The following is a 117564-nucleotide window of genomic DNA, read 5'->3' on the forward strand; positions in this document are numbered from 1 at the left end:
CAGAATGCCCAGTATGCTCACAACTGCATTGTGGTATAGATATTTCTAGCTCTTGTACATATGTATATAATGGTGTTATATAATATTTTTGAATGTATTAGATTCAGTGAGTAAACAATTCCAGGTGCATCAGAAACCAATAAAGTGTTGACTTCAACTTCTGGATCAATTCATTGTGATATTCGTGACATGTATTTGGTTAAACTAGCTTCAATCTTCCTGATAAAACAAATCATGCAGGGGGTTGGTGTATCATTTAAACTTTAATTTCTTGCCAAGTAAACATGTTTTAATAAAACAGTAGATTAGTCTGTCGATAAAGCAAATAAGTACCCATGGCTTGTATTCAAGACGTTTATTTGCTCTGGAGACCTAGGTGCATTTACACAGCAGTATGCAGGAACAGTTATGGCAATATATGACATACACTATATACAGTAGAAGAAAAATATACTACTAACGCTTATAATAAATACTACAGTTCTACCAAGGGAATACTTGCATATGGTGTGTTTGGGTGGTGCAGTGAGGTGTTCAGAGTCACTTTGATACAAGGGGAGATTGTTGTTATGGGACCTTTCACATCTCTTGAGAGTCATCAACTTCTTTGTATCCAAGCGATATTGTCTGCAAGAGAAAGATGAAAACGCTATAAGACATTCATGGGCAATCGTTGTGTACTGTCTTTATTCCTACTGTAGCAGCATGGTGTAGAAATATGAGATATCCCACAGACACACATTAGCTAGCTAGATAGATACAACACACAGGTATAGTTACTCCACGACTAGTATGAGTCATAAAGCCAAAGTCATTCCTTTACTCTCCACCATCAGACATTTCTCCAGTTTTGCTCCTAATGAAAGGCACTGAGGCTAGCTCCGTTAGTTTGCTGACTAGCTATAACGTTAGATGACAGTACATTTTAGGTATAGCAAAGACAGTTAGCAAAACATGAATCCATTCATTTTTAGATCAGGCAGCAGGCTCAATCAACAAATGGCGTCATTGGTTGAGCTCTCTGGGCACAAAAATTCAGAAATACAGCTGTAGTGCATAATTATGTCTGAAACACCCTCTCATCACTCATAATTATGTAAGGAGACTGGAAAAACACCCCAAATAGTGTCTAGCGGTGAAGTTTCCCTTTACCATGTGATGTTTCCACCAGGGTTGGGGTCAATTCCACTTCAATGGGAAACATTGGAATTTCAGTTTACTTCCTGAATTGCCTGAATTGAAAGGGAATTGACCCCAACCCTGGTTTACACTGTTCGCTTTAAAGTTCATTCCAAATTCGACCTCGTATCAGCCCTTGTATTGTATTCGCTCAGTTGATTACATTGTATTGGCACTGTCTGTCTAGATGCATAAAAACAGGCTTAACTGTGAGATCATGTGTGTTGTTGTTCCACAGGATCCATTGATAGACCCATCCCATCTTGAGGTTTTCTCTCACCTCATGTTTAAATCCATCTCATTGAGATGTAATGGGAAAGCCATCTACAATCCTTCCTCCTCCCTTGGCCCTTTGTAAACACTTTTGACCTCTACCTCTGGTCCTTTGTTAGTACAGCAGTGCTTCAGGATATACAGTAATTTGCATTTTACAATTGTTAAACAAATACCCAGCCATTGCTCCCTCTTGTACCACCCAACGTGACCCTGCACCCACCATTGGTCTTCTAGGTCACCTAAAGGTAAACCAGGCACACTATAAAACTTACTACAAGAAGGAAGGAATACACTCAAAACCACAAGTGATACTTTAAAGATGGAATTTGCATTAGGGGAAACAGCGCCACTGTTCGCCCCCAGTCCCTTTGTTTTTGTGCAGCATGGTAAAAGCTCTGATGAAAGTCTTGACGACCAAAAGCTTAGCTTATTATTTTAAATAGAAAATTGTGCATTGATCCTGAGTGTGCGAAGACTTCTTTTCATTTCAGTGTTACTCTTTATCAGCTGCACCTCAGCAACTGTCGGGTGTGCAACAGATTCTCTCAAGAGTAACGTCACAAAAAAAAGTTGCGGTACACATTCTGCTGTTCTATCGTGCGTGCAATGATGTCTGCATTCACCTGAAGATAAGACTTTCTGTACAAGACATGCTAACATATGATGGGGGTACCTGGGTTGCCGGTTTGCCTGGGAGGGGGTCCCTAGGCAAGAAAAGGTTGAAGAGGCCTCTGTGCTAAAGTACTGTATTTTCAGTGATCAATGACTGAACACAGATCACTCCTTCATAGTATCATGCAGAGGTGTGGACTCGAGTCACAAATATGATGACTTGCAACTCGACTTTGACTTGAACACCAATGACTGGTGACTTGACTTGGACTTGAGTCTTATGACTCGACCTGACTTGACACCCTCCCCAAGCCCAAATATTAAAAATTATGCTATTTAAAAAAGTGTGCAGTGCATCAACTCTTCATTTAACGCATTACAGTTTGAATCGGACAGCAGCCAATCAAATTGTGCCAGCTGAGAAAAAGTTGTGCGTGGCAGTGCAGAGGAACGTCGGTGGGTGAATTCAGATGGAGCCCTTGGACAGATGATACCCAAAATTATTATTTTCGGAAATAAAGATGACGCTGTATCAACAAAAAACGGATTTTAACTTGCAGAACATGCGGGAAGAAAATTATAGACGGAGGCGCAACAATTTCCAACTTTGTTCGACATTTGAAGCTGCACAAAGAACGGTAAGTCATGGCTAATATAGCCGACAGCTATATATTTTATTACTTTACTGGTGTAGTATGTAGGTGTGTGTGTGTGTGTGTGTGTGTGTGTGTGTGTGTGTGTGTGTGTGTGTGTGTGTGTGTGTGTGTGTGTGTGTGTGTGTGTGTGTGTGTGTGTGTGTGTGTGTGTGTGTGTGTGTATATAAGGTTGGGCAAGCCTACATCGCCCGATTGCGAACCTCGAATGTCGATCACTATTGGGGGGGTGTGTCTTTCTTATGGCTACCCATGTATTTCCATGGAAATATAACGTTTATTTGGAAAGTAATTAATATCTAGATATTTTTAAAAGCATTCATGATCTGCGTAAATGTAATATACTATTACTCTTGTTAAAAATATGAAATTGTATTATATTTGGTGAAGAGCACATTATGACTTGTTTAGGACTCGAAACTCAAAGTTTAGGACTTGAGACTTGACTTGATATCTGACGGTCTTGACTTGAGACTTGACTCGGACTTGCCTGTCTTGACTTGAGACTTGACTCGGACTTGCCTGTCTTGACTTGGGACTTGAGTGCTAAGACTTGAGACTTACTTGTGACTTGTAAAACAATGACTTTGTCCCACCTCTGGTATCATGGATGTACCAGGCACCATTGAACTGAATGCGATGAGTCATTTTATGTGGAGACATTTTGTTTAATTTGTCAAATGGCTCACTGAACCTTTTTGCAGACGGAGGGACAGAGCCGTAAAAAAAACATTGCATTATTGAACAAAGAGGCCGTACATGCGGACCAGGTGCAGGATAGATTGTCTCATGTACATTAGTTGATGATGTCAGCAGTGGAGTGGGAGAGGAGAGGAGATGGGCAGTTGTATGGCACCACGACCTCTGACATTACAGGATTTCGGTGCTATAGTACACTATAGAGAGAGGCCTGTCGTATTGGGTGTGTGGTGTGTTCGACTGGAGATCAATAACAGGCACCGGACGTCGGGACAGGTAGACTCTGGTGTGCTGCAGTGCGCTCTGGGAGTTTCCTCTGGGGAGGAGTAGGTCACAGGGGTGAAGAGCATGGTGGAGCACTGGGCTGCTTGTGTTGTTTAAGATGGGAGGACAGGCGAGGAGAGCGTGGTGTGTTTGTGTTGCAGCTGCTGATGCGTGAAATGGAACTCAGGTAGCCAAGCGGCCCTGAGGCCTTCCCAGTATCTTCCGCCCACTGATTACTTTACTCTATAGATTTTTTTCTCCACTCCTCCAGTGATCTGGGACGAGAGAGAGAGAGAGAACCATGCAGGTCAAATTGATTGACCTGCATGGTCCTGAGGTTCAGAGATTGACAGCAGAACCTTAACATACAATATGCTCCTCTTAGTGTGATAGCTAGCCTTTATGACCAACATCCTGCTTCTACCAGTAGCTCTGTTTCACATTCAAATTATGTTTTCCTAGACAAACTAATTGTGATGCACGTAAAATAGGAAATTACCCATAGGTACACTTTTGAATAGCACATTAAGAATAATTTAAGCACATCTAATACGTTCAATTAGTACTAATATCTTCTTCTCATTTCACGTAATGGTTGTATGCATGGTGTGTGTTTATTATTTCCCATGCTCTTATCAAGGTCTAGTGACCTGACTTAGCTAGACAAATACACCACTGGTCAAAAGTTTTAGAACACCTACTCATTCCAGGGTTTTTCTTTATTTGTGCTATTTTCTACATTGTGGAATAATAAGGAAGACATCAAAACTATGAAATAACATATATGGAATCATGTAGTAACCAAAAAAGTGTTAAACAAATCAAAATATATTTTATATGTCAGATTCTTCAAATAGCCACCATTTGCCTTGATGACAGCTTTGCACACTTGGCATTCTCTCAAACAGCTTCATGAGGTAGTAACCTGGAATGCATTTCAATTAACCTGTTGGGGATGGGGGCGCTGTTTAGACTATTTATGCTAATTTGGCTAATTTTTTAAACGGCTTCCCACAAAATCCTTGATCGTACAATATGCATATTATTATTATTATTGGATAGAAAACAGTCTATAGTTTCTATAGGAGTTGAAATTTTGTCTCTAAGTGGAACAGAGCCCATTCTACAGCAATTTCCCTGACATGGAGTCAGATTTGAGAAATGTTGGCCACTCTTCTGAAGTCAGTTAAAAGGGCACTGTCGTTGCTATGACTATACGGACACTTCTTACGTCTTCCCCTGGATGCCTTTACGTGATGACGATTCCAACGGGGTCGATTGCGCGTTCACAGGCCCTACAAATGAAAAAACCCTGAAGCTAGTCATTCTTTGGGAGCTGCGTCATGAGCCTAGAGGACACCGGCGCGCACCTGTTCCAAGCGTTAGTTTAGCCTGTTATATTTCTCCGGTCATCTTTTCACTCGTTATAGGAGTTAAAAACATCATAAGGTAGTTAATTTAAAGCGTTTTATAGCAATTTATATCCGTTTAGTGCGATTTTGGGACATTTATTTTTGCAACGATGTGAAAAGTTGGGCACGCTTTTCAGTTCATCCCGAACGCAGTTGACATTTCCACATGGCAAGAGGACAGCTTTCCACCAAAAGACGATTTCTCCCAAGAAAGGATCCTTTGCCCAAGATACTGATGGAAGAACAGCTCAAGGTAGGACATTTTTATTATGATAAATCGTGTTTCTGTCGAAACATTTTAGTGGCTTAGGACGCCATGTTTTTTGACGTAGCTTCGCTTGGCGCAAACTGTATTGAAAAGTAAGGATAAATTAAAAAATGTAATAACGCAATTGTATTAAGAATTAAATTGTCTATCAATCCCTGTCCACCCTATATTTTTTAGTCACGTTTATGAGTATTTATGTATAAGAGTAGATCACTGTCTAAGTGGCGCAAGGACTTTTTCTTTACCAGCTTGTCTACATTTCACATTGTCTAACCATGATTTTGGTGGCTAAATATAAACATTTTCGATCAAACTGTATATGCATGTTGTAATGTGATGTTACAGGAGTGTCATCGGAAGAATTCTGAGAAGGTTAGTGAAAAAATTAATATCTTTTGGCGATGTTGACTTTTATCGCTCACTTTGGCTAGAATCAATGCTGGGCTGCTAATTGCTATGTGCTAAGCTAATATAACGATTTATTGTGTTTTCGCTGTAAGACACTTAGAAAATCTGAAATATTGTCTGTATTCACAGGATCTGTGTCTTTCGATTCGTGTATGCTGTGTATTTTTACGAAATGTTTGATGATTAGTAGTTAGGTAAACACGTTGCTCATTGTAATTATTCTAGTCCATTTGTGATGGTGGGTGCAATTGTAAACTATGCCATCTACCTGAAATATGCACTTTTTTCTAACAAAACCTATCCCATACCATAAATATGTTATCAGACTGTCATCTAATGAGTTTTTTTGTTGGTTAGGGGCTATAAATATCTTAGTTTAGCCGAATTGGTGATGGCTACTGGTGTTGGTGGACAAATAAAAGATGGTGGATTATGCTAATGTGTTTTTAGGTAATAGATGTACATCTTTACATATTGTGTCTTCCCTGTAAAACATTTTAAAAATCGGAAATGTTGACTGGATTCACAAGATCTGTGTCTTTCATTAGCTGTATTGGACTTTAATGTGTGAAAGTTAAATATTTTAAAAAAATATTTTTTTTGAATTTCGCGGCACTGGTTTTTCAGTGGGGGGGGGGGGGTGTGCCGCTAGCGCCACGCTGATCCTAGACAGGTTAACAGGTGTGCCTTCGTAAAAGTTTATTTGTGGAATTTATTTTCTTCTTAATGTGTTTGAGCCAATCAGTTGTGTTGTGACAAGATAGGGGGTATACAGAAGATAGCCCTATTTGGTACAAGACCAAGTCCATATTATGTCAAGAACAGCTCAAATAAGCAAAGAGAAACGACAGTCCATCATTACTTTAAAAGACATGAAAGTCAGTCAATATGGAACATTTCAAGAAGTTTATTCAAGTGCAGTCGCAAAAACCATCAAGCGCTATGATGAAACTGGCTCGCATGAGGACCGCCACAGGAATGTAAGACCGAGAGTTACCTCTGTTGCATAGGGATAAGTTCATGCCAGTTACCAGCCTCAGATATTATAGCCCAAATAAATGCTTCACAGAGTTCAATTAACGGACCCATCTCAACATCAACTGTTCTGTAAGGGCTGTTGTCCTCCTCTTCCTCAGATGAGGAGAGGAGAGAAGGATCAGTGGACCAATACGCAGCAGTAGGGAAATAAGCCATCTCTTTATTTGAAACGACGGCAACACGAAAACAAAACACTTACAAAATTACAAAACAAGAAACGGTGTAGACAGACCTAGACGACGAACTTACATGAAACAAGAAGAACGCACGAATAGAGAAAACAGGCTACACAAAAACAACGATGAACAAAACAAACCGAAAACAGTCCCGTGTGGTGCAACGACATACACAAACACGGAAGACAATCACCCACAACGAACACTGTGACAACGCCTACCTAAATATGACTCTTAATTAGAGGAACGCCAAACACCTGCCTCTAATTAAGAGCCATACCAGGCAACCCAAAACCAACACAGAAACAGAAAACATAGAATGCCCACCCAACCTCACGTCCTGACCAACTAACACACATAACAACTAACATAAATAGGTCAGGAACGTGACATTACCCCCCCCCCCCATAAGGTGCGAACTCCGGGCGCACCAGCACAAAGTCTAGGGGAGGGTCTGGGTGGGCATCTAACCACGGTGGTGGCTCAGGCTCCAGGCGAGGTCCCCACCCCACCATAATCCATCCTAGCTTCCATCTCCCTCTAAGAATGTCCACCCTCCTTTTACCCCCACAAAATCTTCTTAGTAACATCACTGATAGGGACAGCACCGGGACAGAGAGATAGATCAAGACAGAGGGATAGATAAGAATATAGAGGTAGATCAAGATAGAGAGGGAGATAATGATAGAGGGGCAACTCCGGACTGAAAGGCAGCTCCGGACAGAGAGACAGCTCTGGACTGATGGGCAGTTCTGGGTATATAGCCCTTTCTGGCTGAAGGGCAGCTCATGGCTGACTGACGAATCTGGACGCTCATGGCAGGCTGACGGCTCTCGACGCTCATGGCAGGCTGACGGCTCTCGACGCTCATGGCAGGCTGACGGCTCTCGACGCTCATGGCAGGCTGACGGCTCTTGACGCTCATGGCTGGCTGACGGCTCTCGACGCTCATGGCAGGCTGACGGCTCTCGACGCTCATGGCAGGCTGACGGCTCTCGACGCTCATGGCAGGCTGACGGCTCTCGACGCTCATGGCTGGCTGACGGCTCTCGACGCTCATGGCTGGCTGACGGCTCTCGACGCTCATGGCTGGCTGACGGCTCTCGACACTCATGGCTCTCTGACGGCTCTGGCTGCTCATGGCTCGCTGGCGGCTCTGGCAGATCCTGTCTGGTTGGCGGCTCTGGCAGATCCTGTCTGGTTGGCGGCTCTGGCAGATCCTGTCTGGTTGGCGGCTCTGGCAGATCCTGTCTGGTTGGCGGCTCTGGCAGATCCTGTCTGACGGGCGGCTCTGGCAGATCCTGTCTGGCGGGCGGCTCTAGCGGCTCCTGTCTGGCGGGCGGCTCTAGCGGCTCCTGTCTGGCGGACGGCTCTGTAGGCTCATGGCAGACGGGCGGCTTTGCAGGCTCATGGCAGACGGGCGGCTTTGCAGGCTCATTGCAGACGGATGGCTCAGACGGCGCTGGGGAGACGGATGGCTCAGATGGCGCTGGGGAGACGGATGGCTCAGATGGCGCTGGGGAGACGGATGGCGCAGATGGCGCTGGGGAGACAGATGGCTCAGATGGCGCTGGGGAGACGGATGGCTCTGGCCGGATAAGGCGCACTGTAGACCTAGTGCGTGGTGCCGGAACTGGAGGCACCGGGCTAAGGATAAGCACCTTCCTACTAGTGCGGGGAGCAGGGACAGGGCACACTGTACTCTCAAAGCCCACTCTATACCTGATGCGAGGTACCGGCACTGGTGACACCGGGCTGAGGACAAGCACATCAGGATTAGTAGAGGGAGAAGATACAGTGTGTACAGGGCTCTGGAGACGCACAGGAGGCTTAGTGCGTGGTGCCGGAACTGGAGGCACCGAACTGGATACACGCACTACAGAGAGAGTGCGTGGAGGAGGAACAGGGCTCAGGAGACGCACTGGTAGCCTAGTGCGTAGTGTAGGCACTGTAGGTACTAGGCTGGGGCGGGGAGGTGGCGCCGGAAATACCGGACCGTGGAGGCGTACTGGCACTCTTGAGCATTGAGCCTGCCCAACCTTACCTGGTTGAATGCTCCCGGTCGCCCGACCAGTGCGGGGAGGTGGAATAACCCGCACTGGCCTGTGTAGGCGAACCGGGGAAACCATGCGTAAGGCAGGTGCCATGTATGCCGGCCCGAGGAGACGCACTGGAGACCAGACGCGTTGAGCCGGCCTCATGACACCTGGCTCAATACCCAATCTAGCCCTACCAGTGCGGGGAGGTGGAATAACCCGCACTGGGCTATGCACTCATACAGGAGACACCGTGCGCTCTACTGCGTAACACGGCGCCTGCCCGTACTCCCGCTCTCCACGGTAAGCAGGTCTCCTACCTGCCCTTGGCCCACCACCTCTTAGCCCCCTCCCCAAGAAATTTTTGGGTGTTACTCACGGGCTTTTTGGGCTTCCGTGCTAGATGCGTTCCCTCATAACTCCGGTTCCTCTCTCCGGTAGCCTCTGCTCTCCTCAGTGCCTCCAGCTGTTCCCATGGACGGTGATTTACTTTAGCCCATGGTCCTTCTCCGTTAAATACTTGCTCCCAACTCCATAAGTCCTGTATACCTCCCCGTTGCTCCAAATTACGCTGCTTGGTTCTGGAGATTTGGTGGGTGATTCTGTAAGGGCTGTTGTCCTCCTCTTCCTCAGATGAGGAGAGGAGAGAAGGATCAGTGGACCAATACGCAGCAGTAGGGAAATAAGCCATCTCTTTATTTGAAACGACGGCAACACGAAAACAAAACACTTACAAAATTACAAAACAAGAAACGGTGTAGACAGACCTAGACGACGAACTTACATGAAACAAGAAGAACGCACGAATAGAGAAAACAGGCTACACAAAAACAACGATGAACAAAACAAACCGAAAACAGTCCCGTGTGGTGCAACGACATACACAAACACGGAAGACAATCACCCACAACGAACACTGTGACAACGCCTACCTAAATATGACTCTTAATTAGAGGTACGCCAAACACCTGCCTCTAATTAAGAGCCATACCAGGCAACCCAAAACCAACACAGAAACAGAAAACATAGAATGCCCACCCAACCTCACGTCCTGACCAACTAACACACATAACAACTAACATAAATAGGTCAGGAACGTGACATGTTCAGAGGAGACTATGTGAATCAGGGCTTCATGGTAGAATTGCTGCAAAGAAACCACTACTAAAGGACACCAATAATAAAAAGAGACTTGCTTGGGCCAAGAAACACGAGCAATGGACATTAGACCGGTGGAAATTTGTCCTAGGAGTCCAAATGTGTCCTTGGAGTCCAAATTTGGAGATCAAATTGAAGATTTTTGGTTTCAACCACCGTGTATTTGTGAGACGCTATGTGGGTGAACGGATGATCTCTGCATGTGTGTTTACCACAGTAAAGCATGGAGGAGGAGGTGTTATGGTGTAGGTTGCTTTGCAGGTGACATGGTCTGTGATTTATTTAGAATTCAAGGAAAACTTAACCAGCATGGCTACAGCAACATTCTGCAGTGATACGCCATCCCATCTGGTTTGGGCTTAGTGGGACTATCATTTGTTTTTACTCATTTGCATTTTACCAATATTTGTATCATTTGTAGTTTACCAATAACGAGAGTGATGGAGTTCTGCATCAGATGACCTGACCTCCACAATTCCCCAACCTCAACCCGAATGAGATGGTTTGGGATGAGTCGGACCGAAAGAGTCAAGAAAAAGCAGCCAACAAGTGCTGAGCATATGTCGGAACACCTTCAAGACTGTTGGAAAAGCATTCCAGGTGAAGCTGGTTGAGAGTGTGCAAAGCTGTCGTCAAGGCAAAGGGTGGCTATTTGAAGAATCTCAAATATAAAATATATTTTTATTTGTTTAACACTTTTTTGGTTACTACATGATTCCATATGTGTTTTTTCATAGTGTTGATGTCTTCACTATTATTCCGCAATGTAGAAAATGTTAAAAATAAAGACAAATCCTTGAATGAGTAGGAGTCAAATAAAATACATGCATTATACAATATATACAGTACGCCTAAAATGCATGTCAGAACCTATAGTGGTATGTGAATGCCAACACTCACCTAAGTGTCAGTGATATTGTAGTTATATTATAGAATAGAAAATCATGTCTTCACTTTTCCATAGAGCTTCCATAGTACGATATTGTTTCGGCATATGGTATGTGGACAATACACCAAGTGAACTTCTCACCATTGACTAATAGCACCCACAGCCTTACAATTAAATCCCATTATATGGACAGAGTAGGATAAATAGTAGATATGTTGTTCAGCGTTAAAGAGAAACATCTCAACTTAGGCAGGCAGGGTGAGAATAATCCGATCCCATGCGTTGGCCATGCAGGTGATAGATAAGGTCAAACACAATAGTATTATTGGGCCATCATTAGGGCAGGAACCCTGTGAAGGCCACTGTCGTAATTAAGACCTGGGACCTGCGCTTAACACTGGCACACTCTGGGTCTGGAGAGTGATAAGTGCTTGATCCTGATCAATAAGACGCACGTCACTGTTGCCACTCGCAAAATCAATATTGTTTTATTTGTTGTTACAATAGGCTTGTCTGGTTGCAAATAATGTTGGAGTCGCAGAGCTACTTTGGAAGTGGAACCCATACCCTAGAGGTCTGCCCCAGTCCGCTTTAATGAAGAGGTCAGTGATTGTCTGCACTAGTGTCCTTTCTCTAGCCCACTGCTGAGGTACAGGTGAGCTCTCTCTAGTCTCTCCAGCCTCACCAGCCCCACTATACTGCAGGGGTTACCCAGAAGAGAGAGTAGTGAGGGCATATGACTGGTCTACAGACTACAGACAAAAATGCTCAGCATCCTTCCTCTGCGTTGGCTTGACCAGACATGTAATTATTCATCTTCAAAATGATGCAATAGTAGGGCTATGCGTGCATACTCATAGTTATCATACTTGTTTTACATGTAGTACCAGACATCTTTGTTCTAATGTCAGCCAGGGTCAAGTGAAGTGTGACCACTATTTCTATAAGCATTTTTATAGCTATGAACAGTAGGCTACTTACTGTACTGTAGTACTTAACATCTACTGTAGCAGTGTTAATTCTCCCAGACACCAAGAAAGTCTTTAATATAATTGCCACTATTGTCTTCATTAATCATCTTCAAATGTTCTATGCAAGCGTTGGTGGCTTGAGTTCATCTGGATTTAGCAAACATGATGTCCAGTATTAAGAGCCTAATTGTAGTGCTAGAGAAATGATTGTGGGAGGAACAATGACTTACAGATAGAAATCAACAGATTTATGGATGGCGGGCAGTTGCGATAATAGACGGAAGGTCAAGAATAGAAGGTCGTTATAGACTCTCCAAACGTATTGGTTTCATGAGAATGTACTGTGTCTTTCTGCAGTGTGATCATACAGTTGATCATGATAATGTTCCTCTTGCTAATGCAGATCTCACCTCGATTCTAGTCTTACCGTCTCCAAATAGCATAGAAAGTAACATAGAACGGTATGGGTATTTTGCAGTGTCAATTTTTTATGCTATTTCATCTCATTTACGTTTCACAGCACAATGCCTTTAATCTGATAAAAATGTGTGATGCAATTTTATGGAAATATTTTGTGTCACGTTCTGACCTTAGTTCCTTTTTTATGTCTTTATTTTAGTTTAGTCAGAGTGTGAGTTGGGGTGGGCATTCTGTGTTGTTTTTTTATGTTTTGTTTTGTTGTTCTATTTCTATGTGTTTGGCCTAGTATGGTTCTCAATCAGAGGCAGGTGTCAGTCGTTGACTCTGATTGGGAGCCATATTTAGGTAGCCTGTTTTCCTTTGTGTTTTGTGGGTGGTTGTTTCCTGTGTCTGTACCATACGGGACTGTTTCGATTTTCGTTTGTTCATTCACTTTGTTATTTTGTAGTGTTCAGTTTTATATATTAAAATGGACACTTACCACGCTGCACATTGGTCCGATATCGCTTACTCCTCGTCAAAAGAAGAGGAAAGTCGTTACAATTAGTTATGTTATTTATGTTTAAAGATTAAACCATACTAATGCATTTTGTCAAATATTGCAGAATGATTATGTTGAAGTTATCTCATGTAGGTTTCTGTATCCCCCTGAACCCCCTTTCAGACAAAGTGTTAACCATATATGGCTGTAAACATTACCTTTGTCTGACCTCATCAAGCAAATTAGTCCAGTCAGTCAGAGGACAAACAGGAGACACACAGCAGCACACAGCCTGCTACCCGCATCTGTCTGTGATCCCCTAACCAAACACACACACACACGCACACACACACACACACAAACCCACCCTCCATTATCACTGGGCTTTCATACAATAAAATCAATAATGTAGCACATAAGACACAAACGCCTCAAAAGATTTAAAACCTCCATTACCTCCACCTCCATCCTCACAATCTGCACCAACAACATTACGACACTGTGCCACAAAATATTTGCGACCCCAAACCATAATCCATTTCACCATTCCCCCATAATTCACCTGGACTCGCTCCTGCGCTTCATCCTGGCCAAATGGCAGGGCTAATAAGGCTCGATAGCTCTCCTTGATTATTATCAGTGACTGCTCGGTCAGGAACCAGCACCCCTCTGCTGGCCCTGTGTGCGTGGGATGCTGAGGCCCCTTGGCCCTGTGGCAGAGCAGCCTCACCCCTCTGACACACACACCACCACACAGGAGAGGAGAGCAGAGAGTTGAAGGGGCTGAGCTAGTGTGGGTAATTCCTCCTGCCCACAGCCGCACCCCAGCGCCATGGCTCAGCCGCACCTCCAAGGCCCCAAGGCTGTTCTGTCTGTTCAGCATCTCCCTTTAACCTTCATCTGGGAAACAATAAAACAAGAACAGAGAGGAGGGGAGGGAGGGGAGAAAGGTGTGTGTGTGCGTGCGTGCGTATCTGGTGTGTGTGAGATAGAGAGAGATGCTGGGGACATTTAACACATCTCCTTAAGCCAATGTATCCTTTATTATCTTTGGCAGCCCTTATTGGTCCTGCTAATCAAGTGAAAGGGAGTAGCACTGTGTCAGGGGCTAACACACTGCGTGTGACAAATATATTATTAACTGGAGGGAGACGGGCGACCTTGCCAGTGTCACCTGAGGACCCTGCCGGCACTCGCTCTGCCATCAGGAAACGACCTTCATATTAAATCCCTGAAGAGGTCAATAAACTAAATAATTCACAAAGGTTATTCGCTTTGCGCTGAAATCTGGTTTTAAAAAAAGAACGAAGAGACGGGGAGAAAGAAGACAGCAAATCTTTTAACTCCTCAGTGGCCAAACGAGGGCTGGGTGTGTGTCCTTGTCAGAGTGCAGTCTCTTTATCATTGGGGGGTTTATATGAGCGTGTTAGAGGACGATGTAAATCCTGAATCTCTCTCTATTTCCTCACCGCTGTCACTCCGCAATCGATCCGTCATCCTGTGTCTGTTTCAGTGTCAGCATGTGTGTTTTTGTGTGTGTGTGTGAGAGAGAGGACCAGAGCCTTCACAATAGGACCAGAGCAGGCGGTGTGCTTTTGAAAACTGTTATGAAGCTTTTTTCCCCTTTCAATTTATGACAAGAGATACCGATCTGAGGCATTCTATGTACTTCTCAAAAGGCAGTTTCAAAATCATTATGGACATTTACAGTTTTCATTACACCAGACATAATGCTGTCACTAAATTATCACATCTATTCAATCCTTAAGAGTCTATTGATGCACCGATGCGTCAATCTAAGTAACATACTAAAAACATCCCCATCAATATCTGTCAGTTTAAGTTAGAGATATCAGTTTTGCATGGCTTCCGCATCTGCAGTGGAAGGTGGCTGAGCTACAGAGGTGTTTCTCAGACCTTGAAACATCCCGAAAATTGGTCTTCTTACGAAAACATCTGTAGCGTCTGAACTGTGTGGACTACAAAATATTATGGAAAGGGGAGACTCTCAGAAACACAATGGTCTTCTCCATTTTGCTCTACGACTCCCACAAGTGTCACGGGACTCGTCTGAGGGTAACCCATACAAACGAATAGAAGTATGGAGGTAGTTTTGTGCTTTCTTATATCTCCTAGATAAAGGACAGACTCTTCTAACTATGATTTCTTGTGATTTATTTTTTACCATTCATGAATTTGTGTTATTCAATGCATTTCTATGGGCTATAGTAAGTAGCAAAGGACAAATGAAATATTTTAACAAATCATTTTTAAATATTTTTTTTTTATATATACCTAAAGGGGTCCTAAAATTCCAAATCAAATAACTCAATTATCCAGGGTATAAACATCTTAAAACAATTCCATATTCTTAGACTTTTAGACGTTAATGAATTATGATGACTTATCTCTCCATTACCATTTCAAAGCGGTGGTTGTATCCTGTTTGTGATCATCCACACAGGCTATTCCTGTGTGCAGGAGGTATAGCCATCACGGTTAAAGGTCAGGGTTAGAAAAAGAAAACTGGGAACCAAGCCAGTCATTTATTCTGAGATAAAGTCATTCACACTTTAGTCGTTTACCAGATGCTCTTATCCAGAGCGACTTACAGTAGTAGCAAGTAGGGTTAAGTGCCTTGCTCAAGGGCATATCAACAGATTTTTCACCTAGTCGCTCAAGGATTCAAACCAGCAACCTTTCAGTTACTGGCACAACGTGCTTAACTGCTATGCAACCTGCCACCCTCATTGATGTCAATCCCCAATTACTGTAAATCTGTCTGGACATTTAACCGATCGCTGGGGCTGTGCATATACTCACTATTTCAAAAGTAAAGGTTTTGGTCATCAACACAGCAAGGTCAGTAATAGATCTTTGTTCACTTTTATGATGTTCTGTCCTGCCCTGTAAAGTCCTCACACATATTCTCTATGCATGGGCCATATTAATTTATTTAAATGTCTCTTTACTATATTTATGTATTATATTGTATGCATTATATATTTATGGGATTTCTTACTGTATCTATAGGTTGTTTATCTTCTGTATCATTGTGTTCTAATCCTCTCGCTCCAGTAGGTGTTAGTAATATTCTAGTGCTTAACCATGTGACTTGTTTACCCCGGTTAACCCCTAACACTTGATCAAATCCTCTCATACTATATAGAAGATATTATGTTTGTCAATCTTGTTGTTTTCCTCAGCTCTCATTTATTCACTGGTATTATTGATTGAGCAGTAGAAACTACAGCAGTACAGTAGGTTAGATTAGTAGGGGCTGACAATGCTGTCCAGATGGTAGTCGAGGTGAATCACAGGACACTGGTAGTTGCCTGGCTGTTGTTGGCTTACCCTTGAGCAAGGAGATCCTAACAGTTGGTTAACAGTGCACAGGGTGGATAGGACCAACACACAACACAACACACTGTCTTGAGAGATGACTTGCAGTATGTTAAAGCAAATAGTGCAATGTAAACCAATTTCCCAAACATCTCGTCGGTGGTGATTTAGCAGGACTTATTTTCCCATAAACAAAAAAATATGTCAGTTTGAAATCCCATCTCCATGGAGTTGACAATGCATACGCAATCACACACAAACACACACTCACGCACGCACACACAGACACACGCACGCACACACAGACACACACACACACACACACATACACACAGCGAGTTTTGGACTGTTAATGCACGTAATTAGACATTGCGTAACTGACATCTGGAACTTGCTGACACTCTTGTAATTTTCAGCAAATGCAGCAACTCTTGAGGCATCCTATACATCAAGGGGCTTGTGCTGCTCACCTGGCAAGGCAACGCTGTTTTAGCTGCTGCCTTCTTTAGCGTCAGATATTTCACAGCTCAAAGAGTCTGGGAAGTTTTTAATGTGACTGTAATGTCTGCTCTGTGTCTCTGGCGTTCTCTGGGCTTTGAACACACTGGGGTATCAGACACATCAGTGCCATCACAATGTTGTCATGAGGAACGCACACAGGCACACAGCTTTAAATAACACTAGCAGACTAACGTGTTCAAGGAGCCTGACATGAAAGGATGACAGAGGTATCAAAGGTTGTTGAGTAAATGTTGCTCCCGCGTTCTTTTCTTTAGTGGCACATGTAGACATAGACTGTTGTGCATAGAGAGAAAGAGGTGGGAAAGGCAGAGAAATAGAGCTAGTAGGCGGTAAAGAAATAGAGAGAAGAAAATTGAGAGACACTAAGGGAGACAAATGCTGTAGATGAAGGATAGACAATTGAAAGGGGGAAAGAGAATGAGTGAGCTAGAGAGGAAGAAAGAGAAAGACTGGGATAAGAAAGCAGTGAGAGACAGGCAGGATGTGGGGGATGAGAAGGTGTGAGAGACAGGCAGGGAGAGGGGGATGAGAAGGTGTGAGAGACAGGCAGGGAGAGGGGGATGAGAAGGTGTGAGAGACAGGCAGGGAGAGGGGGATGAGAAGGGGTGAGAGACAGGCAAGGAGAGGGGGATGAGAAGGAGTGAGAGACAGGCAGGGAGAGGGGGATGAGAAGCAGTGAGAGATAGGTAGGGAGAGGGGGATGAGAAGGATAGACTTTAACTGTCTGAAGGACAAAGCTAGTGACCCGCGGATCATTTAGAGGATTGCCTTTCAGTTTCACAGCAAGGTCAGGCTGCTTATTTTACCTCAGTGTTTTCACTAATCTGCTTTTTGTCTGACGCACACAAACACACACGCAGCAGGCCATGCACACACTGTAGACACAAACACTGTATACACTCACCCACACTGAAACTAAGCCTGTCTCCTACTGTTTTAAAACAATAAGAGCCTTGGTAATATGCATTGTATCTATAAACATTAGAATGAGGCTGTGCAACTACATGAGCATCATAGTGCAGTACATGGCACTTGCCATGATTTTCAGTTGAGTCCCACACACCACTTTCTCAATTCTAATGGGTATAATAATATTTTCAGGGTTTCTTTTTTTAAACATGATTACATTATTGTTACACATCTGACTTGAGGTGTTTGTATAATAATACAATGAGTAAAATAAAAAGTGTACCATCATGGCTAGCTAGCAGGAGACACTACATTTCTGTCAACACATTTAGTAATGATGATCAGGGAGGCTGCTGCTAAGCACTAGCATTCCCTCAGGGCCTAACGATGGTGCTGCTGGAGGATTCACTATTTGTACTACTGTGCTTTAGGCTCACTCTCCCTCTCTCTCTCTGTCCCTCTGTCTTCTGTTTCTCTGTCGCTCTCCCTGTCTCTGTTTCTCTATTTTTCTCTCTCTGGGTCGCTGTTTCTCTCTCTCTCGTGCTTTTTCTCTCAGCCCTGAATTAAAACCCTACAGAGAGAGATTAGCATGGTATCCGTCCTACAGTCCTTACAGTATGGGCACGTATTATTATTTTACAGTAGGGCCAAATCTCTCCCGGAGCACAGTTAGTTATCTGAACCCAATATGTGTGTCCCATGCTGATCTGATAATGACTGAGCAGGGTCAATAGTAGAAGAACCGATACAGTTACATATCGCAATATTATTTTGGACTAGCTAGTGCTAGTCGGCTGTACCTGCGCACAAACTCCGGTATTTTTAATCCAGTATTTTTCTCCATCTTCTTTGTAAATATCCAAGACATTAAAAACTCTAAAATTATATTTGGAGAATAGCAAAAACAAGCAAAAATTACCCCAGACATTATTGGTTGATGTAGCTTAATTTACCTGTCGATCTACATACACATAAGCTATACAATTAGCCGCTACACATTAACTCACATTAACTCAGCACTAGGATATTTATATTTTTTAACAATACAAAACATACACATATAAAACAACAACACACAAACCTCCACAACATCACCCCAGCCCAGACCCACCTGCTCACACGCTCACACATCTCCAGCGCCCATAACGCTCTCCGCCACATGGCCTCAAACTGCACCATTTTGTTATACTCCGTTGCCCACGCACTTTCAACATTTAGATAACAAAGCATTTGACCTTTGCATTGTGTTAATGATGCAGGATTGATTTCCAGTTTTTAAGTATACGTTTTTTCAAGATGATTGACGAGTAAAGTCCAACCCATTGGGTAGCTCCCGAGTGGTTCAGCGGTCTAAGTCACTGCATCTCAGTGCAAGTGGTGTCACTACAGTCCCTGGTTCAAATCCAGGCTGTATCACATCTGGCTGGGATTGGGAGTCCCATAGTGCGGCGCACAATTGGCCCAGCGTCATCCGGGGTAGGCCGTCATTCTAAATAAGAATTTGTTCTTTACTTAACCTAGTTAAGTAAAGGTTAAATAAATAAAATCTCATTGCACCCTCAAGCCAGTTTGGATTTGGCTTCACTCCTATCACAGAGATATATGTCATTGAGAGAAACAATTTGAATTGTGTTGTTGTCCTCCAGTGGCTAGCTACCTAAATTGTTACTTTCCTAAGTTAACCATGGATGGAGAGAGAGATTTAGAATTGTGGTTTAATTTAATTCACCGTACTAGCCAATGACGGCGATTCTGATTCAACCATAAAATACATTGTGCCCCTGGACTGAGAGGATGGAAGTTCAATATGTAGCTAGATGTAGATGGCTAATGTTAACTAGCTAACGCTGCCCATGAAAGGAAGTTAGGCTAGCGAGTAAGCATTTTAGCCTAGGACAAAAAATATAAAAGTGTGTACTGTACTCATAGACCAAAAAATAAAAATAATAATAAATGTCATCAATATGAAAGAGAGGAGGATGGCATTGGCGTTTATCTAAAAGTAGGGTGAGTCAACATGTTTTTTCTACTTGCATGAACGCAAACACACAAACAAATCAGAACCAGAACCAGAACCATCAGAACCATCATACTTAGCTTACGTTGATTGGACTAAATCGTTTTTGGCATCTTTTAGTTGTCACTGTATTAGAGTAAGCATAGGTGATTTGATGATGTTGAAATGTTAAAGTTGAAATGGTGCAGGATTTTTTTTAATATATATTTTTTATTTCACCTTTATTTATTTATTTAACCAGGTAGGCTAGTTGAGAACAAGTTCTCATTTGCAACTGCGACCTGGCCAAGTTAAAGCATAGCAATTCGACACATACAACAACACAGAGTTACACATGGAATAAACAAAACATACAGTCAATAATACAGTAGAAAAAAAGAAAACAAAAAAATCTATATACAGTGAGTGCAAATGAGGTAAGATAAGGGAGTTAAGGCAATAAATAGGCCATGGTGGCGAAGTAATTACAATATAGCAATTAAACACTGGAATGGTAGATGTGCAGAAGATGAATGTGCAAGTAGAGATACTGGGGTGCGAAGGAGCAAGATAAATAGCTGCTATGACAGCTGGTGCTTAAAGCTAGTGAGGGAGATGAGTCTCCAGCTTCAGTGATTTTTGTAGTTCGTTCCAGTCATTGGCAGCAAAGAACTGGAAGGAAAGGCGACCAAAGGAGGAATTGGCTTTGGGATGACCAGTGAGATATGCCTGCTGGAGCGCATGCTACGAGTGGGTGCTGCAATGGTGACCAGTGAGCTGAGATATGGTGACCTCTGCTGGGATATACATTAAAATCAATGTATGTGTATTTCTCACCATGTACGGTACAATTCAACATTAGAAAAAGTCCTTCTCGGTCCGTGTGCTGGGATATAAGGATAAGGGGTGTATTCTTGTTTATCAGGATGCCTACACCTCTGCTGTTACTAAAGTAGGTGTCAGCATAGGCCTCTCCAACCCAGCTCCTCTTTAAATATTACATTTCATTTTTTTTATGTAACTCTTGCAGGAAAACCACATCTCTCTTTATGTGTTCAAGAACCATATGCTCCCCCCCATCATGGAGCCCGTGCACATTCCATGTAATAAGTTGGATTTTGTTGGTCTTTAGAATCAAAGTTAAACTTGTCTGTTCCTTCTATCGTTGAAGAACCAGATAAAACAATTTAGCAGACATATGAGGGCGGTGGACATTCCATGGAATGGGAGTGTCATAGTATGAATACATAGTTATTGCATACATTACATATGTAGAGAGTGTGAGCATGTGGGCTGAACAGACATTTAACAGAAAACATACAAAAAACAAAGTCCTTTTTTTACTTTGAGGCGCTATGCCATTTAGGGCTTTTAAGCTCCAACTCCTCTTCTAATGTGCCAAAAGTCTTTGGATTATGTCGTTGTACATACATTAGAGAAGAACTGCCACTTAAGTATTGTGGTCAGTTTGTATTACCTTGTAAATTAAATATAGTGGCTTGTGGGTGTCTACTTGGGGAGAGTGAAATGAGTGGAGGCCCCACACACACTTCAGAGAAGTGTCTGATGCTGTCCCTGTCACCCCGTCCCAATCCCTCGGAAAAAGCCCCTCTCGACTCTCACCAATAACCACCGTTGAATCTTAGCTATAGCAACAAACAAGGAATAATAATGACTTGACATCCTCTCCTAGTTTGTCCAGAACTCGTATTTATTTCACAGCAACTTTGCAAGTAAAAAAATACAAAAAATTACATTGTAATATAATTTAAATCCTTCTCTCTCTCAAGCCAAACCATCCCTCTCACCCTTCCAGTCCCCCCCCCCCCCCCCCCCCCCATTACCACAAGCCAAGCTAGTCCCAAACTCCCATTCTTGCCCACCCAAGCCAAGCTTGTCCCAAACTCCCATTCTTGCCCACCCAAGCCAAGCTTGTCCCAAACTCCCATTCTTGCCCACCCTTGCACACCCAAGCCAAGCTTGTCCCAACCTCCCATTCTTGCCCACTCAAGCCAAGCTTGTCCCAAACTCCCATCCGTACCAATCCTTGCCCACCCAAGCCAAGCTTGTCCCAACCTCCCATTCTTGCCCACCCAAGCAAAGCATGTTCATACCTCCCATCCTTGCCCACCCTTGCCCACCCAAGCTAAGCTTGTCCCAACCTCCCATCCCTACCCACTCTTTCCCACCCAAGCCAAGTGTTACGATTCCAATGGTGAATGAAGGAGTCAGGCGCAGAGAGCAGGGTAGTTTCGAGCAAGTGGATATACTTTTAATATTCCAAACAGAATATAAATGAGACGGCTACGCCACACAACAAAAGGGCGCGTCAAAATCCAGTCCACAATTAACTAGGACAAAATCCACACTATAACAAACACCACGAACAGAATAACAAGCCCGCACAAAAGTCGGCGGGCCAACTGGGTTTAAATAGCTCACCAACCCTAAACACAAAACAGGTGCAACCAATAGACAAAACTAAATGAAAACAGAAAAGGGGATCGGTGGCAGCTAGTAGGCTGGAGACGACGACCGCCGAGCGCCACCCGAACGGGAAGAGGCACCATCCTCGGCGGGATTCGTAACAGTACCCCCCTCCCGACGCGCGGCTCCCGCATTGCGCCGACCCCGGCCTCGAGGGCGACCCGGAGGGCGAGGAGCAGGGCGATCCGGGTGGAGGAGGTGAAAGTCCCTCAAGAGGGAAGGATCCAAAATGTCCCCCACCGGTACCCAGCATCTCTCCTCCGGACCGTACCCCTCCCAGTCCACGAGGTACTGCAGGCCCCTCACCCGGCGTCTCGAGTCCAGAATAGCTCGTACCGTGTACGCCGGGGACCCCTCGATGTCAAGAGGGGGCGGAGGGACCTCCGGCAACTCATTTTCCTGAAGGGGACTAGCTACCACCGGCCTGAGGAGAGACACATCAAACGAGGGGTTAATATGATAGTAAGAGGGAAGTTGTAATCTATAACACACCTCGTTTATCCTCCTCAGGACTTTAAATGGCCCCACACACTGCGGCCCCAGCTTCCGGCAGGGCAGGCGGAGGGGCAGGTTTCGGGCCGAGAGCCAGACCCTGTCCCCTGGTGCGAACACAGGGGCCTCACTGCAGTGGCGGTCAGCGCTCTTTTTCTGCCGTTCACTGGCCTGCCTGAGAGAGTCCTGGACTGCCCGCCAGGTCTCTCTAGAGCGCTGTACCCACTCCTCCACCACAGGAGCTTCGGTCTGGCTTTGATGTCACGGAGCCAGGACCGGCTGGTACCTCAGTACGCATTCGAATGGTGACATATTCGTTGATGAGTGGCGGAGTGAGTTCTGGGCCAACTCTGCCCACGGGACATACCTCGCCCATTCTCCTGGCCGGTCCTGGCAATACGACCTCAGAAACCTACCCACTTCCTGGTTCACTCTCTCCACCTGCCCATTACTTTCGGGGTGATACCCAGAGGTAAGGCTGACCGAGACCCCCAGACGCTCCATAAACGCCCTCCACACCCGGGACGTGAACTGGGGACCTCGATCAGATACGATGTCCTCCGGCACCCCGTAGTGCCGAAAGACGTGGGTAAATAGAGCCTCCGCAGTCTGTAGGGCCGTAGGGAGACCAGGCAAAGGGAGGAGATGACAGGACTTAGGGAACCAATCCACAACGACCAGAACGGTAGTGTTCCCCTGAGATGGGGGAAGATCAGTCAGAAAATCTACCGATAGATGAGACCATGGTCGTTGTGGAACCGGGAGGGGTTGTAACTTCCCTCTCGGCAGGTGCCTAGGAGCCTTACTCTGTGCGCATACCGAACAGGAGGAGACATAGAGCCTCACGTCCTTAGCCAAGGTGGGCCACCAGTATTTCCCCCTAAGACCCCGCACTGTCCTCTCAATCCCCGGATGACTCGAAAAAGGTAGTGTGTGAGCCCACCGAATCAATCGATCACGGACACCAAGCGGTACGTACCTAAGGCCAGTCGGACACTGGGAAGGCGCAGGTTCTACCCTCAACGCCCGCTCGATGTCCGCGTCCACCTCCCATACCACCGGGGCCACCAGTCAAGAGGCTGGAAGAATGGGAGTCGGATTGATGGGCCGGTCCTCGGTGTCATAGAGACGGGACAGCGCGTCGGCCCTAGTGTTGAGGGAACCTGGTCTATAAGAGATCGTAAATCTAAAGCGTGTAAAGAACATGGCCCACCTAGCCTGACGCGGATTCAGTCTCTTCGCCGCTCGGATATACTCCAGATTGCGGTGGTCAGTCCAGGTGAGGAAAGGGTATTTAGCCCCCTCAAGCCAGTGTCTCCACACCTTCAGGGCTTTTACCATAGCTAGTAACTCCCGGTCCCCCACATCATAGTTCCGCTCCGCCGGACCCAGCTTCTTAGAAAAGAAAGCACAGGGACGGAGCTTCGGTGGCGTGACCGAGCGCTGTGATAGCACGGCTCCAACACCAGCCTCGGACGCATCCACCTCCACTATGAACGCTAATGAAGGGTCCGGATGCGCCAACACGGGAGCCTCAGTAAACCGTGCCTTCAACTGGTTGAAGGCTCCATCTGCCTCGGCCGACCACCGTAGACGCACCAGCCCCCCCTTCAGCAGTGAGGTAATGGGGGCCGCCACTTGGCCAAAACCCCGGATAATCCTCCGGTAGTAATTGGCAAACCCTAAAAACCGCTGCACCTCCTTTACCGTGGTCGGAGTCGGCCAATTACACACAGCGTTAACGCGGTCACACTCCATCACCACCCCCGAGGTGGAAATGCGATAACCCAGGAAGGAAACGGCTTGTTTGGAGAACCCACATTTCTCAGCCTTGACGTATAGGTCATGCTCCAGCAGTCGCCCAAGGACCCTGCGCACCAGGGAGACATGCGCGGCGCGTGTGGCAGAATAGATCAAGATGTCATCAATATATACTACCACACCCTGCCTGTGCAAGTTCCTGAGAATCTCATCTACAAAGGATTGGAAGACGGCTGGAGCATTCTTCAACCCATACGGCATGACGAGGTACTCATAGTGGCCTGATGTAGTACTAAACGCTGTTTTCCACTCGTCTCCTCCCCGAATACGCACCAGATTATACGCGCTCCTGAGGTCCAGTTTTGTGAAAAAACGCGCTCCGTGGAATGATTCCACCGCCGTAGCGATGAGAGGTAGCGGATAACTAAATCCCACTGTGATTGAATTGAGACCCCGATAATCAATGCACGGACACAGTCCTCCCTCCTTTTTTCTCACAAAAATGAAACTTGAGGAGGCGGGTGACATGGAGGGCCGAATGAACCCTTGTCTCAGAGCTTCCGTGACATATGTCTCCATAGCCAACGTCTCCTCCTGTGACAATGGGTACACGTAACTCCTGGGAAGTGCAGCGTTCTCCTGGAGGTTTATCACGCAATCCCACCGTCGATGAGGTGATAATTTGGTCGCTTTTTTCTTACTAAAAGCGATAGCCAAATCGGCATATTCTGGGGGAATGCGCACAGTGGAAACCTGGTCTGGACTCTCCACCGACGTGGCACCGATGGAAACTCCCACACACCTACCTGAACACTCCTCTGACCACCCCTGAAGAGCTCCCTGTCTCCAGGAAATGAGGGGATTGTGAATGGCTAGCCAGGGAACCCCCAACACCACTGGAAACGCAGGTGAATCAATAAGGTAGAAACTGATCTGCTCCCTATGATCCCCCTGCGTTACCATGTCCAGCGGAATCGTGTCCTCCCTGATCAGCCCTGACCCTAACGGTCGGCTATCTAAGGAGTGCACGGGGAAAGGTGGGTCTATCTGCACCAGCGGAATACCCAACTTACGGGCGTTCCGCGATCCATAAAACTCTCAGCTGCGCCTGAGTCAACTAGCGCCTTATGCTGGAGAGAGGGGAAAAACGCATGGAAAAAAATAACCAAAAACATGTGACCAACAGGGAGCTCTGGGTGAGTCTTGTGCCTACTCACCTGGGGTGGCCGAGAAGTATTCCGCCTGCCATCTCGACTCCCTGATGGACTCCTCCAGCACCGGTCCGAAGTGTGTCCTCTCCGGCCACAGTAGGTGCAAGAGGAGCCACCTCCTCCGGTCCCCCTAGATGTAGCTCCTCCCAACTCCATCGGAGTTGGAGCGGGAGGGCTGGGAGGTGGAACTGACAGGACCCCCTCTGAACGACCGCGGGCAGCTAGCAGGTTGTCCAGTCGTATCGACATGTCAATGAGCTCATCGAGGGAGAGTGTAGTGTCCCGACAAGCTAGCTCCCGACGGACGTCCTCCCGAAGGCTACATCTGTAATGGTCCATCAGGGCCCTGTCATTCCACCCCGCACCAGCAGCCAAGGTCCGGAACTCTAACGCGAAGTCTTGCGCACTCCTCGTCTCCTGTCTGAGGCGGAACAGTCGCTCACCCACCGCATGGCCCTCCTGAGGGTGGTCAAATACGGCCCGAAAGCGGCGGGTGAACTCTAGGTAGTGGTCCCGAACCGATTCTGGGCCGTTCCAGACCGCGTTGGCCCATTCCAGGGCTCTACCCGTCAGACAGGAGATGAGGAGGCTAACACTCTCCTCTCCCGAGGGAGTCGGATGAACGGTAGCCAAGTAGAGCTCCAACTGGAGCAAAAACCCCTGGCTCCCAGCCACCGCGCCGTCGTACTCCCTCGGGAGCGCGAGACGCAACGCGCCGAAACCAGACGCTGACGTGGAAGGAGTAGGTTGCGACGTCTGTGAAGGAGCTGGGGTAGACGTCGGAAAACCACTCCTCTCCCATCGCTCCATCCTCTCCATCATCATGTCCATCGCCGAACCAATCCTATGGAGAACGGCGGTGTGATGGAGGACACGCTCCTCCATCGATGGAAGAGGGGTGGTCGCTGCTTCTGCTGACTCCATAGAGGGTGCGGGCTTCTGTTACGATTCCAATGGTGAATGAAGGAGTCAGGCGCAGAGAGCAGGTTAGTTTCGAGCAAGTGGATATACTTTAATATTCCAAACAGAATATAAATGAGACGGCTACGCCACACAACAAAAGGGCGCGTCAAAATCCAGTCCACAATTAACTAGGACAAAATCCACACTATAACAAACACCACGAACAGAATAACAAGCCCGCAAGTCGGCGGGCCAACTGGGTTTAAATAGCTCACTAACCCTAAACACAAAACAGGTGCAACCAATAGACAAAACTAAATGAAAACAGAAAAGGGGATCGGTGGCAGCTAGTAGGCTGGAGACGACGACCGCCGAGCGCCGCCCAAACGGGAAGAGGCACCATCCTCGGCGGGATTCGTAACACCAAGCTTGTCCCAACCTCCCATTCTTGCCCACCCGAGTCAAGCTTATCCCAAACTCCCATTCTTGCTCTCCCTTGCCCACCCAAACCAAGCTTGTCCCAACCTCCCTTTCTTGCCCACCCAAGCCAAGCTTGTCCCAAACTCCCATTTTTGCCCACCCAAGTCAAGCTTGTCCCAAACTCCCATCCTTACCCATCCTTGCCCACCCAAGCCAAGCTTGTCCCAAACTCCCATTCTTGCCCACCCAAGCCAAGCTGGTTCCAACCTCCCATCCTTACCCACCCTTGCCCACCCAAGCCAAGCTTGTCCCAACCTCCCATTCTTGCTCACCCAAGCCAAGCTTGTCCCAAACTTCCATTCTTGCCACCCAAGCCAAGCTTGTCCCAAACTCCCATTCTTGCCAACCCAAGCCAAGCTTGTTCCAACCTCCCATCCTTGCCCACAATTTCCCACCCACGCTAAGCTTGACCCAACCTCCCATCTTTTCCCACATTTAAAAAAAAAAGTATTTATTTCACCTTTATTTAACCAGGTAGGCCAGTTGAGAACAATTTCTCATTTTCAAATGCTTACCTGGCCAAGATAAAGCAAAGCAGTGCGACACAAACAACTACACAGAGTTACGCATGGAATAAACAAAAAAAGTCTATATACAGTGTGTGCAAATGGCGTGAAGAGGTAAGGCAATAAATAGGCCATAGTAGCGAAGTAATTACAATTTAGCAAATTAACACTGGAGTGATAGATGTGCAGATGATGACGTAGAAGTAGAAATACTGGTGTGCAAAGAGCAAAAAGTAAGTAAAAAAATATGGGGATGAGGTAGATAGATTGGATGGGCTATTTACAGATGGGCTGTGTACAGCTGCAGCGATCGGTAAGCTGCTCAGATAGCTGATGTTTAAAGTTAGTTAGGGAGATATAAGTCTCCAACTTCAGCGATTTTTGCAATTTGTTCCAGTCATTGGCAGCAGAGAACTGGAAGGAAAGGTGGCCAAAGGTGGTGTTGGCTTTGGGGAGGACCAGTGAGATATACCTGCTGGAGCGCGTGCTACGGGTGGGTGTTGTTATCGTGACCAGTGAGCTGAGATAAGGCAGAGCTTTACCTAGCAAAGACTTATAGATGACCTGGAGCCGACGAGAGCATATAGGTCGCAGTGGTGGGTGGTGTATGGGGCTTTGGTAACAAAACGGATGGCACTGTGATAGACTGCATCTAGTTTGCTGAGTAGTGTTAAGCCAAGCTTGTCCCAATCTCCCATCCTTGCCCACCCAAGCTTGTCCCTACCTCACATCCTTTAAAAAACAAATGTAACCTTAATTTAACTAGACAAGTCAGTTAAGAACAAATTCTTATTTACAATTATGGCCTACTGGGGAACAGTGGTTTAACTGCCTTGTTAAGGGGCAGAATGACAGATTTTTACCTTGGTGATTTGATCCAGCAACCTTTCTGTTACTGGCCCAACGCTCTAACCACTAGGCTACTTGCCGCCCCAAATCCTTCACCACCATTAACCAACCAAGCCACGCTTGTCCCAACCTCCCATCTTTTCCCACCATCCCTATCTCTCAGACACACTCACCCATCCATCCATCGACTTACTCATCCATTCTCATTCCTTCCCACCCAACATACAGTGGGGCAAAAAAGTATTCAGTCAGCCACCAATTGTGCAAGTTCTCCCACTTAAAAAGATGAGAGAGGCCTGTAATTTTCATCATAGGTACACTTCAACTATGACAGACAAAATGAGAAAAAAAATCCAGAAAATCACATTGTAGGATTTTTAATGAATTTATTTGCAAATTATGGTGGAAAATAAGTATTTGGTCAATAACAAAAGTTTATCTTAATACTTTGTTATATACCCTTTGTTGGCAATGACAGAGGTCAAACGTTTTCTGTAAGTCTTCACAAGGTTTTCACACACTGTTGCTGGTATTTTGGCCCATTCCTCCATGCAGATCTCCTCTAGAGCAGTGATGTTTTGGGGCTGTTGACACGGACTTTCAACTCCCTCCAAAGATTTTCTATGGGGTTGAGATCTGGAGACTGGCTAGGCCACTCCAGGACCTTGAAATGCTTCTTACGAAGCCACTCCTTCGTTGCCCGGACGGTGTGTTTGGGATCATTGTCATGCTGAAAGACCCAGCCACGTTTCATCTTCAATGCCCTTGCTGATGGAAGGAGGTTTTCACTCAAAATCTCACGATACATGGCCCCATTCATTCTTTCCTTTACACGGATCAGTCATCCTGGTCCCTTTGCAGAAAAACAGCCCCAAAGCATGATGTTTCCACCCCCATGCTTCACAGTAGGTATGGTGTTCTTTGGATGCAACTCAGCATTCTTTGTCCTCCAAACACGACGAGTTGAGTTTTTACCAAAAAGTTATATTTTGGTTTCATCTGACCATATGAAATTCTCCCAATCTTCTTCTGGATCATCCAAATGCTCTCTAGTAAACTTCAGACGAGCCTGGACATGTACTGGCTTAAGCAGGGGGACACGTATGGCACTGCAGGATTTGAGTCCCTGGCGGCGTAGTGTGTTACTGATGGTAGGCTTTGTTACTTTGGTCCCAGCTCTCTGCAGGTCATTCACTAGGTCCCCCCATGTGGTTCTGGGATTTTTGCTCACCGTTCTTGTGATCATTTTGACCCCAAGGGGTGAGATCTTGCGTGGAGCCCCAGATCGAGGGAGATTATCAGTGGTCTTGTATGTCTTCCATTTCCTAATAATTGCTCCCACAGTTGATTTCTTCAAACCAAGCTGCTTACCTATTGCAGATTCAGTCTTCGCAGCCTGGTGCAGGTCTACAATTTTGTTTCTGGTGTCCTTTGATAGCTCTTTGGTCTTGGCCATAGTGGAGTTTGGAGTGTGACTGTTTGAGGTTGTGGATACCCAATGCATTCACACACCCGTTCTCTCCCTCCCACCCTCCTACACATATTCATATTCACCATCCCTCACTCTTCCTTCACACTCCCATTCATATACACAAAAACACACCTACACTCCCACACACACACGCACACACACATCCATTGAACAGTTATTGACATACAGTGGGGCAAAAAAGTATTTAGTCAGCTTTGGCTGTTATGAACTCCATCCTTTGCGTTCTCTTCCATACCCGCAGCACTGCCGGGGAGCGGAGCTGGAGACTTGATCCTCTTTTCCTCCAGCGACTGTCTGATCGGAATGTATTCCTTGCGTGTCTCTCTCAGCTTAGCAGAGGTCCTGAAGGAATCTAATGGACCGGCCGTGGACAATATTCTCATGTTGCTTCGTCTCCTTCTGTTTTCTTGCTGGTCCAATTAATCTTCTAAAGTTTGCAACTTTGTTTCCAAAAGGCGCATTTTGTTATCTTGTTTGTTCATGCGCACGCCTTGTTTGTGGGTGTCTAACATGATAGCCTCTATTTTCTTTTTGAGTGAATCTGCTTTTGTAATAACAGATTGTAGCAGTTTGTTTGTTTTGGTGTGCATTGAGAGAATTTTAGCTATGTTTTCGCTATTGTTCACGTTTGCATCTCCAAGTTACTCCTTGTCTTTTCCTCTGGGGGAAGCCATGGCTTGTTGGATTCGTGTCTCTGCACCCGCTTTACCAACTGATTTGTTCGCTGTTGTACATAACAAATCTCTCACACTCCCAGTATTTTGGGGATATGTTGATTTATCGATTTTAGAGGCTTAATTTAAACTATGTGTCACGTTCCTGACCTATTTATGTTAGTTTTTGTGTGTTAGTTGGTCAGGACGTGAGGTTGGGTGGGCATTCTATGTTATCTGTTTCTATGTTGGGTTTGGTTTGCCTGGTATGGCTCTTGATTAGAGGCAGGTGGTTTGCGTTCGCCTCTAATTAAGAGTCATATTTAGGTAGGGCATTCTCACTGTTTGTTTGTGGGTGATTGTCTCCTGTGTCAGTATGTTTGTTCGTACCACACTGGACTGTAGCGTTTGTTTGTTTCGTTTTCGTTTCGATGTCGTCTGTTTCCTGTACGTAAGTTTATGTTTAGTTATATAAGTTTATGTTCCGGTTTCGTCAACGTCGTTTTGTTATTTTGTAGTTTGGAAAGTGTTTGTTTCGTTTCGTGTTTGCCATCATCGTTGTTATAATAAAGATCGCTTATTTCCCACAAGCTGCGTTTTGGTCAGAAGATCCTTCTCTCCTCACCTCGTCCGAGGATGAGGAGAGCGTCACCCGTTACAGAATCACCCACCTCACTAAGACCAAGCGGCAAAGGGAAACTAAACGGAGTAAGGGACAGGAGAGAAAGGAGCAATGGACATGGGACGATGTTTTGGATGGAAAGGGTGTCTACACATGGGAGGAGATCCTAGCTGGTAGAGATCGCCTCCCATGGGAACAGCTGGAGGCACTGAGGAGAGCGGAGGCTACCGGAGAGAGGAACCGGAGCTATGAGGGAACGCGTCTGGCACGGAAGCCGAAAAAGCCCGTAAGTAATTCCCAAAAATTTCTTGGGGGGGGGGGCTAGGAGGTGGTGGGCCAAGGGCAGGTAGGAGACCTGCGCCCACTTCCCAGGCTTACCGTGGAGAGCGGGAGTACGGGCAGGCGCCGTGTTACGCAGTAGAGCGCACGGTGTCTCCTGTACGAGTGCATAGCCCAGTGCGGGTTATTCCACCTCCCCGCACTGGTAGGGCTAGATTGAGTATTGAGCCAGGTGTCATGAGGCCGGCTCAACGCGTCTGGTCTCCAGTGCGTCTCCTCGGGCCGGCATACATGGCACCTGCTTTACGCATGGTTTCCCCGGTTCGCCTACATAGGCCGGTGCGGGTTATTCCACCTCCCCGCACTGGTCGGGCAACCGGGAGCATTCAACCAGGTAAGGTTGGGCAGGCTCAATGCTCAAGAGTGCCAGTACGCCTCCACGGTCCGGTATTTCCGGCACCACCTCCCCGCCCCAGCCTAGTACCTACAGTGTATACACTACGCACTAGGCTACCAGTGCGTATCCTGAGCCCTGTTCCTCCTCCACGCACTCTCCCTGTAGTGCGTGTATCTAGCCCGGTGCCTCCAGTTCCGGCCCCACGCACTAAGCTACCAGTGCGTCTCCAGAGCCCTGTACACACTGTATATTCTCCCCCTACTAATCCTGATGTGCTTGTCCTCAGCCCGGCGTCACCAGTGCCGGTACCACGCATCAGGGATAGAGTAGGCTTTGAGAATACAGTGTGCCCTGTTCCTGCTCCCCGCACTAGTAGGAAGGTGCTTGTCATTAGCACGGTGCCTCCAGTTCTGGCACCACGCACCAGGTCTACAGTGCGCCATATCCGGCCAGAGCCATCCGTCTCCCCAGCGCCATCTGAGCCATCCGTCTCCCCAGCGCCATCTGAGCCATCCGTCTCCCCAGCGCCATCTGAGCCATCCGTCTCCCCAGCGCCATCTGAGCCATCCGTCTCCCCAGCGCCGTCTGAGCCATCCGTCTGCCAGGAGCCTGCAAAGCCGCCCGTCTGCCATGAGCCTGCAAAGCCGCCCGTCTGCCATGAGCCTACAGAGCCGTCAGCCAGACAGGAGCCGCTAGAGCCGTCAGCCAGACAGGATCTGCCAGAGCCGTCAGCCAGACAGGATCTGCCAGAGCCGCCAACCAGACAGGATCTGCCAGAGCCGCCAACCAGACAGGATCTGCCAGAGCCGCCAACCAGACAGGATCTGCCAGAGCCGCCAACCAGACAGGATCTGCCAGAGCCGCCAACCAGACAGGATCTGCCAGAGCCGCCAGCGAGCCATGAGCAGCCAGAGCCGTCAGAGCGCCATGAGCAGCCAGAGCCGTCAGAGCGCCATGAGCAGCCAGAGCCGTCAGAGCGCCATGAGCGTCGAGAGCCGTCAGCCTGCCATGAGCGTCGAGAGCCGTCAGCCTGCCATGAGCGTCGAGAGCCGTCAGCCTGCCATGAGCGTCGAGAGCCGTCAGCCTGCCATGAGCGTCGAGAGCCGTCAGCCTGCCATGAGCGTCGAGAGCCGTCAGCCTGCCATGAGCGTCGAGAGCCGTCAGCCAGCCATGAGCGTCGAGAGCCGTCAGCCAGCCATGAGCATCGAGATTCGTCAGTCAGCCATGAGCTGTCCTTCAGCCTGAAAAGGCTGGATACCCAGAACTGCCCATCAGTCCAGAGCTGTCTCTCTGTCCGGAGCTGCCTTTCAGTCCGGAGTTGCCCCTCTATCCTAATCTTTCTCTCTATCTTCATCTATCTCTATATTCTTATCTATCCCTCTTTCTTGATTTATCTCTCTGTCCCGGTGTTGTCCCTGTTAGATATGTTGTTAAGGGAATTTTGTGGGGGTCAAAAGAGGGTGGACATTCTTGGAGGGAGGAAGTTAGGATGGATTATGGTGGGGTGGGAACCGCGCCCCGAGCCTGAACCACCACCGTGGTTAGATGCCCACCCAGACCCTCCCCTAGACTTTGTGCTGGTGCGTCCGGAGTTCGCACCTTGTGGGGGGGGTACTGTCACGTTCCTGACCTATTTATGTTAGTTTTTGTGTGTTAGTTGGTCAGGACGTGAGGTTGGGTGGGCATTCTATGTTATCTGTTTCTATGTTGGGTTTGGTTTGCCTGGTATGGCTCTTGATTAGAGGCAGGTGGTTTGCGTTCGCCTCTAATTAAGAGTCATATTTAGGTAGGGCATTCTCACTGTTTGTTTGTGGGTGATTGTCTCCTGTGTCAGTATGTTTGTTCGTACCACACTGGACTGTAGCGTTTGTTTGTTTCGTTTTCGTTTCGATGTCGTCTGTTTCCTGTACGTAAGTTTATGTTTAGTTATATAAGTTTATGTTCAGGTTTCGTCAACGTCGTTTTGTTATTTTGTAGTTTGGAAAGTGTTTGTTTCGTTTCGTGTTTGCCATCATCGTTGTTATAATAAAGATGGCTTATTTCCCACAAGCTGCGTTTTGGTCAGAAGATCCTTCTCTCCTCACCTCGTCCGAGGATGAGGAGAGCGTCACCCGTTACACTATGTTGTCTGATTTCTACATATAACCACAGTTTTGTTGGCAAAAAACTGAGCTACTCACTCCCCATGCGTCCTATTGGTACACGCATGCACCTCTTCTGAGAAGTATTTTATTAACAAAAGTTAAACAAATATGTTTGCTTTACAGAACTTTTTGTTGCAGTTTTACTGCTAATTTCCTGAAATTCTACACATTTTACCATGACTTATGTCATGTTGATATGATATCTTAGTGAGAGCGACTAACAAAATCAATGGGGCCTCCTGGAGGTCAGGGCACATGGGCACCTGCCCTGCGTGCCTGATTGGTCATTTGCCCATGATTACCACAAGTTTAGATAGCTGGCTAGACTAACTAGACTAATTTGCCAATCACCAATCTAAATTTGTTGTACTGACATGGGCTAATTGGGTGACTGTCAGTGAGTGACATATAACAAGAGGAAAACTGCTGATGCACAGCCAAGTTTCGAAATTGCACCTTGTGTATTCTACTCTCAACAGTAAAATAAAATTGTCACCAAAAATTACGAGGTCCGGAATTCAGTGTCCTCATATGTGGCGGAGTGTTAACGGCCCCGTTTGAACTGGTGGTGGATGGAGGGGTGGAGAAGTGGATGGGTAGGTGGGTGGATGGAGGAGGGATGTGGCCCCAGCTAGTCAGCCAGGGCTGGGGAGCCAACAGTGTTGTCTTTGGGTGCTCGCTCTACTGTGTCTGTGTGTTTGTCCCATTCAGGCAGCAGGGGGAGGGAGGGAGGGAAGGAAGGGTGAGGTGCCTCTGTCCCTGACATTTGACTCCCATGTGCTCAACCCCCTCCCCTCCCTCACCCCTTCCTCTCATTAAAGGCGTCAGTCAAACCAAGTAGAAGGTAAAACCAAAAACATCTCTCTGAATGAATCAAATAGTTATTTGCATTGTATTTGCTCTTTCTGTGTGTTATGTGCCCTAGGAGCATTATCAAGATATGTCCAATCAATTCACTCTTACAGTCAATTCTAAAATTTAAAAAAGAACTAAATGTTGTTGAAAAATAGGTTGAAGTACAGACATGTTGGCAATTCTAGTAGTTCAATAAAACATAATTTTTAAGCAAATTCAAAGATTTTTCATCCACTTGACTTGAAGACGGATGGCTTCATCCACTTGACTTGATTTGGCAGTGTATACATTAATGGTATATCTATAGCTCATTATACTTGCAAATGGACTCCGGTAAGGGCCATAAAGCACAAGGTGAAAGAGTAATTAGATCACCCAAATATAAGTAATACAACCTCACACACAAGACAGCATGTCACTATGTGTCACTAAGAAAACTCCCATTATATGTGTAAGCTGATAGGGTAGCATTTATAGCTGGGTTATCTGTGTTAGGGGGTTAGGTAGATGCTGGTGCTACGTAACCAGGTCCATGTTAGATATAATATGTACTTACCGCTCGCACAGTGGCCTACTTGCATACACGCACGCATCCACAGGAGGAGAGAGAGAGAGGGCCGTGTGATCTTTGGTAAACAAGGCCAGGTAAAACGGGAGGAAACATGCCCTGGTTTTAGTTCTGTGGTTCCCGTAATAAACTGGGTTGTCAGTATCAAACCCAGCTCAGCTAATAAGATGGCTGCCATTCAAGGCTAACAAAGGAGAAAGAGAGAGAGAGAGAGAGAGGGAAGGAAGAGAGAGAGAGAGAGACAGCAAGAGGGCACTGAAAAAACATTGCGTGTTGTGTTGGCAGGCATTCCAGTCAAATCCCTTGGCAGTTCAGAGATGTTGTGAGGCCCCGCCTTTGCCATCTGATATTCAAATGTAGAGGAAACCGGAGCAGAGCTCCTCCCAGACCACCCGCAGAACTGCCAGGGATTAGTCAAATAGCACCAAGTAGGTCAACAAGATGCAGGGGCCACTGCACGTACAGGGGGACAGACAGGCAGCGCAACTCACCCAAAATGCAGGCTGGTCTAGGCCAGCTGGAGTCACTCCTCACTTCTCACACACACACGCGTTCATGCACACTCACACACACACAATGCATACTCCTACACTCAGTCCCACACTCACATGGTTAGGCAGTGACCTGTTTTTCTCATTTTGACAGTGATCCAGAAACAGCTCTAAAATTCCTCTTGATTTGTGAAAGCAGTAGATATGGGTTAAGCACTGGATGTGATGTGTAGAGAAGCATTGGGAGATGTGAACATTCCCTCTGCTGGCAGGAGTTTCACATTATGACAGAACGCTCTGCTTCTCCAAGGCAAAGGAAAACATCAATGAGTACACTGAATTAACTTTTACAGTATACTTAATATTCAACAAGAAATCAATAGGGTTTATACAGACTGTGTTTAACAACTTAGTCTGTTGATTAGCAGCTTTTCTATTGGTGGTTGTTTATGTTGATTTTTCACTGCTAATGTATGTGCATCAGACAAGAATATCAATCACATTTTTCACAAGCAAGTCTTTATTTCAGGTACAGCAAGACAATGGTTTCATGCTAGATGGCCTTGGTGTTTTACACAAACTAGAGTGCTTTGTGTTGCATTTCCTTTCCATGCCAATACCACAGGGGGAGAAGTGTACAATGAGAAATGAGACATCAGTCCCAAACATCATAATATCCCTCACAGAGCAGCGTGTGGAGTGCAGATCCCTTCATAGAGATCAGTAACCCTCAGAAGAAATACAACATGCAAAAACACCCATCACACAGAGAATGGAGCCGTGAGCCTTGACATACCATGAACTTAGAATGTAGCGAGAAATGTAATATTTCTAAGTATAAAGCTGTGGTAAATAACTCCATATCAATGTGTTAAACATATATTTGAAAACATATTTTATCATTTAAAAAAATCACACATGCTTCTATGTTCCAAAGTTATTTTGATGTACTTGACCTGCCACCATAGCAAGCTTGGATTCCAAGACCTGTGTTATTACACATTCCAGGAACAACTGAAAGGGATTCTTGTGGGAAAAGAATGAGGCTATGGTCACGATGCAAAGTCAAGGCTGACCTTTGTGTTGCTCCCCACCATCTTAGATAATAAGTCTAGCATAGATAGTATATTTTCCCTTTCAGATATGCAGTCAACTAGAGGAGAAATATCTAATGTCCTCACATCCTCCCCTTTTCCTTATCAGAGAAAGATAAAAGAGGTGACACACGTGTCAAATAGCTGTCCATCAACTAGGATTCATTGTGCAAATTGGTAAATCCAGCATGTTTACATGAGTTTACATTCCATTACTTAACACTCACACCATAATGACAGTAGCAGCAGTTGATGGACTTCCCTATTTTTTATTTGCCTTATATTGTAACGGATGTCGTAATCCTCCTCCTCAGACGAGGAGAGGAGAGAAGGATCGGAGGACCAAAACGCAGCGGGTGTTGAATACATAATGATTTATTAGACACGACGAAACAATGACACGAACTATACTTGAAAAAACTACAAAATAACAAAACGAATGTGTAGACAGACCTGAACAATACGAACTTACAAATAACACGAAGAACGCACAAACAGGGAAAATAGACTACACAAAAGAACGATGTACAAAACAAACCGAAAACAGTCCCGTGTGGTGCACAGACACAGACACGGAAGACAATCACCCACAAACAAACAGTGTGAACACACCTACCTTAATATGACTCTCAATCAGAGGAAATGAAAAACACCTGCCTCTAATTGAGAGCCATATCAGGTCACCCAAAACCAACATAGAAACAGAAAACATAGACTGCCCACCCACACTCACGTCCTGACCAACTAACACATACAAAACTAACAGAAACCAGGTCAGGAACGTGACATATATACTTTACATAGATCCTCAATTATGTTGGACTCATTGTTAATTAATCCATTCTACCATAGATGCCAGTCAGGGTATTTATGAAAAAATATTTCCTTCAAGTCAAATATTCAGAACTTCTAGAAAATGTTAGATGGTTGTGAAGAATCTCTGCTTGTCACAGTGTTATATCATCTGTGTGTATTTACTCTTTTTCCTGTCCTTTGTTTGGTGCACCAATAAAGTCAGTTTAACTTGTTAACGAGTAATCCTCTCCTTGTGAGACCTACAACCGTAGAAATTAGGTGAGTAGAGAGTACAACACTTTTAAGGTCAGTATTTGATGGAAGCCAAACAAATTATGTTGGTTGAACTTTTCAAATTGGGAAAATATTGAAAACGTTTGAAATTGATACAGTGAATCAGTCTACAGTCAGTAAGGTTGAATTCCAGACAATTTTCAATAGTGTCACCATAATGTTCTAGTCGATTAAGATTGTAAATTTGATCAAAACAGAACCTCAATATATTCTATTTCCACACTCAGGCTGTTGCCACCTCAAGTTTAAAGGTCAAAATACAGCTCTATCCATTCTATTTCTATACATGGGATGTCACTATCATTCTTTACTAATTTGAGTCCAAAGGTTACAGTATATTGTGACTTTCAAGAGTCCTACTCCTATCCCAGTTTGCACCTGCCTGCCCCTCCCTCCACTCCAAACCGTAGGAGACGTTCTGGCTGAAATTGGGGAGTAGAGGTTAAAGGTCATGGGTTAATGTCTGCTGGCACTCTGGCTCAGAGGCATCTGGCATCAGGCATCTGAATCTAAACTATCCTCTGTTTGCAATACTTTGTTCAGGAGACCAGCCGTGGAGCACCACAGACCTTTTGTGTAAAGGTGGTCACGCTGCTTGCTTGGCGAGTACCACTTACTCCCGATTCGGCACATACCTGGCTCGAGTCTGGTTGGTTGGGTTATTTAATTCCTGGATGATAAAATAAATCCAATCTCCTGTGTATCTCATCCAAAGATTCGGATGATAATCTGCCCCAGTAACCGCTCACTGAACCCTTGCTCAAGTGGAAGGTAAATCACAGTTGAATGGCTATTTTCAAGTATTTAATGGATGAATTTAGGTAGCCTAGCATTTAAGAGCGTTGGACCAGTAGGTGAAAAATCTGTCGATGTTCCTTTGAGCAAGGCACTTAACCCTAATTGCTCCTGTAAATCGCTCTGGATAAGAGCATCTGCTAAATTACTCAAATGTTATAATGATGAGAAATTCCACATTTAGACATGGAAAACAACCGTGCTAGTTACCTTTTTGAATCAATTTGTCATTTTAACACTGATAGTTTGGCTTCTTGTGGGGTTTTCTTATAATATAATGCTTTCTTTAAGTTTTAATTAGTTGATGAGTGAGCATTTTGTTAGAGAAAGATTAATAAAATTCTACACAAGAATACCAATTATCTTTGTGATTTCCACCTTTTATTTTTATTGTATTTTTTATATTAATCGATTATTGTTTTGTATCACATCAGCTATTCAGGATTCTTGTATTGCTTTCTTTGTTATCACAGTTATTTTGGTAATGTCCCATGATACAAAATCCAAACCTAACACTTTTGAGTGTTCTGCATGACAGAGCAAGCCAGTGTGTTGGGTGTTAACAAGATTGTAACTAGTGTGTCCTGTAAAACATCAGAGAGCATTTACAAATGGCTCTTAAATGCCTTGTTAACCAGCCCCCTTAAACATCCCATACTTTTTCATTTTTTCTGTCTTTTGATGTTTGCCACACTCCCACTAACGTCACGGTTATCCTTATGACTGCCCTGACCCGACTTCACCACTTCCACCGTAGAATGTATCATACAAAGCATCATGTCTATTACCAGAGACTTTGTTTCGTGTGTGATCCTTTTCAGTATTACTGTGTTTACCAGCAGACTTCTTAATATGGCCACAAAAACAGCCGCAGGCTGTCCTGCCCCTTGGGTCAAAGTTGGTGGTTCTTTGAACCACATTTCTGTGAAAAGCTTTGGGGCAGAGGTCAGGGGAGTTCTGGTGGGGGAAGGAATGAAAGGGAGGATATTATGTCTCCATTCATGTGGCATTTGAGGTCAAAGTTCAAAGATGAAAGGTCACTTAAGTTCAGACAGAGGTTACGAGATACTGTTTAAATTGCTGAGGCAGTTTGCTGCCCCTAACCTAAAGTCTGCCCTCTCAGTGGTCAGGAAGAAGATTCTAGGTGTATTGTGCACATTTAGTTAGACAATTAATTTGCATGCATCTTTATTCACATAAGGATATCAAAGTTAAGCCTGTTTTCATGTGTAGTATTTAGTCAGACAGTGCAAGCCATCAACTGAGTGAATACAAGGTTGATATGAGTGCCAGTTTGGACTGAACTTTAATCTATGAGGCCTACATTGACATCAGTTACACTGTAAAATGCAAACTAAAGGTAAGACGTGTCGTGAACAATGACCTTGTAAAGTGCTATAAAATTTACCTCAGTGACAAGTTGAGTGTCAGTTCTGTATATACAACTGACATTTAATTTAATTGCTGTATAACCATTATAGTGAGGTTACATTTGGTTATGAGGCATAGTATCCATTCGTTACCTAAATGCTGAAGCTTTGTCTGTGTGTGTGTGTGTGTGTGTGTGTGTGTGTGTGTGTGTGTGTGTGTGTGTGTGTGTGTGTGTGTGTGTGTGTGTGTGTGTGTGTGTGTGTGTGTGTTTGCATATGCACATGCACATGTGTGCGTGCTTGTGTGTGTGTATGTATGTACAGTATGTACACTACTGGTCAAACATTTTAGAACACCTACTCATTCAAGGGTTTTTCTAAATGTTTGTAGAATAATAGTGAAGACATCAAACCTATGGAATAACATATAATGAATCATGTAGTAACCAAAATATTGTTGAACAAATCAAAACTTATTTTATATTTGAGATTCTTCAAATAGTCACCCTTTGTCTTGATGACAGCTTTGCACACTCTTGGCATTCTCTCAACCAGCTTCATAAGGTAGTCATCTGGAATGCATTTCAGTTAACAGGTGTGCCTTCATAAAAGTTAATTTGTGGAATTTCTTTCCTTCTTAATGCATTTGAGCTAATCAGTTGTGTTGTGACAAGTTAGGTGTGGTATACAGAAGATAGCCCTATTTGGTAAAGACCAAATCCATACTATGGCAAGAACAGCTCAAATAAGCAAAGAGAAACGACAGTCCATCAAAACTTTAAGACATGAAGGTCAGTCAATACGGAAAACTTTAAGAACTTTGAACGTTTCTTCAAGTGCAGTTGCAAAAACCATCAAGCGCTATGATGGAACTGGTTCTCATTAGGACTGCCACAGGAATGGAAGACCCAGAGTTACCTCTGCTGCGAGGATTAGTTTATTATAGTTAACAGCCTCAGAAATTGTAGCCCAAATAAATGCTTCACAGAGTTTAGGTAACAGACAAATCTCAACATCAACTTTTCAGAGGAGACTGTGTTAATCAGGCCTTCATGGTCAAATAGCTGCAAAGAAACCACTACTAAAGGACACCAATAAGAAGAAGAGACTTGCTTGGGCCAAGAAACACGAGCAATGGACATTAAACCGGTGGAAATTTGTCCTTTGGTTTGGAGTCCAAATTGGAGATTTTTGGTTCTAACCGGCGAGTATTTGTGAGACGCGGTCTGGGTGAACGGATGATCTCCGCATGTGTATTTCCCACCGTAAAGCATGGAGGAGGAGGTGTTATGGTGTGGGTTGCTTTGCTGGTAACATGGTCTGTGATTTATTTAGAATTCAAGGCACACTTAACAAGCATGGCTACCACAGCATTCTGCAGCAATACACCATCCCATCTGGTTTGGGCATAGTGGAATTATCATTTGTTTTTAAACAGGACAATGACCCAACACACCTCCAGGCTGTGTAAGGGCTATTTTATCAAGAAGGAGAGTGATGGAGTGCTGCATCAGATGACCTGGCCTCCACAATCCCCCGACCTCAACCAAATTGAAATGGTTTGGGATGAGTCAGACCCCAGAGTGAAGGAAAAGCAGACAACAAGTGCCAAGCAAATGTGTGAACTCCTTTAAGACTGTCGGAAAAGCATTCCAGGTGAAGCTGGTTGAGAGAATGCCAAGTATAAATATAAAATATAAAATGTATTTTGATTTGTTTAACACTTTTTTGGTTACCGGTAGTGTATGTGTGTGTCCTGTTTAAAAAAAGAAGAAGCCAATAACATGGAATGATAAAGATAGTAAAAAGCAGTGAGGAGGGAGAAAACTGCACTGCCCATCACACCTGCCCATCCTCAACATCCAGACCCCCAGTCTGAAAATAAAAAATTAAATATTTTCTATGGAAGAAGGGCTGTGCATAAGAGAAGTAGGTTATGTTGTTGTGTTTTTATTCATGACAGAACACGGAGATGTTCCCCAAGTTCTCTGAGACATTTTGTTCAAGGCTAGATGAGATGGAAGACTGTCTGTGGGCCATCACAGTAGATACCACAGAGATTATCACGACATGCCACAGAAAAAAAGGAACTAAGGCTAAGTAATAGTAAAAATTCACAAAGTACTATAACAAATCGCCTGTGCAAATTCTTTTCATTTTTGATTGGAATATTTCCATTCGATTTCACTTGATGTCATCCTATAATGTGGTTCTTTGTAGCTCAGTTGGCAGAGCATGGTGCTCGTAATGTAGGGTAGTGGGTGTGATTCCTGTGACCCCCCCATACGTAAAATGAATGCACACATGACTGTAAGTCGCTTTGGATAAAAGGGCCTGCTAAATGGCATATACAGTACATTTGGAAAGGATTCAGACACCTTCCCTTTTTCCACATTTTGTTACGTTACAGCGGTCTAAGGCACTGCATCTCAGAGCTAGAGGCGTCACTACAGGCATCTTGGTTCAAATCCAGGCTGTATCACAACTGGCCGTGATTGGGAGTCCCATTGGATGGAGCACAATTGGCCCAGCGTCGTCTGGGTTTGGCAGGTGTAGGCTGTCATTGTAAATAACAATTTGTTCTTAACTGACTTGCCTAGTTAAATGAAGGTAAAAAAAACTATTATGAAATGGATCAAATAATTTTTTCCCCTCATCAATCTACACACAATACCCCATAATGACAAAGCGAAAAAACATATTTGTAGAATTTTTTGCTAATTAATTAAAAATGAAAAACAGAAATACCTTATTTACATAAGTATTCAGACCCTTTGCTTTGAGACTCGAAATTGATCATCCTTGAGATGTTTCTACAACGAGATTGGAGTCTATCTGTGGTAAATTCAATTGATTGGGCATCATTTGGAAAAGGCACACACCTGTCCATATAAGGTCCCAGAGTTAGTGCATGTCAGAGAAAAAAACAAGCTATGAGGACGAAGGAATTGTGTTCCGAGACAGGATTGTGTCGAGGCTCTGATCTGGGGAAGGGTACCAAAAAATGTCTGCAGCATTAAAGGTCCCTAAGAACACAGTGGCCACCATTATTCTTAAATTGAAGAAGTTTGGAACCACTAAAACTCTTCCTACATCTGGCTACCCGTCAAAACTGAGCAATCGGGTGAGAAGGGCCTTGGTCAGGGAGGTGACCAAGAACCTGATGGTCACTCTGACAGGGCTCCAGAGATCCTCTGTGGAGATGGGAGAACCTTCCAGAAGGACAACCATCTCTACAGCACTCCACCAATCAGACCTTTATGGTAGAGTGGCCAGATGGAAGCCACTCCTCAGTAAAAAGCACATGACAGCCCACTTGGAGTTTGCCAAAAGGCACCTAAAGGACTCTCAGACCATGAGAAACAAGATTCTCTGGTCTAATGAAACCAAGATTGAACTCTTCGGCCTGAATGCAAAGTATCACGTCTGGAGAAAACCTAGCAACATCCTGAAGGTGAAGCATGGTGGTGGTGTGGGGATGATTTCCAGCAGCAGGGACTGGGAAACGAGCCAGGATCGAGGGAAAGATGAACGGAAAAAAGTACAAAGAGATCCTTGATGAAAACCTGCTCCAGAGCGCTCAGGACCTCAGACTGGGGCAAAGGTTCACCTTCCAACAGGACAACGACCCTAAGCACACAGCCAAGACAACACAGGAGTGGCTTGAGGAGAAGTCTCTGAATGTCCTTGAGTGGCCCAGCCAGAGCGCGGACTTGAACAAGATTGAACATCTCTGGAGACACCTGAAAATAGCTGTGCAGCGACACTCCCCAACCATCCTGACAGAGCTTGAGAGAATCTGTAGAGAAGAATGGGAGAAACTCCCCAAATACAGGTGTGCGAAGCTTGTAGCGTCACACCCAAGAAGACTCAAGGCTGTAATCGCTGCCATAGGTGCTTCAACAAAGTCCTGAGTAAAGGGTCTGAATACTTATGTAAATGTGATATTTCAGTTTTGTATTTTTTTTTTACATTTGCAAAAATGTATAAAAACCTGTTTTTGCTTTGTCATTGTGGAGTATTGAGTGTAGATTGATGAGGGGAAAAAACGATTTAATCCATTTTAGATGAAGGCTGTAATGTAACAAACTGTGGAAAAAGTCAAGGTGTCTGAATACTTTCCGAATGCGCTGTATATCCTTTCTGTCCTTCAGGGTTTGTACGTAAGCACAGTTTATAGAAAGTGAATTAATTGATATTATTTGAAATTAGCCATGTGTATACTAGGGCTCCCGAGTGGCTCAGCATCTCAGCGTCACTACAGACCCTGGTTCAATTCCAGGCTGTATCACAATCTGCCATGATTGGGAGTCCCATAGAGCGGGCACAATTGCCCCAGCGTTGTCCAGGTTAGGGTTTGGCCGTCATTGTAATTCATTTGTTAATAACTGACTAGCCTAGTTAAATAAAGGTTAAATTAAAAATGATGAACTAATATAAAAAATATTATAATTATGCAACATTTGAGTTGTATTGTATTTATAAGTAGTTTATAATGAAGTCTAATGATACAGTACATTTGGAGAGGAGCAGGAATAGGTTGCTAAAGCCACTGCTCCTTTAAGGGTGGTGTTAGCGGCAGAGAGTAGGAGTGTCGCCTCTGCTGAGTTCTCGGGAGCAAGGGGATTCCGAGAATAAACAATTCGTCAGACTCGACTACAGGTCGCAGAGCCTGATTACTTCGATCCAAATCCGAAGCGTTTTGAAACAAATCTACCATTTGGTATTCATTTTTCATCATTAATGCGCGTTAGAGAAATGCGACCTTTTTACTGAGACTATCGGATGGATTTCCTCCTGTCGAATAATGATGCGGCTTTTCGGTTGAGTGGGGTCCACTGCCAGCCAGCGGTGTAGACAAACCCAAGCAGGTAGGCTACGTGCCGAGCTAAATGTACAGAATAGGCTGTGAAATTATTATGAGTCTGTAAAATCCGCAAGCGCACAAACGGGGTGTGTGTCATGGATTTAACATGTTTACACGATGTTTTCATGGATTGAATTATGTTTTTCTCTCGAGCCCGAGTCTATGGGCGCATACTGGTTATAGCGGTGTGGACGCTGCGTAAAGAAATCGGAATAAATCAGCCAGTGCTGTGGTGGTAGTGTCGTTTCCATTTTGTTAAATGGCATCAACGATACATTACAGCTAGTTTGAGTTGATTTCCTTCTCAACCCCCCCCATCCCTCAAAAAAAAAAACGCATCACCGCACGTAAACATTTCATATATAATATTTGCCATAGCAAGAGCCAATGTTTTTGTCGCCAAAAATTAATGCCTCAAACATGAATCATTTAGCTTGCTCGTGCTGGCTACTTTGTTATTCCGTATTTTTGTCACATTGTTGCATTGTCGTTACAGTGTTGTTACAGTGTGAAATTGTTGTTACAGTGTTTGTTGTTACGGTGTTTCAATTGTTGCACTGTCCTCACTGTAGTCTAGTTTACGTATAAAAATTATACAAAATGATAGGCCACAGATATCTGTTCAGTTTAACCTGCATTAAAATCAGAAATGCTGCATAGTACTAGTAGCCTACTAAGTAACCAGGTGTATAGCCATTACCTGCTGATACAGATAATGAATAGTATTTCTATGAACATTAGTAAATAGGCCCTGTAGGCTATTGATTTTATGACTGTATGACTGTCAGCATCAGCTTGGCTCTTTCGTAATGTACTCCATTGTATCCAAATTAGTCATCATTTCAGAGTTTTGTGTGGTGGAGTTTAGCATTTTAAATGCATTATAATGATTCATATTTAATCTGGATTCATTCTTGCTGAAGATTCTCAAGGAATATTTTGTGCTTCCTTATTCCTTGTCGAAAGTGACACAAATGTTTGGCATTGCATGCCTCAAATGTTCATTCAGCATTGGTACACTGCCTGGAATAATGGACAATAGCAAAATGTACTCACTTTATTTTTAGAGGATTATTCAATACTGTATTCAGTTCATAAACCAGACTGTAAATTAGCCTACACAGCATGTACTGGTGTCATCGTATTACTACTGCTTAATTATTTTATTATTATTGATGGAGTTGTTATCTACATATTATATCGTCTTTATTTTGCTATGGTTTAATTCACAATCTAAGTAGTAGGCTAATGACAATTGACAGGTAGACTGGATTTGAACTATTCCAGGGTTTGGAACAGTGGCTGGTTTGGAGTAATCATCACAAGATGTCGTCTTGCTTCATTTGGCCATGGGATCAGTGGAGATACAACGGGTCAGGGGCTGAAGGTTGGCCGGGGGGAGTCACAGGGGAGCGAGAGGGCAGGAACACACTGTTAGTTCAGGTGTGCTTAGTCTTAGCCACCCTGGCTAAACTTCCCTCCAACAACAAAGCTGTTTACTTTTCATAATTTGGAACACATCAGCACATTCATATGTGTACTAAACGTACTTTTACAGCAAACTTGGGTGGATTAGTCAAATATAGGCCTGAGCTTTGTTGAAGTGAACTTGTCTGACTTTTAAAAAGTTTAAATACTCTGTCTGTCTGGGGGTCTGGCTTTTAGCCCTCCTTTTGTGAAGTGTTTAAGCTGCTTAATTATTTGACCTGATCTTGTACAGGATGTTCAAGGGTAGCTGCGTATAGTGCTCTGTACTGTACTGGAGCCATAGATAACTAAAACCTCCACATTTAACATTGCCTTTCTCTTGAATTATCTATCTTCAGTAATGTGGTGCACATGTTAGCCATCTTCCTCCTTTACTGAGCTAGTGTACTGTACTTTACACAACTTGTTTTGTTGTTGCTATGGGTTGTCTAGGGAGCTACTGATGATGATTGATGTGCAGTATCCCAACACAGAATCAGAAGAAATGTAAATGACAAATATGCTAATTATGTTAGGTCTGCTGAACGGTCACAATACTGGATTCTGGACCCTGGTCTGACCGATCAAGGGTCTGTCTTCTCATGACAATACATTCATCTATACCTGCCCCCCCCTCCCCCCAAATGGTTGCTAAAGTGTTGTTACATTGTTGTTACAGTGTTGTTACAGTGTTACAATTAAAGACAGGCTCCGGAACATTAGCTACTAGTGAGTATATTTTAATCCTCCTGCTTTGTGCTGGATGTGGCAATGTAGTTCATACATGCATAATCTATGAGCAGAATTACTGTTTTGCCAAAATTGAAAGTGACTGTTTTCTGAAAACTGTGCGGTGCCATTTTTCCTACATTTCCCCCCACATGGGCTGTCCCCCTAGAAATTAGAGTTTCAGCCAATGAGCTTCATCCCCTCGCCATTTTCAGTGACAGCTAGCAAGATGCACACACATCAGAGTGAGAGAGAGAGAGCAATGACGTGGTGCACATATCTGGACAGATGTGACGTACTACGCAATTTTCGGCGACCACTTTTGGCTCATGAGCGCTACTTTCAGAACTACTGGCTAAAAAGTATGCAAAGTACTGGAGAATCTCTTTAATGCACTGTCTTTGCTATAGTTTATGTATTAAAATTACACAGAAGGAATATACCCCAATTGGTATATTAAGGATCAAAGAAATAAGCAATTGTAGAGGAAGGTGTTTGTAGGCCTATACTGTTAGAGTGTGTGCATATGCGTGTGTGCATACATCCATTCCTGTGTGTGTGCTTGTGTTGTGTGCTGAGCCACTGAAACGAGCTAGCTGTGTTTGGATTACACTCAGTCTCATGTGTCAGGACAGTGTAAGGTCATTTGTCAACTATCTGCATACTGTAAACTACTGGATATGACAGGTGTCATAGTGTGTCCATGATAGGTCTGTGTAGGCCTTATGAACGTGTGGTCGGAGTCAAGCATTTACTATCAGGCCTTTAGGTTGTTGTAGATGAAATCATAATGCTGATTGTGTTGCAATGACTAACCTCTTAACTGTACAATACCATAGTATGGTCATTCAGTGGCTACTCATTAGACATGTTGCTTGGGTAAAATACACTCTGATCTCTAACAGTAGGCCTAGATGGTGAATTAGTGGAGTTGAATTACATTGTCATGTCGATCATGCTTTCACACCATCACTCCAACTCTCCTAGACTGTCTTCTCCAATCTGGGAGAGGGCGGTAGGGAGGAAGAGAACCAAAGTCAATGGGACTCATTTTGATGACACGGCAGGAGCAGCTAAATGCGTCTTTATTGCTGTGGCTCCTGAAGGCAGGCAGGCAGGGTGGAATGATGAAATGGAGGGATGAAAGATGGAAGGAGGCTAGAGCAGGGAGGAGGCAGTCCCCCTCCCCCTACCCCCCCCCCCCCCCCCCCCCGCATCCTGGCCTTGGGGCACTGACAGGGCCTCTCAATTATCCACACACATTGATTGTTACTGATTGCGATTGCAGTACATTATTTATACTTTGCTGAAATCACTCCCAAAGTGATCCACAGAGAGAGGGAGAGATGCAGGTCAGATAAATGAAGCATGTCACCCACACGAAAACGTTGCACCCCATTTCAGAAACAACAGCTGTGGAACCTAACTGTGCCGATCAATAAAGCAGGGACAACGAGAGAGCAGAACAGTGCTACGTTGTACTATTAAACACATATGCCAAACATAATGTGTGTTGCCATTGTTCTGTATTTTGCCTTACTACTGCTGAAATGTGGATATAAAGCCCAAACCTACAGGGTGATGTGAGTAGACCTAACTGTCTCCTTGGGTTGGTTAGTGTGGTCACAACAGAGGAGTAGGGCAGAGTTGACTTTCTCTCCCTGCTCCTGAAGTAGAGATGGTGGCCTCAGGCTGTGGAGGTACAACAGAAAGCTTATCCTATGTGTGTGGCTGCTGCAGCACTGCCCACTGGGCAGGGAGAAGGTCTCTTCACTCCTTACTTCATCACAAACAGGCCAATTTTACTGGCCAGGTAGAGTGTGGGTGCACTGCAAATTAAACAGGAACAGACACTCATGAATACAATAGAATATACTAGTTGTAACTGTAGTTGTTCTGGGGCAAATTAGGGTTAAGTGCTTTGCTCAAGAGCACATCAACAGATTTTTCAACTTGTCAGTTCAGGTATTCAAACCAGAGACCTTTCAGTTACTGGTCCAGCACTCTAACCGCTAGGCTACCTGCTGCAACACAGAAGAGCACAGCTAGGAGGTTAAAGGTTAGCACAACAAGTCACAAAGTCCGATTAGGATGTCAGAAACACCAGAGGATTCTTGCGGCCTAAGGGGAGTGTTACTCAACTGTCTTATTTTAACCAGGTTATGTGCAGGGACTGAGAGCAGAGCAGATTTCAGAGCTGGGGGAGAGAGAAACTGTCCAGGCTAAGTGAAAATGCCACTCATTGCTGACGAGTCCCTGGCCTTGTGAAGGTTAGTGGCTTGTCTTTGTAAGCTGAGGGATTGATGCATGAGTCTGTCTGGTGAAGAATTCAAAGTCCAAGGCCATCGCAGGCAGGCAGGCGCAGTCTCAGCACAGCGCTCCCTCCCAGCCAGCCTATCACAGGGGCCCTGTCCTTCCCAACTTCTTAGCAGCCTGTCCTTTTGGGACCTTGAAGCAGCCCAGGCAAGGACACAGCGTCTGGTGCAGTAAGCCTGTGCAGGGGGAGGCTTTACGTAACGCTGCCTGCCCGGCTTGCCTCTGCTTTAAACATGGGCATATGTGACTTCCTGACACCACGTAAAGTAGCGCAGAGCAGCACACGTCCCCCCGGCCCCCAGCCTAGCCCCATGGATAAGGAGGGGGCAGAGAGATCCCGGTAACTTTATATCTTTCTCTTTTAAAAGCTTTCGTTTGAAATTAAATTTCCCAAGTAATTAACTAAAGAGGAGTTTTCAGAGTTGATGAATGAATGATTGATATATTGCACAGGAAGACAGGGGAGGGAAGGTGGGGGTGGAGGGGTGCATATACTATATGTGCTGTGGGATTGTGTCTGATTTATTTCCCTCAAGAAGGGCTGCGTTCGGGAAAATTGAAATGGTGTAAAACGTTGTCCCTTGAGTAGTTAGCTGTAATACTCCAAGACCAAGAAAGAGCACCGACCAGAGAGTTCATAGTGCACAGTGTGGCGGTCAATATATGTCAACCCACGCTCACACAGACACAGACACGCACACCTTGTTGTCTGACACTATAGGCAGACTGAAATCTGAGTCATAAGACTTTGCAAGTGAGATGAAAGAACAGAGCTAGGGTCAAGTTCAAAGGGAGTAGGATAATGATGACATCACAGCGACTGTGTGTCTGTTTGTGGTAGTAAGAGCTGCTAGCTGGGATTTCCCCAGTCAGTCAGTCGGTGCTTCTTTCAGACACACATCCTTTATCGTTTTAGTGCTGTGGAAACAACCTGATCCCTTTTGTGTACTGTACTCCCCAACACCTCCACACCACCAACTGTAATTGTATAACTTTTGTGAGCTCTTTTAGGCTTTTAGTGATGAGGCGAGCTGTTGCTGGGCAACAGGGGACCTTGTGCAGGTTGCTGTGCCGTGGGGAGTTTGAGGAGATCTACAGTATAGCCTACTGCACAGACATGCTACTGAGAGATAAATGGACTATGACATAAAACCAGCGAGAATTTCAGCTTCTAGGTAAAAACATTAATCCTAAATGGTTTATTCACCTACTGACTTCATACCAGTAAATGCGTTATTACATTTTGGAGTGATACTTTTATACAAATGTAACATGTTGCCCCTTGCTTTTCAGACGAGAGTTCATATGACGTTACAATATCTTGCCTGAACATGCATTGATGAATAGTATTTTTCAAGTCAAATAAAATGTTATTGGTCGCATACGCATACACTGAGTATACCAAACATTAGGAACACCTTCCTAATATTGAGTTGCATCCCCTTTTGCCGTCAGAACAGCCTCAATTCATCAGGACATGGACTCTACAAGGTGTCGAAAGCATTCCACAGGGATGCTGGCCCATGTTGACTCCAATACTTCCCGCAGTTGTGTCAAGTTGGCTAGATGTCCTTTGGCTGTGGACCATTCTTGATACACATGGGATACTGTTGAACATGAAAATCCCAGCAGCGTTGCAGTTCTTCACACAAACCGGTGCGCCTGGCACCTACTACCAGTGGTGTAGAGTACTTAAGTAAAAATACTTTAAAGTACTACTTAAGTATTTTGGGGGGGGGGTATCTGTACTTTACTTTACTATTTATATTTTTGCCAACCTTTACTTTTGCTTCTCTATATTCCTAAAGAAAATAATGTACTTTTTACTCCATACATTTTCCCTGATACCCAAAAGTACTCCGTTACATTTTGATAGGAAAATGGTCCAATTCACACACTTATCAAGAGAACATCCCTGGTCATCCCTACTGCCTCTGATCTGGCGGAATCACTAAACACAAATGCTTTGTTTGTAAATGATGTCTGAGTGTTGGAGTGTGCCCCTGGCTATCCATCAATAAAAAAGAAAATGGTTCCGTCTGATTTGCTTAATATAAGATATTTGAAATGGTTTATACTTTTCCTTTTGATTTTGATATTTAAGTACATTTGAGAAATTCCATTTACTATTGATACTTAAGTATATTTAAAACCAAATACTTTTAGACTTTCTCAAGTAGTATTTTACTGGATGACTTTCACTTTTACTTGAGCCATTTTCCATTAAGATATCTTTACTTTTACTCAAGTATGACAATTATGTACTTTTTCCACCACTGCCTACTACCATACCCCGTTCAAAGGCACTTATATATTTTCTCTTGTCCATTCACTCTCTGAATGGCACACTTACATAATCCATGTCCCAATTGTCTCAAGGCTTTAAGTTGTCTCCTCCCCTTCATCTACACTGATTGAAGTGGGTTTAATAAGTGACATCAATAAGGGATCATAACTTTGACCTGGATTCACCTGGTCGGTACATTCATTAGTAGAGTAGTGATACTAATGCAGCCGTTGTGTGCATCCCAATCAAGGACTGCTTTTCTGCCTGCCCTGTGTAGCGTGAGAGAGAGAGGAGGGAAGGTGTCTGCAGGCAAGCGCTATGACCTATTACTTAGTGAGAATGGACTGGTGACCAGAAGATTGCTGGCTCATACTCTGCTGTTCTCCTTTGCCCCTGAGCAAAGGCAATTAACCTGGATTTGGCCAGTAAATATCTAGCAGCCCCCCCCCCCCCCCCCCTTCTTCTGAAAAGTAAAATTTTTCAGAAGAAGGAGATGTAATCATGTGACACACTTCACCCAACTTTAACATGACTAAGAGGGGGCGGGGGTGACTGACTGACTGTAGCATGCAAGCAGAGCATGCAGCTGTGGGGGTTGTCCTCCTGTTGGCCAATCAAACCAGTCAAAAGTTGAACATGGTGGAGGTCAACTTGTTAGAGCCAGGCTTCCCCTAGTCTCTACCCCTCGGATGATTCCTGTCATGATCTGAGCTGGAGCAAACGAAATGAAGCCCCACTAGTCCCGCCTGAGCCCTGGGCCCTGCATGCTTTATTGTAATGGCAGCCAATGGCAGGTCAGGCAGGTTTAGTCAACATCTCGATCACTGATCCCAGGGTATGTCAGTTTGAAGGTCAGTCTGTGACTAAAGTGATTCATGTCCTTGCAGGATTCATGTTATTGCAGTTGTCTTGAGTCAGTCCTCTCGGCTACAGCAGCTGTCCCACTCTTTAAACTACCTGCTCCTGCCATACTTCCGCTTTCTTAGATGCTGACTGCTTTTCAGAGTATTTTTACTCAGTCATTATAGTATTTTTGCCCTTCTGATGTATTTGCCATATGTGCTGCCTAGTGAATGGAGCAACCTGATCTCTGTGTTAACACCACATTAACACGTCCCAATGAAACTCTACGATTTCCATGAAGTGTGTAATGATACATTAGGCAGCAATCTCTCACTCACTCAGTATTTCTCCTCTCTTTCATTCTCTCTCTCTCCGCCTCCCTCTCTTTCCCCTCTACCCTTTTCTCTATCTCCACAAATGTTGTTAGTTTGAGGTTATAGGACTTTGGATCAAGGGTTAATTAGATGTTAAGTTCTTTTTATGGAATAAAGTATGCTTTATGAGCTCAACGCATATACAGAGTGGACGGAAAATCTGTATTTTCTAAGGTAATACTTGAGTGATAACAGAATTGGGTAACATAAAGGGGGTATTTTCAGTAGGAACCTAGGTGCTTTTCAGACAGACAGACAGACAGACATTTTAATAGAAGGGTTATCATGTAGGGTTAGTAGCCCATGAGTAACCCTCAGCTTGTATACCTTGTTAGCATGTCAAGATATAGCATTAGCGCTGCACAAACAGACAGCAGCTTGTGCAACTGTATTTACATGTCAGGGAATGGGGCTAGCATTTGAGTAGCTAACGCACATCTCAAGTATGTTTAAATCAGGGACGTGCTCAGGCGAAAAGATTCGTCAAGTGCCTAAATAAATCGGCTTAGACTTTAATGAATTAAATAGTTAACCAATAGCTTAACCAATAGCTACCTGTGCTATCTGCATTGACCCTTTTTGCACTATTTCTTTTGACTCGTCACATATGCTGCTGTTACTGTTTATTATCTATCCGGTTGCCTAGTCTCTTTATCCCTACCTATATGTCCATATCTACCTCAATTACCTGGTACGCCTGCTCATCGTCTCGGTACTGGTACAGTGTGTACGTAGCCAAGTTAGTGTTACGCATTATGTTTTTATTCCTTGTGTTGTCATTTTTTCTTCTATTAATTCTGTTTTGTCTCTCTCTGCATTGTTGTGAATGGCCCGTAAGTAAGTTAGTATACACCTGTAGTTTAACGAAGCACGTGATAAATAAAATGTAATTTCATTTGATCCGTTACTGATGCTAATGTACAGCTTGTGTAACATGGTTCGTCTATACCAGAGCTGTTCTATGTCGGACCTGGTTTTTGTTTCTGCCTGGTAGTTAATTGCAATCACCTGGTGTCCCAGGTCTGAATTAGTCCCTTATTAGAAGGAGAGGACAAAAAACAGAAGTGTTTTGGATCTCCTGGACCGACATTGAACAGTCCTGGTCTACACACACACACACACACGCACACACGCACACACACGCTTGTGTCTTTATGTGGTTTAGCAAAGCCAGGCCTCTCTCTCTCTCTCTCCCTCTCTCTCACCCTCTCTCTCTCTCTCTCTTCCTCTCTCTCCCTCTCTCTGTGTAAGCCACCTGCCGTTCCATTCAGCAGCGTTGACCTTGGTGATTATGAGATCAGGCCTGACCTACACCCCAAAAACAGGTTTAGACTGTTCCACTTACTAACTTTTCCTAGGGAATGTCAACCATCAGAGGCCACATCAACCTATCTGACACACATTCACCCACAAGAGAATAAGGCCATGTTCCTCTGTTCTCACCTGCTAATGTTGCTCATTCACATCAGTTGTGGGTGTCTTGTGTTTTTGTCCAGTGTTTTGAGCCAGGATAGGCCAAGCGTAGGGGAAAGTGAAGCAGTAGCAGGGTTCATGATGATGACTGTGTCTCTGAGGCTACATCAGGTCTGTGTAGTAGCAGCAGCAGCACAGTAGGTCACCATTAACACGCAGAGGCTTAGCACTCTGCCGCTGAAAGTTTAGCGCTGGGTCAACCTGCTCTCTTTGCTTTTAAAGTATAATGTCAGGCAACGGCTAATGCAATTCAGTTCACATGCAACCACATAGAAAATGCGCTGTTGCTTCCACCGGTGTTACTCGGGTGCTTGTCCACACTGGGATGAGACATGGGCTGAACTAGCTGAGGGATTCTAACATATAGCTCTGGGTAAAATCAATAGGTTTGACGAGTTATCGCTGAGTGCTTTGTGAAAACAAAGCTTGTTGCTTGGTACTCTGATTGCCTTTAGAGCAACATGCATGTGTCTCTGGCTGGCATTTGTCCTGCCTCACATTATACCGGTCCTGGATTATCCTAACCATTATCAATTCAAACAGTGTCAGTTTTGTATTTTAGACCGTTGACGTGCCTTGAACTTTGTTCTTGTTTTTAAATATGTTTTATTGCGTTACAGACGTTAAATAACATGCAATCCCTCATGCACTAGTGCCTGTTGGGCAGTGTCCCAATTGGCACCCTATTCCATATTTAGTGCACTGCTTTTTTTTTAAAGCCGTGTGGCTCAGTTGGTAGAGCAGGGTGCTTGCATTGCCAGGGTTGTGGGTTTGATTCCCACGGGGTCTGGTACCAAAAATATGAATGACATAAAATGTCAAATGTAGATCATCCTCAGGGACAAGAGGAGTTGTTGTCATGTTATCTGCTGCTGTTGTCATTACAGCTAACTGAAAACCAAGGCTAATGCAGGGGAGAACTCATGCATGACTGAATGCTGGTTAATGAAGAATTGTGTATGGGTGGTGATACCATGAGCTACAGTGTCAGGCAATACCAATGGTATTACATTGAGGGGCTAGAAATGCTACTAATTATTCTTGTCCGATGGCATGTCATAGCTACCTGTACGGGTGTTAATAAATTAGTAAAAAAGCACTGTTTTAAATAAGGCAAAGGATCCCATTTAACATTCTGAGTAACAGATGAGCAAATGTTCACTTCCGAGCTGAGTAGGGGTGGGGTGGGATGGGTGTGTGTGTGTGCATGCATACGTTAATGCATGCATGTGAATGCAGTAAACTGGCTGGTGTTTGTGCCCTGGCAGCAGTAGGTAGTTGTTTAATGAAGGCGTGGGAGGATTGCTCTTCCTACTGTACATACAGGCCAGGCCAAGCTGATAAGGGTCAACTCTGCTTCAAAGGCCACAGGAGCGAGGTCTTACAAACACTAGCGCTCATGAGGGTAGTCTCTTGTCTCTTTCTTTCTTTGTCTCTCTCGCTACCCCCTCTCTCCTTGTCTCCCTCCCCCACCCCTTTGCGCTCTCTCTCTCTGTCTCCCTTGATCATACTCCGCAGAACTCCTAGCACGGTCTCAGGGAGAAAAAGAAAGAAAGAAAAGTGGGTCAGGGCGACCTATTTTTTCCCACAGTTCACGGAGGCAGAGAGTGGCAGAGTTATCATCAGTTAGACTGTAGAGGAGGGAGGAGAGCCGAGCAGAGCCTGATAGGGAGGCAGGGCCCTGGCTGTCACGAGACACAGGCAGAGGCAGCCACTCAGAACTGGGTCAGCAGCAGAGGCTATGTCTTGTAAACGGCTTGTCATACAGGGTAGAAAAGCTGCAAATGAACCATAGATTATACGCCCCAAGCTGAGCGCTGAGGTCTCTCCTCACCATTCCTCAGCCCTACATCACACAGAGACACACACCACACACACACATACACTACACACCCTACAGAGAAACACACACACACGGAGGGCCTACAGTAGTGTATGAGTCTGTGAAGTCCTGCCACCTCCTATAAGCTCCTCTGTTCCCCCCTTCGTCTCTAGTAATAGCGTTTGATTACTGCAGTCAAAACTGACAAGCTCAAAGCCAAGCCAGTCAAGCCACACACACTCAGAAGAAATGAAGCTCTTTGCATTCTCTTCTTCTGACCTCAGCTTGTTATTTGTCTAAAAATAACCCAGATTTCTCCCAGATCTCTTCCCTCCCTCATCACATTCAGGTAAGGGTATTTACAGTGCAGTTGTCCATGTTCAGTGGTAGGCCTAGCTAGCTCCTGGTGGATGGGTGATTACATCCCCTGTTATGTAATATGTGTATCCTGATAAGTCAAGCACTACACTAATAAGGTGCTATCTAAATGGGTTATTCGGCTGCCCCGTTAGGAGAACCCTTTGAAGAACCCTTTTTGGTTCCAGGTAGAACCTTTTTGGGTTCCATGTAGAACCCCTTTGTGTTCCGTGTAGAACCCATTCCACAGAGGGTTGTACATGGAACCCAAAAGAGTTCTCCCTGGAACCAAAAAGGTTCTACCTTGAACCAAAAAGGGTTATCCTATGGGGATAGCCAAAGAACCCTTTTGGAACCCTTTTTTCTAAGAGCGTAGCATGTGTATGTATGTATACAGTCAGTCAGTGTGTAAGCTAAGCCTTCGTCTGATGTCATCATCTTACATCCAAGGCAATCTCCATTCTACATCGAGGGGCTAAATTATGAAAGCCATTGATGTTATGGGAGATTGACTACTGAGCAACACCAGCCCATGCTGATTCCTCTCACATCCTCATTCGTTTTGGAAGATATTACGATAGTATTGTGTATCGGCAATGATTGCCAGCCATCGACAATGATTGACAGCCATTGTCGATTGTAACGAGGTCGTGATGTAACAGATGATGGTTTTGCCTATTTGAACTTGACTGGCGCCGTAGTCGGATACAAGTGACATTCCGAGTAATTTGCCTATTCCTATTTGCTATAGCCTATTTTAATAAATATGTTAAATACAGAATGCAAGAGGGGAATGTAGGCCAGAGAGAGAATTCCACCAAAGCAGCACAATGTCGGATGCATAGGCCTTATACCCTAAACCTATTCATTTTTTTATATAGGCTATATAACGGACACTCCTTAACTATTGTGTGTCTAGCAGTTTAAAAAAAACGTATATTCCCTTCTATCTCCATTCGATAGGCAATGAATAGTACTTTGAGCTAGGCTACGCTTTCATCATGTATTCATGCATGTATGGCTTTCTCCCGATCAAACAATGAATGAATCCAACGGAGTTCCATCTCAAAAAGTTATTTGAATAGCCTAAAAATGTAAGGTAGCCAGAGGACTTTTAATGAGAGAGGACATACAATATCAATAGCCAATAGAAACATCGAATGACAAGTTTAAAGGGATTATAGCTTATTAAGAAAGAAATGATCTGTGTGGGGCAGAGAAATCTCTCCATGCGAGGTTGAAAACCAAATGGCCCATCCAATCATAAAAGCTTTAAGACAAGTAAAAGTTATGAACAGTAGCCTATTTCCCAAATATTCAAATAGCCTAAGAATGTCCGTCCTAAAGTTGCCACTTTCAAGAAGGAAAGTCAGAGTCTATACTCAATTACAGCTTTATGAGACATTGAACAAACAATAACAAGAGCGGAGGATTAGGCAAATAAACTATTATTATCCAGTTCAGAAGACGGTAGATTTTGCTTCTATCCAGCCCATGCTTTATAACCTAACTCGGCAAGACAGCCTGTTCCTCATTAGTTGACTGTCACTTTGCTTGGTGATGTGCTCGCCAAACAGACACAGACAGACACACTCAAACCTGTTTCATGCTAAAGCTCCACCAGAAAGGAATATTAGAAAATACTGTATTGGCCTGCACTTAGCCTCTGTCCAGGCTTTCAACAATCTTTGGTCATGATTCGTCCAGTTGAATCATGCGATTTTGAGCTATAGCCCAACAGTGATTTTTAGCTGAGTTTTATTTAAAAGATTTCACAGGGGGAAAAAGGTTGGCGAATAGGGGGCGATACCATCAATATCACAATGTTTTATAAGTACATAATCATGATAGTACAAAGGTTGACATCGCCCAAACCTAATACCCATTTAAACCCTGTGAAATACACCACAGTCACTATAAGTTATTGGTATTGACTTCAACACAAATGTATTAATTTACTTGGCATTGTTTATGTCTCCAAAAAGACAAAGCAGGATAAGCAGGGGTTGACTTGACAAAATATTTTCTTAGAAAATAATTGCCTGACTTTGCTGAGCTGGGACCTTGGAATTGAAATCAGGGCTTATCCTTGGATTGGGTTTGTTTATGGACCAATTCAATGTTCAGACAGTCCGGTAGCTCTCATTCATATTTCACTATGTGGAACAGAACTGCTTGTGATGGATCTCCTAGGCATTATAGAAGAGAGGTTCCACACCCCAGTCTGATTTTAGGCTTCTCGTCCTCCACAGTTTGAGAATACTTTTGTCATATTGAAATTTGTGATTATTAATAAACACAGTAGAGCTAATTTCTCCACTGTTTGTAACTGTTGATAACCGTCCTAGGATAGCTAGTGGTAATTAGATGTTTCACTAACAGCAACCTCATTAAGCAGTGGCACTAACAACACAACATAGAGTCATGTCCTGAGGTGGGGAGCTATACATGGAGTGTGTAGTGTAGGATTATCTTCTAACTCTCTCTCTCTCTCTCACATGCGCACACACACACACACACACACTGCTCTGTGAAGTAGTCTAGCCTCCCTTTGCTTGTTATTCCTAGCCTCTGAACTTATCTCGGTAAGAGAGCACCTTCCACTAATTGAGGAGTCTGTCTGTTGCTCATGTCACCAAACAAGAGTCCCTGAGGACACTCATATGTCACTGTGTGTCTGTCTACATGTGTTGTGTGTGTGTGTCATGTGCGTGGCATTTGTGTGTTTTTCTATATTTGTGTGAAGGTGAAACATACTGAGCAGTAAACCAGTTAGATCCAGAGCTGGGCCTGGCCTGGTCTCTCCAGCCAGTACCAGAGCAGTGTTTAGTGAGGGGGCTACAGCCGCCATGGTGCCTCTAGCAAATGGTTTCCAGCAGGCCTGCCTGCGTATGACATGTGATAACATTACAGTCATGAAAGGTCAGGCATGAAGGGAGCTGCAGGGGAGAGGGCTGGGCCGGTGGTGCGGAGGGGGGCTAGGCCTGTCTCTCTCTGCTGCTCCCCCTAGTACACCCCTCAACACAGACCTGGCACACACACACACTGATTCACGCACACACACAACACTGAGATTCCTGGAAGTTGTATTAGCCTTAAAGGCGAAAGGTCCACCCTGCATTTCCTTCTAGTTCACATATTGAAACAGCATCTCTTGGTGCAGTGTAAATATTAGCTCTATTCCATGAAGCTGGCTGACCTGCACTGTGCATCATGTTGAAAGGGAGCAGTGCTCTGCCTCTGTGTGCTTTACAGTGGCTTAGGTTGAGTTTCCAGCCCAGGTGAAAGTAGCAGTAATGACTGGCTAGTATGACAGTACAGAATGAGAGGAGGACTTTGTTCAGTGAACCTTGGTGTAGGGATGTGTACGGTTGTTTGAATATGCGAACGGACGTTAGTATTCAAATACTTAAAAAATTTGATTTAACCTTTATTTAACTAGACAAGTCGGTTAAGAACAAATTCTTATTTACAATGGCAGCCTACTGGGGAACAGTGGGTTAACTGCCTTGTTCAGGGGCAGAACGACAGATTTTTACCTTGTCAGCTCGGGGATTCAATCTAGCAACCTTTCGGTTACTGGCCCAACGCTCTAACCACTAGGCCACCTGCCGCCCCAATACTAGTGTGAGTATTCATTTTTGCGGCCAAAAAAATGTATAGGCTTATTTTAACACTGAAAATACTTTTTGTAAATTAAAATAAAATATTCATGTGACGTAATTACATACAAGGAATACCATGATCAATTTAATAAATAAAACTTTCCAATGTAGTTTTTATCACTTGTGCCCCCCATAAAAAAAGACTGGTAGCTGTCTGGTAGTCTTCATGTGTGAAGCTTGTTGTTTATGTTGGCCAATCAAAGCGGCTCAATTTGTAGCAAGTGTAGTGAGAGTTCACTAATGCAATGCAAGATGGAATAACATTACAGAATTAAAAGTTAGCTGAAGGAGTAGGCTACAATTAGCAACCAACAAAATATGGCCTCAATTAGCCTAGCTAGCAAGCTTCTCTTGGCTACTCCAGTCAAGATAGGCACTGTTATATGGTATGATAAATAACATAGTGGCTGTTACAAGTTAGGTAGTCTTGGCTGTCTGCCTCCCTCTGCTCGCTCCCATCTCACTGGCACCTCCCCAGCTGCACTAATAGAGCGCAAGCCTCAGCCTCACCCTTGCACAGCAGTGCTCAATATCCGGATACCCGCCAAAAATGTATGATACTATTCTAATAGTGAAATTATTTTAAATCCCCATCCCTACCATGGTGTTGTTTACCCATGTAAATGTCACATTTCTTCACCATGACCTGCCAGTCACCATGGTTAGCCTGTTCATATCGACTGCCAACTGTTTAGAGGCTTCTCCCCTTCCTAAGTTAGTTAGAGAGGCAACCTCTTCAGCTGATGATTCAACACAAAGCTGTCAGATATCTAAAAGAGAGAGCAATGCGATGTTTGTTGGGAGAACCAGTACAAAGTCCTTGTGCCAACAGTCTGGAAGTGAAGGGGGGAAAACAGTCTGGGATTTCCTGGTTGGTACCCAGCTAACAACAAATGTTCCCACAACTTTAGAGAACGTTCCCTTAAGAGTGTCATTAGGTCAAGGTTTTCATAGGAATGTTCCTGTGATGTGCAAGTAATGTTTCCAAGAGACTATTCCCTTAATGTAAAATAGAACTTATTCAGAACCTGGTTTGCCATGTTCTCGGATCATAAGATATTCATTCATGTGGGGGCAGCAGGTAGCCTAGTGGTTAGAGCGTTGGATCTTGCAACCGAAAGGTTGCAAGATCAAATCCCTGAGTTAACAAGGTAAAAATCTGTTATCTGTTATTTTATAAAAGAGAGAGCGCACACTTTTATAAAAGAAGAGCTTGCTTCTATGTAAATGTTGTTGTACAATAAAATAAGTCCTAAATGGAAGGAATTGTTTGTCATTTGTAGCCCCATGAAATCAGCTAAAACAAGCTTAACATACAGTGTTTATCAACTTACTTATTTGACACCCTTAGATATACTGTACACTGAGTGTACAAAATATTAGGAACACCTCCTCTTTCCATGACATAGACTGACCAGGTGAATGCAGGTGAAAGGTATAATCCCTTATTGATGTCACTTGTTAAATCCACTTTAAGTCCATGAATTTGTTTTTACCAATCTAACTACAGAACAATATAATGGTAATAATTTATTTGAATGATAAATCTCTATTGCACCTATTATACAGGTGAATGAATATTATTTAATAGGAGTGCGTGCATGCATTGAAAAATTCAATGCATACACACAAGTGACATCAATAAGGGATAGAGTTGCACATTTTGGGGAATATTCAGAGGTGGAAACTTTCCGTGGGAAGTAACGGGAATATATGGGAATTAACGGAAATATAAGCAAACTAATATTAATACCATTTAAATGTAAATGTTTTTTGCATTGGATATATTAACCATATCATATGGAGACAGAAACATAAACCCTTTTACCTTATCATAAGTAGACATAATTGCAAATGATTAAATCCTTCCAATAGAAAAAAATAAAAAAAAGTTCAGAATTTAACTTTAATTAAATGAGTTGACTCTTCACATGGGATGATTTCACTGAACAACAAAGGGGAATATTGAATGAGCCTTCAGCTCATCTGCAATGTAGAGACCGGTGTGTCTGTTGTCCCTTGTGTCTGTGCTCTTGTAGAATACGGGTTGAGGGGTGGATATGATGTAGTTAATTATTCCTTGCCCACGAACATTCAACCACCCATCAGAGATGATTACAATACAGTCTGCTTTCTCTATGATTTGCTTGACCTTCACTTGAACTCTGTTGAACTCTGCATCCAACAAATGAGTAGATAAAGCATGTCTGGTTGGAGGGGTGTATGCTGGACGAAGAACATTTAGAAATCTCTTCCGATACACATTGCCTGTGAGCATCAGAGGTGAACCAGTTGCATACACAGCTCGATCAAGACATTCATCTGCATTTCTCTGACTACGTTCCTCCATTGAGTCAAAAAAACTTCTGATTCCAGGAGGACGATGAGCTGTTGCTATCGATAAGGTGTCTGATTCATCATTTTCACCTCAAATAGAAGTAGAGGGACTTTTGTCAGAGGTTTCTTGTTGTGAGCGCTGAGGGAACTTTATGCACTTGGCCAGATGATTCTGCATCTTTGTTACATTCTTCACATATGATTTGGCACACTATTTGCAAATGTACACAGCTTTTCCTTCTACGTGCCTGTGGCATTTTCCTGTAAAGATTAGAAGAAAAAAAATCAGTCAAACAAATACAATTCCATGTACAAATAAATAGTTAAGCAGTTAGATTAAACAACTCCTTTGTAATAAATGTTTTAAAATGAAACATGTATGGAAAGAGATTAATTAACACTCCTCAGTTAGTAGGCTCAAGTAAGCTAAAACCCACATGGTAGCAAAAACTAACTAGCAGAAATTGTTAACAAGTTAGAAATGATTTAAACACACTTTGCTGTAGGCTACTATTTACTAGTTAACAAAAAAACATGTGTCATAAAATATATTCACCCCACCCAGTATTGTAATACAAACTTACCAGAAAGCATGTAGTCCTTGGTTCAGACACATATAGTAGTGTGGGCTCAATAGCATCTCATTAGTGTACAAGATCTTGAGAATCAGCTGTACATGTGATGGAAGAGTGCACTGTGCATGCAGAGGGTTGCAATTCCATTGAATTGGGGATAGTTTAACCAAAATATGCCACAAGACCTAGAATTGCCTTATGTGTATCCCACAAAAAAGTTTCACTGTTATAAGCTAACTTTTTTGATGAATTTAAGCTAAATTCCCCAAATTCCTGGGCCTAACTTCCCATTGAAAAAATTCCTAGTGTACCTAATGTTTTGTACACTCAGTGTACAGTATGTCTAAGGGTGTCAAATAAGTTGAAAAGCCTGTATGTTAAAAGCACTGTGTGTGTGTGTGTGTGTGTGTGTGTGTGTGTGTGTGTGTGTGTGTGTGTGTGTGTGTGTGTGTGTGTGTGTGTGTGTGTGTGTGTGAGTATCCCTAACTTTGGCAAAAGACAAAAAGAGCTGGGAATCAGTGAATCAGTGGATCAGTGGTTCACCAATCAGGGTGTTGATGGGCTTGGCAACAGTAACAGGGCATGATGTGTAATGTAACACATTTTTTGGGGGAAACGTTTCCTTGGCACCATCAAGCGACCCCCTGACAACTGATACACAGAAATGTTCTTGCAAAGTTCCCATGAAACGTGTCAAGAGCATTAATATCTTATATTCTGAGAACATGGCAATCATGTTCTGTGTATGTTTAGTGAGGTGTTGTTGGAATATCAAATCAAATCAAATTAAATGAATATGTCACATGCTACGTAAACAACAGGTGTAGACTAACAGTGAATTGCTTACTTCCCAACAATGCAGGAAAAAATATAAATGATAGAAAAATAGAAAAATAATAACACAAGGATTAAATACACAATGGTTAATGATAACTTTGCTATAGAAACGGGGTACCAGCACTGAGTCGATGTGCAGGGGTACGATGTAATTGAGGTAGGTATGTACATATAGGTAGGGATAAAGTGACTAGGCAACAAGATAGATAATAAACATTAACAGCAGCGTATGTGATGAGTCAAAATAGTTAGTGCAAAAAGGGTCAACGTAAATAGTTAAAGTGGAACTGACAGCGGTTTAATTACTTTGTAATATATGAAACAAACAGACAATCATAATATCAAATTCCCATTTTATTCTACAAACCCAACTTCATAAGAGATTTTAAAAATAAGTTCTATTTGACTCATAATGTAATGACGTACAACAAAGCCTTGTTGGCAGAATAGATGGATGCAGTTCAATCCATGATTAATATTAAATCACCAATAGTCCCAAAAATATTGCCGTCAGGTGGTAAATCACAGCTGGCCTGGAACACTGTTTGCTGCCTCCACCCATTCGGGATGCATTCAGATGTATTTTGTGGCTTTTGGCGAATGATCTAAATTCACGCTGTTGCTACTTTCTGTAAACACACTCCAAAGTGAATGATGCCAGTCCCGTGTGGCAAATGGCTTATTTGCATAAAGGCAAATTGCTCTGAGTTTCTATGGTGCAGCGTTCTGTGTAGACTCCGGTCCTGGATGAGACAGATATTTTTATTAGGTTTTATTTACTGCAGTGTCTATTAATTGTCCAAACGCACGGCCGATTTCCCACTCTATATTGATATAGAATTGTCACAAATGTCTGACTATACGTCATTCCCAAGCATTCTATGAATTCATGAAAAATTACCATATCTAAGGCCTTCCTTCAGAAAATGTAAAATAAGGTGTCCTATTCTTTCTGGGGGTGTATAGGAACATATTTTAATAAGATTTCATGTGGCTAAAACGCTGTCAGTTCCACTTTAAATAGTTAACCAATAGCTACCCTGGCTAACTATTTAGCAGTCTTATGGCTTGGGGGTAGAAGTTGCTCAGGGTCCTGTTGGTTCCAGATTTGTTGCATCAGTACCACTATTTTTATATTTTTTATTTCACCTTAATTTAACCAGGTAGGCTAGTTGAGAATAAGTTCTCATTTACAACTGCGACCTGGCAAAGATAAAGCAAAACAGTGCGACACATACAACAACTGTAACGATCGTCGTCCTCGTCTGATGAGGAATAGGAAGGATCAGACCAAAATGCAGCCTGGTACGTGTCCATGTTAAATTTATTAAACTGAACACTGAATACAAAATAACAAAGGTGAACCAACGAAAAAACGAAACAGTCCTATCAGGTGACACAACACAAAACAGGAAACAACTACCCACAAACACAGGTGGGAAAAGCCTACCTAAGTATGGTTCTCAATCAGAGACAACGATTGACAGCTGCCTCTGATTGGGAACCATATCAGGCCAAACACAGAAATACAAAACATAGAACAAAACATAGAATGCCCACCCCAACTCACGCCCTGACCAAACCAAAATAGAGACATAAAAAAGGAAATAAGGCCAGCACGTGACAACAACACAGAGTTACACCTGGAATAAACAAACATACAGTCAATAATACAATAGAAATCTATTGTCTATATACAGTGTGTGCAAATGAGGTAGGATAAGGGAGGTAAGGCAATAAATAGGCCATAGTGGCAAAATAATTACAATATAGCAATTAAACACTGAAGTGATAGATATGCAGAAGATAAGTGTGCAAGTAGAGAAACTGGGGTGCAGTGGAGCAAAATAAATAAAATAAATAACAGTATGGGGATGAGGTAGTTGGATGGGCTACGTACAGGTAGAGTGATCTGTGAGCTGCTCTGGCAGCTGGTGCTTAAAGCTAGTGAGGGAGATATGAGTTTCCAGCTTCAGTGATTTTTGCAGTTCGTTCCAGTCATTGGCAGCAGAGAACTGTAAGGAAAGGCGGCCGAATGAGGAATTGGCTTTGGGGGTGACCAGTGAAATATACCTGCTTGAGCGCGTTGTAACGGTTTTGATTTGAGGTTATTTATAGGGGTGCCAGGTAGGTTGTGCCTACCAGAGAAAACCTATGATTTCTCCTTTTTGTTTGGGAGGGAATGAGTCCCATCTGGTCCGACAAGTCTACACCAATACAAAGGACTTATGTAAAAGTCAGGATGGAAATACTTTTCATAAATCCTTAAAACATTGGAAAGAACTTCAAAAACAAGTATATGCTTTTGCGGGGTTGTATTAACAACAAATGATCAGACACACATAACAATATAACAAATAATGGCTCTTGTTCCTCCAGAAATGTCCTGTACCTCGGGCATAAAAAGAGTCCAGCTCGGTAAATAAGTTCAGGGACTCAGGTGACCTTAGTCACGCAATGTTTGTCTGTAGTGTAAACCCGGTATTAATCATACACTCAAAATAACACTTATTTTTACAACACAACTATAAAGCGTATCAAAGACTAATACGTCCTCACAACTAACTACATAAATCACAGTATACATCACCCCAAAACAAATGAAATACCGTGTACAAAAAGATTGTAGTCAGTCGGTCAGTCAGACAATCCAATCCACCAACAGATCTCCAGCGGAGAAAAGGCCACAAATAACAACGGAGAGGTGTAGTCCACAGACGCAAAGAGTGGGTCCGGTCCTGGGTAAACTAGCTATTAGGCTACAAAACACACTTTAAGGCAACAAAACAAACGGAATAGCGAAGCTTCAGGAACTGAGGGTTGAACACATCCTCATTCATGTCTCAATCACAACCTCACCTTTGCGCAGCTGATGCTGGCTATTTAATTGGGAATAAAAGGGGAAGCGCCCTATTGGAAGGAGAAGCACTGAGACGGTTCAGAAAAATTCAGGGCTATCACAGCGTGCTACGGGTGGGTGCTGCTATGGTGACCAGTGAGCTGAGATAAGGCGGGGTTTACCTAGCAAAGACTTATAGATGACCTGGAGCCAGTGGGTTTGGCGACGAATCTGAAGCGAGGGCCAGCCAACAAGAGCATACAGGTTAGGAATAGGGTGTACATTTGACGGCCATTATCTAGGATATGACAATGGTAAATAAATTTCAATTTTTGCTTATTTTTTTGCGCGGTCTTGCAGGCCTTCTCATGCAGCTGCAACTGCAATGGCATTTGGAAATCATGACCCATCTTGAGTTGGGCTCTGGGATGGTGCAACTATTGAGAAAGTGAGCTTATGGTTGTGTGGGGGTAAGGGCTGAGTGTGTATGTGTGTATCCCACAACTGTTGCGAAAGAAGAAGTAAAAGATGTAAGGTACAGGATGATCCACAGCTATATATAATACAAATCGAGGTGACGGCAATGGAAATGCATATGGCAATTGATTTACTTCAATTCGGTAAATGGAACTGTATGCTCTTTTCAAAGAATGGATCCCAGTCGGTTCAGGGCTATGGGATACAGGGGGTCGAGGGTGGTCTGCCGGGCATTGGGATGACAAGCCATCTCGAGATGGGGCCTTTTAGCGGGTGGAATAGTAGGGACCAATTGGAGGTTTACTTAGTAGAAATGCAAATATCATGGTACAACTATATAGACACTCAATCATTATGTTACTTTTTAATAGTACGTTTACAAAAATATATTCTGATTAAAAGAATGAAAGGTGTGTCTCATGGTAAGTGGTGAAATAAGTATAGCCAGTTACAATTGTAATGGCTTAGCAGATAATAAGAAAAGACGATCAGTATTTACCTGGCTAAAAGAGAAGGATTATAATATTTATTGTTTACAGGAAACCCATTCAACAGTTTTAGATGAAGTTTTGTGGAAAAAGAACTGGGTGGGCAAAATATATTTCTCCCATGGGCAAAGAAATTCAAAAGGGGTGATGATCTTAATTAACAATAATTTTGATCCAAATGTGCAAATTGTCCAAACAGATCCTCAAGGTAGATGGATTATTTTAAATATGTTATTGGACAATAAACAAATATGGCTTGTTAACCTATACGGTCCGAATAATGATGATCCAAGCTTCTTTGAAAATATATATAAGAACTTATCAACTCTACAAGCAACACTAGACTCTATTATTATAATGGGAGATTTTAATACGGTCTTAAATAGCTCTATAGACCGGAAAGGAAATCACACTACAAATTATCACCCTCAGGCACTTAAGGAAATCATGAATGTCATGGATATATTGGAATTAGTGGATATATGGAGACTTAAATACCCTGATTTAGTGAGATATACATGGCGGAGGCTGAATCAAGCTAGTCGTCTTGACTACTTTCTTATTCCATTCTCTCTGGCACCAAAAGTTAAAAAAGTGTTGATAGGGGATAGAATGCGGTCGGATCATCACATAATTGGCATATATATTTCTCTTACAGAATTTCCACGTGGGCGAGGATATTGGAAATTTAATCAAAGTCTACTAGATGATAAATTGTTTAGAACTAGGACAGAAGATTTTATAACTGACTTTTTCAGACATAACATAGGTACAGCAGATCCCCTTATTGTATGGGACACTTTTAAGTGTGCCTTTAGAGGCCATGCAATTCAGTACTCATCTATAAAACAAAAGCAATTTAGATCAAAAGATTCCATATTAACAAAGGAAATTGAAGGACTAACAGTACAGTTAGATAGCAATAAAAACGGTACCATAGAGGCACAGAATAATTTAGAGGAAAAACAAAAAGAAATGGAGGAACTTATTCAAGAAAGATCCAGTGTAATATATTATAAAAATAAAGCGAACTGGATGGAATATGGGGAAAAATGCACCAAATTCTTTTTCAATCTTCAATATAGAAATGCTACCAAAAAAAATGTATTAAAACTTGTGACAAATGATGGAGTCACGCATGATTCACCAAATGATATTTTGAAAGAGGAAGTAAAGTACTTTAAGAATATGTTTTCGTTTCAGGCTCCTCCATCTCCACTAACTGAAACTAATTGTATGGATTTTTTTCCTATTAATAATGTAAAATTAACATCTGAACAGAAAGACTCATGTGAAGGCCAAATTACAGAGGAGGAACTGCTTGTTGCAATTGGGGCCTTTAAAGATGGGAAAACTCCAGGACTGGATGGCATACCAGTGGAAGTATACAAAACGTTTTTTGATATACTCAAAGGACCATTATTAACTTGTTTTAACCACTCCTATATAAATGGTAGATTATCAGACACACAACAAGAAGGTCTGATATCGTTATTACTGAAACAGGACCCAAGTGGTATATATAAAGATCCAGTCCAATTAAAAAATTGGAGACCTCTTACACTTCAGTGTTGTGATGCAAAAATCCTAGCAAAATGCTTGGCGCATAGAATAAAAAAAGTTTTGTCAGATATTATTCATCCTAATCAGACAGGTTTTTTACATGGACGATACATTGGAGATAATATAAGGCAAGTACTGGAAACAATAGAACACTATGAGATATCGGGGACACCAGGCCTGGTTTTCATAGCTGATTTTGAAAAGGCTTTTGATAAAGTACGACTGGAGTTTATATATAAATGCCTAGAATATTTCAATTTTGGGGAATCTCTTATAAAATGGGTTAAAATTATGTATAGTAACCCTAGGTGTAAAATAGTAAATAATGGCTACATCTCAGAAAGTTTTAAACTATCTAGAGGAGTAAAACAAGGTTGTCCACTATCGGCATATCTATTTATTATTGCCATCGAAATGTTAGCTGTTAAAATTAGATCAAACATTAATATTAAAGGATTAGAAATCCATGGCTTAAAAACTAAGGTGTCATTGTACGCTGATGATTCATGTTTTCTTTTAAAACCACAACTAGAGTCTCTCCAGGGCCTCATAGAGGATCTAGATACCTTTGCTATCCTCTCTGGATTAAAACCAAATTATGATAAATGTACCATATTACGTATTGGATCACTAAAAAATACACATTTTATATTGCCATGTAGTTTACCAATTAAATGGTCTGACGGAGATGTGGACATACTCGGTATAAAAATCCCAAAAGAAAGAAATGATCTCACTCCAATAAATTTTTATAGAAAGTTAGCAAAAATAGATAAGATCTTGCTACCATGGAAAGGAAAATACCTGTCTATTTGTGGAAAAATCACCCTAATTAACTCTTTAGTCATATCACAGTTTACCTATTTGCTTATGGTTTTGCCTACACCTAGTGACCTGTTTTTTAAATTATATGAACAAAAAATATTCAATTTTATTTGGAACGGCAAGCCAGATAAAATTAAAAGGGCCTATTTATATAACGAATATGAATTCGGAGGGCAGAAATTATTAAATATTAAAGCATTAGACCTCTCACTAAAGGCATCGGTCATACAAAAGTTATACTTAAATCCAAACTGGTTCTCTAGTAAACTGGTACGAATGTCTCATCCTATGTTCAAGAAGGGCCTTTTTCCCTTTATTCAGATTACACCTGCTCATTTTCGGTTGTTTGAAAAGGAAATGATCTCCAAAATATCCTTATTCTTTAAACAAGCCTTAGAAAGTTGGTTGCAATTTCAGTTTAATCCACCTGAAAGGACGGAACAAATAGTACAACAAATATTGTGGTTAAATTCAAATATAATAATTGATAAAAAAACTGTATTTATCGAAGAAATGTTTAAAAAAGGTATAATTTTTGTGAATGATATCATAAATAGGACTGGTGGAGTTATGTCACACATGCAGCTAACACAGACATATGGAAAAGTCTGCTCTACCCAAAATTACAACCAATTAATTGCAGCATTACCACAAAAATGGAAGAGGCAAGTAGAAGGGGAAAAAAGTAAGGAACTTGTATGTCGGCCCTGTATTAAAGAACAAAAATGGTTAAAGAAAAGTGTGATAAATAAAAACATATACCAATTTCATTTAAGGACCAAAAAACTAACAGCTGTGCCATACAAATTGCAAAATAGTTGGGAAGAGATTTTCGATGTACCCATTCCATGGCACATGGTTTATGAATTGATACGCAAAACAACGCCGGATTCAAAACTTCGAATTTTTCAATATAAATTACTGTACAAAATTCTTGCAACTAATAGAATGTTATATATATGGGGTATACAATCTTCCCAGCTCTGCAGATTCTGTTGTGAGGAGGCAGAGTCATTAGATCATTTATTTTGGTATTGTCCATATGTAGCTCGTTTTTGGTCACAGGTCCAGGAATGGCTGAAGAATTGCAACATTTGCCTAAAACTAACGCTACAGATAGCAATACTGGGGGATTTGAAAAGCCATAGTCAATCAATCAATAATATAATAATTATTTTGGCAAAGATGTTTATTTTTAATTTACAATCTGTAGAAGCTATGAGAATAGGAAGGTTCAGGTCTTTTGTGAAGCATCACAGCACAGTTGAGAAATGTATGGCAAATAGAAATCCGAAATGGATGATGTTGGAAGATAGATGGGAGGGGTTGGGTGGAGCTGAAGGGTGGGACTAATAACAAGATAAACAATATAGGGCATACGGGATCTGTGAAATGTGTATAGGTGCGGAGCTTTTGTGAAATAGCACAGTTACAAGTGGAAATAAAATTGGATGGACAACAGAAATAGAGGAAGGACTAAGAACAAATAAGAGAGAACTATTGTAAAGTGGACTGTGTCTGTAAGATAGGTATAAGATGTAGAAATTGAAGGTAAAAGCAGAAGTGTTTATAAGTTTACTCCAATTGGGGGATTGGTGGTAGGGTCGCGGGGAATAATAATAAAGGCATATTCTTTAAAAAAGTATGTATGTCTATATAGGTATGTGTATGTATATATGTGTATATGTATGCATACGTGTATGGATATATATATTTACCCAAAAAAAAAAAAAAAAAAAAAAAAAAAGAGCATACAGGTTGCAGTGGTGGGTAGTATATGGGGCTTTGGTGACAAAACGGATAGCACTGTGATAGACTGCATCCAATTTGCTGAGTAGAGTGTTGGAGGCTATTTTGTAAATGACATCACCGAAGTCAAGGATCGGTAGGATAGTCAGTTTTACAAGGGTATGTTTGGCAGCATGAGTGAAGGATGCTTTGTTGCGAAATAGGAAGCCGATTCTAGATTTAATTTTGGATTGGAGATGCCTAATGTGAGTCTGGAAGGAGAGTTTACTGTCTAACCAGACACCTAGGTATTTGTAGTTGTCCACATATTCTAAGTCAGAACCATCCAGAGTAGAGGTCAACCGATTATGATTTTTCAACGCCGATACCGATACCGATTATTGGAGGACCCAAAAAAAGCCGATCCCGAATAATCGGCCTAATTTTTTATTTATTTGTAATAATGACAATTACAACAATACTGAATGAACACTTTTATTTTAACTTAATATAATTCATCAATCAAATCAATTTACCCTCAAATAAATTATGAAACGTGTTCAATTTGGTTTAAATTATCCAAAAACAAAGTGTTGGAGGAGAAAGTAAAAGTACAATATGTGCCTTGTAAAAAAGCTAACGTTTAAGTTCCTTGCTCAGAACATGAGAACATATGAAAGCTGGTGGTTCCTTTTAACATGAGTCTTCAATATTCCCAGGTACGAAGTTTTAGGTTGAGGTTATTATAGGAATTATAGGACTATTTCTCTCTATACCATTTGTATTTCATATACCTTTGACTATTGGATGTTCTTATAGGCATTTTGGTATTGCCAGTGTAACAGTATAGCTTCCATCAATCTCCTCGCCCCTACCTGGGCTCCAACCAGGAACACATCGACAACAGCCAGCCTCGAAGCATCGTTACCCATCGCCCCACAAAAGCCGCGGCCCTTGCAGAGCAAGGGGAACAACTACTCCAAGTCTCAGAGCGAGTGACGTTTGAAACGCCATTAGCGCGCACCCCCCTAACTAGCTAGCCATTTCACATCGGTTACACCAGCTTAATCTCGGGAGTTGATAGGCTTGAAGTCATAAACAGCTCAATGCTTTAAGCACAGTGAAGAGCTGCTGGCTAACGCACGAAAGTCCTGTTTGAATGAATGCTTATGAGCCTGCTCCTTCCTACCACCGCTCAGTTAGACTGCTCTATCAAATATCAAATCATAGACTTAATTATAACATAATAACACACAGAAATATGAGCCTTTGGTCATTAATATGGTCGAATCTGGAAACTATCATTTTGAAAACAAAACGTTTATTCTTTCAGTGAAATACGGAACCGTTACGTATTTTATCTAGCGGATGGCATCCCTAAGTCTAAATATTGCTGTTACATTGTACAACCTTCAATGTTGTGTCATAATTATGTACAATTCTGGCAAATTAATTACAGTCTTTGTTTGGAATAAATGGACTTCACACAGTTCGCAACGAGCCTGGCGGGCCAAACTGCTGCATATACCCTGACTGCTTGCACGGAACGCAAGAGAAGTGACACCATTTTCCCTAGTTATAAGAAATTCATGTTAGGCAATATTAACCAAATATGCAGGTTTAAAAATATATATACTTGTGTATTGATTTTAAAGAAAGGCATTGATGTTTATGGTTAGGTACACATTGGTGCAACGACAGTGCTTTTTTCGCGAATGTGCTTGTTAAATCATCACTCGTTTGGCGAAGTAGGCTGTGATTCGATGAGAAATTAACAGGCACCGCATCGATTATATGCAACGCAGGACACGCTAGATAAACTAGTAATATCATCAACCATGTGTAGTTAACTAGTGTTTATGTTAAGATTGTTTTTTATAAGATTGTCACGATCGTTTGTAGAAACGGACCAAGGCGCAGCGGGATTACAGTTCCACATAATTTATTAATCGTGAAACTTAACAAAAACAATAAGCAATAAATTAACAACGAACCGCGACTACAGAGGTGCTACATACACTTACTCAAAATACACAATTCAATATCCCACAAAACACAGGTGGAAAAAAGGCTACCTAAATATAATCCCCAATTAGAGACAACTATTACCAGCTGCCTCTAATTGGGAACCATATCAAGCACACCAACATAGAAATATGAAAACTAGAACGCCACATAGAAATAATAAACTAGAACACCACATAGAAATAATAGACAAGAACACCCCAGCCACGCCCTGACCTACTATACCATAGAGAAACAATGGCTCTCTATGGTCAGGACGTGACAAAGATAAGTTTAATGCTAGCTAGCAACTTACCTTGGCTTCTTGCTGCCTTCGCGTAACAGGTAGTCAGCCTGCCACGAAGGCTCCTCGTGGAGTGCAATGTAAGGCAGGTGGTTAGAGCGTTGGACTAGTAACTGGACGGTTACAAAAACAAATCCCCGAGCTGACAAGGTAAAAATCTGTCGTTCTGCCCCTGAACTAGGCAGTTAACCTCTCTGTGGCAGGTGGGACGCAAAAGCGCGCCATATTCAAATAACATGATATAAAAATCAAACTTTCATTAACTTCTTTGGGCTGCAAGCCCGAAGCCGGGCACAATATGACAACAGCCACTTCAAGTGCAGGGCGCGAAATTCAAAATATATTTTTTTGAAATATTTAACTTTCACACATTAACAAGTCCAATACAGCATATGAAAGATAAACATCTTGTGAATCCAGCCAACATGTCCGATTTTAAAAATGTTTTACAGCGAAAACACCACATAGTTAGCTCACCACCAAATACAAAAAAGGACAGACATTTTTCATAGCACAGGTAGCATGCACAAAGCCAACCTAACTAACCAAGAACCAACCAAACTAACCAAGAAACAACTTCATCAGATGACAGTCTTATAACATGTTATACAATAAATCTATGTTTTGTTCGAAAAATGTGCATATTTGAGGTATAAATCAGTTTTACATTGCAGCTACCATCACAGCTACCGTCACAAATAGGACCGAAGCAGCCAGAGTAATTACAGCCACCAACGTCAAATACCTAAATACTCATCATAAAACATTTCTGAAAAATCAATGGTTTATAGCAAATTAAAGACTTGTGAATCCAGCCAATATTTCCGATGTTTTAAGTGTTTTACAGCGAAAACAAAATATAGCATTATATTAGCTTACTACAATAGCCTACCACACTACCGCATTCATTCATCAAGGCACGTTAGCGATAGCAATAGGCACGTTAGCGATAGCGAATAAACCAGCAAAAGATATCTAATTTTTGACTAACCTTGATAAGCTTCATCAGATGACAGTCATATAACATCAGGTTATACATACACTTATGTTTTGTTCGAAAATGTGCATATTTAGATCTGAAATCAGTGGTTATACATTGTGCTAACGTAGCATCTTTTTCCCAGAATGTGCGGATATTTTTATGGCACTCAACTATTCTGACCAAATAACTATACATAAACGTTACTAAAAAATACATGTATAGGAAATGATAGATACACTAGTTCTTAATGCAATCGCCGTGTTAGAACTCTAAAAATAACTTCATTACGACATCCAGCTTAGGTATAGCGAGAGAGTACCCAAAATCTGGGCGCAAACAACTATTTCAGATGTTCGACAGATATATGAAATAGCATCATAAAATGGGTCCTACTTTTGATGATCTTTCATCAGAATGTTGTACAAGGGGTCCTTTGTCGGGAACAATCGTTGTTTGGATTTAGAATGTCCTCTTCTCCAGTCAATTAGCACGGAAAGCTAGCAAAGTGGCGCGAAGCTCTCCTTCCTGAACAAAGGCACACAACGCAACACGGGTAACGTCCCGAAAAAATTTCAATAATCTAATAAAACTATATTGAAAAAACATACTTTACGATGATATTGTCACATGTGTCAAATAAAATCAAAGCCGGAGATATTAGTCGTCTATAACGACAGCTTATTAGAAGGCAAAACCAGGTCCCTTCACGCGCTCTCCAGAAAACAGGAAACTGGTGACACGTCATGCCGAGAGCTTTTATTCGACCCCAGATCAAGTTATACACTCAATTTCTTCTCTCACTGCCTGTCGACATCTAGTGGAAGACGTATGAAGTGTATGTATTCTAATAAATTTCAAGGACATTTATAGGCAGGCCCTAGAACAGAGCATCGATTTCAGATTTTCCACTTCCTGTCAGGAAGTTTGCTGCAAAATGAGTTCTGTTTTACTCACAGATATAATTCAAATGGTTTTAGAAACTAGAGAGTGTTTTCTATCCAATAGTAATAATAATATGCATATTGTACGAGCAAGAATTGAGTACGAGGCCGTTTGAAATGGGCACCTTTTATCCGGCTACTCAATACTGCCCCTGCAGCCCAAACAGGTTAAATCACACATGTAAGATACCAAATTAAAGCTACACTCGTTTTGAATCCAGCCAACATGTCAGGTTTCAAAAAGGCTTTTCGGCGAAAGCATAAGATGCTATTATCTGATGATAGCACAACAGTAAACAAAGAGAGTAGCATAATTCAACACTGCAAGCACGACACAAAACGCAGAAATAAAATATAAATCAAGCCTTACCTTTGACGAAATTCTTTTGTTGGCACTCTAATATGTCCCATAAACAAATGGTCCTTTTGTTCGATAAATTCCTTCGATATATATCCAAAATGTCAATTTATTTGGACCCTTTCATCCAGAAAAACACAGCTTCCAACTTTCGCCAAGTCACTACAAAATATATCAAAAGTTACATGTAAATACGTGTTCAATACAAAAAGAAAACAAACTGATGCAACTTTTTTCGTAACGTGCCTCTTCTCAAAAAATTTACTTCATGTGACCCTCATTTACGATAGCCCTACTTCTTCACTACACAAAGGAATAACCTCAACCGATTTCCAAGGACTGGTGACATCCAGTGGAAGCGGTAGGAACTGCGCGCAAGTCCATTAGAAATCTGGTGTCTCTAAGAAATCTCATTGAAAAGACAGTGACATCAAAAAAATACAAATTCTGAATGGTTTGTCCTCAGGGTTTTGCCTGCTACATAAGTTCTGTTATTCTCACAGACATGATTCAAACAGGTTTAGAAACTTCAGAGTGTTTTCTATCCAAATCTACTAATAATATGCATATCTTATATTCTGGGGATGAGTAGCAAGCAGTTGAATTTTGGCATGCTATTTTTCCGAAAGTGAAAATGCTGCCCCCTGCCCTCAAGAAGTTAACCGACCGTTCCTAGGCCGTCATTGAAAATAAGAATTTGTTCTTAACTGACTTGCCTAGTTAAATAAAGGTGTAGAAGGCCTCCCGGGTGGTGCAGTGGTCTAGGGCACTGCATCGCAGCGCTAGCTGCACCACCAGAGACTCTGGGTTCGCGCCCAGGCTCTGTCGCGACCGGGAGGTCCGTGGGGCGACGCACAATTGGCCTCGCGTCGTCCGGGTTAGGGAGGGTTTGGCCGGTAGGGATATCCTTGTCTCATCGCGCACCAGCGACTCCTGTGGCTGGCCGGGTGCAGTGCGCGCTAACCAAGGGAGCCAGGTGCACGGTGTTTCCTCCGACACATTGGTGCGGCAGGCTTCCAGGTTGGAGGCGCGCTGTGTTAAGAAGCAATGCGGCTTGGTTGGGTTGTGTTTCGGAGGACGCATGGCTTTCGACCTTCATCTCTCCCGAGCCCGTACGGGAGTTGTAGCGATGAGACAAGATCGTAATTACTAACAATTGGATACCACGAAATTGGGGAGAAAAGGGGGTAAAAAAAAGAAAAAATGTAATTAGAATAAAGGTGTAGAAAAAAATACAGATTACCGATTGTTATGAAAAAATTGGCCCTAATTAATCAGCGATTCCGATTAATCGGTCGACCTCTAGTCCAGAGTAGTGATGCTGGACGGGCGGGCAGGTGTGGGCAGCAATCGGTTGAAGAGCATGCATTTAGTTTTACTTGCATTTAAGAGCAGTTGGAGGGCACAGAATGAGAGTTGTATGGCATTGAAGCTTGTCTGGAGGTTGGTTAACACAGTGTCCAAATAAGCGTAGAGGTGGATCAGAGAATCACCAGCAGCAAGAGCGACATCCTTGATGTATACAGAGAAAAGAGTTGGCCCGAGGGTTGAACCCTGTGGCACCCCCATAGAGACTGCCAGAGGTCCGGACAACAGGCCCTCCGATTTGACACACTGAAGTAGTTGGTGAACCAGGCGAGGCAGTCATCTGAGAAATCAAGGCTGTTGAGTCTGCCGATAAGAATGTAGTGATTGACAGAGTCAAAAGCCTTGGCCAGGTCGATGAATACAGCTGCACAGTATTGTCTCTTATCAATGGTGGTTATGATATCGTTTAGGACCTTGAGCGTGGCTGAGGTGCACCCATGGCCAGCTCGGATACCAGATTGCATAGCGGAGAAGGTACGTGGGATTTGAAATGGTCGGTGATCTGTTTGTTAACTTGGCTTTCGAAGACCTTAGAAAGGCAGGGTAGGATAGATATAGGTCTCTAGCAGTTTGGGTCTAGAGTGTCTCCCCCTTTGACGAGGGGGATGACCGCGGCAGCTTTCCGATCTTTGGGGATCGCAGGCGATACGAAAGAGAGATTGAATAGGCTAGTAATAGGGTTTGCAACAATTTCGGCTGATAATTTTAGAAAGAGAGGGTCCAGATTGTCTAGCCCGGCTGATTTGTAGGGGTCCATATTTTGCAGCTCTTTCAGAACATCAGCTATCTGGATTTAGGTGAAGGAGAAATGGGGGAGGCTTGGGCAAGTTTCTGTGGGGGGTGCAGGGCTGTTTACCGGGGTAGGGGTAGCCAGGTGGAAAGCATGGCCAGCCGTAGAAAAATGCTTATTGAAATTCTCAATTATCGCAGATTTATCGGTGGTGACAGTGTTTTCTAGCCTCAGTGCAGTGGGCAGCTGGGAGGAGGTGCTCTTATTCTCCATGGACTTTTTTGAGTTTGTGCTATGCAAATTTCTGTTTGAAAAAGCTAGCCTTAGCTTTCCTAACTGCCTGTGTATATTGGTTCCTAACTTCCCTGAAAAGTTGCATATCGCGGGGGCTATTCGATGTAAATGTAGTACACCACAGGATGTTTTTGTACTGGTCAAGGGCAGTCAGGTCTGGAGTGAAACAAGGGCTGTATCTGTTCCTGGTCCTACATTTTTTGAATGGGGCATTCTTATTTAAGATTGTGAGGAAAGGACTTTTAAAGAATAACCAGGCATCCTCTACTGATGGAATGAGGTCAATATCCTTCCAGGATACCTGGGTCAGGTCGATTAGAAAGGCCTGCTCGCTAAAGTGTTTTAGGGAGCGTTTGACAGAGATGAGTGGTGGTTGTTTGACCGCAGACCCATTGCGGACGCAGGCAATGAGGCAGTGATTGCTGAGATCCTGGTTGAAGACAGCAGAGGTGTATTTGGAGGGCAGGTTGGTTAGGATGATATCTATGAGGGTGCCAGTGTTTACGGATTTGGGGTTGCACCTGGTAGGTTCATTGATAATTTGTGTGAGATTGAGGGCATCAAGCTTAGATTGTAGGATGGCCGGTGTGTTAAGCATGTCCCAGTTTAGGTCACCTAACAGCACGGGCTCTGAAGATAGATGGGTGGGCAATCAATTCACATATGGTGTCCAGTGCACAGCTAGGGGCAGAAGGTGGTCTATAGCAAGCGGCAATGGTGAGAGACTTGTTACAGGAAAGGTGGATTTTGAAAAGTCGAAGCTCAAATTGTTTGGGCACAGACCTGGATAGTAAGACAGAACTCTGCAGGCTATCTCTGCAGTAGATTGCAACGCCGAGGTCTCTGACCTCCTCCCTTTAGGTCATCTAATCGTCGGCAGTGTCAGGCCTACCACCGTTGTGTCGTCTGTAAACTTAATGATGGTGTTGGAGTCGTGTGCTGCCACGCAGTTGTGGGTGAACAAGGAGTACAGGAGGGGACTAGGCACACACCCCTGAGGGGCCCCCGTGTTGAGGGTCAGTGTGGCAAATGTGTTGTTGCTACCTTCACCACCTGGGGGCGGCCCGTCAGGAAGTCCAGGATCCATATGCAAAGGGGGTGTTGGGTGTTTAATCCCAAGGTCCTTAGCTTAGTGATAAGCTTGGAGGCCACTATAGTGTATAATGCTGAGGTGTAGTCAATGAACAGCATTATCATGTAGGTGTTCATTTTGTCCAGGGGGTAAAGGGCAGTGTGGATCATCTGTGGATCTGTTGTGGCGGTATGCGACTTGGAGTGGCGCCAGGGTATCTGGGATGATGGTGTTGATGTGAGCCATGACCAGCCTTTCGGAAAATTTTGTGGCTACAGATGTGAGTGCTACGGGGTGATTTAGACCTGTCATTTAGACAGGTTACCTTGGCGTTCTTGGGCACAGGGACAATGATGGTCTGCTTGAAACATGTAGGTATTACAGACTGGGTCAGGGAGAGGTTGAAAAGGGCAGTGAAGACACTTGCCAGCTGGTCAGAGCATGCTCTGAGTATGGGTCCTAGTAATGGGTCCTAGTAACTTGACAGCGATGAAAAATACAGATGACAACTTTTGGTTAATAGTGTGGTCTACAGTTTATCGTGAGGTATTCTAACTCAGGCAAGCAGAACCCTCAGAAAACTGGACATAGGAATGTTCTTGCAATGTTCTCATGAAAAGTCTAGAACCTTAATGTCTTATATTCTGAGAACATGTCAACCATGTTTTCTGTATGTTTTGTGTGATGTTGATGAAATATTCTAGTAACCCTCAGTGGATAGAATGTTCCCCTAACTAACACAAAACTAGACACTCAAACATTAGGGGAATGTTATGGGTAACATTACAAAATTTTTCTCTCTCCCTATAATTGTTAGCTGGGTAAATAACACCTCAAGTGGACCCCTGCTCTGTCCTGGGTCAACCAGCCAGCTAGTTATCTTACTGCACACACACTCTCACACACACACACACACACACACACACACACACACACACACACACACACACACACACACACACACACACACACACACACACACACAAATATATATATACACACACACACACAGGTGTATTCCAAAAACACTCCTCTCCTGAAATGGCATTGGTGCTCCAGCCAGTAGAATGGGGAGGAGGAGTTGGAGGGAGGTTTAAAAATATATCCACACAACCAGGCCGTTCAGACATTTTGATATTCTGTCTCTATCTTGGTCCGATCGGGAGGTCTTGATAAATCTCTTCCCACCGTGGGGACAGATAAGAGCAGCGCAGATTGAATAAAAAATAGCTAGGGAGAGATGGAGGGAACAAGAGAGAGGGGTACAGAGGAGATCTGAGATGTCTTTTAAGTTTGTTTTGTCTTGCAGATCCAGTTCAAGGACGCCCGCAGGCGAGGCAGCGGCAGCTCTCTCTCTCTTGCCGTGCCAACGATGCCACTCAAGGTCATATGAGCCAGCCCTGTGATATTAGACAGGAAGGGGGAGGGGTGACAGCAAGGGAGAATGGGGGGGGGGGGGGGGGGGGGGCATATAAAAACATCACCCAACCACCAACTCCCTTCCCTTTCTATTGAGTAGCAAGGAGAAACAACCTTTAACTCACTCCACCATTGAATTTCCCAACATTTGGTTCTAAAGTGGGTTTTGTTGGAGTGGGAGTGTGACTGAGCTGTTTTGGTGATCATGAGTAACCTTGCCTGAGACCTGAACAGTTGCATTGGCACCATGGGTCACTGCCAAGGCTTTGGCATGGCGGCCTATTACGCTCTTCTGGCATACACTGCAGGAGACTCAGGTTTGAACCTTGTTGATCACAGGGGCACAGGGCGTTTTAAGGGCTGTAATGAGTGTCTTATTCTCTCTCGCCTCAGCGCCCAGAGATGCTTGGATAACTACTTATCCAACTGTTGTTGTTGCCAGCAATACACACACAGACAGAGCTATTTGAGTGTGATAAATCAGGTGATGGAGGGATAGTACAGAAAATGTCTTAAAGGTTCGATGCAGCCATCTTTATCTCAATATCAAATAATTTCCCTTGCACTGTGCTGCTTTGTAACCTTTTGCTTAGTTGTTTTGGTGGGCTGTCCCTCGTCATCTCTTATGTAATTAAAGTAGTCCCAAAGTTCGCTTCTGCAGCTGCGGGTGTGGAGGTATGTTTTCATTTGAAGAAGCCATTATGTCTGCATTTCTCTCTCTTGCATGCTTCTCAAAGGTGGCTCACGCTGTGTCAGCTGCATGTGCAAGCATAGCCTGGCTAGCTACTGCCCACTTGAAAAGATTCCGATAAATTACTAGACAGACTCGATCCTCTCAATTCGTATATGACATGAGACACATTTGACAGTAGAACTGAAAGTAACACAAATTCCAGTACCAAACCGTTTTTTATGTACTAGTATCAACAAAGCACTGATGTTTTGGTATACTGTGCAACACTAAAAGAGGACTCATCATTGTATCCTTGCCATTATGGTGTCTGTGACAGCATTGAAGCTATCTCCATTTTGAAGTAGTCCATTTTCATCTTCACGATTGCCTGATCGCTCCTGATGACCCATTTGGACATGAATCTAATAGGGTCACCAGGAGAGATCAGCCAATGAAGTTGGAAGTCCCACCCAGTTGACTACATTAAAATGGTGGAAGCCCTCATTGGCACTGCCATGCTAAAACTGCCTTTTGACCACTAGAGGCCTCTATCATTCTCTAAGGTAACAATTACTGTAAGCACCTTACTGTGATTGTTTTAAAGGAAAATGGTCATAAAGAAACAAAAATAGCTTCTTAGCAAAGAGTATCTGGGAATGGTCTGTCTGGGAGTGGTCTGAATGGGGAGGGGAAAACTGAAAACTAGTTGTTATCGGCAGAGAGGTTTGGAACTCTCTTTCTTATTGGTCTATTAACTACACTGAACAAAACATAAACGCAACATGTAAAGTATTGGTCCCATGTTTCATGAGCTGAAATAAAAGATCCCATAAATGTTCCATACACACAAAAAATATATTTATCTAGAATTTTGTGCACAAATTTGTTTACATCCCTGTTCATTAGCATTTTATCCTTTGTCAAGAAAAGGAGCTGAGGAGTATTTCTGTCTGTAATAAATCCCTTTTGTGGGGGGGAAACTCATTCTGATTGGCTGGAGCTGGCACTGCAGTTGGTTGGCCTGGCCTCCAAGTGGTTTGGTCTATGCCCTCCCAGTCCCATCCATGGCTGTGCCCCTGCCCAGTCATGTGAAATCCATAGATTAGGGCCTAATTTATTTATTTAAATTAACTGATTATATGAGCTGTAACTCAGCAACATTTTTGAAATTGTTACATGTTGCGTTTATATTTTTGTTCAGTATAAATTACCACCTGGTAGGCCAAAACTAAGCTCTTACACTAAAAGTGCATTATCATAATTTTCACAATTTCACAGTATTATTCCAACCTTATAGTGTGGAAATATATATATAACACAGGAAAATCTAGTTTTAGACTGCGCTGTGCCTTTAAAGTTATTTAAAGATCCAATGGTTGTGGCCTCCAAATCCTCATCTGTTGACTTGTTTTGGCTGGTAGAAGTTAGAATACTGAAGGGATAACCCATTCATTCTGCTCTGGACAGACTAGCTGCTAACAAAAGAAAGTCAACAGGGTGCCTATTCTTGCTTCAAGAAACCTTCTGATGTTTTACTGAAGACTAGGCTGTCTCTTTTTAGCAGCTCCATTATTAAGAAGCATTATACCAAAACGGAGTAAATGAACCTTGCCTACACAGACTAACTACAGAATGGTGCTTGAGGGGATGGCTGCTGTTTTACGGGCTCCTAAACAATTATGCTATTCTGTGTGTTTTTTTTTGTGTTGTTTGTAAAAAAAAAAATGTACATCATTTTTCTGCCATCTTCCCCTATGACCGAAAAGAGCTTCTGTACATCAGAACAGCGATTACTCAGCTCGGACTGAATTTAAAAAATGTATTTAACGAATCAGAGGCGAATGGATAATCCGCCTTTACCATCTGTCCTACTGGCGAACGTGCATTCACTGGAGAATAAACTGGATGAGCTCTGTTCGAGACTATCCAACCAATGGGACATTAAAAACTGTAATATCTTATGTTTCACCGAGTCGTGGCTGAACGAGGACATAGTTGGCTGTGTTTTACGAGCATCGGCAAAACAGAACTAACCTCCGGTAAGACTGGGGTGGTGGTCTGTGTCTATTTGTCAACTAAAGCTGGTGCGCGATTTCTAATATTAAAGGTTAAAGTCTCAAGGTTTTGTATTCGCCTGAGGTAGAGTACCTCTTGATAAGCTGTAGACCACACTATTTACCAAGAGAGTTTTCATCTGTATTTGTTGTATTTGTCTATTTACTTCCACAAACTGATGCATGCACTAAGACCACACTCAACAAGCTGTATAAGGCCATAAGCAAACAAGAGAATGCTCACCCAGAAGCGGCGCTCCTAGTGGCTGTGGACTTTAATGCAGGAAAACTTAAATCCGTTTTACATCATTTCTACCAGAGCGTCATATGTGCAACCAGAGGGGGGAAAAACTCTAGACCACCTATACTCCACACATAGAGACGCGTACAGGCTCTCCCTTGCCTTCCATTTGGCTAATCTGACCGTAATTCCATCCTCCTGATTCCTGCTTACAAGCAAAAACTCAAGCATTGAACTACCAGTGACTCGCTCAATACTGAAGTGGTCTGATGACACGGATGCTAAGCTACAGGACTGTTTTACTAGCACAGACTGGAATATGTTCCGGGATTCATCCGATGGCATTGGGGAGTATACCACATAAGTCACCGGCTTCATCAATAAGTGCATCTACGACGTTGTCCCCACAACGTCGTACGTACACTACCATTCAAAAGTTTGGGGCCACTTAGAAAGGTCCTTGTTTTTGAAAGAAAAGCACATTTTTGTCCTTTCAAATAACATCAAATTGATCAGAAATACAGTGTAGACATTGTTAATGTTGTAAATTACTATTGTAGCTAGAAACGGCAAATTTTCTATGGAATATCTACATAGGCGTAAAGAGGCCCATTATCAGCAACCATTGCTCCTGTGTTCCAATGGCACATTGTGTTAGCTAATCCAAGTTTTAAAAGGCAAATTGATCATTAGAAAACCATTTTGCAATTGTGTTAGCACAGCTGAAAACTGTTGTCCTGATTAAAGAAGCAATAAAACTGGCCTTCTTTAGACTAGCTGAGTATCTGGAGCATCAGCATTTGTGGGTTTGATTACATGCTCAAAACGACCAGAAACAAATAACTTTCTTCTGAAACTCGTCGGTCTATTCTTGTTTTGAGGAATGAAGGCTATTCCATGCGAGAAATTGCCAAGAAACTGAAGATCTCTTACAACGAGGTGTACTACTCCCTTCACAGAACAGCGCAAACTGTCTCTAACCAGAATAGAAAGAGGAGTGGGAGGCCCCGGTGCACAACTGAGCAAGAGGACAAGTGCATTAGAGTGTCTAGTTTGAGAAACAGATGACTCACAAGTTCTCAACTGGTAGCTTCATTAAATAGTACTCGCAAAACACCAATCTCAACATCAACAGTGAAGAAGCGACTCCAGGATGCTGGGCTTTTCTCTACAGTCACGAGTTTCAAGATATGAATTATGAAATAGATCGTTTTAGTTTTTTGGCACCTGCCCCTTGAAAGGTCTGTGCACGGACCTAATTGCTAGTTGAGTCATACCAAAGACTCGAAAAATGGGATCCGATGCCTCTACTCTACTCAGCATTAAGGTGATGGATTGATTGTAAGGCCCTGCTTACATCAAGCTGCCTCACTCTACAGAAACAGTAGATAGGCTCCTGCCCTATGGGCCATTCTGGCTCGGACAAGGCTACTTAGACAAGAAGACGGAAACAAATCTTTGGTAACACTTGGTGTATATAGTCCCCAATAGATGTTTTATAGATGTGTAACGGCGTTCCTCTCTCTCTTCATAAGAAGAGGTGGAGTAGTGATCGAGCCAAGGCGCAGCGGGTTGTGAATACATGATGATTTATTAAATAAACAAAACAGACAAAGACGAAAACGAACTATACTTGATATAACTAACAAAATAACAAAACGATGTAGACAGACCTGAACAAACGGACTTACAAATACACGAAGCACGCTGACACAGGAACAGACTACATAAACGCACGAACAAACCGAAACATTCCCGTATGGTGTAACATCGACACAGACACAGGAGACAATCACCCACAAACAAACAGTGAGAACGCCCTACCTAAATATGACTCTTAATTAGAGGAAAACGCAAACCACCTGCCTCTAATTAAAAGCCATACCAGGCAACCCAAAACCAACATAGAAACAGATAACATAGACTGCCCACCCAAAACACATGCCCTGACCTAAACACATACAAAAACAACATAAAACAGGTCAGGACCGTTACAAGATGTTTAACTAGTTAACTTAACAAACGCTGCTACTTTTCAAACTAGCTAAGCATGCTGAAACCGAACCACAAACAACCTCCCTCCCATCTCAGTCAGTCTCACTTGTTCGATTTAGATCTTTTTTGTTGTTGATTAAACGGAAAACAATTTAGAGAAAACAATCAATAAGGAGCAATGGTGATTGGCCAGGGCATAAATCTTGCTGCTTCCTGTTTGGCAGGCAGTACTCACTGTATAATTTCTGCTGATTACTTCTCCCATTACTCAAAACAGATGTATTGGGAGATGATGAGTTATCCAATTGGGGGCTGTTTGTCAGCCATTTGATATCTGGTGTACTTCGAGACACAATGGAAAGTCCTCTATCTCGCTGTCTGTCTGTCTCTCTGTCTGTCTGGTGGGGCTTCCTCAGAACTTCTCCACCAGCATGGCTGATTAGACAGATGGTTTAGTGTGGATAAATTGTGGGACAGCTACCATTAAATTGAGTTTTTTTGTATTTGAAAAACAACTTACGATTATCCTCAACCAAGGGAGAAAGCCTTGGGAAACTTGCTGTTCTTTCTTTCTTTCTAGACAAGTCTCCTTCTACCTCTCCTTTATCATTTCATCACATCTGCAGGCTATTGATAGAGAGGAGACATTGTCATTGACAAATCTCCCGGGGAGAGAGAGAAAGAGAGGGGGGGGCTCTTTGAAATGTCAAACTCCACCCCAGTGGAAAGGCTGTCAGTGAGCTCTGATAATGTCCAGTGTTAGTAAGAGAGAATGGCATAGGTGGTGGTTTGATATTAAACGTAATGTAACGCAAATAGTGACTTCAAAACCCTTCCTGACCCATTCCTCCTCCTTCTCACATTAGAGGTCAGACACACCGAGAAAACTGACGGCCGATAGGTACTTAGCACAGTAGGAAGCCGTTCTTTCAATTGCTAGAACAAAAGACGTACCTGCTGCGTACCGCCCTGATACCGATGAACCTGCCATTTCTACTTGTAAAATTGTCCTGCACGTCAGTGGCCGACAACTTGACTTTGAGCCAATCAAAGAGCACAAACCTCCACGGGGGTGGCCGACAGGAGTGACAAGAAAAAGTAAAAAAAGAGGCGGTAATCCACCCCCTTTTCATCATAATTGTTCTAACTAAAACAATAAACCTGCATAATACATCTCATTTTTCTAAACCACGTTTTTAAACAAATATGATAATAATTCACTGTGGTAATTTAATGATAATTCTTCTTCCGGTGTTCTCTGCATTGTGCATCCCATAAAGAGTGAAATAATTTAAGATAAAGATCAATACATAATAGTAAATAAGGTTATCCAAACAATAATTATATCCCTAGAGCAGTAAAATAATATACATACATATACATGCATATGCATACATTCATACACTACCATTCACAAGTTTGGGGTCTCTTAGAAATGTCCTTATTTTTGAAAGAAAAGCACATTTTTTGTCCATTAAAATAACATAAAATTAATCAGAAATACAGTGTAGATATTGTTAATATTGTAAATGACTATTGTACCTGGAAAAGGCTTATTTTTAATGGAATATCTACATAGGTGTACGGAGGCCCATTATCAGCAACCATCACTCCTGTTTTCCAATGGCACGTTGTGTTAGCTAATCCAAGTTGTCATTTTAAAAGGCTAATTGATCATTAGAAAACCCTTTTGTAATAATGTTAGCACAGCTAAAAACTCTTGTCCTGATTAAAGAAGCAATAAAACTGGCCTTCTTTAGACTAGTTGAGTATCTGGAGCATCAGCATTTGAGGGTTCGATTACAGACTTAAAATGGACAGAAACAAATAACTTTCTTCTGAAACTCGTCAGTCTATTCTTGTTCTGAGAAATGAAGGCTATTCCATGCGAGAAATTGCCAAGAAACTGAAGATCTCGTACAACGCTGTGTGCTACTCCCTTCACAGAACAGTGCAAACTGGCTCTAACCAGAATAGAAAGAGGAGTGGGAGACCCCGGTGCACAACTGAGCAAGAGGACAAGTACATTAGAATGTCTAGTTTGAGAAACAGACGTCTCACAAGTCCTCAACTGGCAGCTTCATTAAATAGTACCCATGTAAAACACCAGTCTCAACGTCAACAGTGATGAGGGGACTCCAGGATGCTTGCCTTCTAGGCAAGCATGCCTTTTAAATGATAAACTTGGATTAGCTAACACAAGTGTGATGTGATGATGGTTGCTGATAATGATGGTTGTGATGGTTGCTGATAATGGGCCTCTGTATGCCTTTGTAGATATTCCATAAAAAATCAACCGTTTCCAGCTACAATAGTCATTTACAACATTGACAATATCTACACTGTATTTCTGATCAATTTGAAGTTATTTTAATGGACAAAAAATGTGCTTTTCTTTCAAGAACAAAGACATTTTTAAGTGACCCCCAACTTTTGAATGGTAGTGTACATACATACATATACACATACATACATACACACTGTATATATACACATACATATATACATACATACGTAACGTAACATATACAGATAAATAAATACTGATTAAGGAAACACATATAATTGTATGTGTGGGGTACAGAAATAAGGTAGTCATTAAAAAAACAAAAAACATTTGAAACACTATTATTGCACACAGATTTAGTTCAGGCAACTTATTATGTGACTTGTTAAGCACATTTTTACTACTGAATTTATTTAGGCTTGCCTTAACAAAGGGGTTGAGTACTTATTGACTATAGAAATTTCAGCTTTTCATTTTTAATTAATTTGTACAAATTTCAAAAACATAATTCGACTTTGACATTGTGTATAGGCCAGTGACAGAAATATTTATATTTAATCCATTTGAAATTCAGGCTGTAACACGACATAATTTGGAAAAAGTCAAGGGGTGTGAATACTTTCTGAAGGCACTGTCTGTCCTCCATTGCCTCCCTCCCTCCCTCGATCCCTCTCTCTCCCCTGCTCTCTCCCGCTCTGCTGTGCTAGGCTGTGTGTGTGTGTGTCTGTGTGCGTATGTTTGAGGGTGACAGCTGCCTAATTGGGCATTCTCCCCTTGTTGGAGCGGCTGCCTCTCTTCTCTCCTCCAGCCTGGGCCGGGGCTGCTGACGAATGGCAGCGGATTACAGATGAGGACACGGTGACCCCCCCGACCTTGCCGCGCTGTTGCGTGGGAGGGAGGAGGTTTAGGAAAGGAGAAGAGGGGTGGGGTGGGGGGTGGAGCGAACTGCATCGGGTCACCGGAGGATGAGGACAGGGGAAGGTGGGGACTGCCAGGTGGCTGCGCGGCTGATGACAGAGTGTCACATGACAGGGGCCCCATGTCAGTATGTCAAGGGCACAAGCCTTGTGGCACGAACACTGCGGCATTTTCCCCTTCTTTTATTTATTTATTCACACTCTGGCTGGGGTATTGGTCAGTCGGGCAGCAGCAGTAGCACAGACGATGGCAGATCCCTGAGTGTGAAGAATTTACATTTCTACCCCTACTCCCTTCCACCCCCTTCCCCTCCACCCCACCCCCCTGCTATGCGTGTTAGACTACCAAGGTGAGGTTGCGTCCTCTTGTTAAGAGCGATTAATGGCACTCGTTATGTACATAATGAAATATCCCTGCTGATGCATAGGGTGGCGTTCTCCTCTCTCTCCTATCTGTGCTCCACGGCTGGCCTGTCTCTGTGTGCACACACACTGGGACCGAGGACGCACTGCTCCTACCTCCACGTAGAGAGACAGACAGACACACTAGAGGAACTGTTTGATACTGTGGAGACAGATAAAGAGCCAGAGAATGAGACCCCCCTCATAAACCATCTCTGTCAATTCATGGTTGTCAAGTTTGTGCCCTTCATTTTAAATGTACACAACACCATGAAGCAGTGTTCATGAAGTATGTTCAAAGAGAGAGAGAGAGCGAGAGAGAGATGGAGAGAGAGAGAGAGATAAAAGAGGCATGGTTTGCCAAAGGTTCCATTTTGACTGTAGGTGTAAATTTAGCTCTAATCGTGTTGTGCTGTGAGTTATTTTATAACTGTTCTCCTGCTGCAGATTTTTATGTTGACCTCGTTTTAGTAGGGCGAGACACTTCTGGGTTGTTACAGGTTTTATTTTGACCTCATTGTGTGAGTGGATGAGTGTGTGTTTGTATTTTTGTTTGTGTGTGTATGTGTGGCTGTGCTATTCAGTGCCTGAGTCAAGCTGTGCGAGCTCTTTAATCCCACGGCCCGGTGCACGTAGGCCTGATTAGTGGCAGCAGTTATCTGTGCAGAAGACAGCACGCTCTCCTTTAGCGTTTGGTCAGGTCTGGGGCACAGGGGGATGTCAAGTCATGAGAAAGGTGAGCGAGGAAGGAGAAAGAGAGAACGAACAGAGGGAGGGAAGGAGAGAGAAGAAGGTGAAGGGGGATGAGAATGAGGGAGGGTAGGGCAGTATAGGGCCTGATTAATATTCTGCAGAGCGCTCCTGCCAGTAGAGCACATTGATTACTACACTTTACCTGTATCAGCCTTCACAGCTAAGGATGACATGGTAGGGGAGAATTATGTGTGTCTGTGTTCACCTCACAATCAGAGAAGACTTGTGTTAGCTAGCCTAGCCTGCTTAGGGTAGCATTCACTACAGACTGCTACTGAATTATTCCTGCTGTCGGTCTTTCTACTGTATGTATCACTACATAGCCTAGTCTGCTTCCATTACTAAAAAGTAAAAGCGATGATGGAGGGTTGGTGCCAATGACTGTATATATAAATGGAAAACCAATTGATCAGGTGACACAATTCATTCTTATGTGAAGACTTAATAGCGCATTAAAGCCAAATGAAGTCGGTTAAGCTACTCCAGGAAGTGGCGTTGCAGGCTAGCTCAGTGCTGCCCCCTCTCATTGAGTAACTCAAGTTGAAGGCCTGTACTGTCCTGCACACACTGCAGTGCTTTAATGAATGCTTACTTGTTACTAGTAACTGGAACGTACTGTGTGTGTGTGCGCGTGTGTGTGTGTGCGTGCGTGCGTGTGGGGGTTGTTAGCCAGTTAAACCCTTCAGTCAGTGTGGAGGGGGCAGGGTGTTATGGCCTACAGCCCTGGAGTTGAGATCGATTTAATTTACATTCAGATGATTCATTTGAGATTCCCAATTCTACAATTTAAAAGTGCTATTTGATTTCAGTGAGGATTTTTCACATTCTTGAACTGTAATTTTCTATTCACTTCCTGAATTAAAACGGAAATGAGCCCTAACCCTGATCAGGACAGTATGGAGGGATGTGTAGCTACTAGCTAGCTAGCAGAAGTACTGTAGTATAATAGCACTGAAGTGTTTGTGGTTTAGCTCAAGCTGTAGCACAAGCAGGGCCGGCGTTCAGGGCGGGCCTTAGGGGGCCTGGCCCGCCGTACCGTACCTTCTTGCCCGTCCAAATAAAATATTTAAATATTTATCATTTATTTGACTGAGACGCTCTCCAAAAGAAAGATGCATCAATCTCAGTTAAAGCATCCGATTGAGCGAAACAGCTCCCCTCTATGGGAATAATATGCAGACCTAAGCTTGTCGCCTGCCTTCGTCCCTTTGGGACAAATACTCTTATTGTTAGGGCGGAGACATGAGCATCTCATCATTATATACAGATCTTTGGTTCCAGTCTCTTGCGAATTGGAAAGGAAAGTTTGCTCGTGCACAGTGCACTGTCGGGATGCTGGATTGTCCAAAAGTATATTGATATTTGGCCAAAATTATATAATTACTCCTGTCTAAATAAAATCATTCAAAATACTTCACCAAGGAGCATGACTTAGCCACAGAGGATCATTAGCTTCTTTAAAAATGTTTTGCTGTGGATTGTTTCAAATCACAAGTGTGTTTGGGAAGCCCACAATTTGGGTAGTGCATGTGGTAATAGGTCTAGCTGATTGAGGTGCGGCTGTCAGTGAAAAGCATCTAAAATATGTGTGAAGATAATGTGTCTTGAGTGTAATTTAAAATGTTGCATCAAGAAGAAGGAGAGGGGGTGTGGTGAAGATATGGTGTCTCTCTCCAGAATGCATGCGTATGTAGGAAAGTGCCCATTTGGCAATGTCTGATTCTGATTGTCTTAACTCACCACGTTACACCACACATTTTTTGTTCGCCTCATACAAGTTAACGAATCAGTTTTTTAACATCCACTGCGAATGATAGTTCCACAGCCTTTGAATCTTTCCAACACTTCTAGCCTCGATAATCACCAAGCCGTGTGAAAGAGCAAAATATCATGATCTCATGGTCCCATATATCCAGTGGAAATGCCATAAAAAACAGCTTTCTGTCCTGAGCTCACTGGCGCAGGAAATTTTCAGGGCCCAGAATAGGCTAGTTGATACAATGTTACAAGTTCGCAAGAGACAGCATCAGGCCGGACCAAGGGATGATTTGATACTATGTTGCACGTCACTAGCAGTAGCTCAAGTCAAGACAGATAAAAGAGAGGCAGACAGGTGGAATAGAGAGATGAATGTGATTGAAAGAACCAGAATTTTCATCAGGATATTTTTTACTGTTTTTATTCATCAGCTTTAGGCCCATGTATTTGACTTAGTTGACGATGAACGTTGTAGGCTTACTGCTGCATCTCTGACTTCTATGCCCTCGTTTCTTTAGCCTCTAATGGATCACAGTGTATCAGTTTGTCCACATGGCAGAGGCTAGTGCTCTCGGCATAGTTTCATTTTAACTTTGAGATTTTTATCTTTTTACTTCAGATTTTTATGATTAACCACGAGACAATGATTTTGGGAACTAAAAAGTTATTATTGAAATTAAACTGTTCCAAGAAAATGCGCATATAGAATTAATCATAACTGCCAAGCAGACTGGTAGAAATGGTAGGTTAAATAGTAAGCTTCCCCAAACTTGAAACTCACAAGCTGCCTATGGTCTTTACTATTACAGCCATTTAAAATATTGCGTGCACACAAAGGAGGTCCTGTGAAAAAACGTGCCCCCCTATGGAATTCAAAGGCCCATCCAACTGATTCGTTCTGGCGCCGGGTCTGAGCACAAGGAGTACTGGATCTAGCTTAGAGCTCCAGGGGTATGTGTAGTCCTAATCGTGTTGAGGTGTCCTGGGATGTTTATTGGCATATGTTGGCTTCTGGCCTGACAACTCGATTGGTGCTGCTGCTGTGCTGCCTGCCTGCCCGAAAATTTCTTCCAAAAGGTAATGCATAATTGTTGTTTCCTTTAGTGGGTTAAGTGCACTTAATTGATTAAAGATATGTGTTTAATTGTGTGACTCAGTGAGAGGATATTCTTAGTTGTATCAAGAAACAGAAAAAGTAGAATGGTGGAAAGAGAAATGATATAGCCCATTGTACCCAAATCATGCCCCACCCTGCCCTTCCCAGAGCTCACTGTGGGCAGAAACATTAGAATGATTGAAAGACTCCTGGCGAAGTAGGTCACTGGAGGCATTATGAATTGTGAAACGATGGGCGAGAATGCAAAGATGTTCCCTCTTTTTTTGTCACTTAGTCCTCTGTCACAGGATGGCCATCCTATTCACAAAGCATCCCATAATTACTCATCCTATAATCAGCAGACTACTCCTTTAAACCAATAAAGACCTATCCTGCTGACTCCCACAGAGAGAGAGAGGGAGCTGTTTAGGATAGAAGCCAAGGATATTATGGAATTTGTTCATTAAAGGCCAGGGGTTTTTAGCATGGTCTAGTAGCCAATGTTCTGGGCAATAGCAGCAGCCTGACACAGGGAGGGACAGATGATTTCAATGGGAAAGTGGCCTATTTACCTGAGCCATTATCATCATGATCGCCAGCCCAGTGGTCTGGTTCAATACCTTCAAAGGGCTTCTAGATGACTAGATGTGTCCTTTGACTTCATGGCCCTGGGCTAATCAGCTGTTCTGGCTTCCAGTTCCTCCAACCTCAATCACCCTCAGCTGAGGCCACTTCCCATGGAAAATGGCTTGTTGCTTTGGGGTGGGAATTGTTTTGTGTGTATTTTGAATAGACAATGTTAGCATAAGATTAGCATGGAGGCCCAATAGGAATGAATTGGTATAGATTGGTAGCGGCCACAGCTCATTAACATATGGGAATGTGTGTGTTGTAATTAACACACTAATTCCCCAGCCCTCTCTCTCTCAGGAAATTGCCCTTGGGTGGGTCTTCCACCGCCACACAAATATTTACTATGGACACAAACATTTTGATAGCCTTGCTGTTCTATTGTGGACCCAGGGCCATGCAGGCCATCCATGCAGGCCATCCATGCAGGCCATCCATGCAGGCCATCCATGCAGGCCATCCATGCAGGCCATCCATGCAGGCCATCCATGCAGGCCATCCATGCAGGCCATCCATGCAGGCCATCCATGCAGGCCATCCATGCAGGCCATCCATGCAGGCCATCCATGCAGGCCATCCATGCAGGCCATCCATGCAGGCCATCCATGCAGGCCAGGGCACAGTGGGGAAAGAGTGATATCATCCAGGGTCGTCTGGATTTGGCTGTGTCCTCCCCTCTGATCATCCTGGCAGTCTGCTAGGCTCTGAATCGCTTAGATGACTCATCAATGTGCATGAATTATTTTCTGTTGTCCCACCGAGAACTCTTTGTACTGATGTGTACAGAAGTTAAACCCCCCTCTCCTCTCATCAAGGTCTGACACTGACATAGGCCAGGAACTGTAACTGGGGAACTCTGTTCGGTTCATGTTTAGTCCGACAGTGATGTTAGTGTTAGGTCATCATGCAATGTTCATATTCACATGTTAGACTGGGGAGTATGGCTGTTTCAACAGGAGGGTGTGTGTTTAGAGTGTGGACGAAGTACAGCTTTGTGGTTTTGAGTCCCACGGTAATGTCAGTGGGTTTTGGAATTCTAACCCCTTTTAAACATTGTGTGTTTGAGCTACAGATTGCTCGGTTGTTGCATTGGATTTGTCTTCTGCATCTGCTGATACAAACCATTTGCTAGAGCGGTGTTTGTGAGCAAGGGCGGAAACAAAAACAGTTCTTCTCACATAAATGTCTGTAAAGTCTGAACTAATTGAGCTTCAAACTATTATGACCTCACTATGAAAAACTTGAGACTCTCAGGAACACGTTTTGCTTCTATGACTATGACGCTCACAAGCCACACGAGTCGTTAGAAGGGAAGAGATTCTTCTACATAGAAGATCATAGGAAATCATTGTGTCTATAATACTCTAATAAGCTCACATAGTTGCTGTCACTAACTATAAACTTCACACAGTTGTCACTAACTATATGATATATTAATTACACACTGGGCAAACAATTTATATAGTTACAACATTCTTTTAAATATATTTTTTATCATGTTTTTGCTATGTGGACCTTATTTGTTTATTGACATTTGTCAATAAAGCTCATGAATGCAACTGTTTTGTGTCAAATAGTTGTGTCTTCTACTTGTAGCCCTGGTTGTCCTTAAAATAAAATGGTAAAACACTTCCATGTGATGCAAGCAGATTAATAAAAGTGAATTTCAATGTTTTCACTGTGGGAGGCCTGGGACCAATGGAGTTCCTTTTTTCTTTAGTGTGTGTGTGTGTGTGTGTATGTGTGTGTGTGTGTGTGTGGTGTGTGTGGTGTGTGTGTGTGAGAGAGAGAGAGAGAGAGAGAGAGAGAGAGAGAGAGAGAGAGAGAGAGAGAGAGAGAGCATGTGGGAGTGTGTGCACTATGCATGAGTTGTTTGGTCAATGCGGCCTTAGAATTGGGTCAGAGTGCCCTAGTTCTTGTGTCTGTGTGTGTGTGTGTGTGTGTGTGTGTGTGTGTGTGTGTGTGTGTGTGTGTGTCCGTGTGCGTGCGTGTGTGTTTTCCTTGTTACTTGGTCCTGATTTACTTATCTCTAACATAGTCTTTGGTTGTGGTCTCACGCTGTTCAGTAGCATGTTATTCTCTTGTTTACCTCTGCCAAGGTTAGACAGAGCTTTTAATTTGACTTCCCCACTGTGTGCAAGTTCACTTGTGTTCCCAGTTTGAACAATTGCATTTGGTCAGGTTGGCTTTTTGTCTTATTTAATCATGTCAGGCCCGGGCCATATTGAATTTACAAATGGCCGTCACGCTGCATGTGTAAGTGAGGTACCCTGTTGAGTATGTGCAGCAGGCTGGCCTGCAGATTACATGATATAATAGTGTTTAGGCATCGCCTCTCCTTTTAAATTCCTTTAACCTTGACTCCCCTTTAATGCAGGGAGAACACATCTGCCAGGCTGGTGTCAGACGTTAGTGATACACACCGCTCGGGCTGCATTGTCACTTTTTATTAACGCCCAGAGCTTTGCATGGACACCAGCTGTTGCGTCAAGTGGAAAGCCTGGGCGGTGTGAATGACCTTGACTTTAACTGCCTGCTCCTGTGGCTCTTCCCCTTTTTCATTCTTTTGTTTTGACTCATACATTTTAAATGGCTTAAATGGATTACCATTCCTGACAATGAAGGTCATTTAGGAAACTCTCATTTTGAGGAGGGTGGGGAGGGGGATTGAAGGTCAGACTTGGATATCTAATCCCTGACATCTGCATCGGGTCGTATTCATTCCAGTTTTCTGGTTATTCCACAGATGAAATAGCTGATGTGCACTGACCTTCCTGTTCCTAGTGCTTCTGGAGAAACGGAAGAGAGAGAGAGGAGAGGAGAGGAGTGAAAAATAGAGAGGAGGGTAGGAGAGGAGAGGAAGGAAAGAGGAGGAGAAGAAAGGAGAGGAAGGAAAGAGGAGGAGAAGAAAGGAGAGAAGAGAAGCAAAGACAAGGAGAGCAAAGTGGAGAGGAGTACAGAGGAGGAGAACGAAGGAGAGGAAAGCAGAAAGTAGAGGAGGAGAGTGACCAGTCAGTCGGGGGGATGATAAAACTCTCGTCTCCATAGCTGTCTTCCCTTTCGCCCATGAACACTGTAGTAAAAATCACTTTAGAATGCGTTTAGGTGTCATTGCGTGACATTGTCAAAGATAATGGATAATCACCACGGTAACTGGAGTCGGTGGAGGGTGGCTCATTGGCCCTCTGGTGTCTCACCATGGAGATGGGGAGAGGGGTCATGTTTTGGTGGCCAGGAATGATATGACATGTTAACAGATGCGTAAGGTCATTTTCAATATATACACCAGGCGAGATAATGTAATAATAATACACACGCCCGTATCGCCTGTGCTGCTGAAAGCAGAGGGGGGTCTGGGCTTAAGGGGCTAGGCTTAGATGACAGGCTCCATATATTAAGGTCATTTATTTGTTCACAGTGCACAGTGCTGCCCCTGCAATTCCAGGCCTTTTTTACCTCTGTCATGGCTGCTGTCAAGGGCCCTGTCCTTCACAAAGTTCCCACCCATCCACAGACAGGACAGGGCACCTACCTACACTTAGATTTACATTATGAATACAGTCCACTTTAGGGGCCTTGTAACCCTTTATTACATTTTATTTCCAGTTGATTATTATATTTTGATGGGTTATAGACAAGCTCAATGTCAAGCTTAAAATAGCTTGCCACCAGCTGAGAATATGTCCGGTTTTGAACATGCTGACAGTATGTAGGCCAGAATGCCAGTTCATTTTCAGGGTCTTTCACATTTGTGGAATTTTTTCCATGGTCTGATTCTCAAGCACACACACACACACACTGTCTCGACAACTAATCTTGTGCGGACACACAATTCAGTCCCATTCAAAATACCATTTTAAATAAACCCTAAACCTAATTCTAACCCTAACCTGAACCGGAAAACCTAACCTTAACCTAAACCTATCCCTAGCTCCTAACCCTAACTCTAAAACTAACCCTAGCTCCTAAACCTACTTCTAACGCTAATTCTAACCTTAATCCTAAACCCCCAAGAAATTGCATTTGACCTGTGGCGAATATTAAAATGTCCCCAGTTGGTCAAATTTGTATTTGTTTATTATTCCAGTATAGTTAAACACTGCCACACATACACACACATACACACACACACACACACACACACACACACACACACACACACACACACACACACACACACACACACACACACACACACACACACACACACACACACACACACACACACACACACACACACACACACACACACACAGGTCTCTAACTAAGTGACTATGTTAACTTGACGGTACACATGTATTTACGTGTTTACTGCTCCTACCAAAAGCATTCATTGTGTTCCTTTTTTAATTGAGTTAAGCCCTCGGGTCGGCCAGCATGGCGGGAAAATAGACCTAATCCTGCCATCTAAGATTAGCAGGACAGCAGACGTCAGATGGTCTGTCGCTCCAGTCCAGGGGGTGAGCAGGTTGGCTTTTGTTGTGGTCAGATTTGGGTCAACAGCATAAAGCTGGCCTTGAACTGTAATCGACGCTGATTGACCAATCTCAGTTAAGTAATTTCTGATCTTGGCCATTCGTGTTCCTTAAAACCTTGAGTTACAGGCTGGGGTTCCTTTCCTTTTCTTGTTCCATCCTATTATTTCATTGCAGGCTGTCAGTTGGGCTAGCTGATCAACTGTTATCCCACAACTAATTCCCAACTATTTTCAATGTTGCACTTTGGTGGACATTACAGTTGTGCCAACCTGTGTACCTGGGCCATCCCATGAGATGCATTTCACTCAGATTATAGACAGCCTACTGTGCTGTTGTTGATCCTAGCTGCTTCATTACGCATATTAATATATGGGTTAGACTGATTGCATCATCACTGACCTCCAGTCATTATGATGGGCTATACTGTCCTGTACCACGGTTAGTCTGCATCATCACTGACCTCCATAATTAAGGGATAAGGCTAAATCCTATCTGTCCTTTCGTTGCGACCCATATTATTTAGGTTAGACAGCATCATCTATGACCTTCATCAAAATCAAGGGCCTCATTGTAATCAAGAGCTTCACTATCCTGACTCCTGTCGTTGTGACATTGTATGTCGTCCATCCGGCGAGTCACGCCAAAGGTGGGGCAGGCAGGCAGCTTCAGGGAGAGACGTTGAGAGTCAGGCAGGCAAGCAGGAAGGCAGCTGAGGTGGCGGTGGAAACTCTGTATTAATTAACCCTGATGGGCCACGGCTCTGACTGTGTGACGTGGCCTGTAACCATGGAGACCAGCCTGACAGGGTTCACACTGCGGGTCTCTTAGGACATTGCCATGTCAACTGACAACAGTGGTCAGTCGCTTGAGTGTCAGTGTCTTGCCCTCCTGACAGTGGCACAGCCACAGTGTGACAGGTGCACCGGATCCACACACACATAAACAAACACAAAAACACACACACCTGGCAGCTCGACCGAGCCATATCCTGTCTCTTCTCTGTGGAGGCCAGTGTCAGTACTGAGGAAACCTGTGCTGGCTTTGTACATAATAACCGGGCTCATGTCAAGTCAATGCAGTTCTGGTTTTGTGGAATACCTTCAGGGCTGATGTCATTGACAATGAGAGCTGAAGTGCGTGTCCATATCTTGTCCAGACAGGGATCATCTGAGGCAGGTGGTGATAAGGCCAGTGCTCTCCATAGGCACCAGGGCAGCCAGGACTTTACTCAGGTAGGAGAGCACTGAGCCACTATATCCTCTGCGGCACGTGTGTGTGTGTGTGTGTGTGTGTGTGTGTGTGTGTGTGTGTGTGTGTGTGTGTGTGTGTGTGTGTGTGTGTGTGTGTGTGTGTGTGTGTGTGTGTGTGTGTGTGTGTGTGTGTGTGTGTGTGTGTGTGTGTGTGTGTGTGTGTGTGTGTGTGTGTGTGTGTGAGAGAGTGAGAAAACGAAGGCAGGGTAGTGTGAGGTGCTCAAGTGCAGGAGGAGTGGTAGTAGGGAGGGAGGGGGGATAATCCACTCAAATGACAAGCTGTATAAGAAATGATTCACAGCTCTCACAGGCCCTTCACTTTTGAAAGACAGCGCAGACGCATTGCAACGAGGGCCTTACAGCTTGAAGACCAATGTTTAGGTAGTGGTAGTGGGGTAGTGGGCTTGAGGTAGTGGGCTTGAATTTAAAAAATTGAATAAAATCTGACCCTAATCTACATTTGTCGTCATCGATTCGGTTGAAATAAAAAAAGACACAGGGATTAGGGGTTATCATGTGCAGTCAAACTGAAATGTTGCCAAGTAACAGGCATGGTGGACAAGGTGTTGAAATGAATGTGAGGTATTGCTGCAAGTCCCTGCTTCTCATGCTGTTACTCTCTCTCTCCCCATCTCTCGCCTTCTCCCTCTTTCTCGCTCTCTCTTCCCTCTCTCTCTTTCTCTTCCCTCTCTCTCTCTCTGTCTCTCTTCTCTCTGCTCACATAGGTCCCCCTCTGAGATCAGGAGAGCGGAAAGGCACCACGGAGAGAACAGCCCCCAGGCTTCCTGACAGACAGACATCCGAAACCACGGAATGCATCAAAATCACTGTGGTGGTGAAACCCGCTGACTCCTCGTTCCTCGCCGTTCGCTGCATAAGCTTGGACCCGGGCATTCTGGGAGCATCCGGTGTCACAGGCACACAGGAATGCCAGTGACGGCTGGGTGAGAGCCCCTAAATGGCTCCCGTCATGGCCACAGTTTTTTTGTGTTAGTGTCACTTTCCACTGTGGAGAAGAGAATACTGTACATTGAGCCAGTGGAATCTAGAACCTGTAAAATACTCTAGAACCTGCCCATGTGCATCCTCACCTCTTATCAATATCTGGAAGTACTGTACCTGATGACCTAGTGGACCTTGTTATTCCCAGTAGCAGTGCTGAACCATACGAGGGGGATCCTAGTATTGAACATGACTCATGGGGAGGAGCCTGGCCCTGAGACACACACGGATTCAGCTGTTCTAACTTATCTGGAAGGTTTACTGATGCATCCCGTGGCGGCTGGGCCTGGGGCCACGGCAACCCGGAGATCGGAGGCTCCCCACGGGCACGGCAACCAGATGGAGCAGGTCAACAAGGCGGCCCGGCCCTTCCAGCTTCCCAGCCACAGCCCTGCTATTGCCGCTGTTCAGAAGGCTGGCAATGGGAACGGTCCCACACTGCACCATGGGGCCTCCCAGAACCTGAAGAAGGCCCGGCTGCTCCGCTCAGGGCCCTGGAACGAGCCTGGGGCCCAGAGGCTGAGCTCCCCCCCTGTGGAGCTGAATGGCCAGGGAGGAGGAGGAGGCCTGCAAAACGGGGCCCTGGAGGGCTCTCCTCACGCTGGGGAGAGCACACTGCTGGCCTCCCTGCTCCAGTCATTCAGCTCCAGACTGCAGAGTGTGGCCATGTCGCAGCAGTCTACCAAACCCCCCAGCGAGCACTCCCCGCCCACCGATCCCCCTCCTCCTGCAGACAAGGAGCAGCTCCCCTGCTACGGAATGGCCTCCAGCCGCCTCAAGGGCCTGATGAGGAAGACCAAGCTGCAGAACCACAGCAGCACGCCTTACAGCCGGCGAGGCCACAGCCACGGCCACAGCCAGGAAAGGCCCTGTGAGTCCCCCCGCTCGGTGCAGAGCAGCACGCCTCCCTCCGCCCCCATTGCTGCTGCTGCTGCCACTGATGCTGTGTCCTGTGCTGAACGGCTCAAGGCTGTGGCCAACCTGGTGAAGATCCGCTCCAGCCCTGCCCCCTCTCCCAAGCCCAGTGTGGCCTGCAGTCAACTGGCCCTTCTGCTGTCCAGTGAGGCCCACCTGCAGCAGTATTCCCGGGAGCACGCCATCAAGGCCCAGCTCTCTGGACGCTCGGCCAGCGAGAGGCTGGCCGCCATGGCAACGCAACAGACCCAGGACAAGAGACCGCCCAGCACAGAAGATGCTCCGCCCACCAGCGCCACCACCCCCACCCTAGACGTGCTAAGCTCCTTAACCACCCAAAACGGGACAACGACAGCAACACTCCCCCGACTGGCACTAAACTCCAGCTCCAGCCAGCGGAGCCCCTCCTCTCTGCTGCCAGTCCATAGCTCACCACACCCGACCCCTCCTCCTCTGCCCCTCACCCACAACACCCAGACCCAACCCCAAACCCCCACTAGGGAGAAACGGGGATTTGATTCGCGCTCCACTAGGCCTCCCCAGACCTGCAGCAGCCTGCTCCTGCTGCTCCTCAACAACCACAACAACCAGAAGCAGCTGACTAAGAACGGGCACCTGGAGGACGACTGCGGGGTCCTGCCTGCCAGCCGCGGCTCCTCAGTCACCTCTGACAGTGAGTGCTCTGTCCAGGAGAAAAGCCTAGCCAAGAGAGAGGAGAGCTGCAGCGATGCAGAGATCTCCTTCTCCAGCTGCTCTCCCATTGACCTCTCTATGAGGAGCAGGGCCAGCACCAGAGCTCCAGAGACCAGTCCTAAAGCCACCTCCTCTTCCACGTCTGCTTCTTACTCCTCCTCTTCTACTGCTTTCTCCTCCAACTCCTCTTCTGCTGTTTTCTCCTCTGCCCCCACTGTCTTTTCCTCTTCCACTATTGCTTTCTCTTCCTCCTCTACCATTCTCTCCTCTTCCTCCAAGACTTTCTGTTCCTCCTCGTCCTCGTCCTTAGACAAACTTACTGAGTCCCTTCTAAACAAGTGGAAGCCGGATCCCTCCGGGCCAAAGGTCACCCAGGTTAAGAAGGAGCTTGAAATGAGCCCAGACCTTAAATCCCAGCCCAAGGTCACTCTCATGCAGCTCCTTCTGGAGCGCAGGAATAACGACAAGGTAAACAAAATTGTGGTTAATCCAGATTTGCAGCATGACGCAACTCTGTCCAGTCTGTCACGGGTCCCACTTAAATCACTGGCCCCCTGGGAGGAAGTCAGGATACAGAGCCCTCTGGACAGACCAGGCCCAGGCCTTCCCATGTACTCTCTCAGCCGAGACCCCAGCAGCACCCCGTCCCCGTTCTCCTACCCCTCTCCCTATGTCCAGTCTAGCCCTCTGGATCTATGTAAGTCTAAACCCTTCCCTGTTGAGAAAGCTGCAACTGAGCCGGCGTTCAGCGCCAGCAAACTGTTACAGAACCTGGCCCAATGCGGCACCGCCTCACCCTCCCCGCCCATGGTTCCTAGCAAAGTACCCAGCCAGGATCTGGAGGTGGGTGGTGGCAGGCCTCTGGCCCTGCTGGAGAGGCTCAACGCCCCCATCCAGAGGAACACAACATGTACCCCCCTCTCAGACGGGCCCTCAGGCAGCGGCACACCGTCGTTCAGCCGTTGGGGGGAAGTGTCGCCCCCCGCATCCCAGATCGAGAATCTTCTAGAGCGTCGCACGGTGCTGCAGCTCCTGCTGGGAGCAGGTTCCTCCTCTACCTCCTCCGTGGCCTCAGCCACCCACAGAGACAGGTCTGGTGGGAGGGGCAGTGTGGAGACGGCGGCGGGGGGCTGCTATGAGAAGCCCCCTGGCACTTCTGTCATCTGTGACAACTCCAACGGGCCCACGGCAGCAGACATCAAGGTCAAAACTGAACCGGGGGAGGAGGGCCTGGACCTGTTGTCCTCTGCTGTGTGTGAGGATATGACGAGCCAAAAGAGACGGGGAGGAGGAGCAGGGTATAACTACAGGCATAACCCATTCTCTGAACCCCAGCAGGACCTAAAAACAGAGCCCCGGCCCACAGAAGTCATTGCTAAATATGGCCTCCTGAGCCAGCTCTTAAAACAGCAGAGCGCTACCTACTACACCAGCGCTGCACAACTGCAAACAGATCGCCGGCCCAGCCCTGTCCATGTAAAGGAGGAGCAGAGAGACTACCACCAGGGGCCTAGCCCTAAAAAGATACGGCTCTGCACGGAGCTGGCTGAGAGCCTGAACAATGGCAGCCCTCAGCGGGCAGTGGTGGACAGTGGAGGCAGCTACAGCCACAGCAGCCTGGTTCACAGCCTGGTCCATAAGCAGATACAGGAGGAGCCTGACTACCACAAGGTCCTGAGGGGGCCTAAAGTGGAAGAGACCCAAGCCAGGAGCCCCAGCAGTGAAGCTCTCCTCCCTAGGGAGAGCCGGGGCTTCAATGTGCTTAAACAGCTGCTCTTGTCTGACAACTGTCTGAAGGAGCTGTCCCAGCATCCCCGGGGGGGGCCCAGCCCCTCTGTCCTGCAGGCCAATGGTAAAGCCAATGGGAGCGTCCTTAACCTCAATCAGCCGGGCTACAATCACCACAACCTCCTCAACCTGCCTACTCTGCCCTGGCACCACCCCAACTCCCATAACTCCCTCAGTTCAGGGCCCCCCAGCCACCTCAGACCGCAGCCAACAACCCCCCCAACAGGGGACAGCAGCCAACGCTCCCCCTGGGGGCGCCACACAGCCCCCCCACCCCACCAGGACTCGCCCAAACGGGACCCCACTCCAGTGAAACGGGAGCCGGAGAGCCCAGGGCAGTGGGCAGGTCGGGACCGGGAGGAGGAGTGCTCTGATTCGAGCCCAGACTCCCCCCGGCTGACCCGCTCCAACCCCATCCTATACTACATGCTGCAGAAAGGCAGCACTCAGCTGAGGAGGGAGGGGAGGGACCAGGCAGAGGGGACCCAGGGGTCAGTGCCAGGGGGGGTGAGGGTGAAGGAGGAGCCGGGTACTAACAGCAATGATGCCTACAACCACAGACTGAGCTCCACCACCACCTCCACCCAGCACTCCTCCCTGTCCCCTCCCTACAACAACGACAAGCACAGTCACAAGAACTATAGGCTGAGCGACTCATCTGATAAATGGTAGTTTTATGAACTAATTACTTTTATGAACTAAAACATAAAAAAGACACAAAGGGGAAAAGATCGCAAAGTTTCTTTTTTTTCTTCCTTTTTTTACTGACTTGCCAAATTCATTTGTAGTTTAATGAGAAGAAGTAACAGCAAGTAATGCAGGAGTGAGGATTTTGAAAGAGAAGAACAGAGAAAATGAGTTCAAGGCATTCGTTTCATTATTGTATCATAATTCTAGATGGCTCAGGTTGCAGGATGGGTGGTACGATACAGCTCTACTTCAACAGAATGTCAAATTATGTGCACCAAAATGATCGTCAAATTTTAGCGTTGCCCACTGGTGATTTCCATACAGTATGTATTTCACATTGTCAAATGATTGAAAGAAGGCACCATTCATTTTACTCCAATGATTTGTGCCTGTATTGCACACATATCACTATTCTGTGTCCTCTTTGTTGCTACTCGTAAAACATTGATGAAGAACATTTCCAGCTACATTTATTATTGATGACTCCAAAAATGTTAGCGCTCAGTTCACTGCATATTTATTTATTTTTTTAGATTAACAGAGATCATCACTTTTAGATCAGATTCTAAATAAAGTCATACCGGTGCAAGCACAGCAGTACATTAAAATGTACACGTTAGAGACATATTTAAAGGAAAACCTTGTGAACAATGTTAATCAAATCTACTAAAGGTACCTAGAGTTCCATTCTGTTTGAAGGCTCTGTATTGGTTGCTACTGTAACTTCTCCTCAAGTGTGATTTCATTTTTTGATCATCAGTGAATCAGCTGTCAACTGATAGACTGGGCTCATGTGGTCACAACGCATTGCATTTTGCTTTGATCTGAAATGAACTTGTTGGGGCTTCGTTTTGACAGTGCAAATGCAAGGTAACATTGTCTTAGTAGATGGTAATACAACTGGTAATCCAGCTATTACTAAATAGTAGTAGTAGAGGGTATTTTAAAACCTTGCCGAGCATACCTGTGGGGTATACAGGTTCGGAGCAACAGTTCAAAGACTGCAGTATCTGCATAACTGTTACATTCCAAATGAATTCAAAATGAACACAGCTCTCTCACACATACTAAATCTTGGTTTTGAAATATAAATTAATATTCTGAAATAAATAATACAGTCTCATTTGATATTGTACCCCTGAGTTTGCACTGTCAAAGTTTAGCTCTTGGTGACCTTAAAAATAATATGTTTATGGCATGTAATGAAAAACTGTCAGTGTTGTTATCCGTTGAGATTTTGACAGTTTGTGAAGTTTATTTTGTGTTTATTGATTCTCGTGCTTTATGGACACCATTTACTTTTTTTGCGGTTTCTTAGCTCATATTAAAATGTCTAAATATTTGCATGGAAATAAAGAGAAAACCGCAGGTACATTTGAAAGCAGCAGGATATGATGTGAACCTGCCACCCAAGAATCATTGAGACATTTTTGGTGTCTTTTGAGGGCTTATCTGATGTCTAGCTCCTTATTTTGATTGTACTGTTTCTGGTTTCAGTTTCACACACTGCTGTCATGCATTTAGTCTTACATGTGATATTTTTTTATACATATACATATGAAGTACATATGAAGTAGATGTTTCTTCTATTATTAAAACATTTTCACAATGGTTAAACATATTTGTGTAAATAGTACTTTCATTATGAAAGATAACTATTTTGTATTGTTGAAGAAAAATATATGACCCTAGTTTTTAATGCCCTGAAAAATGTAAATATGAATTCAATGCCTATTAATGTAAATACATACAAATGGCAGAGGATACTATGCCCGTTTTTTGGTTGGTTTGTTCTTTGCATGTGTCTATGTGGTAAATGATAATCTATCCTGCGCTGTGTTGTGTAATACTGTCTGACTCTCCTCACTGCTGCCTGTTGCATGCAGACGCATGGGAACTACCTGTGTATCCCTACTGGTGATGGGGCAAAATGTCAAGTCTTAAAATAGGTCTTTTTATCACAGAGAGAGAGACAGTCATTTAGAACATGAACAGTCCCTAAATAACCACAGACTGCTGAGCAAGTGGAGAAAACGTGTGAAAATAAACGTGCATTGAATATTTTTGTGATTTTATTTTCTGTTACTGGTTGACGACAGAGCTCGGATCGACGGCGCTTGAGGGTTTTAGCGGATGAATGAAGTACAATCATCATTGTGCATCGTGCATCTGAAACATGCATTTGTAGCAAAAAGAAGTGTTTCGTTTTTCCATGTGACAACCTGAAACATTATTTCATTTTTTATGTTTGAATTTTTTTGGTGTTCATTTGCACTGATATCTCCAAAATAAAGTACTAAAATGCTTGACTGAGTTATGCTCCTGTTTCACCTTCCCTAACTATAATATGTCATTATATTACTACTGTATTTCATATTATTTATTTAATGGTTTATTCCTCACAGATTGAATGTTTCTTATTTATTTGTTTTAAATGTCTCTATATTCCCACGCACATAAGGTCAGTGTCAGTGCGAGTCAGTTGCTGTTCAGTTTCCTCATTCATAGTCCATTCTGAGTAATGTGGACGTGATCTATTTTCTGAGTTCAGAGAACTTTGATTCTTTGCCAGATCTTCACAAAGGCAGGAAAGGCATTGAAAAGAGTGAGGACAGGAGTGGAGGTCAGCAGATGTGTCCTAGATGCATGCATCATGGTATACCCTTTGAAGCTGAATCCACATCACATTTCTTCCTCAGACTAAAATAGATCACATTATATTATCGCCATAAAACCTGAAATCCTGTTTTCAGACATTTCATGAAGCAGCAGCTCTACTCAGGGACAGAAAACAGCCCTTAGTGAAAGAGAAGGAAGAGAAAGAGGAGAGAGATGTTTTAAAGGTGAAAGGAAGTTCACCCCAAACTTTCTTTGTTCCTGGGTCCTGAATGTTGAAGTCCACTAGGTGAACATTCAGGTTTTTGTCCGTCTGCAGACAGTGCACTTTTGAAATCCTGCTTGGTTTTCTCAGCAGCCCTAGCCTGACTAGCTTCCCCTTTATTTAATCCTCCCCATGACTGGCTGCACTCTCTAAACTCTCAGTAACCTTTCCCCTGGGTGAACTTCTCCCTCCCAAGATCCTTATCAAGGCCTGAACTGCCAATAACCCCTCCATTTCCTCCCACTGCCATAACAGCGGTGAGCATAAAGGAGGCAAGTCACAAGTTTAAACCGAGGTCAAGGTGTAAAACTTGACAATCGGCTGTTTGTCTGTGCTTCCCCCTTTGATTTCCTGACCTCAGCATGGGGCCAGCAGGATGTGAACGCAGCACAGCAGGTCACCAACGATAAAACTGAGTCAAACAAGGCCTTTTGATGTCAAGAGAACTTGTCTTTTCTCATAGGCTTGTCAGAGGCCTCAAAAACAAGTTCCCGGTGTCATTTAAAAAAGCTCACAGCGTGAAATAGCTCACAATCGATGATTGTGATTGACGGTGAACTTCTTCAAGCTTATAACACATGCCGTAAATATCCTCACAGCATGAAAATTATCAATGATCAATTGCTCGCGCTTTTGCTTCAATTCTGCTTCCAGGTTATCTGTGTTTCTTAGGTATATAACGTCAGTGCCTGATTGAAATTGACACTGTAAACATGAATAAATAAGTATTATCACTTTCAAATATATTATCGACTCTTTTGCGCTTCTGTCATGGCTGGCTAGCTAGCTAGTGTCGGGTAACTTTAGCAACTGTGGTGAAAGGCGAGAGTTAGCTGTTTATGCATCAGCATAGTGGTTGCTGCATTAGCCGCCAGTTTGTTAGCTAGTTGTGTAGATGGCTGCGTTCATGCAGATCTCTCACCTCTCACCCTCTCTCACCCTTGAATTTCAGTGTTGTGTTACAGCCTGAATTCAGAATGTATTTTTTTTTAAATCTACCCCATAATGACAAAGTGAAAACATGTATTTAGGCATTTTTGCAAATGTATTGTAAATGAAATACAGAAATATGTAATTTACACACCCCTGAATCAATAATTTGTAGAAGCACCTTTGGCAGTGATTACAGCTGTGAGTTTTTCTGGGTAAGTCTCTAAGAGCTTTCCACACCTGGATTGTGCAACAGTTGCATATTATTGTTTTCAAAATTCTTCAAGCTCTGTCAAATTGGTTGTTGATCATTGCTAGACAACCATTTTCAGGTCTTGACAAAGATTTCCAAGCAGATTTAAGTCAAAACTGTAACTCAGCCACTAAGAAACATTCAACTCATCTCCCAGTGTCTGGTGGAAAGCAGACTGAACCAGGTTTTCCTCTAGAATTTTATCTGTGCTTAAATCCGAGGAAAAAGTTTATTTTTTATTCTGAAAAACCCCAGTCCTTCACAATTACGAGCATACCCATAACATGATGTAGCCACCACTATCCTTGAACTCAGTAATGCAACTTAGGAATTTGTAGCATTGGATTTGCCCCAAAAACTTAACACGGTATTCATGGCAAAAAGTGAACTGCTTTGCCCAAAAAAATTGTGCCTTGTTTGCAAACAGGATGCATGTTTTGGAATATTTGTATTCTGTACAGGCTTCCTTTTGTTTCTCTGTCAATTTGATTAATATTGTGGAGTAACTACAGTGTTGTTGAGCCATCCTCAGTTTTCTCCCATCACACCCATTAAACTCTGTGACTGTTTTAAAGTTACCATTGGCCTTATGGTGAAATCCCTGAGCGGTTTCCTTCCTCTCCAGCAACTGAGTTAGGAAGGATGCCTGTAGCAGCATACCACCCAGCATCCCACTGCTGGCTTGCCTTGGAAGCTACTGTAAGCAGGGTTGGTCCTGGTTGGTCCCTGGATGGGACACCAGATGCTGCTGGAAGTGGTGTTGGAGGCACTCTTTCCTCTGGTCTAAAAAATAATATCCCAGGGCAGTGATTGGGGACATTGCACTGTGTTGGGTGCTGTCTTTTGGATGGGACATTAAACAGGATTCCTGACTCTCTGTGGTCACTAAAGATCCCATGGCACTTATTTTAAGAGTAGGGGTGCTAACCCTGGTGTCCGGTTGAAATTCACTGCTCGACTGAGGGACCTAATTGTATGTGTGAGGTACAGAGATGAGGTAGTTGTTCAAAAATCATGTTAAACACTATTATTGCACACAGAGTGAGTCCATGCAATTTATTGTATGACTTGTTAAACACATGTTTTACTCCTGAACTTACTTAGTCTTGCCATAACAAAGGGGTTGAATACTTATTGATTCAAGACATTTCAGCTTTTAATTGTTTATTAATTTGGAAAAACATAATTCCACTGACATTATTGGGTATTGTGTGTAGGCCAGTGACAAAAAATCTAAATTTAATCAATATTAAATGCAGGCTGTAAAGCAACAAAATGTGGAATGGTGTCAAGGGGTGTGAATACTGTACTTTCTGAAGGCAATGTAGCTAGCTAGCTAGCATAATAAACTGTCAGCTGGTTGAGATTACTTAGGTAACACTTTATTTGGAAAGACCATCTGTAGATCAGTAACATTTCAACTATCTACTAACCCTAGCTCTAGCTCTAACACTAACCTTAACCCTTATTCTAACCCTAAACTTAACCCTTACCCTTACCCTAGCCCTAACACAAACCTTAACACTTACCATAACCCTTAATCTAAACGTAACCCTAAACATAACCTAGGCAAGATTTTTTTGTTAATGAGTCCGATGCGAAGGATATACTGCTTTCTCGGGAATGGGCGCAAATCCCTGTCATTTGCGTGAAGAAAAGACAGAGAAAAGGGTCCGGAGGTCGGCCTTCTGAGAATTCGTAGGCGAGTGAGTAAACCTCCACTACCGTCTGTTCTATTGGCCAACGTGCAATCATTGGAAAACAAAATGGATGATATATGATCAAGACTATCCTTCCAATGGGACATTAAAAACTGTAAGATATGTTTCACCGAGTCGTGGCTGAACGACGACACGGATAATATAGAGCTGGCGGGATTTCCCATGCATCGGCAGGACAGAGAAGCTAAGTCTGGTAAGACGAGGGGAGGGGGTGTGTGTCTATTTGTCAATAACAGCTGGTGCACAATGTCTAATATTAAAGAAGTCTCGAGGTATTGCTCGCCTGAGATAGAGTACCTTAGGATGAGCTGTAGACCACATTATCTACCAAGAAAGTTCTCCAATATTATTCGTAGCCGTCTTTTTACCACCACAAACCGATGCTGGCAGTAATCCGGGCCACTTATAAGAAATCCCGCTATGCCCTCAGACGAACAGGCAAAGCATCAATACAGGATTGATATTGAATCCTACTACACCAACTCTGACGCTCGTCAGATGTGGCAGGGCTTGAAAACTATTTCGGACTACAAAGAGACACCCAGCTGTGAGCTGCCCAGTGACGCGAGCCTACCAGATGAGCTAAATGTCTTTTATGCTCGCTTCAAGGCAAGCAACACTGAAGCATGCATGAGAGCACCAGCTGTTCCGGACAACTTTGTGATCACGATCTCCGTAGCCGATGTGAGCAAAACCATTAAACAGGCCAACATTCACAAACCTGCGGGGCCAGACGGATTACCAGGACGTGTACACAAAGCATGCATGGACCAACTGGCAAGTGTCTTCACTGACATTTTCAACCTCACCGATTCTGTATTACTTGCATGTTTCAAGCAGACCACCATAGTCCCTGTGCTCAAGGGAGCGAAGGTAACCTGCCAAAATTATTACCGCCCCGTAACACTCACGTCGGTAGCCATGAAGTGCTTTGAAAGTCTGGTCATGGCTCACATCAACAGCATCATCCCAGATACCCTAGACCCACTCCAATTCGCATACCGCCCCAACAGATCCACAGATGATGCAATTTCAATCGCACACCACACTGCCCTTTCCCACCTGGACAAAAGGAACACCTATGTGAGAATGCTATTCATTGACTACAGCTCAGCGTTCAACAACATAGTGCCCACAAAGCTCATCAATAAGCTAAGGATCCTGGACTTCCTGACAGGCCCCAAGGTGGTAAGAGTAGTCTGCCACACTGATCCTCAACACTGGGGCCCCTCAAGGGTGCGTGCTTAGTCCCTTCCTGTACTCCCTGTTCACCCACGACTGCGTGGCCAAACACGACTCCAACACAATCATTAAGTTTGCTGATGACACAACGGTGGTAGGCCTGATTACCGACAACGATGAGACAGCCTATAAGGAGGAGGTCAGAGACCTGGCAGTGTGGGGCCAGGACAACAACATCTCTCTCAATATGAGCAAGACAAAGGAGTTGATCATGGACTACAGGAAAAGGCGGGCTGAACAGGCCCCCATTAACATCAATGGGGCTGTAGTGGAGCGGGTCGAGTTTTAAGTTCCTTGGTGTCCACATCACCAACTAACTATCATGGTCCAAACACACCAAGACAGTTGTGAAGAGGGCACGACAACACCTTTTTCCCCTCAGGAGACTGAAAAGATTTGGCATGGGTCCCCAGATCCTCAAAAAGTTATACAGCTGCACCATCGAGAGCATCCTGACCGGTTGCATCACCGCCTGGTATGGCAACTGATCAGCATTTGACCGTGAAGAGCAACAGAGGGTAGTGCGTATGGCCCAGTGCATCACTGGAACCAAGCTTTTGGGGTCCCAAACATTTGTGTGTTGAAAATTCCTAACCACTTATATAATTCAAACAGACATACAGTTGAAGTTGGAAGTTTACATACACTTAGGTTGGAGTCATTAAAACTAGTTTTTCAACAACTCCACAAATTCTTGTCAGCAAACTATAGTTTTGGCAAGTCGGTTAGGACATCTACTTTGTGCATGACACAAGTCATTTTTCCAATAATTGTTTACAGACAGATTATTTCACTTATAATTCACTATATCACAATTCCAGTGGGTCAGAAGTTTACATACACTAAGTTGACTGTGACTTTAAACATCTTGGAAAATTCCAGAAAATGATGTCATGGCTTTAGAAGCTTCTGAAAGGTGAATTGACATAATTTGAGTCAGTTAGAGGTGTACCTGTGGATGTATTTCAAGGCCTACCTTCAAACTCAGTGCCTCTGTGTTCTACTTCCACCGCCGACAGAGATGGCCGCCTCGCTTCGCGTTCTTAGGAAACAATGCAGTATTTAGTTTTTTATGTATTATTTCTTACACTGTTCAATTTTAAGTCTTATTACGTACAGCCGGGAGGAACTATTGGATATAAGACCAACGTCAACTTACCAACATTATGACCAGGAATACGACTTTCCCGAAGCGGATCCTCTGTTTGGTCCACCACCAAGGGCAATGGATCGGATCCCAGCAGGCGACCCAAAACAACTGCGCCGCAGAAGTGGCAGACGGAGCAGTCTTCTGGTCAGGCTCCGTAGACGGGCACAACGCCACCGCTCCCGAGTATACTACTAGCCAATGTCCAGTCTCTTGACAACAAGGTAGACGAAATCCGAGCAAGGGTTGCCTTCCAGAGAGACATCAGAGATTGTAACATTCTCTTGTTCACGGAAACATGGCTCACCCGGGATACGTTATCAGAGTCGATACAGCCACCTGGTTTCTTCACGCATCGCGCCGACAGAAACAAACATCTCTCTGGTAAGAAGAGGGGCGGGGGTGTATGCCTTATGATTAATGAGTCGTGGTGTGATCATTACAACATACAGGAACTCAAGTCATTTTGTTCACCTGACCTAGAATTCCTTACAATCAAATGCCAACCGCATTATCTACCAAGAGAATTCTCTTCGATTATAATCACAGTCGTGTATATCCTGCCCAAGCAGACACCTCGACGGCTCTGAAAGAACTTCATTGGACTCTATGTAAACTGGAAACCACATATCCTGAGGCTGCATTTATTGTAGCTGGGGATTTTAACAAGGCTAATCTGAAAACAAGGCTCCCTAAACTATCAGCATATCGAATGCGTGACCCAGGCTGGCAAAATTCTGGATCATTGTTACTCTAACTTCTGCAACGCATACAAAGCCCTCCCTCGCCCTCCTTTTGGCAAATCTGACCACGACTCCATTTTGTTGCTCCCAGCCTATAGACAGAAACTAATAAAGGAAATGCCCCTGCTCAGGTCTGTTCAACGCTGGTCCGACCAATCTGATTCCACGCTTCAAGATTGCTTCGATCACATGGACTGGGATATATTCCGGCTAGTGTCGAACAACAACATTGATGTATACACTGATTCAGTGAGTGAGTTTATTAGCAAGTGCATCGGTGATGTTGTACCCACGGTGACAATTTAAACCTTCCCCAACCAGAAAGCGTGGATTGATGGCAGCATTCGTGCAAAACTAAAAGCGCGAACCATTGCTTTTAATCAGGGCAAGGCGACCGGAAACATGACCGAATACAAACAGTGTAGCTATTCCCTCCGCAAGGCAATCAAACAAGCTAAGTGTCAGTATAGAGACAAAGTAGAGTCGCAATTCAACGGCTCAGACACAAGAGGTATGTATGTGGCAGGGTCTACAGTCAATCACGGACTACAAAAAGAAAACCAGCCCCGTCGTCGACCCCGATATCTTGCTCCCAGACAAACTTCTTTGCTCGCTTTGAGGACAATACAGTGCCACTGACACGGCCCGCTACCAAAACCTGCCGGCTCTCCTTCACCGCAGCCAACATGAGTAAAACATTTAAACGTGTTAACCCTCGCAGGGCTGCCGGCCCAGACGGCATCCCTAGCCGCATCCTCAGAGCATGCGCAGACCAGCTGGCTGGTGTGTTTATGGACATATTCAATCAATCCCTAAACCAGCCTGCTGTTCCCACGTGCTTCAAGAGGGCCACCATTGTTCCTGTTCCCAAGAAAGCCAAGGTAACTGAGCTAAATGACTATCACCCCGTAGCACTCACCTACGTCATCATGAAGTGCTTTGAGAGACTAGTCAAGGATCATATCACCTCCACCCTACCTGACACTCTAGACCCACTCCAATTTGCTTACCGCCCCAATAGGTCCACAGACAACGCCATCACAATCACACTGCACACTGAACACTGCCCTAACCCATCTGGACAAGAGGAATATCTATGTAATAATTCTGTTAATCAACTACAGCTCAGCATTTAACACCATAGTACCCTCCAAACTCGTAATTAAGCTCGAGACCCTGGGCCTCGACCCCGCCCTGTGCAACTGGGTCCTGGACTTTCTGACAGGACGCCCCCAGGTGGTGAGGGTAGGGAACAGCATCTCCACACCGCTGATCCTCAACACTGGGGCCCCACAAGGGTGCGTTCTCAGCCCTCTCCTGTACTCCCTGTTCACCCATGACTGTGTGGCCATGCATGCCTCCAACTCAATCATCAAGTTTGCAGACGACACTACAGTGGTAGGCGCAACAGCGCCTCTTCAACCTCAGGAGGCTGAAGAAATTTGGCTTGTCAACAAAAACACTCACAAACTTTTACAGATGCACAATCGAGAGCATCCTGTCGGGCTGTATCACTGCCTGGCACGGCAACTGCTCCACCCACAACCGTAAGGCTCTCCAGAGGGTAGTGAGGTCTGCACAACGCATCACCAGGGGCAAACTACCTGCCCTCCAGGACACCTACACCACCTGATGTCACAGGAAGGCCATAAAGATCATCAAGAACAACAACCACCCGAGCCACTGCCTGTTCATCCAGAAGGCGAGGTCAGTACATACTGACTCAAATCTCTAGCCACTTTAATAATATAAATTTTGATGTAATAAATGTACCACTAGTCACTTTAAACAATGCCACTTTTTCTAATGTTTACATACCCTACATTACTCATATGTATATATCATCTCATATGTATATACTGTACTCTATACCATCTACTGCATCTTGCCTGTGCCGTTCGGCCATCGCTCATACATATATTTATATGTACATATTCTTATTCATTCCTTTACACTTGTGTGTAAAAGGTAGTTGTTGTGAAATTGTTAAATTACTTGTTAGATATTACTGCATGGTCGGAATTAGAAGCACAAGCTCCACTCGCATTAACATCTGCTAACCATGTGTATGTGAACAATAACGTTTGATTTGATTTGATTTAACATCATGGGATAATCAAAAGAAATCAACCAAGACCTCAGAAAAACAATTGTAGACCTCCACAAGTCTTGTTCATCCTTGGGAGCAATTTCCAATGCCTGAAGGTACCACGTTGATCTGTACAAACAATAGCACACACGTATAAACACCATGGGACCACAGAGCCGTCATACCGCTCAGGAAGGAGAGACATTCTGTCTCCTAGAGATGAACATACTTTGTTGCGAAAAGTGCAAATCAAACCCAGAACAACAGCAAAGGACCTTGTGAAGATGCTGGAAAAAAAGGGTACATAAGTATCTATATCCTAAAACTAGTCCTATATCGACATAACCTGAAAGGCCGCTCAGCAAGGAAGAAGCCACTGCTCCAAAACCGCCATAAAAAGCCAGACTACAGTTTGCAACTGCACATGGGGACAAAGATCATACTTTTTGGAGAAATGTCCTCTGGTCGGATGAAACAAAAATAGAACTGTTTGGGCATAATGACCATCGTTATGTTTGGAGGAAAAAGGGGGAGGCTTGCAAGCCAAAGAACACCATCCCAAATGTGAAGCACGGGGGTGGCAGCATCATGTGGGGGTGCTTTGCTGCAGGAGGGGCTGGTGCACTTCACAAAATAGATGGCATCATGAGGTAGGAAAATTACGTAGATATATTGAAGCAACATTACAAGACATCAGTCAGGAAGTTAAAGCTTGGTTGCAAATGAGTCTTCCAAATGGACAATGACCCCAAGCATACTTTCAAAGTTGTGGCAAAATGGCATCAGGACAACAAAGTCAAGGTGTTGGAGTGGCCATCACAAAGCCCTGACCTCAATCCTATAGAAAATGTGTGGGCACAACTGAAAAAGCGTGTGCGAGCAAGGAGGTCTACAAACCTGACACCAGCTCTGTCAGGATGAATGGGCCAAAATTCACCCAACTTATTGTGGGAAGCTTGTGGAAGGCTACCTGAAACGTTTGACCCAAGTTAAACAATTTAAAGGCATGCTACCAAATACTAATTGAGTGTTTGTAATCTTCTGACCCACTAGGAATGTGATGAAAGAAATAAAAGCTGAAAGAAATCATAATCTTTACTATTTTTCTGAAATTTCACATTCTTAAAATAAAGTGGTGATCCTAACTGACCTAAGACAGGGAATGTTTACTCTTTTTATTAAATGTCAGGAATTGTGAAAAACTGAGTTGAAATGTATTTGGCTAAGGTGTATGTAAACTTCCGACTTCAACTGCATGTACCCCACCAGACATGCCATTATGGGTTTCTTCACTGTACCCAAACCAGAAAAAGATGTAATGCGTCACTCAGTTATGTACAGAGCCATG

At 43.9% G+C, this 117564-nt stretch overlaps 1 protein-coding gene and 1 long non-coding RNA gene across 4 annotated transcripts in view; both read left to right on the top strand.

Annotated features, from left to right (window-relative positions):
- The window catches only part of LOC129817483 (uncharacterized), a 1729-nt gene extending 1572 nt beyond the window's left edge, over window positions 1–157 (top strand). Inside the window, exon 2 of the long non-coding RNA XR_008753709.1 lies at window positions 1–157. This exon is cut by the window's left edge and continues 206 nt beyond it. This is a non-coding gene — a long non-coding RNA (uncharacterized LOC129817483).
- Window positions 158–44817: 44660 nt separating this feature from the next.
- Window positions 44818–107516, top strand: LOC129817490 (nuclear receptor-interacting protein 1-like). 3 transcript variants are annotated; one of them, XM_055872771.1, is made up of 2 exons: window positions 44818–45118; window positions 100848–107516. In XM_055872771.1, the coding sequence occupies exon 2, from the start codon at window positions 101314–101316 to the stop codon at window positions 105190–105192; it is 3879 nt and encodes a 1292-aa protein (XP_055728746.1). In that variant the 5' UTR covers window positions 44818–45118; window positions 100848–101313; the 3' UTR covers window positions 105193–107516. The 3 variants fall into 3 exon arrangements, with proteins under 3 accessions (XP_055728746.1, XP_055728757.1, XP_055728767.1); XM_055872782.1 differs by lacking the exon at window positions 44818–45118 and adding an exon at window positions 72169–81553; XM_055872792.1 differs by lacking the exon at window positions 44818–45118 and adding an exon at window positions 96224–100104.
- The last annotated feature ends 10048 nt before the right edge of the window (window positions 107517–117564 follow it).

Source organism: Salvelinus fontinalis, chromosome 2, assembly GCF_029448725.1.
Source record: "Salvelinus fontinalis isolate EN_2023a chromosome 2, ASM2944872v1, whole genome shotgun sequence".
NCBI classification, from domain to species: domain Eukaryota; kingdom Metazoa; phylum Chordata; class Actinopteri; order Salmoniformes; family Salmonidae; genus Salvelinus; species Salvelinus fontinalis.

Bases quoted from the DNA above. Each gene is read 5' to 3' on its own strand.
- LOC129817490 (XM_055872771.1), top strand. From the start codon at position 101,314: ATGACTCATGGGGAGGAGCCTGGCCCTGAGACACACACGGATTCAGCT.